A 141,223-nucleotide genomic window follows, 5' to 3' on the forward strand; every position below is an offset into this window, starting at 1 on the left:
AAAAAATAATATGCATTCCAAAGAGAAAGCAGTAGAAAATACAGGTCAATAAAGATAAAAAAGACTATTTTAATTTTAATTTTAATGTTAATATGAAAGGAGAAAAATAACATGGTATTTAACATAGGTATTATGATCACATACACTGTTCAGCCAGATCAGGAGTCCGTTTTACCAGGTACTGTGGAAACAAAGTAAATGAGTCTCCTGATTAAACAGAAAAATACCTCTACAAAACCCTAACAGCCTGAAGACAAATAATTTTGGCTACAAGACAAACAGGTGCGTATGGCAGAAATAGGCCAACATAAAAGGCACAGAGAGAATTCTATAGGATGCCTTGCTCAGTCCGTAGCCCAAGGGCTTTTTGGGGCCAACCAGAATATCCATGCTGAAGCCTGTTTTCTGAGAGGGACAGATGAATTGCTTTGACAGTGGGAAAAGTAATCTTTGTCTGTTTGTAGCAGAATGGACGGTTTCTAGATTCTGTTCACTAGAAGTTCTGGTATAGCAAAGCTAAATCTTCCTATTTTATGCAACATCAAGTTTATAGCAAAAGGAGGAATAAAGAATCTTATTTTAAGATATGGAAGAGAATCCATGCCTACAAGATGAAGCGATAGGGCTCAGTGACTTGGGAGATGCTTCCAGGTTTACATTCCAGGTTTATAATCCTAATAGGATTTAGTAAGGCTAACATTTGCAAATTATTGTTTTTTATTGTGACCTTAATTTGAAGGAATTTATTCTGTGCTAAATTTAATTTCGATATTTAAAATATATTTTTGATACCTACTCTGTTGTATCAAAAAGGCTTGCTTTTTTATCACTGTTTGCATGGAAATATGAGATGCCAGTTGTCTCTTGATTTTACTGTTTGGACTCTTAACGTGCTTGTGTGATCTTTGATTACAATTAAGCTTGCTGACTTGAACATTCCAACTCCAGACTACTGGTTAGTGTAGTTATAGAGGTATTTTATAAAACCCTAATGTCTCAATCCTTTAAACTGATTGAAAATCCTTTTTTTCCCAATCACTGAATTTCCATTTGGTGGTGTTATTAGCTCACTAGTCTCTATAGATATTCCATAAGAACCTAAGCAAAATGTGCAATTCTTCATGGCTCATAAAACGTACAAGTTCAAATGCTTTGTTAAATGTGCAACTATAGGCAGACTGTGGGCACGTATATTCCCTGAAGTATGCTTAGTCAGAGTAAAGCAACATGCAGCACAGCAAACAAAGCAACACTACTGTAGAATTTCACAGTTACCTGTAGAAGCAAAAAGCGAAATCTTCATTTTTAGCATATTCTAAACAATAAATATGTCTCTTTACAGTCAGAACTGGACAGTCAACTAATAAATTTTAGATCAAAAGGAGCCCTGGGGTTTCAACATCCAGTGAGGTGAGTTAAATCCTATCACTTGATACAGGAAAAGTGACACCTTCCAAGACAAGATACATTCCTTCTTGAGAGAAGTATTAGTTTGTCTCTGTAGTATCTCTTTTTAGTAATGCAGTTTAACTACTCACCAGACTCCATAGATTTTTATCCCTCCACAAGCAAAGATGCCCAGGTTGAACAGAACCTGAAACAATATGCTAATAACATAAGTAAGAAAAAAGTAATCTTAAAAGAAACAATGTTATTCTGCCTCATCTAATTTATATTTACATTTATTAATATGATAACAAGCCCACAAAGCCCAAATAATTAATGTGAACAGCTGCTAATGGAATGTGACTTCTTACTTATCTGTGTGGAGCTTGCTTAAATTTACTCTTGAATAAAAATTGAACCCCAGGTAAAGCTTTTCCTGTGCTTGGGGGATTTATAAGGGTTTTCACCAACATTTGGATTCTTTAAGTCTTAATCATGCAGAAACTCCTGATTTGCACTTGCGTTTAGAGAAGGAAAACTAATGGAATATCCCTCCTCTTTACAAGCACTTGTTTTTATCAAAGTTGTAGAAGCTTAAATTCTGTGTGACCTTTATCACTGTCAAATTTAATTGAAAACTGGCCAAAGTGGAACCAAGAAGAAATGTACATACCACACAAAACCACATACATTATGTATACAGACCACATAAGTTTTGCTTTAGTTGGAAAGCTGGTGAAAACCTGAAATATAAACTAAAACATTTATGATTTCAATACAAAACAATATTAATTTTGAAATAAATCTCCCTCAGTATATACCTCCACCTTGAGACACAAAACCCACTAAGATCAGGCAACCCCCTGTGCAACAGGCAACCCACCCCTATCTGAATTCCAGAATCCCAGAACATTCCTCAAACTTCCTCCAGTCACACAAGACACTTAATTCTGAACTGTGCTAAAATCCAAACCAAACCATCTCAAGTATGCATCATTGCCCTGGCAACGCTTTATCAGGGTGGGACCTTAGACAAATCCAATACACAATATGCCCAAAGCAACTGAGGTAACTTAAAATCAACAGTACCTTTTAGTTAGCATCTTTTATTTTAAAAGACAGGAATCCCTAGGACTTTTCTCTCTCCAAAGAAAGGTAAAAATAGATTTTAAGTGTCAAGCTAGCTTAGCTGGGGAAGTGTCACATAGTTTTACTTTTTCTCTTAAAATATGTTTTTTATTAGACTTTATTTGCCCAAGTCCAAATCCCAAAAGTTTCTTAGTAACATTGGAGAGAAGGTTCTGGCGAGTTTTCCAGTACAAGCTACAATTCACTTCTACAATGATGATGCCGACTCTGAAGAAGACGAAGAAGAAATCAGTTCAGCCTAATAATGAACAGTGGTCAGCCTTGACAAATGCAAAATGAAAATCAAAAAATCAAGAGATAAAAAAAGAACTGTCAGAAGTGTACGGACAAACATCTGACTGAACACAGAAATACATCAAAGCTCAAAAGAGAACTATTTATAACTATCTTACCAAGAAGAATGAGTCAATGCAACTGGAAACTAAGAGGAAATCCTTTTGTGTTTTGAGACACTTTTAAATAAAACCCTGAAGCTGAACAAAAGATTGTAAGGTTTAAATCAAGTTGGTTTAAGTAACATGGATTAAGAACATTAAGAGCACTGTACTTAGTTACTCACTTTTTTTACATTGCAGTCCTGATAAAATGAAAACAGGATTGATTATAAGGCAAAATAACAAAATGTACAGCCCCAGAATAACCCGAGGGCTTTGAAACACAATGTTTGGATTTAAGCAAGAAATTACTTAAAATGCAAAGACTATTGCTTATTAGCTCCCTGGGGCATGTTTATTCTGATATAAATGCTGTATGCCAAATTGACCTAATTCATTTCCAGTATAACCCCCTGTCAAGACAAGTTCTAGATGACAGTTGTGGTATTTTCTGGGGTCTTGTCATTCTGTTATTATCAGATTTCCCCCTCTGTAATCAGAAAAGTGCCTTTTTTCAGTCAGAAAAAAAGCCAGCCTTGATTAAAAACTATGATTTAATGACACATTAAAACATAGATTATGTGCTACCTTTTTGTCTTCACCACAATATTAAAATCTTATTTCTATAGCTTAGTGCACTTGAATCTATGATTTTAATATAACTGACCTACTGTTGATTCCCATGTAGTGGTGTTTGAATGTGTATCTTACTACCTTGCTACTTCTTTTAAATTGATGGTCAGGAAGACTTAAGTTGCTAATTTTCATAAGAATCTTTATATTATGTACAATGTAGACATATTTATTCCAACAGTTATTCCACCAGCAAAAACTGCTTTTTCAGTACAATTTATTTCGTTCAGAGAATTGGTATAATCTGTTCCCGTTAACCTTTTGTTTGCATAAATTGTGTATGGTCAGAGAGTTTGCCAGTACTTGTCTTGCTATGCCAGCATTTTTTAATTAGCTCAAAGATCAGCTATTTGGCCCCACTATGTTTCAGAATTATTATGCTTCGGGTATCTTATCTCTAACCAAAACTGCCATAGTTTCCCCAGAGACAAGGCAAAGGTATCTTATCTCTAACCAAAACTGCCATAGTTTCCCCAGAGACAAGGCAAAGGCAGAATCCCAGATTCTTGACCTTTTCTACACTACTGTTGGTGGTGTAGATAAGGTCAGACAGTTGTAAGAGCCACTTAAAGTGTGAGTCAGATCTTCCTCTTAGTACAATGTACTGTCAAACAAAGCGATAGTGTTACAGATTGTAAGTCTAGCAAATTAGGATTCCAAATGAATGAACGTATTAGAATGGAGGATTTTTTTAAAATCTCAATTTACAAACTAAAACATGGATATATTAATTAAATTTACACAAGGAGAAAGCATCCTATAATATACGGAATTACAAGAACTAGTTGAAATTGTAAACCCTGGTGTGACACATGAAATTCAGCTTTTACATTTCACTCATTCATCATTTCCACATCTTCACCTCCCAACATATGGAACTAAAATACAGACATTTTAAAGGTCTTTCACTTCTCTCACAAGACATCCTAAAATTATTTATGCTCCAGCTTCATTATTCAGTCTGTAGCACAAACAAACAGAAAAGCATCCAAGATCACTTAACAGGTCAGCAATGACATGCTCAAATTCTATACAATGGTCAAATTATTGTACATTAAGCCTCAACTTCTTCCTTGCAAGAAGCTCTAGTCTCCATCAATGCTCAGCTGAGTTCACTCACAACATTTGGAGTTCTGCCCTCACCTCGAGTCCTGAGTAGGACTTTTTCTCACCTTTTAAGACACTTCTGTGTGCATCTGTCTTGCCACTTTAATCTGTGCTATGACACAAACCAACCTGATTAGTGCTGAATTGCTCAGGCCTTCATTGAGGATGACTGGAATCTGGAGGGATGTGTTGAGGGAACCACCTCCATCCCCTGTGAAAATGGTGGTTACCACACAGCACAGTGCTCCCTAACACACACACTACACTGAAGAGCCATTTGCCTTACACAGATATTGTCACCATTTAAGGATCCATTATGTAAAAGGAACACTCTGCAGGTTCTTCCTTGATATTCCTTACCTTTCTACTGAGATCATGCTGCTTGTTGCTTCCTCCTTTACAGCTTTTCCACCCGCCCTGCCGGTGCCCTGCAGTGGGCTGTGGTTACTCTTCAGAAAAGCATCAGATGAGACCAGTACATGCTTGCAGACACAGATGCCCAGCAAGAGTTGGTGTTACTGTTCTTGCAGGATAGCAATGAGGAACTAATACCTGCAGGACCACATGACATAAATGAAGGCCAGCTTCAGTTGCAACTGAGACTGATCTTCCTGCATTAAAGAGAGGTTTTGAGCTGGAGGGATTGGCATCAACAAGCAAGACTATGTGTTGACGCTGAGGATTGGTTATTAACTCCAGACAGAAATCTTCAAAAGCTCTATCTGAAAACAAGCTAACTGCAGCTTGGATGGCCAGCAGAAGTTACCATGCTTTCAGAAAGACAGAGCTTTTGAAGACCTGTGTCTGGAGTTGATACCCAATCTTCAGCATCAACACATCATCTTCCAAGCACTCACTCCACTTGTGTGGAGCTTTGTTATTCTGTCCTGTACTCTCACCAGCTGGTAGTTAACCAGCCTGGAGTGGAAAGTGGCTCACTGAGATCTGCGAAAAAGCCTCCTGGACAAGTGCCAGCAGCATGCTGGAACACCACCAGGTTCTAAGTCAATTTTTGGTTGGTGAAGTCTACTGAATATTTTGAGAAATGGAAAGCATTGGTTTCAGTGTATTAACTATTTTTCAGAAGTGCTGGCGAAGAACCTCTGGTCAGTAGAAGCAGCTTCAGATGGGGTAACTAGTAAAACAACACGAGAACAGATACAGTGTAGACAGTGGCCATACATACTAACAGAACTACCACATCAATACTGGATGGGGGATCTTATTCCAAGTTTCCTGGTAACATGTCCAGCCGGAATCTGAACATTTTGAACTTGTCCAGAACTTCCAGACTTACAGTAAACCAAGTGGGACAGCAGCTGCATTAAAAATAATCCTAGGCAGAAAAGGGGAGTCGTTTTAGACAAATGCTGGAGGTTTGGAAATCCCAGACAAGTGGCCACTGAATAAATGCAGATCAACTACCCAGAATGCGAGCCATAGGTCTGCTGTATCCTAGAAAATTATATTCATAGTTGACATGAATGCAATAAAAAGGGGGGGGAAGGATGATCAAGTATATACATTACACAAACAACAAAATAGATCAGAACTTTTCAGCCTGAAAGACATGACTGAGTATATAAATGTAGACTTTTAACATGTTGACTGGCTTGGACACAGCAGATAATGATTTAACATCAAAAGAAAATAGTGAGCAGTGAGTTTAAAACAAAAGGAAGCACCTAACCCAACTTGTGATTATGTTGTGATGTTGTTAAAACTAAGAGTTTACCTACTTACAAAAAGTAAATTAAAGATTTTCATAAGAAAAATACAAAGACACAACATCTGGCTCAGAAGTTTCACATTGTTGCAGTCTGCGGAAGTATTCTGGGGAAACATTACTAGCTTCTTGCCCTAATTTTTGCTCTTACTATAATAGCAGGCACTATTAGCCAGTGTTGGAGGCAGGATATTAACTATATTTATCTTTGGTCTCCCATGAAACAGACATTTTAATGTTTGTCAATGGGCTACATCCTGCATGCATTAGATGTAGATTTAATGACATAAGCAAGTGTTGCTACAAATCCACACTCCTGAAACAGAAAAAATATCTTTAGAGAAGTGTGTTCTTTAAGACAGTACAACAGACACTGTTATTAGAAAAATACAACTGGATAATGGATGACAGTCTTACCAAAGTCTATTAGAAATATCAAAACAAATCATCTTGCACGCCTGCTGAGGTCTGATGACATGGTATCACCATGAACTGATTCAATCTCTCAGTCTCTGCTCCACATTCCATTTCATTTCCCCTGTATTGTCAAATTCCACTTTCAAATTAAGGTAATATTAATGTACTATTTACCTGATCAGTAATATTTAACCATGGTCATTAGAGGAAGCCACAACTGTATTACCCTTCTCCCATCAAGCCAGCTTTTTTTTTTTGATGAATAATTGACTGTCTTTTCATGTTACAATGTCAACACACCATTATTTGCACACTTCAATAAAATATGCATTGAGATCCCTTACCAGCTTGTTAATAATTAAGAGAAGACGAACAGTGAACTAATATAGCATCTCTGTCATTCAACTGCAGTTAGCTTTCAGTTTTAAGTTCTGGTTTGTTACTTCATCTGTGATTTGACCTTGCTAAGTTTTCAGTGACCTTAGAATCATCTATCATTTACAGGAAAAAGATAACAAAGCATCCCCAAACAATGAGTTTATCGTGAACTTACTACTTCAAGAGAAGACTAGAAACATAGCGTTTTACAGATTAAATTGTTGGCTCAGGATCTCTGTTCCACAGAACTTCCCTTAGTAGTTCAACAGCCATAACATTTCCAGCAAATGCTACCTTTCTATTTCCATTGTCTAAAATTATGATAGTAAAAGAAGTTAATGTTCCACCGGTACATGAATGCTGGAGAGGTATCTAGATGACGTCTACAATTTTATATTTCTACTGTATATACTCACGTGAAAAATGAAAATTAAAGTATGTTGATAAAACAGTCCTGAATTCTATTTCTAAGCTCTTTTAAGACAAGCTCCTGAAGGATGCATATATCCAAGGGAAGCATATACTCACACAGCATTAAATTGTGTTGAGCGTTCTTTCTAAATATGATGCAGTCATGATTTGGATTAAAAGAAAAAGAATTTACCATGGGAACTGTTTTTTTATCTAAGCTGCATTTATACTGAGAGAATAACAACAGTAGCAAGACTAAACTGCCACAACTGAGAAAAGGCAATCTTCACAACAGCGGTTTTATGAGCTCCCGAGACAAAATCCATCCAATTCACTGAAACATCTACCATTTAATTACACTCCATATAATCATGATTTCCAGACTGGGTTGATCTATCAGCTGCTTTTAGCAGAAGGCTGAGAATTAAGTTGATACGTGAACTGCACAGCATACCAACAAAATTTACTTTGGCAATCTCTCTGTAAGGAAACTGGCAGAACCAGACTAAATGCTTCCAAAACTTTCTCTTCAGAACACAGTTCAATTCATGAATAGAGGGAGAGAGACAAAAAACCCCATTCATCTCAGTTGTTTTAGAGCTGACTGGAAATCTAACAGTACAGCAACAGGCAGGACTTTGCATTAAACATTTTAGCCACTCAGATTCAAATGCTTGTGGAAAAGGTGCACTATGGAACAAAATATATTTACACAAAATCATTTATTAAGTGTTCTGTTTCTAAGTCGGAAATACTTTATCATTTACACCCACAAATGAAACTGAAGTCTACAGAAACTGCTTGCTAAAGAAATCAAGTATTCAAAAAGCCTTTTTCAAAAGAGCTTTAGAGGTGAGTTTCTCATTGTACGTGTAGGTGGGAGCTTCGGCATGAATGTGAACTAAGGATTAGAGAAACGCTATAGCAGGGGAAAGATCTCATAGCTTCTTATCACTCTTACAAAACTGAATTTCTAAAGATACAGTCAACACATTGATTTGTTACACCCTCCTGGGACAGAAAGCTGGAGCAGGGGAGAAGAGGAAGAAGACTCGAACACTGTTTAGACTATCTCACCATTACCTCCATTCTCATATTTACGTTTTTTCAGAGATGGAAAGTTCACTGTTTCTACAGTTATGATCTCTTCTCTTCATTAAGGTATCTTTTTGGTCTAACTTTGCCTGATTTAACTTACAGCCTCTTAAGGCCCACTAAAAAGAATGACAAAACCTACTAGTACCACTTTACCACCATCCTTCCTTGTATACACTTTACTTGCCCTCGGTAGCAGAGTTGCATTTTTAATGTTTATAGGCCACCTAGCAGAGAGGTGTACCAATGAACAACCGGAGCACCAGAAAGAGATCTACGCTATGGAACTAAAACATAAATACATTTTCCCTGCTCCTACTCTCAAAAGCTTCAGGCACACCACCTGCATTGTGGGCAGTATGAGCCCTCCCGATCCGGGCCAATTTTTAACTTCACAGAAATGCTGCCTGCAGCAACAGTATAAACATTTACTATCACAGCTTTCTGATTTATATGAGAGGGTCTTTGATTGTACTTACTGATATCTGAACTTCTGCCATAAAAAAATCTAGAGTAATATAATTTGTTACTCACCTTTCAGCCTATTCTCCCCCCCGCAATCCAAACAATGGTTATTTTAAAGAACATCAAATCAAGCTGACAGCATTCCATAGTGTGCTCAAAATATCTTTAAGATGGCGTGTACACTTCAGAATGCTTCAGATAACAGCAAAAGTATACCTGCACATCTCAAGGAGAAATAGAACTCCATTTCACTACTGCTGAAACAAGTTTTTTCACTCAGCATTCCTTCCTGCAAGGACATCACTTTCATGTCTACAAACCGAAATAAAATTTGAGTTGCTGTGTTTCTTTTTCTTTCTGTTTCTTATTCCAGTCATCCTATCTGTCGGAACAGTAAACAAAAACACACACAAAATTGTGCTTTTTACTCATATCTGCTTGCATATTTTACTCCATTTGCTTTATATCTTTGAAATTCACGACAGAGCATTTACCTCTTTTGCTACAGCTCCCTGTTTATCTCAATTAAAGTGGCAAAATACTTCTATTAATGCTTACAATAAAAATGGAATTATGTGGATACACAAAGAATTTAGCTCTTCTGCTACTTCATACGCATACACTTTGTATCTGCGCCGAAGCCTCCAAGCTTATGGCATTCAATACAGTGCAATGAAAAAGACAAACATCCAAGATAGCTTCCCTTTTTAAATTCTTTGCATAAGTCTATTCCCAAAGTTTCTCTTTCACTGCTTCTCAACTTCAACATCACAAATGCATCCTCTGTGTTGTTACTACCCTTCCCTTTACAGCTAAGACGGACAGAAGAGAGACATACTCTACCACCTTCACACAAATTGGGCAGCCACAGCTCTACTAATAATTTCCTCTGGCATACAACTTTTTCATTTGAAACAGTGCACCTTTGTTATTTTTTTGTAACGTTTACGCATGCTTTCATTCAAATACCATTTAGGGGGAACCTGTCTTAGGAGATTACATTTATAGCAAGAGGTGTAAAATACCACCAGTCTCCACTATGATAAAAACTCCAGAAGAATCCTAGAAGTTGCTTTACAAAGCACGGCTAAAGTTTCATCATTCGGTTTATTTCAGCAGGGACAATGCTGTTGGTCTAACTCTACTGGTTGCTACTGGTTGTGCTACAACAATACGCCATCAATAAGTCAGAAGGGTGAAAATGGGAGCAAATCTAGGTTTTTGCCTTTATTTATTTAGTTTTTCCTCAGTCTCTGAGAAGAATGGATACCCGATATCCAGTCTTTGAACAGGTATGTTTTGTAAAGAAAGGCACTACTAGCAACACAGTTCAATCATTTCATTTTTTTTTCTGATAACATCTAAAGCAAAACCTACATAAATCCCACTAAGTAACTATAGCTGTAACTGTGCTGTATATTCACAAAAGGCAGAATCTCTCTTCTCTTTGCTGACAGAGTTGCTGTCTTTTCCTTAATCACAGTCATTGGCAAGAGCCTGAAATGATGGATCCCAAACATCTGCAATTCCCTATGATACATTTATTAGCCCACATATGCTGTGTTACCTGGTTCTATTTTGATCACAGAGGCAATTTCTGAAGTGTCAAACATTACTCCTAAGTTGAAGAAAAGGTCACTACGGTGTTTTTGAAGCACTGCTACACAGTAGTGACAGAAAAGCAAAGACTGAGTTTCATGACTGCAAGTTTTACTTAAACAAATGGCCCCAGTTTGCCTACTCACTTAGGTGCCTCTGTTAGTTTTCCCATAATTGTGAGGTTTGCAGTTAAATGAAATGGCAGATTCATCACTGATACAATCTTAGTCCAAGGTTTACAGTCCTTTAATTTGTTTGCTTTCAGGGCTTGAGGGCATTTTCCAGTAGCTTTTCTTTATCCCGAAGGGATCTGGGTATCCTTAACAGGGGTCTAAATTAATCCTTACATCTAATGATACCACAAACGTGGCCTTCACTCATTGTCAATTTAGAATTAAAAACTAAATTACTTTCTCAGAAAGCAAAATGAATGTAGAACGCAGGCACAAATTACACAGAAAAAAAGATTATGGTCAATACTTCAGTGTCTACAATGTGATTAGAGAATTGACAAAAGAGTAAATAGATCTTCATGTCTGTTGATCATAAAATCTTGAATTCACCCTACATATGGGTGTTTGAACACATAAATTAAAATTAATAGAAGGGCAAAATCGTGGCGGGAGGGGGAAATAATAGCAACTGGAGCAAACTAAAAAACAAAACTTCACAAAGTCTAGAATTATCAAGCAAATAAACATTGTACTAATTTACAGTCATTAGGCTTAGGTACAAATACTCATTCTTATGAAATGCCCCCAAACAATATACCTGAAGTCTGTTTCAGAGTGAAATGTTGAAAAGCATTTTTTCCTTCATTAAGAAGGTATTTTTCTCCTACCCATAATACCTAGCACGTTTTTTTTCTTCAAATGCAGGTGGACAAAATACCAAACTACTAAAGTGTAGAGCACCAAGAAACCAGATATTCATACCAGATTGATTATTACCAGGTCTTAAGACTTCTAAGAGCACCTGATGGTTGTTTTGACCGATTTCTAAAGAACTGGCATAAGATTCTTCACATAAGTTTTCAAAAAAATTATTATCTTTTAATGACATAGTGATGTTTTTAAGTAAGTTCTCTGCTGGTCAGAAGTTGGCTTATAGACCTAACAAACAATAACGAGGTTCTATTCACTGGTCTTTATAACCAAATGAAGTAACTTGGACTACTGAAGATGACGGGGTTTGTGACTCTTGGAAGATAGGAAATAAAAAATGTGTCTCTGCTCAGTAATGCAGACATGAAAGAAAATTCACAGTTTAAAAAACATCTGAACCATTGCCATAACAAGGTACTGTGCTTTGTGCTATAACCTAAACTATAGTAAGATGGACCTGTGGGTTCCTGTATTTCCAGAAATTTCCTTGAACACGGTTTTCAGTATTCTTAAGAATGGTTAAAAAAATGTAATTTCAAGGCTTGTTTCAGAAAATCTTCACAACCCACCTTCCTTATTTCTAATAATCTTGGTATTTTAATAAGTCCACCAATTTGGAAAAAAAATTTAACATAGTTTGCCGAGTAAAGAATTGCATAAAGAAAAATGGACCACTAGACACCTTTACCCAGGACAAATATTATAGAACCACAGAAAGATTGCTAACTTTAAACAAGTAAAGATTAGCCACATTTTATTAATATTTACAAATTAAAACTGTGTATTTACAATGTAAAGAGTACAAATTAACTTAACTTGTAAAAAAAAAAAAAAGAGCTTCAAGCATTTGACTAGCAGAACACATTTTAGCTCCCCAAATTCAATGAGAAATAGAATTAAGCTACCTCCAAATGCTATTTCTTTCACTCTGAAATTACAAGCAGAAATTTACAAGCAATAGAATGCTATTTTAACCTCAGAAAAATGGTTACATAAATTAATGTGGCATAATTCTCATACCAATGCAGGTTGTTAAGGCACATGCATAATAATAAAATCAAGCCATCTCAATGAAATGTGTTAACATAAATTTAGTTAGAAATTCAGAAAAGAAAAAAAAAAAACTTTCATTCTACTAGCATCAAGAGTTTTCAAAAGCTTGGGGGTTTTGATTTTCCTTATGTAACACTTCTACTAATCCTTTATGCAAACAGATCTTAATAATGTCTATCTGCTATTGCAGATTCCTTTTTCAGGAAGGAAAAACATTCTGTTTACTTCACTGATGGGAATATCCCTCAATGCTGGAATTGCTTCTTCTTGAAATTTCTTCTGTTGCTGCTTTTTTGCATAGTTATCTACAGGAGACAATGAGAATATTCCATGTATTAACGATTTTTCTTTCAAAAAATGTTATATAGTGCAACACTGTATAAATTTAGCTACTGTAAGTGATGCTGAAAACCCCATCTTGCTGAGGTACAATGAGATGGTCACCAGAAATGCTTTACATCAACATATATTAGCAGAGCCCTTGAAGAAATCAACCCTACTCTCCTGCCAAAATCACTGTCTGGGACTTTGCTTGGTTTAAGATGCTGTATGACATTAAACCATAACTACCCAAAGACAAAAAGAACAAACAAACAAAAATGCCCACAGTGAAGAGCTCAGCCTGTAGTTTGAACACTTTGTACTAGAATTTCCACTGAGAGATGCTGTCTGCCCTCCCCTTTACCTTGGCTACTTGTTCCCATCACTACACAGAACCCATTCCTACAATAAACATTTTTACAGGTGCACTTTGAACACAATTATGGATCTGCTCCCTCTGAAAAACAAAATTTTCAAATACAGTTGTTTTTCAGATTAGGTTCCCCATCCCACCTGCCATACAGCCACACAAACTCTTGCGTTGACACCAAATGAGAGGGTGTCGTAAGAGTGTGAATGAGTAGCCAGGAACACAGGGATGACTACATGGCAGTTCTTGACAGAAGCGTTGCAGTAATGCATTTGAACTACAGCCTTGACTGATTTTTTTCCTTAGCAGTTCAGCGTAATATAATACTATGCAAGTAGTTTGTTAAAATGATGCACATTCAGCAGTCTTAGCAACAGGTAACTTCCTTGCCAAATTTCACAGTCTGCATTTTTTCTAACAAAAATGGCCACCTACAAATAATGGTGGAATTCCTCACGTGGAGGAAGATGCACCTGCCTGGAGAATATTGTGACTGCCCAGAACAGGACTCCTTGGCAGGAGTAAAGGCTATGCAAAAATTGAGAGAAAGACTGAATAACAGCTTTTTAGACAGGGAATCACTAACATATCTGATCAGGTCTCAATACTGCAGCATCCTCCTTTGCATCACCTTGACTCTGCATGCCTTCCCACTTCTGCCACTGCCAGGTAGATACTCACGCCCTTCCTCCCATGACACTCTTCACTAGTTTGTAATGGAAAGCACACGCCTGGGAGAGCTTTATATGCCTAACCCCTGTTCCTCTAATGTTGTCTGTTTTACTAAAAAGTACATTTTACTAGTTGGAAACCACTGCCATAAGACAGCAAAGAGGAAAAAGTCAGGCTTGTGGCTATCTTTTCACTCTAGTACTTCAGTACTTCCAAGAACTCCTTTTCTAGATCAAAATATTTAAATGCTTAAAATTTGATTTATATTATATATGGCTACATATATATGTATTTACAGAAATTACCAGTTAAGTATTAAAATCTTAAAAAAAACACCAATAAAATTACCTGTAATGGTATCTGTGGAGTTAAGTGGAGCTGTACTCATCATGTTAATACCAAAAAGTAATATATAACCAATTCCTATAGCAACTAGTAGGTATGCTGGCAAAGCAACTGCCCAGTACCTGAGGAAAAAGATTTTAGAATTTACATATCATAATAATAAACGCCTAATGATATAACAGTTTTAATTTAGTGGTTGTATCCAGCACAAACTTAGCCAGGAGGAAAAGAAACAGCACCTCTGAATATGGACCCTGATCCCTCACAAGAAAATTACTGACTGCAGAGTCACTGTAGCTAGTTTGGTATAAATCATCAGATTCCTTACAGAAGGCTTTAATTTTTTTAATTACAGTTTAAAGTTTACTGTATTTTCATTGACAAACTTCCTGGAAACAAAATGTCAAATTTATTGTAAAACATTCAAATACTATTTCTTTCATTACACAATAAAAAATTTTCATCATAGCTACTTCTCTACATAAAATAATGCTTCACAAAGATTGCAGTCCTTTATCATCAGGAAAAACTGGATTAAACACAAGACCACTATCTAAAAAAAAGTTTTGTGATTTGAAAATAATGGAGGGTGTCCTATACTCACATATATTCAGGCTAAAGAGTTTAACTTACTTTTGAGGCCAGTATGTTAGTCCCAATGCGAACAGCCAAGTCTCGGGAATGAATGCCCAGATAAGATACAATACTGCACAAAAGAATTAAAAAGTCATAATAGTACAACTGATACTGTTTTAGACTTACTTCCTAAGTTTTAGAGCAATACTTCCCTACTGATACATGCTGAGAAAATATTTTGCTTTCACACTATTTAAACCAAAACAGCTCTACCAAAACATGGTAGAAGACGCATCTCAGACACAAAACCTGCCCAATATAGAGGCAATGTTTTGTAGTTGGTTATATGATATCATTTTTATATTTAACACTGAGTTTCTGATTTCCTATGTAGACAAGCAAGAATTTCTTGCACATTGAACTGCAGAACAAAAAAACCCTCAGTAAAAGGATGCCAAATGACACTGAATGCAGAAAATATTAAAGCAGAACATGACCACACAATGGGTCATTTGATTGAAAGAAAAGTTGGTAGAATTGCAGTGCTTGAATGGAACTGTTCAGAAAAAGTTACCGGAAGTACTTTCTGATTCTTGGTAAGTTAATAATTTTCATGTCAACAAGACCAATACCGAGAAATTTTGCTCCCTAACAACAAATCCAGAGCAAAACTTGAGGGCAACAGGTTAGTAACCAGTGACACAAGTTGTAGAACTGCACTGGCTTCCTGTGAGGAACAGAACCCAACTTACTTCAATTTCTACTTACTTCCTAAGAGTGAGAAAAGACACAGTAAGATACTGGTTTATTATTTGACTACAGTGTATTTGCAGCATCTTTTCTTGTGTTGAAAAAGTGTTCTCACTCTCTCAAGCCTTGGTCCTGCGTGGGCATGCAAAATATCCCCAGTGAAATGCTAAAGCACCTGTCACACCAGCAAAGGAACGCTGGCATAACCCTAATCATTTTCATTGCTGTTGACCAGATTGACTTAATTTTTTTTTCAGTATTTAGGTGCAGAAGGTTGCACTATTACTATCTACAATGGTTACTGAATACTGACAACGTATAGAAGTCAAGTAAAAAAGTTACTAAAATGAGAATGCAAAGGATTTTTAAGTAATTTGACTTCGTAATACTATTAAAGACCCCATAAGGTTAAAGACAGACAAAACGTGAGGCAATCACAAAAGGCAATGACAGATCTTTGCAACATCTGACAGGCCTGGCAAGTGATGCTCACTTCATTCTTCAGCACGCGCCCTTACAACAGGTGGTGTAACACACTTTTGACCCTTTTCAGATGGTCTTATCGGAACCGCGTTTGTCTCGTAAGCAAAGCAACACTTTTGGGTGAAGTACTGAGTACCCAGTATACTTACTAAAGCCAAACCACGATCCTAAAAAAAGAGCAAATCCATATATTGCCCTTTCTGGCAATGGCGCTGGGGAGTTTTCAACCATACTGGCCTCTTCCCTTTAACTTCGGGGGGCGGGGCGGGCCCCCCCCCCTCCGCTCACCTCAGCCCCGAGCGGACGGCGGGTGCGCGGCGGCCGTTTCCCTCTCCCCTCTGCGGACTCGCAGGGCCCGCGGTGCTGCCGACCCCCTCCCTCCTCCACACGCACCGCCTGCCCGCAGCCCCCCCGGCCCGACCCGGCCCGGCAAAGTCGCTCTGCCGCCTTCCTTTCGAGGCCACGGCCTGGCTCGGGGAGGAAACCACACCCAGGGCACCACCGGCAGCTGGAGGAAGGCGGAGGCACCCAGCCGCGCTCCCTAGCCCCCACTACCGCGCGTCCGCCTGCCCACCAGGCCGCATCTCGCACATGCGCAACCGGAGATCCTCCGCCGCTCCGCCAGCCCAGTGCCCCCCCCACCTCGGCTGCGGGCGCATGCGCAGAGCCTGTGGTTCGCGGTAGGCGGGGACCGCCGGCTGCTTGCCGCGCGTTGGCTAGTTCGCTTGACGTCAGGCGGTAACTAGCCAGTAGCCAGAGCCCGGCTGGGCGGGGCTGCTGGCGCGCGCGGCGGGAGGGGCTCGCTGAGGGGGTGGGAACCCCGTCGGCCCTGCGGAGCCGGAGGGGAACGCGGCGCGTGGCTGAGGCGTGGGCCGGTGAGTGAGGGGGAGTGGCGGGCGCTCCCTCCCTCCCCGCCCTGTGCCTCCCCGGGCTCGTGATCCCCCCCTCCGTCAGTGAGGCTGGGTCCGGGAGAGGGACGCCGGTTTCTCTGGAGCCGCCGGCAGGGTGTCATCCGCACCGCCACGGCCCGGTCTGGTCCGCCTGGGTCGGGGAGCGGTGCTGTCGGCCACGGGAGCCGCAGCGGAGCCCCTCCGGGGTCGCTGGAGCTCCTTGCTGCGGGGAGGACCGGGCAGGGATGTCCCGGCGGGAATCGCCGGCCTGCGACACGTCAGTGGCGAGCCGCGGGGCTTCCGGGGTCTAGCGGCAACGGGGAGCCCGGCCGGCCGCCGCCTCGCTTCTGGCGGAGCTGCCGGGGCGGGACGGGTACTGCGGGGCGAGCCGGCGGGCAGGAGAGGGACGCGCGGCCTGTGCGGGGGCTGCGCCGCTGGTGCTGTCTGACGGGGCTGCCCGGCGGAGGAGGCGGGTGTTCGACTCCGCTCGCCCGGGATGTGGCAATAATTCCCGAGGTGCTGCCCCCTGACCCGGCTGGTAGAAACCGCCCTTCCCTCTCCTGCCTGTCAGGTGTGAGGTGGCGTGCGGGAGTGCTGTCAGGCGTCGGGGGCTGGGGAGACTGTTAGTCCATTTAACTAGCTTTTGGTTAAAGCTGATGCTTTAGGTTACTTTTTTCAGCATTAACCTGTGCTGTATAAAAATAAGAACATGTCTTCCATGAAACTCTTGCAAAGTGTAATTTAGCGTTGTGATCATGTTAAGTCTTGCAAAGCACATGTTATATGCCTCTTGCCTTCTCCTCATGTATTTCTCATAATCCTTTTCTTTCAGGATCATGTACCATGGGTGAACCTATATCTGAACCCGAGTTCGCAGCCTTGGCTTTTTATGCTGGTGATAAATCTTGCTGTGAATTGGTAAGTAGGTTTGAAACTAGAGGAAAAACTTGCAAGATGTTCCAGGGGGGTTTATAACACAGATCTGATCTACAGAGTAATTGCTAGTGTTGATTCAAAGTGATGCAGAGATATCTTACACCACTGTATGTTACTCACTTGCAAAAGTACTGAACTGGGGTAGAGCATAGAGACTGTATATCCTCTATCAGGCAAGTTTCACTGAATGCATGTACAGTATATTACATATACAACTGTATAAAACTAGACAGTGATGCATAGGTCCTGTTAACACAACTTGACCAACCTGTTGGCCGTGTATCCAGGCCATACTTGGGATGATATACCTTAGAGTGACAGATTCAGTTCCTGTAATTGCAAAGCAATTGCAATTTTGTTCATGGAAGTTCAAGTCTGCAAGTTAACTGCAGAGTGTTCACCCATTCTTTGTTCTTGTCATCTCTTACATGTTTTTCTAGTTCTTTGTGCCAAATAAGGCCTCTGCTTATTTAGTTGTTGCTTTTATTGAGTAAACTGTAGCACTGTTCTGTTTTAATACTTCCAGGAATGCTTTCCTTGACTCTTGTTTTCCCTTTCTTACTATGCTTAAGGAGTATTAGAAAACACTGTGGTAGTTAATCTTTGTGCTGCTTGGAGAGTTCAGTTATGAGTTATTTATCATAAGTGTTGCTGCTGCTGCTAAATACAAACTAGGTGGCCTACTGTTCTTCCTATGCAGAAATAAAAAGTACAGGTAAATCGAATTTCTTATTTGTAAAGCTGTATCTTTACAAGGGACCGTTACCAGTAGAGTGGTGAGTCTCACTGGAAATCGTTTATATCAATAAAGATTTTTTTGTGTGTGCCATGGACAAAATAAAGTACTTTAACAGTTGTGTTAGCATAAGATACTAGACGGTTTATTCCTTAAGGTGATGTGTGTGCTGTGCTATGGAAAGAAAGCCCTTGATTCTGTGCAAGTGCTAAACCTTGGTTTTCAGGTTTGCTTTGATGGTTATACCACCTTGGGCTTGATGTATAGAGGGTGTGTGTGATTTGTTTTTAAATATTGTAGCAAAATCCACGCTGTGGAGTGAAGGAGACGTTCCATCATCTTTCAAGATTAACTGATTTAGCAATAATAGTTAATTTTTTTTCGTCTTTGTTATTGAGTGTCCTGGTCTGTTAAATGTGTTGGTGTTGTAATAATTTATTTTTGAGAGTAAGCTTTGATTTACATGTCATGTAGTAATAGTTCAGAAATCCTACTTCAGGTGAAATCATGTGATTGCTTGTCATCGCCTTAAGGTCAAGCTAGTAAGTCGTCATTGCACAGCACGCTAGTATTTCCAGAAAGTCTGCCACTGAAAGAATAAAGGTCTGTTATGAAATTTTATGGAAGATGTGTTTGATAATTTGTTTGGTTTTATACTTTTCTCCAGTTATATTCAGGAATAGCTTTGCATTTCGGCCTCAAGTTGTGCCAGGGGAGGTTTAGATTGGATATCAGGAAAAACTTCTTCACCAAAAGGGTTATCAAGCATTGGAACAGGCTGCCCAGGGGAGTGGTGGAGTCACCATCCCTGGAGGGATTTGAAAGATGTGTAGATGTGGTGCTTAGGGACATGGTTTAGTGGTGGACTTGGTAGTGTTTGGTTAGTGGTAGGTTAATGGTTGGACTTGATGATCTTAAAGGTCTTTGAAATGAAATGTAATAGACACAGTAGTAGTAGTTATTAAATGACATATAATGTTTGTTAAAATAATAGACTTTGTAGGAATGTGTAAAACAGAACAAAATAATTTATTTTTCAGCTTAAGAGGCTCATATGGAGTACTAAGTTTGAAACCCATTTAAGTATTGATACTTCATGCTGCCATGAAGTAGTAGATCAACGACTCACTCTACTTACTTTGATAGATATGTATTTATTTAAATATACATGCACTAACTGTCGAAACTTAATTACTATTTTTTGAGAACCTGTGTTGTCTTCTTAAACATGTTTCCTTAGGTATTCTTGAGCATTATATTGCTGCCTAGGAACTGATTTTGAATTATTAATTTTTAGAATACTATTCTAGTGTGATTTAATTTATTGTTTAAACTATTAGAAGTTTTCCTATCCATTCATAACTATTAACCTATGGATATTTTTTCAAGGAATATGCAGGTAAACATTTTTTTTCATAAGATGGCAACTAAACCATTGTGTTCTATAATTCTAGTAAACATGCTTTTTTTCCCATTTGTTTTTGTTTGGTTTGTTTGCTTTTTGGCTGTGCTTAATGTGAATTATAAAGATTGGATCCAAAGGGGTTTGTTGTTTGGTAGTGCAAAATATTGCAGACTTCAAGTTTCCTTGTTTTCCTCAGAAGACTGTTGGCAGAACTGCAGAAACATGTGGGAGAATGGGGAATGCCAATAGTATTTTATTCTTGGGGAAATGGGATGGGGGGGAAAGAAAAAGCAGGGGGAATTCACCCACCTCAGATTGGTCTTAGAAGATGACAAGATGCTGTTGAGCATTGAATGAGCATTGTTGACATTTTGGTATTTTAGTTTGGATCAGGAGAACGCTTTTGAAGCAAATATCCCCATTGTCCCTGTCTTTCATGGTTTGGCTTATATTGTGAAGAGGTCTCGGAGTGTGCTAGTGGGATTCATTGGGGATGAAACTAACCTAGAATGTGCTTTTAAGAGTATAGGTGATGTGCATCAGCCACGAATGGGTGCTCTGTCTATGGGACTAGATTTGAACCAATGCAAACTAAAACCCCTTGAAGAGCATATAATGTGAAAGTAGACTGCTCAGTACCAAATACTTTGCCTTATAGATTTGTTTCCTGTTTGATCATGCTGCTTGCTTGTGAAGATATAACCATAGACCATTTTTATACTAGTCTACATATGTTCAATAATTACCTTTTCTTGAAAAAAGGAATTGGTGACAGAACGTAAAAATCACTTCTATTCCTCCCTTCCCCTGATGTAAACAGTTCATATTGGCTTAATATTTAGAAACAGTTAAACAATCATTGCTTATAGTTAGTGTAACACATTTGCAAGATGTGCAGTGTTAAAAAATATGTTTATCTTCAGGGTCATGGAGTGTTTGTACAGCGATCTCCGCATAAGCCTAAAACAGGTATGTAAACTAAACCGATCTTGCATAACTTTCTAATGCACTTTTTCTGCTGTGCTTGGATCTTTTGATTGCTATTTCAATTTTTTCCTTATTTTGTCTGAATAAGTAGAAAACTATTATTTCTGAGCAGAAGCACTGGTATGTTCTTTTGCACTGGAAGAATTCTCATTTTTTTGTCCTAATGTAATGTGCAGAAGACTGCATTACATTTATGAGAACAGTGTAAATAGTCAGTAATGTGTACATATATGCAGTCAATTAATGTTACGAGGATTGAGATTTAAGGCTTGTGTTCATTACCTGTGTTCATTAATTGTAGCTGTGTTTTAGCTGTATAGGTCTAAAGACACCTTCAAGTTGATATTTGTAGGTAAAGTTTTGCAGTTCTAAATATTTAAATTTTTTTTAATAGTTGCAGAAAAGCAGGTGGCTCAAGAGTATGTCAAGTTCTTCAGAACTGTTTTCACTATACAAATGGTAACCTGTAATATGTAGAAAACTCAGGTGAACACAGCCAGCTGTGTAAAATGATTTTTTTGCGTGTATTCAGCCTCTCAGATAATACTGCTTCTGCTTTGAGGGTACTTGATGCCACCTCAATAGTCTAAGTCTAGTAAGGATTTTACCTTTTAAAGACAGTCTCTGAGGGAAATGGATTATATTTTTGAAAGAGCCATGCAGCACACACATAATGGCCTCTGGAGAAAAGAAGAATATCGCTGATCTTTTTGCACCACGTTGCTATGTGCCACACTACTCTGGATTTATTGTAGAAAATAATTAAATGGGTACAGTTAGAAGAGGCTCGTGTTTCATCTGAAAATAGCGTTCCTGATAGCCATTAAACAGCTCACGGCCCTTGTTAAGCTCCTCATTTAGAACCAGGCTGCATTTATTCATTTATAATGTATTATATCAATAAAACTAAGAACAGGCAATTCCTTGACAAGGAAGTAAAGCCTGCCAGCAGGTCCCTATTCTTACCTCCATATAAATTCCCTCTCCTTCTTCAATTTATAAAAAAACCCTCAAACTGCCAGATGTATTTAGAGCCTTCAAGTTTTCTTGTTTTGGTTAGATAGTACTTAGGAATACAGTAGGGAAATAACTGATGTTTTTGAATGTTTATTTGGACTGATTACTTGTAATGCCTGAATTGTGTAGTCTAATTGCTAGCTGTTTTCTTAAAGATGTTGATCCTTGTGAAGTGTGGTGCAGTCAGCCAGTTGACATATTAATAGAATATTGCAACGTTATTAAAATCCGCATCTTTTGGCCTCTTCTCTTCAAAAGTGGAAGTAATTCTTTGGCAGTTGATTGGGGGTAAGTAATCATATTGTCAAAGTGATTTCATCAGCCTTTACATTTTTTTTTTTTTTGTTACCTGTAAAAGATCATTGTGTGCTTTCAGTAGTGGTTAAACTGTCTGCAGGAATGTTTTTGCCAGTGGGCTAAGTTAGTTAAGGTCAGAAGGCACAGTTCTTGAATATACAGAAAAAAATACTAAGAGTGGGTTTCTGAAGTTTGGAATCTAAGAGCAAATTTAAGTACTTAAATGGATGCCCTATATTTCAAAAATACTGAAAGCTTTGCAGCTTTTTTTTTCCCTTCATCTGAAGGGCTTGATTTGAGTTTGTAACCATGCTCTTGCTTAGATCTAATTACCGTAAATATTAGTAATTAAGACCATGTAACACTGTTATTTTTCTAAATGATAACTTGTTCTGTTTTTAAGCTGTTCACAGATTTTAGATCGGAATTGGAAGAGGCTCTGTGATTTAGAGGTTTTGGAAGACCTTGTTGATTTAATTAAAAAAGTTGTTGTAAGTACTGTATTTTAACTTTGTGTAGGTTTTCAGGTATAGTAGGTTAATTAATTTTGTACCTTATGCAGCTTGGGATTGTATCTTAAATTAGACATTTCCTTTTGCTGGAGTGAATAAATTATCTGATAGTTGCATTGGAGCTTTCTAGAAAGAAAGTGTGTCATAGGGTTTATTACAGTTGGGATAACTTACTAAATATTTGCAGAGTCAATAATAGAGTTGACTGGAGCCCTTGTAAATTGCTTATAAAGAGAGTCATATCAGTGAGAAAAACAGCACCGTTCCCTGATGAACTAGTTAAATACTTTTTTTTTCTCATTCAACAAACTATATTTAAAATTTGCTAATGTGGCTGTGTGGCTGACGTAGAACAGAAACGTAACAGTGCAGAGGAGAGAATGATGTAAGAAATGTTCTCAGCAGCTGAAGGGAAGAGGGGTAGGTTTTTTTTAAAAAAAAAGTTTAGGTATGACACGTTTTTTAAAAAAATTGCTGTGTTGAAATTCTGTGCTCAATCCTAAGCTACAGTTTTCCAGTCTGCCGTACTGTTATATGACTTTCTGTGATTAGGTATTCATGTACTATATTGATCTTGTGGATTCATAATTCCTTATGCTCTCTTTGCTGCTTCCTCCTTCAGGCTTTCCGAGTGCTCTATTTTCACCTCCTTGTACTTCAGGATGTCCCTGCAGTTTTTCCACTTTGTCTCATGTGATGGGTTCTTTGTGCTGTTTCCTCCTCTGATAGTCTCCCATTTGATCTTTATACGAGAGGGTCGGTGTATATTCCCATTCCCCTGTTTACTTCTGCTTTCCTCTTCTTACTTCCTCAGCCTGTATCTTCTTCTCCATGTAAAAGATTATATATCTAATAGTAAAATTTATTTGGAGGAGCAGAAGATCTCAGGAGAGGAAGTACTGTTGTTTTGGATGGTTTTCATTGGATGTATCAGCTGGTTCTTTGGTATGTAGATAACTGCAGAAGTGGTTAAGTGGCTGATTTTCCTAACCAGATGTCATAGCATCCATGCATTCTCTATTTCCACATCAACACTTATTTATTTTTCAACAAAAATGGTAGGGGATTTGTCACTGAATACAAGAATATTTCCTGAAACTTTGAAATAGACCAGAGCAACTGTCCAAACGATACTGCGTTCAAGCAGAACAGAAAATGTTATTGAGTTGAACCTGAGCAGATAGAAACTAAAGTTATCGGATCTTAATAACTTGGTGTTTATTTGTTTTCTGTCCCTCTTCCAGAATGTTCCGCCTTTTATCGGTGGCATACTGAGAATTGGCAGCAGAATAGAAAATGTAAGTGTCTCGAATTGTTTTTAATAGGAATGCTTCTTTATGTGTGAATACAAACAAAATATTGTACAAATATCCAAAATTTAAAAATGCTTGCATAAATAAACTGAGTCTGTAGGTTCTGGAATATGTAGTATGTAGGACTGGAGTTGCCAGTTGTTGCAGCTCTGAGCTGCAAAACAAAGTCTATATGTGACAGGAACTGTGAAATAAATATCATCTGTGTAAGAAGACCAAAATGAGTGAGAACTTTGGGGGTAGTTCACATGCTGAAAATAAATGGTTTCTCTTGGAGGTTGCTACTGCAGTGTGGTGAGTGGCTTTACGTTGTGCAGCTGGAGCCCAGGTCAGCCCTCCAGTATCAGCTTTGGTACCTGCTGGTGGCTTTCCTTGTTGCTTTGTCACAGATTTACCACTTCTTATTCCTTTGAGATGTCTTGGTGCTCTGTCTGCCTAGAGTCTTGAAGATGCCTAGATTCCTTCCCATAAGCACACAGTTCTGTCTCTGTGGTGTGTTTTGCTTTGTCCACTATTTCTGTGCTGGTGTTGGTGTGTTATGCTAAAAGTCTAGGTATGGGCAAAAGGCAAACACACTTTATATATAAAGACAAGACATTATTGTTAGTGTAATTGAAATCTTCCAGAATTGATTATTGCAGAGAGGACAGATAACAAAGAAACAGATACGACTGAACAGAAAAACTCTTTAATGATAATACAGTTAAAATTGTAATACACATTCTTCCTGGTATCTGACCCTTTTCCAGGTGTTGTGCTCACTCTTGTTCTGCTCCTTGGGATCCTAAAGTGAATGGCTTCTGTCTGGTGTTTGTGTGTGTGGGATGGGGGGTATAGTCATCACTATTTAGAGTTTTTTGATGCAAGGACTTCTATTGATGTTTTCTTCTTCCTCATTCTAGAATCTACTTAGGTTCTTTTTTTATGTTTGGTAATGCACTTTTATACCTTGCTGTTTATTTTCGTTGGTCTGCATGTTCAAGTTACGTACGATTTTACTATATATAGTATATTTTATGTTTTTTAACTTGGCCACTTGTTTATAGCCGTTGGTTCTTGAGTGTCAGCTTGTACCCCATCTTTTACTATACCGTGCCTGTACTCCTCTAAACTGCATTATGTGTCTCCAGTTTTCATGGCCTATGCTCTGTCATATTTGGCTTGAATTTCTCTATAGTGAATCATTGTGTTAGTTATAGCAGCATTAACTACTTGTTACTACTGTTTATATGAAAGCTGTTGTTGTACCATACAAAAGTAAATCAAATTAGTCATAGCCACCCGGTTAGAAGAAAAATTGCTGTTACAGTTGAAACCAAGTTAAAACAGAGCTCTAATCAGGTCAGGACAAGCTCAGAGTAAGCCAAACAATTCGCAGCCATGTGGCCTTGCAAACTCAATGCAAAGCCTGTGGCCTGTTACTAGCAATGGCAGTGCTGTATGGTGGAGCTACAGGGCTACAAGCAGGGCTAAGCTTGATCACTGAAACGATGCAAAAGTGCTCCTCTTTGGAGACGGGTTGGAAATCTTTTATGAGATTCTCAATCAGTGATACTGATCCAATCTGAAGGACTGTGAATGGCTGAGTAAGAGTATGGTTTGGAAACCTGCTGATCCATCTTCATTATTAAATTCAGTGTACAGTAGAACTATACTTGTTACATTTTTCAGCTTGTAAACTTTGGACTGTGAACATTCTTAGTTTCCCTGTGTTTGTCACTTTTTTCCCTACTTTCTAGTTTCTGCTGCCTGCTGTAGGTTAACTGTGAAAGCTAAAATAAAAACATTGAAGTTAAAAGACAATATCGTAGCTGATAGTAGCAATAGGAGAAGCAGAATAGGTACAAGTGTATGTTACTGCTGGGTAACTCGGTTCCTGTATTTTTAGTGATATTTGTCTTGGTCATGTGGGTTTTGAAATTGTATTTCAAAATCTGTAGGCCCAGATAATGTGGGAGTATCCCAGGCAATGGATGTTCTTCACGCAATCCCTCTTTTTCAAATTAAAGCTCTGTAGCTCAAACAATTAAATTTAGTTTGAATAGAAGGGAAGTCATGATTTACGGAACTAAGTCAGCCCTGGCTTGCATGTCTAACACCCTGGAGAATGTTGCTTTTTCTAATCAGGCTTGTCACTTCACACTGAAGCAATTTTGTGTGCGGTTGTCAAAAAAGAAGTTTCTAGATCAAATTCTATAGTTTGAATCGCTCCCCTGTCTCCTGTTGAAAGAATGACTGTTTTCATTTTGTGAATATACTGTATTATGCTGTGCTTGAATTATCTAAATATTTATATTTCTGAGATGTTGTCTAATCAGGAACATGTGCATAGTGTTAAGTGCTACAGTAGTATTGTTTGTTATATTCAGATGGAATGCTTCCACTATTTTGCCGGTGAGCTGTTGGTTTGTGTGGTGGTTGTTTTTGTTTTAAGACTTTGCTTTGTATAGAAGTAGTTACCAATTTTTTCTTTGTTTTCCTTTTATTCAATTGAAATAGGGTGTCTTTGATGTTGGGGATGCACTTGATTGGGTCAGATACACAGGTGATGTCAATATTCTGCAGAGGCTGGAGAAACTTGGTGATTTGGGTTGGATCTATCTTGAAATTTTCTTTACTGAATGTAAGTATGAACACTTCTGAAGAAACAATGGTGAGGAAAGTCACCTGTGTTGTAGTTATGACATAGTTAATGTTTGTATGTATTTCATTAGTCTGGAAGTGACTGGAAGAGTGACTGGAAAAACAGTGGTGGTGTGTTGTTTTTTTTTTTTCTTTTTTTTTGCTTATTTGAACCAGCCAATTCTTCCTTGAATCTCTGTATGTGGGTCATATTTACAGTGCACGTGCTCCTTCTGAACAGGGGTTCAGAACATTTTTTCACTTTGGTGTCCATTATGGGCTGTATGTGCGCCCTTTATTTCTTTAACTTAGAATTAAGTTGAAAGTTGCCTGAAATATTATTTGATCTTTTCTGTTAAACAATTGACAGAGGATTTTGTCAAAATATTGAGATGTTAGTCATATTTCAAAAATAAGCTTCTGTAGCTCATGGGAGTTACTGTAAGATATTAACACTAGCAGCAGAACTGCTGAAATGACAAAAAGCTCCCAGGCCTGCTGTTTTCGACTTGTATTAAATGGGTTGTATTCTGGTCTTTTTGCATATATGCATTCTAAGTCAGCTGTTGCAGTAAGTAACAGGGTGGTAGAAATTGAATTTCCATGTGAGGAGAAGAATCTTTTTATAGTTAAGTACCAAAGTACAAATTCTTTAAAATACAAGTCTTTACAAATCTTTAAAATGCAACTTTCTTTAAAATACAATTGAGTTTCACTGATTGCTTGAAATGAGGCAAGTGCTTAAATGTTTGACAATCTGCAGCCAGTTATTTTGGGCTTACCCAATAATAATTCCTTTTCTTTTGAACATTTCTGTTGCTTAATTTGTTTCTGTTATTTAGTTGGTATGCCAAATTTTGCTTCCAGTCAGAAAACAGAGCATGATTCTTAGCAGCAGAAGAATCATACAGCAGAAGAACCCTACTTCTTATCTTTGGTAACTTCTTCACTCACTGTATTTTTCTGACTTTTGTCTGCAGGCAAATGTTACATTACTAAAGTTGCTTTGGAAGATTGGAACTTAGTTGAAGAGTTTAAAGCTGTGACCTGTGAAAACTGTAGGAAGGTGAGAGAAGATATCAGAATGTGCTTGTGCTTTTCTTTTTTGTGTGATTTTCTTCTTTTGTGCTTTTTTTGTTGTTATTTTTTGGGGTTTTTTTTATGATCAAAGATTATAAAAATGGCCAAATGATCAAAGATAAAGGTTTCAAATCTTGAGTGAGCCATTGTCTTGACATAAATAGTTACCTTGAGAGATCCTGGCCTAATAAACAGAACATTAGTTGTTTATGTTGCCATTGCACATTGGAGAGTATTCCTCTCCTCATTCCCCCAAAAAACTTAAAGAAACGCAGTTAATATTGATAGAAGATTGTTGAACTTGATCCTTCTAACACAGAAATCAGATTCTTCGCCATGCGTTCCTTTAGTGTAGATGTTTGGGTTTTTTTTCTGCGGGAGTCTGGTTAATTCCTGTGTCTTCCTTGCTACAATTCTGCAGTTCAGGAGCTATGCTGAAAGGCACTGAGCAGGGAACTGATTGAGCTGTACTCAACCTACTTTGCTATTTGACACGTGCTCACTTTTGATGACAATGGTGTTATGGAGCCCAGGAGACTTTCTGAGTTAGTCCTGCTTTTTAGTTATTGTTCATGGTATTCTTGTCTGCATAACATTTTCATTTGTACACTTTTAAGCTTATTTATTGCAATGAATTAGAAGTATTAAATCACAACTAATAGTGCATATGTAACCTGTTTTTACAAGTGTTAAAACTTAGCTGCTTCTTGTCAAATGTTTTCTTTGCTTCTCATTGCAGCTGAGTGTAATTACAGTGGTTGCCTAATTGTTTTTTCTTGATTTCACAGAACAGTGAATCTATGAAACAGAAAGGAAATGAGGAATTTTCCCAAGGAAACTTTCATTATGCTATAATATCATATACTAAAGCCATAGAGTTTTGGTAAGAACTAAACTGGTTAACTAGATTGTGTTATGTCATATGTATTCAGCTTATTCAGATTTATGCTGATTTTGTATAGTTTTGCATGAGCCACTCTACTAGAGGCCAAATGATACCTAATTAAAAAAAAAGCTACATAACACATTTTTTGTTCTATTTTATTTCTTGTAACTAGTGGTTGTTTGCACTTTTACTGCCCCGAACGTCCTGTTAGGGTTTAAAGGCGATCTAAAATGACTACCAGTAAGTATAGTAAACCTGAAAAGAAATAAATTATTTGGTGTGAACAGCCACTTTTGGTATCATCCCTCCTAAATATTCTTCCAGCAGAACACTACGACCAACTGTTGCAAATATTTATCATCTTGGCTATGATGCAGAACTAGTGAACACGAGCAAATATTTATTTTTAAGTGTCTGCTCTTGGCAACTCTGTATGCAACAGGCTTAATTTCCTTTGGGAAGAAATGAAACAAGATTTACAAGAAGTAATTTGCTGAAAAGCTTTGGAGGCTTTTCTGGGCTCTCTAAAGGGGCAGGGAGACAGATTAAAGGAGAATTTGTATCCTGTGCATATAGAGCATTTGCCCCCTTCCTGTAGTCCGTATGTCATGTGAACTAGCTACAGAACACTGGTTTGGTGTAACTGCTGCTTGTGTGCAAATGCTGCTTTTACAAGTTCTGGTGTCTATGAAATACAGTGAAATTCATAAAGTCCTACCTTTCATAAACGATTGATTGTGCAAACTTTTATTTTTTCATTTTGAAGTCTGTAGCTTTATAATAGTGTTGTTGAAAGGATTAGCATTTTGATGATGTCTTTCTTCAGATTTTATGTCACATAGTAGGACACATTTCAATCCCAAATTCGAGCTGATTTTAGCCTCCTTGAAAAGTTGGGTAGGCTGACTTTGGTCAAGTGACTATATCTGAGATGATGGAGCAGGCTGAGAAGGCTTTGCTCAGGGTAGCTGATGAGGGGGAGGAAGGAGCAGAATTCAGTGAAAGAGCAAAGGAAATCCCATGGCTTGGAAAGAGCAAAGGAAGTCTTGTGGTTTCCAGGGGCTGTAGAGCTGACCTGTTGTTACAGCTATTCGTTAGAAATTGTTCTTTGCCCTTAAGACCCTGTTGGAAGGTGAAGAATAGTTCAGTGATGTCTAACAGCTAGGGAATCCCTCTTCGTCTGCTCTGTGCGCTGTCATCCCTTTCTCATTCTCCCAGTGTGAGCTGACTTTCATCTGCTCCATCATCACACTCCTTCCCTAACTAGCTGCATCCTCCCTTGGCTTCCTTTCAAATGGTTGCTGGATTACATATACTGGTTCCCCACTCTCATTCTCCATTAGATACACTGGGGGCAATGCTTTAGCTCTTTAGAGCTGCTGCTTAGTCTTCCCAGTGAGGCAAAGGGTTATGAAAAAGTTGTAGACCAAGTGATCCGGAAGTGTTCATGAGATGTTTGATTTAATTAGGTCTTCAAAATTAGGAATTCTAGAACAAAATAAAATGGGATGTATTGTGACAGTTGAACTACCTTTTCCATGCTTCTTGCCCTTTTTTGCCTTTTTTTTTTTTTGAAACAAAGCTGAGATTGTAGGGAACATACTAGCCACACCTTTGGAACATTTGAGGCATGCTTTGATATGTTTGTCAGAGCCTAGTGAGTTGGGGAAGGAGTTTAAATCTCCCTCTGCTTTTTTTTTTTTTTAAGTAGGCTGAGAGTGATTTGAATTGGTTGGAAGTTGCATTAGTGGGCCCAAATCTTACAAATTATTACATAATTAAAACTAATATTCGCAGTGACTTAACTTGTAAATCAATGGGACTGTTCAAGGAAGCTTGTATGTAATTTTTAGTGCTGGAGTGCTTGCAGACAATTATTGTGAAAAATGACTTTTTTTTTCTCCTTAAGATTTTCAAAAGTAATACACGTTACTAACTTTTCATAATTTCTTTTAAGTCCTGCAAACCATCTTCTGTATGGAAACCGAGCTCTTTGTTTAATTCTCACAAGGCAGTACAAGTAAGTACCCCCTTGTTTATCATCTGAAATGTGGTGATCTGCAGATAAAAATTGGCAATATACTTAGGGAAATAGTATTTTAAAAACTTAAGTATATAGTAATTGTGGTGTTACTACCTCAGAAAACTGGTATTAAGAAAAATGAATAATATTAGGTGTATCTGCTGGCAGTATTAATACCGTTTAAAATTTGTGCATGTGGGTTATACAACAGGAAAAAAAAATCTCAGTACCAGTGAGTATTGTGATTTTTATTAAACCTTTTGAAGAAGAGATCAGTGTGGGTATGGGGGTTATTTTCCTGAAGCCAGTTGTTAAGCTAAAAATCTTGTTTATGAGCAAGGTGGATGTATACCTTTTCCGTAAAGCCAGCCCAAGAATTTATTGTTAGTGTAATTGAAGTCTTAAGGGTCTAATTGTTATTAGTCCAGATCTAATTATTGAAATAAAAAGAAATAATAACAATGTAATTAAAATTAGTATCCACATGATTCTTAATTTCTGCCCATTTTCCTGGTGTTATGCTCACCCCTCCATCGCTCCTCTGGGGACTAAAGTTGGCAGTTCCATTGCTGTAGCGGTGGGGTTAGAGAGCTGTCAGCGTGCAGAGTCCTTCTATGGGAGGAAAGTGATGTTCATGGTGATGGTTTCTTCTTCCTCACTCTGTGATCTAGCTGGGGCCACTTTTGTGTTCGCTATCATGCTATTACACCTTTGCTCTTTGTTCGTCTGCAGCACCCTGTTACTTCTGAGTTTACTATATATGGTACTTTTTATGGATATAACTTTTTCTTTGTTACTCTTAAAGTCTATTTGTCCAGATTTGGCGTGTGTTTCACTGATTGTTGGTGAGTTGTTTACAGCCATGGCATCTCCAGTGCCAAGCCTGTGCTCCATCTCTTGTCATCTTGTACCTGTACTCTTTTATGTGTATCTACTTTTCAAGGCCTCTGCTGTCATATCAGGCTTGTATTTCTTTACAGGACATCATCATTTGGGAGTCATAAATACCTTGCTCTGTATAAATAGCAATAACAAGCAGATATTCCATATAACTCCTGTGGTTGTACTAAACAAAGATGAACAAATTAGCCATAGACACCTGGTCAATTAGAGAAATTGCTGTCGCAGTTAAACCGAGTAAAAGAAAACTGCAGGGAGGTCAAGCTGCAGTTCAGGCTGAGCAAGACTGAGAAAGCTCAGTCGGGAGGCTTTGCAGACTCGGTACAGAGCTTATGGCCTGCTGTTGGCTGTGGCAATACTGTATTACAGGACTATGCAGTTATATAGTGTTCTCCAGATCATCTGCTGTAGAGTCCGTGGCTTTACCCACGTGTATTCCTCCCATTTCCAGAGCCTCGTGAGAGGCAGTGGTCATGTTCCCACCCAGGCTTTGATACGACCTTTCAGGGGAGCTCAGCCTTGTGTCATGATGTTTTGACAGTGCTTGGGGGAAACTTTCCTAGCACTGCACCAAGCTGTCGAAAGGTGGCACTGGAGGAAGGACTGGGTGGGTGAAAACAAAGCATAACAGTACATACTAGAGAACAAGACAAGTGTTTCAGTTTTTTCTGATCTTTTCAACTGCTTTTATAATATCTTTGTATCTTGAGGTTCTGTACCACTATCTATCTCTCACTTAAGCATTTTTTCCTTGTGTTTGCTTCCTTTGTGATATGAATATGGTGCAATTTCTCCCATTCTAATCACTAGTTCTGTTGTTTTTCTTTTTAATTACTGATTTTTTAAAATGTATTGCCACATTTCTAAATTCTGCTACTACTACCTGGGGTTTCTCTAATTTCTGGGTTTTGGTTTGTTTTTTTTTTTTGTTCTGACGTGCTTTCATTTCACTGAATTAATTCTTCCTGAAATCTCTGAAGAATTTTGTTGTGTAAAACATGCTCTTTGTCTTGAAATTACTGTCTCTTTCAGGCTTTAGTATCCAGCTTTCGTTACCACAGAGCATCTCATTCTCCTCGTTCAGATCCCTCTGTACAAGCTTTCCTGCTATAATGGTTATAAAAAAAACAGTGGTAGTGACTAGGCAATTCATGAACACTTCAATGTGAAATGAGATTTTTTTTTTTTCCATATTCCTTCCGTTTGTGGAGGTAAAATTAAGACCTCATAGGCCTTTGCAGGCTTTTCAAGTTAGGTCTTGCTGCAGACATTTTCTAAAGACTTCACTGAGTCAGCATGACCCAGCTATTGAAGGAGTGAGTCATTTGTAAGCTTCCTCATCTGAAGTAATCCATAAGTGACCGCTCTTTGTTGTAATTTACTACATCCTGATTATCTGACCCCCAGCTGTAGTTCAGTGAAGAATGAGCGGTATATTGCAAAGGTATATAAACTCTGTAACTGCCTGCTTTTGGCAGTGTTGGTTTCAGCAGAGGCTGTCACTGCTGCTCTCTGTTCTCTCCTGTAACTGTAGGGATAGTCTGCTTCTCTTTTGACCTGACCAAAATTGTAATTCCGGTTATTCCATGACACCTTGTATATAAAAAGTCAGAGTTGGGCAGAGTCGGTGTGGAAACCAGTGACGAGTGCCAATCCTCAGGGACTGGTATTGGGACCGGTCCTGTTTAACATCTTTGTCGGCAACATGAACAGTGAGATTGAGTGCGCCAATGTTTGCCAACATGTGCCAGCAAGTTTGCCAACGACACCAAGCTGTGCAGTGTGGTCGACATGCTGGAGGGAAGGGATGCCCTCCAGAGGGACCTTGACAGGCTTGAGAGATGGGCCCATGTGAGCCTCGTGAAGTTCAACAAGGCCAAGTGCCAGGTCCTGCATGTGGGTCGGGGCAATCCTAAGCACAAATACAGGCTGGGCAGAGAATGGATTGAGAGCAGCCCTGAGGAGAAGGACTTGGGGGTGATGGTTGATGAGACGCTCAACAGGAGCCAGCAATGCGCGCTTGCAGCCCAGAAAGCCAACCGTATCCTGGGCTGCATCAAAAGCAGCATGGCCAGCAGGTTGAGGGAGGTGATTCTGCCCCTCTACTCCGCTCTTGTGAGACCCCACCTGGAGTACTGCATCCAGCTCTGGGACCCCCAACGTAAGAAGGACATGGAGATGTTGGAGCGAGTCCAGAGGAGGGCCACAAAGATGCTCAGAGGGCTGGAGCACCTCTCCTATGAAGACAGGCTGAGAGACTTGGGGCTGTTCAGCCCGGAGAAGAGAAGGCTCTGGGGAGACCTTATAGCAGCCTTCCAATACCTGAAGGGGGCCTACAGGAAAGCGGGAGAGGGGCTTTTTACAAGGGCATGTAGTGATAGGATGAGGGGGAGTGGTTTTAAACTCAAAAGAGGAGAGATTTAGATTAGATCTTAGGAAGAAATTGTTTCCTGTGAGGGTGGTGAGACACTGGAACAGGTTTCCTGGAGAAGTTGTGGATGCCTCCTCCCTGGCAGTGTTCAAAGCCAGGTTGGATCAGGCTTTGAGCAACCTGGTGTAGTAGAAAGGTGTCCCTGCCCATGGCAGAGGGATTGGAACTAGATGATCTTTAAGGTCCCTTCCAACCGAAACCATTCTATGATTCTATGTTAATGTTCTTCAGGCTTCAGTTGTTGGGAGTTTTGGAGGCTAGTGTCTTTCAGTGCTCAGCAGTGAATACTTGCACCCTCAAATCTCTAGCTATGTTTATGTAACTACTGTCTAATATGATTTCTGTCAAAATATTTAGGTTTGGTATTCAGGCTTTTTTATTAAGGCTTTGCTTTTTAAAGGGATATTTTGTTAGAACTCAGTTAAGGGGTAGGTACGTACGCAGAAATGCTGGAAAACCTAGTAGGTAGGCGGAGGGAATAAATATCTGATGGGTGAGATAGTTGAGACTATAACATTTTAACCCAGGTAAGTTTCAGCTAAGAAGTGTTATCTGACCATGCCTTTACACAGGTGAATGAACTGTTCTTTTATTCACTTTGTATTTTTGTAGTGTCTTGTACATCTGGTCTGTGGATTTTTCCGAAGTATAAATAATAAATACATGTTCTTTTTCCTTCCTTCTCTAAGGAGAGCCCTTGTTGATGGAAAAAGAGCCACTATTTTGAAGCCTAATTGGCCAAAGGTTAGTTTCATATACATTTCAAAATTGTCCTTTTTGGTACTGTAAACCAACATAAGAACCCAGAGTATTAATTGCGGGTAGATGTGACATGTTCTCATCTGCTTTTAGCACTAATGACAGTAGAATGAACACAGTACCTCGTGGACTAAGAATTCTGTTTCAGTCAGCCAAGTACATCGTTTGCTTGTATTTTTATATTAAAAATGTAATTTTTACATGCTTGTAAGTGTTGTTTCTTGGTGTTCTGCATGTGTAAAGACAGAAGAAAACATTTATGATGATGTTGTGTGTAGCTATGTTATCACAATGCTTTAAAAAGAATATATGTAGTCCTTACAATAAAAAAAAACTGATTAATGACCAACATGTATTTCCCAATATTCTTGACCTAAAGAAGAGTAAATAAGGGATAGTTACAAAATTGCAAAGTAGTAGTTGGGATTAGGGCAAAAAGCAAATTTGCTCTTTTCCAAAGATAGGGGCTAGATGCTACTCCCAGTGAATTATCTTTGTTTCAGTGTGCTGAGTAGTTGAAAACTTTAATTATTCATCATTTGACCTGAAATAGGTGGAGTAGATAACTTTTGAGTATGTAAAATTTTACTTTGTATTGTCTAGTATTGTTTTAGATATAAATTGTTTTCTTATTTGTGTGAATGAACTCTTGAAATTCAAACTTATGTCCATGTAGGGTCACTACCACTTCTGCAAGGCGCTGTCATTACTTGGGGAACACGAACTGGCTTTGGAAGCTAATGAGAGAGCTCAGGAACTATGCAAGAATATTCTTGATGGACTTAAGGATCTTATTCAACAAAATGAGAAGTTAAAGAAGACATTAGAAGAAATCAATGGTAGCCTTTTCTTATTTCAAGATCTGCCTTGAATATAGCAAAATTCCTTCATTGGTAACTTTCCTTTGGAAGTATCTAATTCCTTTCCCCCTCCCATATAATTTTCTATAGGTATTAAACAACATCAACAGAAACCAAAGAAGTCACTTCTTGAGAAAAAGTAAGCAACTGTCAACATTTTTTTTTTGATTAGCAATTCTCAGTATAAGATTTAAGTAATACATAGCATAGATATTGCTTAAATTGTAATCTATCAGTAGATAAAAATGGAAGGAATAAACTTACCAGAACAGCAACCTAGGATTAAAGAGGACTTTTAGGGACTAAATAAGCTATCTTGAGATGTGTTCTACTTCCAAGCAGCTTCCTTCAGCATTAAGTTTTACGTATGTTGGAAATACCAGGAAACAGTTACATTTTCATGTTTTTTGTCCTCCCAACTTGAAGTACTTTGCTGTTGAGAAAATTTGGTGCCCAAAAATGTCAGTGCAATCACACCCGCTTTTTTGTGTTAACTTTGCTGTATAAAGTTTGCTAGGAGATTAAGCTGATTTGAAGAACTGAATGCTAGCAAATGCATTTTGGCAACGGTAAAAATGAATGTGTATCCTAACTTGTAGGAACTTGATTTTGCCACATCTGTTCTGTGCTTTTGCCTTGCCAAGAGAGAGTAAGAGAGACTCCATATTCACAGATTCAGCTAGGTTACAATATATGCCATATCTTTTGTATTAAACATTTTTCTGTTTAATTTTTATTGGTCGATTTGTAGTGATGTGCTATCATCTCATTCAAAACCAATACAGTAAGTAAACTACTGAACAGCTTTTTGTAAATCTGAAAATTTTAGAGGAACTTAAATTTGTTTCCCTTCTGTATTGCACAGATAAAATGTGGCCTTGGGCAAGATTGACTTTTTTTAAAAAAAATTAATTACCATTATTATTATTATTTTTTTAAAAAAACAAACTGTGCAGTAATTCAGTTCCCGTCCCTTTTATAGATAACAGTGCTTTTTTTTGTTGTTATATTTTTGCATAGCCTTGGACTGTGCAGTTTGAAGGTATAAGAAGTGACTGGTCAAATCCTTTAAATATGTTTACGCCATTACACTTCTATGAGGCTAGACTTCTTGTATTCATCTTTATTTTTTCATGATACATGTATGGTGTGTGTCTTAAATATGGAGAAAAGACGTCAAAATTGGAAGAACTAGTGTTCTCTCTTTTTACATATCAGAGACTGCAGTTCGTCAGAATCTCATTTAATAATCTTTCAAGAACGAAAAGAAATAAAAAAAGACGGAAAGAGAATACAGTCTGATCCTAAAGATCATCATTGTTATCAAAAACACGATACCAGGGTAAGTTACGCTACAGCTGGAATTACAAGACTAACAGTGTGTTGATTTTCATCGTTCTGGAATGTGTTATTTAATGGTGCGGCTGAAATTTTGCAGCCACAGTGTTTTAATAATTGTGTACTTTCTCAGCCAATTGCACTTTTCCTGTAATATTTAACTACAAAATCTGTGTTCAGAACTTTGAATTTGAAAGGAGGTGAGAGGTGATTGCTTGAATGAGAAGGTGGAGGCTGTATGTTATGAGGAGGAGAGGAGCCTCTTCGGGGTTATTGAAAGTGAAACTGACGCCATGTCTGATTTAATTGACTGTCCAGTCCTGCCTGTCAGTGTGCGTTCAGATGTGGGCCTCCCTTTGGCTTTAGGAGGGGATTCAGTTAATGCATACTGGTGTAAGGGAGTTCAGTGGAAGATGCTTTAGCCAAAGGTAATTCGTATACAGGTCTTTTGCTACACTGGAGCATCGTTTTGCACTGATATTGTGACGTTACAGTATTTGCATGGTTATAGACCGTTATTTTCATGCTCTATAAACAGATTTCTTTTGTACAGGAAAAACGTTGGTTAAGTAGTATGCTTAACTGGATTGTGTTTAAAACGAGGGGTTTGTGGTTCTCAAATATCTGTTTGGCTTGCATGTTTAAAACAAGTGTAGTATAGTGCTAAAATGCAAGGTGGACTTGTGTTATTTTAGTAGCCCTTTGTAATTCTTCAGATTAATTCTTTCAATTTAAAAGAGTGTTTACAAGTGGAAACATTCTACTAGATTATTTTTATTGACTTTTTTGTTGAGGAAGGCATAAAAGAGAAAGTGAAGCTGTCGCGGGGCAGATTTAGACCGCTTAAAGAACCACTGCCAAAAGTAGCAGCAAAAGTGGTTTTATTGAAGTAAGATGTTGTGAAAGTGAGGCTTAACAAAGTCCAATGGCAAGGTTCAATCTGTTACTCTACTGCACGGAGGATATAATAATGATTCAAATTTACCAATACAAGATCCTGATGCCCTGTAATACAAGGTTAAGCGCAATATCGGTCGTTTACCAAAGATGTGCAGTAGTTAAGGGGTCTCTCAACCTTGAGGAGTAACCTTGAGAGGTGTCCCAACCCAAGCGGAGATACTGCCGTGCTGCCAGCTACTTAGGAAGGAGAGCTCAAAAAAAAGCTCACTTAGGCTGTCATATTTATGGAACAAAGTGGTTGGCTCATAGTCACATTATGTGCAATAGGAAAGGTAAGCACGAGACTCCTTGTACCCACAACTTCCTTTGTTCCTTGGCCAAATTAGTTTTGGAAGAACCATCTGCTATTTATGTGTTAATCGCATGATTGGTGTTCTGGTTTCCAAGCTCATATACATCAAAGCTCACCATGTCAGCCTGTCCCTGTGTGGGTTTTCAAAGAACAGGTTGGAACAAGGGAGGTTCATGGCCTGGTCACGGCCTAACCCTTTACTTCCTTGGTAGCCTGAACCAAACCACTAGTTTGGTCAAGGAATCGAGTGCATCCATCACAGAAGCTTAATAAACTTTGTTCCTTGTTCATGGTTGATTTTTTTGTTCCTGAAAAATAATTAAACTAAGGATATGTTAGTGAAGGATGACCAAAGAAATCCACCAACAAAAGCCTTTAATTCTGCCTTTTAGAAGATTGTGTTACTGTTGAAAGTGCAATGGTGTACTATGTTGTCGTGGTTTAACCCTGGTAGGTATCTTGGCCCCATGCAGCTGCTTGCGCACTCCCCTCAACAGGATGGAGGAGAAAATCCTAAGTGTAAAAGTGAGAAAACTTGTGAGTTGAGATAAAGACAGTTTAACAGGCAAAGCAAAAGCTGCACACACAAGCAAAGCAAAATAAGGAATTCATTCACCACTTCCAGGCAGATGTTTAGTCGTTTCCAGAAAAGCAGAGCTTCATCATGCATAACAGTTACTTGGGAAGACAGATGCCATAACTCAGAACTTCCCCCCTTTCTCCTTTTTCCCCCCAGCTTTTATTGCTACGCATGATGCCACATGGTGTGAGATACCCCTTTGGTCAGTTGGGGTCAGCTGTCCCAGCTGTGTCCCCTCCCAGCTTCTTGTGAACTCCCAGCCTGCTCGCTGGTACGGCAGCGTGTGAAACAGAAAAGGCCTTGATGCTGTGCAGGCGCTGCTCAGCAATAGCTAAAACATCCCTGTGTTATCAACACGGGTTTAATCACAAATCCAAAACACAGAACCATACGAGCTGCTATGAGGAAAACTAACTTTATCGCAGCCAAAACCAGTACGTGTGTTTTTGTTCCTTAAAAAACACATGCCCCCAAAAAAGTGGAAAGTTGGAGGATTTTGTGGGTGCTTACGTTTTTTTAGGTGGTTTTCGCTATTGGATGTCAGTGGAATTTCCCAGCTGTTGCAGTCTTAATGCCTGAGTGGTTTGCTTTGCTACATGCATGCAGACTGTGACAGTCCTGCTGTAACAGCATGGAATTAAAAATTTAATAATCAACCTCCAGTTTGCTTACAGACAGCTCTTCTCTTTCACTCTAATTATTAATTTAAAAGAAACATTTGTACTTCCTGATCATCTTTACCATCATTATTGTAAGCTAATTAATAAATTGTTTGTTATAATTTAGACTATAAAATGTGTTATAAATAAGCTATATAATATAGAAAACAAGATGATAAATAATGTGAATCTACTAGCAAGGTCAAAACAATTCAGCATGCACGTGAAAAACCTTTCTCGTTTCACAGGAGGGCGGGGCAGAAAAAAATGATGACTCGTTAGTGGGGAAAATGAAACCAATGTGCAAGGGCAAAGGGAAGGAAGTGAAAGTTAGAGCTTGTTGAAAAAGCAAGCGATCTATAGAACACACAAGAAGCGCTTAAGGATTTTTGGCTGTCTTACAAAAACTTTCATCTGCTTTTACGCTATGAAAATCTTCATAATGTAGGTCTGTGTAAATTCATCTTCCTTTAGGATGAATATTACTGCAAAAAAAGCTAGTAGTTGTCAGACTATTAGATAATATAAATTGATATGAATTTTGGGGAAAATGTATTAAGTGTACAAATACACTTTGATTAATGAAATGATTTTTCTTTACCTCTTGTTTGGGGACATAATATACTGTATTATCATTGTGATTTCTTTGTTTAAATTTTAGTGTTTTAGTTTTTTCCTTTGTTTAAATTTAGTGAGTAATATCTGTTTGTTTTTTGTTGTCTGTGTACAACCAAACTAACATATTTGTCATTAGGTGACTGACATCCAAAGAACAGAAAGCAAAGGCTGGTCTCTGGATTTTCCACCAAGTGAGTTTGTTTTTGCAATTTATCAAGTCCAAGTTGGTTCTTCCCTTGCTGTTGCTGTTATTAATAAGCAAAAGTGTATCTAGTGTTATTTTCACAACAGCAAGCTGTCATGTTTCATTTCTTTTTGTGTTAGCGTGCAGTTACTTTAGATACTTCTTCTCTTCTGTATTTTTGTCTTATTCCCTTCGTGCTTCTGTAGTTTGAATCTGCTTTACATGAATGAATTCAGAATTGAAACAAACTAAAAAGCAGAGTGCTGAGTCACAGGCGTGAGGCCCAGACCTTAAACCACAGTCTGTACTTATGCTAAAAGTCTGCTGAAGGTGGGGAACGTCATGATTGTGCAGGTAGAGAACGGGACCGGGTGTAGGCTAGGTAGCCTCTCTGCCTAGTGCAACCACCCCTGCTATGTACAACATAAGGATGCCTCCGCCACTCAGCCTGTCGCTTATGCGTAGCCAAAAGTCGCGGCCTAACTCATGTCAAGAGCCTGTGCTGTGCAAAATGAATACCAGGGAGGAGGTACTCCGACAAAATCGGAGCACTGTCACCTGCTCACAACTGATACTCCCTGGTATCCAAAGGTTTTCTACCCCTCTTCCCCAAATTTTATTATAAACATAGTGGTGAATGCATTTTGCTGAACCACAAGGACTTTTCCTTCCCATTTTCACTACCCATTTATCTGTAAAGACCAACCCTATTTACTACTGAGCTCTGGTGAGCATTCGAGGAGTTTAAGAGCTTATCTCCACGCTGCATGTGTAACTCGGGGGTATAAAAGTATGACTACGAGGGTCGCTCGGTGGAGCTCCCTCTCAGCTGGCCAGAGACCCCGTCACGCTTAAATGCTTAACCTCGCATTGGATCACTGGACAGGTCATATGGTCCCCTTCCATCCCTGTATTCTACTTCATTGATATTTTCTTTGCTGTGTGTTGAGCGCACAGTACTGATTAAAAATACCTGTTTAGAACATTGACAAGATTAATAAAATTGCTGTGTGAATTGACTGCCTGGCATTGAGTCAGTGAAGCATGTCGAATCTGTCACATTGCTATTAAGTGGGGGTTAGCATCTCGTGACAACAGGCTAGAAATGCTTTCCCTCCTTCTGAGACAGATACAGGATCTAAAAGGATCTAAATTTAAGAGAAGCGCGTGGATAGTTTCAATATTTCTAATTCATTTGTGATTACTAGAAGCTCTGTATAGATCCTTAAGAAAATAATCCTGCAGGTAGAGAAGGAAGGAGGACACAAAATATTTGTCAGAGTGGGTCTTTAGCTACAAACTTTTAGAGGTATAAGTTGGTGTGATTTATTGTTCATGTTTTTTTTTTAAAAAATTATTAATTATTGATTATTATAATTTAATTATCAATTATTATAATTTAATTAATTTACTATAAATTAACTATTAATTATTATAATTTGGTGAATTATTTTTGATGAATAGAGAGAACTCCCACCCCCCCAAAACTCCCACAGTGCCAGTTACTTTTCTGTGGTGAAAGTGAAGTGCAACCAGTTCTGATCTTCAAAGTGAAATCTTTTCCTGAATTTTGCTTGTTTTTTTTAATCACCTACTAAACCTGCTGAAACCAAGAAAGCATAAGATATTTCCCTGACATTCAGAAATTGGTTTTATTTATAATGTTTGTATGTAATACTGCTACTACTGAATGTGGACCAGCTACATACTTATCCTATATTCTAAAATTGTGACCTCCAAGGCAGTGGGTCATAGTCCTGATGGTGCAGCCGTCTGAAGTCCTTGATGCCCAGCCATACTGTTCTTTGGACATACTTAAGTACTTAGCTGAATAGGTGCCAAAGCACAGAGCACTTCAAAATTTGATTTTAGGAAGCCAGTGAAGATATATTACAAAATGTTATTTTAAAATGAGCAGTAGGAGAAGTTGTCTTGCTCTTGTGGACATTGGACATGTGTGAACATCTTGAAGAATTAAAGGTTGTATATTGGGAGATGAAAAATATGGGAAAGGTTGCAAAAGAAGAGTCAAGACAAATTTGTTGAAAGGATGTTATGTGGTAAGATACTAAAAAAAGAAAAGAAGAAACTATAAAGTGTTGAAGGAACTTATTGCAGAAAGCATAGATCAGGGAAAGGTTTTAGAATGGGGAATGTAGATTGTGTGAAGGAGCAAAATATGAGATGCATGGAGGCCATCGAGAATTTTGAATGAGTTTGAAGCAAGTGACAACTAAGTGAATCCAGACATTTTCCTGAGTGAGAAGTTGTAGTCCAAATAGTAATGGAGTCTGATGACATGTTATAAAACAAAGCTTTATTGAGTCAGTGGAAAAGATCAGCAACAACGCGCCCATACAGCAACCTGCCCAATCACCGACAGCAAACACAGGATTATAAGTGATGCCCTGGCTCCAGTGGACTGCCAGGGACATTTGGTGTCCAGGTCACCTGGCAGCAAGACCAAATTGTGCAAATGCCTTTTGAATGTGGGTAAGAGTTGCGCTGCCCCTTGGCTCCACCAGCGGTAGTGGGATTTGAGAGAATCGTACTTCACATGAATAACGTGGGCAGCGTCCTGCTGCCTGTGTTGGTCAGGGGACTGGGTGTCAACAGTCTGTGCTGCTGATACCGGTCAAGGGCAGTGTCTGCAGTCTGTCTACACTGCTGATATTGGTGAAGGGGCAGGGTGTCAGAAGGGTAGCTGATTTTTAGAGAGGTTGAGGAGGGAAGAGGGATAATGAAAGGCTGAACATTGGGAGAGAACTGAAAATTCTAGGCTAAAGAGATCATAGGACTATGAAATGTTGCGTTGAACATAGTAATTTCAGAAAAAACGTGCTGATTTAATGTTGGGTTTTTTTTTTCTGTTCTTCCTCCTCCTCTTCTCCCCCTCATACTTACTATGTCAGTACTGATGTAGAAGAAAGTATTTGATTTGGCTTTGATTTGAAAGGAGGAGTTACGCTCTGAGTGACTAGCTGAAACAAGTTTACTGTGGGTGGGGAAGAATAGCTTTCTGTTTCTTAGCCTTTGTTCACTTAAAGGCTTAAGAATTGCAGGAGATTTAATGTGAAGGAACTTTATGCCACTGTATCTTATCTTAAAGTTCCTGTCCTTTTTAATTTCAGTTTTTGTCTGCATGTACTATTTTTTGGAGCATGTGTACATTTCTGTTAAATATCTTTGTTTGCTCCTAATGGGAATGTCTGGCAAAAGCAATACTACTTCTACTAATATTTTAAAATGTTTGTGGGGTAAGTGAATCATGTTTGCTGTTGAACCAATATATCCTATTAAGTATTTTAATTATAATTCAGCAGGATTTGCTTGTTACTTTTATTTAAAAGTATTTTTTAAAAATCTGAAAGTAGTATCTTTTTAAGTTGGGTGGTATATGGGAGTAGTAGTTTCTGTAGGAAATTTTTCTGAAATAATTTTTGTTGAATGGCTTTTAAAATTAGATTCATTCAATGAAAAAATAGTGCTGATTAATTCTTTCTTTTGATGGTGAGAGGGAAAGCTTTTATTCCTTTATCTTTGTTAAGATTTTGTTTTGAATGATATATTGGTTCCTTAAGGGAAAGGAACCTATATAGTGAAGAAAAGGTAATATATCTCTGTCTCTAAATGGTTAAATGATGATATGCTTGAAGTGTTTTCTGGCTTTCAAAAGGATTATTGTTTTCCATCATTTAAGTGTCTCTATTATGAGGAATTTGTGATGATTATTAGTGTAGCTTGGGAGTTTTTAATGCATATGAATTGTTTCAGCAGACACCTATTCAGACTCCTGTATGACAATTTCAGGAAATCATTCATGAAATAATCCTGAACATGTTCAGTCTTCATGATGCTCGATTTTTATTCTGATTAATTTAAATTTTATGCCATTAAGTAGTTTTTAATGAAAAATTACTTGTGGTACAAGGCATGAAGTGTGTATGCATATGACTTAACTTGAGACATGAGCATGTGAGACATCCCACTCGCTTGAGTGAGGTTACTCAAATGGGTAGATTTGTATTTTTCCACAATCAGTGTCTTTCAGTATTTTGTATCTAATCATATAAAATATTTCTCTGAGTATCATGAAATAAACATTTTTAAGCATTAGACAGTTACCGAAGCTTTATATATAAAATTAATAGCTCCTTTTTTGAAATTTGATTTTATGGTAGTTCAGCATAAGCGTAATAATAAATAAAGCAATATTTAATGATTTAGGTAGTGGTACCTTATGTTTGGGTTCCAGTGCTCAAATAGCTTGAATGCAGGTGCTGAACTGTATGTTACCTGTGTGATTGTGTCCAATATTAGGAAGCCACAGTCGCCTCCTAAACTGCTTCTGAAAATTATAGCTGGAACTATCCCTTCTTGGAACAGGTAGCTGAGGCAGAAGGCGGCATTCCTGTACGCCTTGTAAAAACCATTAGGTTTAACTAGCAAAAAAATCTGCCGCTCTGCACCCCTTCAACTTTGACCATGTGTAATAAGGAACACCTGCAAGATGGGATGTCCAGCAGTTCTGCAACTGACTTCCTCAGCTGCTTGTTCATTCCTTACCAGTCCAGAAATACAGTTTTTTGCCTTGTTTGTCTAATTGTCCGGTTACTAGAAGGCAGCTCTCCCATAAGTGGGTTTTGTCACTCTTGCTATTGAGTCACTAACACCTTGTAGAGTTCTAACTTGAGCTCCCACGGAAGGAGGCGATGGTGCAGGTTGCCGGCTGCAGGGAATGCTACACCGTCTCTGTGGTGTCAGGGGGCTGTGTGCGCTGTGAGCAAGTAGATGATCTGCTCGACCGAGCGGCACAGCTGCAAAGCCAGGTTGAAAGGCTTCAAGCCGAAGTAGAAAGGCTTAGGAGCATTCGGGAGGCTGAAATGGAGATAGACTGGTGGAGCCAGGCTCTGCCCTCCCTGCAACAAAAATGGGAGCACCTGCCGGAGAGCTCCCAGGATCGAGGGACCACTGTACTCTGCCCCTCTCAGGTGGAAAACAGTAACCTAGAGGGGAGGAGTGAGTGGAGACAAGTCTATGGCCGTGGCAAAAGGCGAGTGCCCTCCTTGCCTACCTTGCCTCCACAGGTGCCTCTGAGCAATAGATATGAAGCCCTAGTGGAATACAGCCGGTCCAATGGGGATGTGGTGGAGAGGCAACCTATATCAGAGGTCCCACCACAGTCAGAAAAACCTGACGGGCGTTTAGCTACCTCCTCCACAAGGAAGAAGAGAAGAGTTTTAGTGGTTGGAGACTCCTTCCTAAAGGGATCTGAGGGCCCAATATGCAGAGCTGACCCCCATCACAGGGAGGTCTGCAGCCTGCCTGGAGCCCGAATCAGGGATATCACCAGGCAACTCCCCAACCTGGTGAGGGCCACAGACTGCTACCCCCTGCTGATCTTCCACACAGGTGGGGAAGAAGCTGCATCCCGTAGTCTGAGGGGGATGAAGAAAGACTACAAGGCCCTAGGACGGTTGGTGAAAGAGTCTGGGGCACAAGTTGTTTTCTCCTCCCTCCTTCCATTTTCAGGTGATGACGTGGGATGGAATAGTAGGATTCTCTCTATTAATGCCTGGCTACGAGACTGGTGCTACAGGCAGGGCTTTGGGTTCTTTGATAATGGCTGGTTTTATAAGACACCAGGTGTGACTGTAATACATGGGAAAGGTTTATGTCGTAGGGGCAAAAGGGTTCTGGGACAGGAATTAGCAGGGCTCATTCGGAGAGCTTTAAACTAGATTTGAAGGGGGATGGAGTGGTAGCTGGGCTTGCACCACTGGGGCAATGCTCTAGTGTTGAGGTAGACCAGGAGGCCCCCCATCCCCCTGGGGTGAAATCAGGGGGTGAATCTGGGATGAAATCGGTGTGCCCAGCTCGCTCCCTGAAATGCCTGTACACCAATGCACGCAGCATGGGGAATAAGCAGGAGGAGTTAGAAATCCGTGTTCGGTCAGGGGGCTATGATCTAGTGGCAATTACAGAGACTTGGTGGGACGCCTCGCATGACTGGAATGTGGTCATGGATGGCTATGTCCTGTTCAGGAAAGACAGGCCGCTAAGGAGAGGTGGTGGAGTTGCTCTTTATGTGAGTGAGCAGCTAGAATGTATTGAGTTCTGTCCAGGGGCGGATCAGGAGCGAGTTGAGAGTTTGTGGGTGCGAATTAAGGGGCAGGCTGGCAGGGGTGATACTGTTGTGGGTGTCTATTACAGGCCACCGGATCAGGATGAGGAGGGTGATGAGGCCTTCTACAGGCAGCTGAGAGCAGTCTCTCAATTACAGGGCCTGGTTGTTGTGGGGGATTTCAACTACCCTGATATTTGCTGGGAGGCCTACTCAGCCAGCCATCCCCAGTCCAGGAGGTTCCTCCAGTGCATTGATGATAACTTTCTGATGCAAATGGTGGATGAGCCAACTAGGAGAGGAGCGCTGCTGGATCTGATCCTCACTAACAAGGAGGGTCTGGTGGAAGAGGTGAAGGTTGAGGGCAGCCTTGGTTGTAGCGACCATGAGATGGTAGAGTTCAGGATCTCATGTGGCAGGAACAGAATAGCTAGCAGAATCGCAACCCTGAACTTCAGGAGGGCCAACTTTGGCCTTTTCAGGCAATTGCTAGGGGAAATCCCATGGGACAGGGTACTAGAAGGTAAGGGGGCCCAAGATAGTTGGTTAGCGTTCAAGTACTGCTTCTTCCGAGCTCAAGATCAGAGCATCCCAACAGGTAGGAAGTCAAGGAAGGGTACCAGGAGACCTGCATGGTTGAACAGGGAACTGCTGGGCAAACTCAAGTGGAAGAAGAAGGTGTACAGATCGTGGAAGGAGGGGCTGGCCACTTGGGAGGAATATAAGTCTGTTGTCAGAGGATGTAGGGAGGCAACTAGGAAAGCTAAGGCCTCCTTGGAATTAAACCTTGCAAGAGAGGTCAAGGACAACAGAAAGGGCTTCTTCAAATACATTGCAGGTAAAGCCAACACTAGAGGCAATGTAGGCCCACTGATGAATGAGGTGGGGGTCCTGGAGACAGAGGATAAAAAGAAGGTGGAGTTACTGAATGCCTTCTTTGCCTCTGTCTATACTGTTGGAAGCTGTCCTGAGGAGCCCTGGACCCCTGCGGCCTCAGAAGAAGTCAGGATAGAGGAGGAATCTGTCTTGGTTGATGAGGGCTGGGTCAGGGACCAATTAAGCAACCTGGATGTCCATAAATCCCTGGGCCCTGATGGGATGCATCCGCGGGTGCTGAGGGAGCTGGCGGAAGTCATTGCTAGGCCACTCTCCATCATCTTTGCTAAGTCATGGGCAACAGGAGAGGTGCCTGAGGACTGGAGGAAAGCGAATGTCACTCCAGTCTTCAAAAAGGGCAGGAAGGAGGACCCGGGTAACTATAGACCGGTCAGCCTCACCTCCATCCCCGGAAAGGTGATGGAGCAACTTGTTCTTGGTGCTGTCTCTAGGCACATCAAGGATAGGGGGATCATTAGGGGCAGTCAACATGGCTTCACCAACGGGAAGTCTTGCTCAACCAACTTGATAGCCTTTTATGAGGATGTTACCCGGTGGATAGATGATGGTAAAGCTGTGGATGTGGTCTATCTCGATTTCAGTAAAGCGTTTGACACGGTCTCCCACAGCATCCTCGCAGCTAAACTGAGGAAGTGTGGTCTGGATGATCGGGTAGTGAGGTGGATTGTGAACTGGCTGAAGGAAAGAAGCCAGAGAGTGGTGGTCAATGGGACAGAGTCCAGTTGGAGGTCTGTGTCTAGCGGAGTTCCGCAAGGGTCGGTTCTGGGACCAGTTCTATTCAATATATTCATTAATGACTTGGATGAGGGATTAGAGTGCGCTGTCAGCAGGTTCGCTGATGACACAAAACTGGGAGGAGTGGCTGAGATGCCGGAAGGCTGCGCAGCCATTCAGAGAGACCTGGACAGGCTGGAGAGTTGGGCGGGGAGAAATTTAATGAAATATAACAAGGGCAAGTGTAGAGTCCTGCATCTGGGCAAGAACAACCCCATGTACCAGTACAAGTTGGGGACAGAGCTGTTGGAGAGCAGCGTAGGGGAAAGGGACCTGGGGGTCCTAGTGGACAACAGGATGACCATGAGCCAGCAGTGTGCCCTTGTGGCCAAGAAGGCCAATGGCATCCTGGGGTGTATTAGAAGGGGTGTGGTCAGCAGGTCGAGAGAGGTTCTCCTCCCCCTCTACTCTGCCCTGGTGAGGCCGCATCTGGAATATTGTGTCCAGTTCTGGGCCCCTCAGTTCAAGAAGGACAGGGAACTGCTAGAGAGAGTCCAGCGCAGAGCCACGAAGATGATTAAGGGGGTGGAACATCTCCCTTATGAGGAGAGGCTGAGGGAGCTGGGTCTCTTTAGCTTGGAGAAGAGGAGACTGAGGGGTGACCTCATTAATGTTTATAAATATGTAAAGGGCAAGTGTCAAGAGGATGGAGCCAGGCTCTTCTCAGTGACATCCCTTGACAGGACAAGGGGCAATGGGTGCAAGCTGGAGCACAGGAGGTTCCACTTAAATTTGAGGAAAAACTTCTTTACTGTAAGGGTGACTGAACACTGGAACAGGCTGCCCAGAGAGGTTGTGGAGTCTCCTTCTCTGGAGACGTTCAAAACCCGCCTGGACGCGTTCCTGTGTGATATGGTCTAGGCAATCCTGCCCCGGCAGGGGGATTGGACTAGATGATCTTTCGAGGTCCCTTCCAATCCCTAACATTCTGTGATTCTGTGTGATTCTGTGAACTTAAAATTCTTGAAAATTAAAAACTTCATGACTTAATCATGAGTATACATGTGCACATTCAGATGCCTAATGTTATGTTTTAATTCCACAGAAAATGGTTGAGAGATTATTTTGCCATTAATGGCATGGCTTCCTGGATTTGACCAATTACAATAAAGCATTAAAACATGTTTTCTTCTTCCTTGTTACGAACGAATTGTTTACTCAGCTTGTAGAACCCTGTAACTAATCAATGACAGCATTAGATCTCTGAAGCTGTAAAGTGTATTAATAAAGTTTTGTGTTAAGTCTTTGACATTAAGTTTCAGAGTTAGAAATGAATCGGTATGACAGGACAGATTCCTTCTTGTCTTTGTGATCCAGTATTTCCACATTGTCAAACATTTTTATTTTGTAATCAGGGACATTCTTCTTGATCCGACTCATATGTTTACATTTTTAAGATTAACGTGGGTTGAACTTAACCCCTTAGCAATGTATTTTTGAAGTAGCAGGCTTTGTAAAATTTCGGTAGTCAATCTTGAACATCTGTAGTGATCTACTATTCCCTTTAAAAATTCTAGTTATCAACTAATAGTAAATAATATCAACTGTGGGTTTGTATAATGTACTGATTTCTTTAGCTTGGAGTCCACTTTAGTAGTTGTTACAGTATTGTAGAGTCAGATCATATCTTACAGAATTTTAAGATTCTTATGTTTTTTTGAAGTATCTTTTTCCCCTTCATAGGATTAATAAAATCCTGTACTATTTAATAAAAATAATATCAAATTCATACTGTAACACAAAAGGTGGCTTTTTGAAAAACTTCTTGGTTGTGTTAGTTTTCGATATTGTAAATGTTTAAGACCTATTATTTATAAAGCAAAATGTGAGTTCCGAGTGCGTTTTTTTCCTTTTGTTTGAAATACTTTTTCTCATTACAGGCCAAAGTCATCAAAACAAAGGAAGGCCAAAAACCAAATCTGGTGACTCTCAAAAGACGAGGTAAGAAATTTTATTTATTTTTAATTTATTATTATTTTGAGTTATTTTATGTAGCACTTAAAAAGGAGTTAATGCAACTTTGACTTGCTGCTTGCTCTTTGCTCATTACTTTGTTTACGTTGTTTACATACTCTTCAGGATATCGTTCATGTTGAGATAGCTGATTAAAGTTCACAAAATTCCAGTTTTCACAATGAGTCTGAGTTACTATTTGAAAACTAAATGTTTTCCAAAGCTCAGTTGAATTTTAGTAAATGAAGGCATAATTTTAATAACCGCTGTTTAAAAACTGTTGCCCAAAAGCATATCACACAGTATAGCGACAAAAAAAAAGTGCTGCCTTTACAGTAAAAGATAATAGGAATCTCGTTCCAGTTGTTACATTCAAACTTACACCACGACATAACTCAAGCTCTGTCTTATTTTCAAGACCTCTTTGTACTCGTTCTACTCTTTGTACCAAATAATTTTTATCACTTCTCTGACGTTTGTTATTCTTACTTAGAAGAGACTTGACTGCAAGGAAAGCATTGTAAGTCAGTCTCAGTTTTGAATACTAGAGAAGAACTTTTACTTGAAGAGTCCTTTAGTTGTTTGTAGACTTGAATTTTCACTTAAAGCATATTGATGTCTAATTTTAAGTACATGAATACTCCCTGTAGAACATGCTGAATGTAAATGAGTATGTTTGATGATTTGGGGCCAAAATTAAATTAGTTGAGATAAAAGCCACTAGATTTTTATGGATAAAATTTATGCTACCATTTGTTATAACATTTAAAACAAGTTTTAACAAAAGAAATAATTATTTCTAGTGATAACTGGGGTCAACATGCTTCAAACAGGTTTGGGGAAACCACTGCATTTATAGATGATTCCATATGCCAGCGTATTTCCTCATCTAATAGAGAGTTAAGGACTGAAGAACTGTTACTGCTGGTTTATTTGTAAGGTGACTGAGGCAAATGCTAACTTACTACTTAAGGCCACGCAGAGATGGAAGCTGTCAGTGTTTAAACCTGAGCTGTGAAATTAGACAAATTAAGCTCTGACTGTACTTTCTTGCTTGTATGCTTCTTCATCTAGTGTTTTTTAATTTTGTTTAAGATGATTAAGAACAGATGAGGGGTACAGCAAAATAAGCTGTTTACATTGAAATAGGAAAGTTTCCATTAAGTGGTAATTTTTAAAGGCAGATTTCTCATGTAGAAGAATCCAAGTCTTTAGGAAACCTGGGAACTGAACCTGATTATCCCCAGTCCTAATCTAAACGTGACCACAAAACCTACCATCTTTTAATCTATATGTATTACAGTACAATCCTTTTGTTTTTCCATAACTCTTTTTGAATACCCCTATAGCTAGGACAATTGAAACTTTGTGACAGGAGAGGTCATTTATGTTATTTAACTGAGTTGCCACTGACTTCTTTCTCCTTTCACTTTAGGGGGGAGAAGAACGTTAGAATTCACTATGGGAACAAATCCTCTTTAAAGTAACTGAACCATCTACACAATTGCTTTTCTCACAGGGAAGCTTATTAGACCTATAAAAACCACAGCATTTCTCAACAAGTGAGGTGCACAGTCAGTTACAATCGTATCTCCATTGCTGTAATTAGCAGGCTACTGAGCTTCCAAAAATCTAGGGAATCCTCTGACACTAAAGAATTTATCTCCGACAATAAGTGTTTGATGCCTTTGAATGTAGGACAGAACTGAATGTATATTAGCAAAAGGCAATATAGTGTCAGTAAGGATTGAGTGGCAATCTTAGCATTGAGGACTTAGTTTAGAGTATTAAGCAATACTTTGCCTCTTCATTATACTGTCTCCATTCTCTAGTTGTGCATGGCTTTTCTGCTGCAGGAGTGCAAAGGAAGAGCTGTGAAGAAAACTCTGTTCCTCGCTTCTCTGTTTTCCTTGCCCACACCATGCATAGCTGTTACGTGTATTTGATTTTAAGTGATGGTTGTGCTAGGATAAAGGATCTTGTACTTAGGAAGAGCAGAGAAGGGAAAAGAGGCTTAAGCACCTTCTTATACTGCTGCCTTTGGTGTAGGGAAGTTCTCTAGTCACCTATCCCACCCCTTCATAAAATCAATCAGCTGAGAATAAGGTGGAGAAGATAAAAGAAAGCAAATAAAATGGAGAAGACTGCTACTTCCCTGAAGCCCTGGTGATTCCTGAGCCAGAAGTATACGAACTATTGATAGCGTTACAGTACTTGTTATCATGATTGTGAAAGTGTGCCATAATAATCTCGGGCATGTAGGCAAATGTGATGTGGTTGATAAAAGCACAGGAGTTTCTGTTTCTTGAAAATATGATTACATATAAAGTACGTGTACAAACTCATGATGCCATTGTCCTGTTATTTGTAGAGATCATCTTGATTTGAAGATAGAGTCTAAAGCCATCCGAGATAAACTCTTCCGTACTGTGCAACCGGTAACTGGGAATTCATTAGCATATGACCTTAAGCATAAATGATTTGACACCTTTCAGTATCACTGTCCAAAATCTCGGTTCATTCAAAAATGTAACACTTCATGCTTAGCCTGACTTTTATCAGGAAACAAAGATTATGTGATTACACTGATTTATAGTGTCTTGTTGCTGATAGTCTTCTTTTTGCTTCTCCTCCTTCCCTTCCTGTAAGACTTCACACTGGAAATCAGTGTAACAAAACTCAGTGTAGTCATAGAATAACTTAGCTAAAACCATGAGTTAGTAATATAGCTCCCTTGTATCTTAATTGGTAAGAAAAACTACAAAAATCGCTGAGAATCATTCAGGGATTCATAATAACCTCCCAAAGTTCTGACTAAATATGTTTTACTGTGTTTGATACATACATTTGGAAATAATCATAGAACATTTTGTTGAACAGCTGTTTAAAATGCTATAAAATTCATAAATTGAGAATTCTCCTTCTCAGGTCTTACAAGCAATGAACAATGAGTATCCCAGAGTTCTTGAATGAAATCATGGGGATGTACATACTTAATCATTTCCTCTCTGTTAATTTGGGGACATAGATACCAGAAATCTCTATTCTGATTAATTACCTCATAAGACAAAACTGGATTCAGGAGAAGGTGCAGGTTCTCACTGCACTAAGACGCTTTATTACCTATTTTTGTAAGGCTAATGCATTACTAGTATCAAAAGTAACGTTTTTTAGTGGGCTTAATCAGCTTCATATGTCATGTAGTTTAACATTATTAGCTTAACATTAAATTAATATAATTTGTTCTGTTCTATAACTATATGCTCTGATAGCATTACCTTGTATCAGTAGTTCTAGGAAATTAAAATAAGTCTTAATCATTTTTTCATTTACTCATTTCTGCCTTTTGGTCTTTTCTGTATCTATTTGTAGTTTCCACTGTCCCGGCCACTTTTGTTTATAACTGTCATTAGATCATGAGTATTTTCTTAGGTTTGTACTTTTTGGTCAGTTGACAGGATGAAGACAAAATAAGATCAAAATTCATAGATGCTTAGGAAAATACGTTCTGGACATGCATTAAATTTAATATGTCAAAAGCCTGATTCAGTTCACAGGAATACAATTCAGTACACCATTAGAATAATGTTAAAAAAAATCAGGCAACTCAAAAGTTATGTTCTATTCTCCCCAAACCTTCCCATTCTTTCTGTTGTTTCCCTGCCCATGACCCTGTCTTCAGAATCCCAGGCTCAAATGTTAACACATGGGGGGGAGGCGGGTGGGAAGGGGCAGTTAACAAAAAGCTTGTAAAGTAGGATTACTTCATACTGAAGATTAATTCATACTGAAATGAGGTAGTGGCCTAAAATACACAGGTGGGCCTCCTTGTTACTCTTTGTTTTTTGCTTATGATTGCAGGAGTAGGTGTTGGGGGAGCTTCTTAAATAGCCAAATTACTTCTGCCCTGGCACAATGATCTGCTTCCCAAAGCTAATTTTATTTTAGTGTTTCAACAGATCAAGGGAATAGAAGTTCCTAATTCTGCAACTGCTTGCCTTGATTTACAGTGTCACTGCTGGGAATTGCTGCAGACTTCTGGAAGTATCTGTAGAGAAAGGCTAATAACGTAATGCATTCTGAAACTTTCTAGCCTTAGCTATTAACCTAGATGAAGAGAAAGTGTAGGCAGAAGGAAATAGTTTGCAGGTTTTTCGAAAATGTTTGTACACAAAATGGAGTGTACAAGTGAGCAAAAGCGTAAGTGGTGGGTTTTTTTTTTTTAATGTGTAAGAGGGATTAAAAAGATGCTTGAACTAAACTGGAAACTTTCTGGAGAGAAAAGAGTCTAAATTTAAAACAAAACCTAGATTTTTAAGAGATTTGCAGCATTAGGTCCATGAAAATCTTAAGTTTTTAGAAGCTGAATTTAAAACAGTTATAAAACTGTACCTGATTTGCTGCTTTAAAAGTGAAATTGTGATAAAACTGTAGGAAGTACAGAATTGTAACATTTGTCTGTTGGATAAGTATTTTAGCAAATAGCTTGCTTGTTTTAAAAAAGAAAAAAGGAAAATATTTTCTTTTGGACTTACTGTTTTCTCAAATATTTTAGGTGGATTTCACTATGTTGCCAGAAGAGGTTAAATCCCTTGTTCATGAAGGTTATACAGCCTTGATGGACCAGCGGTGTCACAGTGCTGAACAAGCCTTTTCACAATTGTTGAGCATTCTAAATCCTTCAGAATTAAAGGTAAACTGAGAGGAATAACTTAAGTTATTAGAGTAACTGAAGTTTAATGCTTTCCATACGGTGTTTCATTCTTTCCTTCCACCAAAATAATCATTATTATTGAATTGTTGCCTGTGATGTTGACTACAATGCCAAGTGTTTCACTGATAAGTATGCCAAGGAGCTTACAAATAAGAACAGGATAAAAAGACAGATAGTAGCATAGGATGTATTTTTGTAATGTTCAGCATACATGTCCATTTCTAGATGCAATCTAAAAAATATTTGCCAAAATAATATTCTTATAAGAATAATATAAGATGCTCTTATCAAATATCTTATTTGATAAGAGACTACTGTCCATTGTCAGCTTAACCTTTATTCATAATAATGTAAGGTAAAAAGAATTTATATTCTTCAGGTCAGATAACTCTTTGATGGCAAATACTGTGAAATTTTGTGTATATGTATCTAGCCAATCAGCCACTGACCCATTTGTCATACCAGATTTCTTTAAATTATTGTACTGTAGTATTAAGTTTTGTGTGACAATGTGTGTGCACATGCATTGCTGTGTTTCAAGCTCATACTTTAGTAAGCACTGATGCAGTGCCAACAAGTCTGTCCAAGCAGGTAATGCGCCAATCCATCTGGAATTGTGACCTAGTTTATTAGTAAGAACAAGGTGAGAAAAAGGTTTTTTTATTTAAAAGAAAAAAAAAAAAGAAAAAAAATTGCTCAATTCTGGACGTGAAATATAGCAAAGACACACTGCACTGCCTGAAGTGAACATAGTAAAGCCTGTAGTTATGCCATTTCTAAAAGCAGACGTTTCAGGATATATCACACTGAAATATATAGGGGTGCTAAATGACCAGTAGTAACGGTGTAGTTAACCTTCACTTTTATGCTAATTGTAACATAAATCTGGGCAGAGGCTGTGATAAGAAGGATGAGAAAAGAGTTTCCTAGCTCAGTTGTAGTGAAGATCTTCAGTTCACCGTAGACTGTAAAGTTCTAGTTACCAGCAAAGTGTTTTTGTGTGTGCTACTGTTGCAAATACTCTGATAAAATAATCATGATTTGATAATATAGAAGAGTCAGGTTTGATTAAGAAGCAGAATAATTGCATTGTTAGGTTTGAGATAGGAAACCATAGAAACCTCACCAGGAAGTTACTGGAGATTTCTATGTTTTGTCTAAGAAACTAAGGAGACCGTTACGGACACCACTTATGCTGCTTGGAAACCCCCTTACCTATCCCATCCTGATTTGAATATCAGGGATAGTTTCTAACTAGTAGAGTAGAACTAACCAATGACTGTTTTAGGGTAAGAATATTGATAAGGTTATATAGTTAACGAAACCAATCGTTGTAAAGATTAAATTTAAGAGCGAGCATACTACGCATTTTTATGTAAAAGAACTTATGTAACAATGACTCGACAGAGAAAGTGTATACAAACTGATGGATTTGATGTTTGGGTGGACACGTATGGTGGAGCTATCCCCTGTGTCCCCAGCGCTGAAATAAAGAAGTCCCTGCTTATCTGCTTCATGTGGATGAGTTTTCTTCTCGATTGCTAACACTGCTACTATAATTTGACTCTATTTGCAGCAACTGGATATTATTAATTATGTTGTAATCATCTATGGACATGCCACTGCTCTTCTTGGAATAGGACAACCTGAGGTATGACATTAAGCCACTGTATTGCTTTTATTCATAATTCTAGTTCAGGTAGTTGGCCATCCATTTTTGTGTCTTCTTAACAGACATAAAGTGAGTGGGGAAGGAAAGTTTTTGTCACATTTTAGAATCATACGGTTTAATATCTGGTACTAGATCTTTAATGGTTTTGGATAAATTAAGCTACCAAATAAAATTTCTTTTTAAGCTTTCAGATGAGATTCTTAAGTATTAATGAATATAGTCAATCATCTTTCTTCTACTTTGTTGTAATGTAGTTATGCACTAGTCTTTCTAACACAAACTTCTGAAACAAGAGAGAGAGAATGCTTTTGGTTCCGGATAACACCAAAACAGAAGTGTGGGTTGTTTGTTTTTTTCCCTGCTGTGTTCAAAAATATTCAGTATCTTACAATGAATTTTAAAATGTCTGAGTGTTTGTAGCTCAGTGAGCTGAATCATTTAATTTCACTGTTTCAGAGGGAGTCCATATTTACAGAATAAGTTTCTTTTTTTAAATACGGGAAGCCTTTGTGTGTGATCATAAGGATTCTTAATTCCCTTTACTGTATATAAGACTGATCAAAGAATAGGGTGTACTGACCCGCTCTACTGGAGCAAAAAAAAGGAGAGGAAAAGGGAAAAGCTTCTGGCAAAGTGTCACATATTTTTGTCTTAAATTTATTTTCAAGGCATTGACAAAGGCAGAAGACCAGTTTAAGAAAACAGTTGAACAGTACCAGGAAGAAAGATTTGCTTGTTTGGCATACTACGGAATTGGAAAAGTATACCTCAGACAAAACAGGTTGGTATAATACAAAGCTTCAATATTTGATACAAAAAATATGTTCATTTGAGAAACCCCATGTGTGGGGTTTTTTTTTATTATTATTCTTTGTTAATCACTAAATTCATACATCAGACCGATATATTAGAACATTAAGTTTGTTACTGCTAAGGATGTAATGGAAGCTGCTGAATTGAGTGGACTCCAGGGCACAGCGGTATGACCGACCAGCACACTCCTGCAGTGGAGGAGACCTCATAGGAGAAGGGCAAAAACCAATGATCTCAAGGAAGAATGTATCATAAAGAAAGCTTAACTTATCTCAATGCCAGGGAGACTGGAGGGTAACCTTGGTTTTAGATAAGGCAGCTGCGCCAGTGAGTCATCAGGTTCCCTGAGACAGATAAAGAGTAATGTCTTCCTGAGCTACCCAGACCAGCACGGGGGAGAGAAGGGGAGTGTATATGTGGCTCAGCCAAACAGAAAGTGCAGAAACTGGACAACTAATAAACTTGAGAGCAAAGGGCTTGAGATGGCTTCAACCCGTATATTCCTGGCGGTATTTCTTCCCAGCGTCCTGACGGTAAGCATATAGAGACCTGTAATGAGAATCAGATTTGTGTTGATTCAACTGTGTATTGCAATTGCTATGTTAAGCTTGTGTTGTGATTTCACTATATCACTGTATTGCTTTACTTAATCAAAATCCCCTGTAACGCCTGTGATGGGTTGACCTTGGCTGGCTGCCAGACCCTAACCCAGCTGAGCTCCTGCTCCCCCTCTTCCATGGGAGAGGGAGAGAAAATAAGGTGAAAAAGCCCAGGGGTTGAGATAAAGACAGGGAGATCACTTGCTAATTACATTCACAGGCAAAACAGACTCAACTTGAGGAAAAATAATTTAATTTATTGTCTGTTAAAATAGAGTTGGATGGTGGGAAACAAAGTAAAAACCTAAAATCACCTTCTCCCCACCCCCACCCTTTATCCCAGACTGGACTTCACTCCCTCATTCCTAACTCCTCTACCTCCTCCTCCCCCAAGCAGTGCAGGGGGATGGTGAGTGGGGGCTGTGGTCAGTCTGTAACAGCTCCTCTCTGCCGCTCCTTCCTCCACACTCCCCTCCTCTGCTGCAGCCTGGGGCCTCTCCATGGGCTGCAGTTCATTCCAGGCACATCCACCTGCTCCAGTGTGTTCCTCTCCAGGGGCTGCAGGGGATTCTCTGCTCTGTGCCCCTGAAGCACCTCTTCCCTTCCTCCTCCCTACCTTGGTACTCAAAGGGCTGTTTCTCACACTTGTTTTCCTTACTCCTCATAGCCATGAAGTATGTTTTATCCTTTCTTACCCGTGCTTTCCTTGAGGTGCCACTGTCTTGCATGAGGGGCTGAGCTGTGCCCTGTGGTGGGTTCGTTGCAGCCAACTGGGACTGGGGCAGCCCCAGCCTCTCCTCACAGAGGCTGTCCCTGCAGCACTGGTCCCGTCTTCCCCCCTCCCCCCCGCCCAATCTTGCCACGTAAACCCAATACAATGCCAAATAAATAAGTTTGATATTAAACATTAAGCCCTTCTCATGTGGAATATCTAAAAGCACCTGGTCAGAAAGTGTTGGATGCTGAGAGGGGATTCCTCCTTCCTACTGCTGCAGTGTAGCCAGGTGCAGTCTGAGACCCAGGGGTGTGTGCGACCCAGTCCCACAGATGTGGCTGTTGTTTCCCTTGGCACTTTTGACCCGTAGTGAGGTTGCATGTGTGTCCCAAAGAGGTGCGTACACACACATGTGCGCGTGCACACACACACACACACATATGACAACACAGCTGGCCACCCACACTACCCCAGGCAGAGCAGCTCCCATGTATAGCACTACATGCACTCATGTAAAACATAAGTACAGGTAGCAAAGTCCTGTACCCTCCTCCCTGGCTGATCGGGGTTGAAGGTCACTTGTGAACGTACGCATGCCCTCACTCTCTGTATTGACAAGCACACCCACTTTCATGGGTCCCTTGAATATCAGCGCAGGCTCTCACTCTGCCTTATATCCGTGCCTGTGCCCTTACCCAGGCTGTCTTACTGGATCACACCTTGAGTCTTTCATACTGAAGAGTCCTTAAACAGATAACTTAATGAATCAGGTGCTTTTTTTCTTTTCACATACTGTTACCATTCCCTTTTTTGTTCTTTGGATCATAAAATGAATTGCGAAAGTATTGCAGGCCACGTATAAGTTATTTATATATGATCTGAACGTGTTGTACCTGTTTCAAACTTCAGATTTTCAGATGCGCTTGATCAGTTCATGAAATCACAAACACTGGTTAATCACAAGATTGTACCTGGAGTATTAACTTGGCCCACAACATCTTGGGTCATTGAAGAGACACGAACAGAGAATTTACAGGTATGTTTAAAAAAAAAAAAAAAAGGCATAAAAACCTGTTCTGTCAAGCCAGTGCAAGCGCTGCTGCTCATTGTCTACAGCGCTGTCAGCTGCAAGGCCTGGTGTTTGTAGAGCAGAACTCTTCTTGTGACAACACATTTGAACACCTGGGAAGCATCCCATTTACAGCACAAGGGCAGGGGCTCTGTGTCAGGCTCTATGCTTGGATATTTCTATGTAATAATATGGTTCTAATCTGCTCCAAGTGTTTCATAATATGTTAACTTCTTAGTCGCATGTTACCAAACTTTAATTAGATGTGAATACTATACACAACGTAATGCTAGAGAGAACAGGTTAAAAATTTGAATTAGCAAAAATGTGAAGTTGAAAATTGCAGCAGTGGTGCTATATTTCATAGAATCATAGGATCATGGAATTTTTTTGGTTGGAAAAGACCTTTAAGATCACCAAGTCCAACCGTTAACACTACCAAGCCCACCACTAAACCATATCCCTAAGCACCACGTCTACCCATCTTTTAAACACCTCCAGGGGTGGTGACTCAACCACTTCCATGGGCAGCCTGTTCCAATGCTTGACAACCCTCTGGTGAAGAAGTTTTTCCTAATATCCAACCTAAACCTGCCCTGGTGCAACTTGAGGCCTTTTTCTCCTGTCCTATCACTTGTTACTTGGGAGAAGAGGCCAACACCCACCTCGCTACAACCTCCTTTCAGGTAGTTGTAGAGTGTGATAGGGTCTCCCCCGAGCCTCCTTTTCTCCAGACTAATCAACCCCAGTTCCTTCAGTTGCTCCTCATAAGACTTGTGTTCTAGACCCTTCACCAGCTTCGTTGCCCTCCTTTGGACTCGCTCCAGCACCTCAATGTCTTTCTTGTAGTGAGAGGCCTAAAACCGAACACAGTATTTGAGGTGCGGCCTCACCAGTGCTGAGTACAGAGGGACAATCACTTCCCTAATCCTGCTCGCCATGCTATTCCTGATACAAGCCAGGATGCTGGTGGCCTTCTTGGCCACCTGGGCGTGCTGCTGGCTCCTATTCAGCCAGCTGTCAACCAACACCCCCAGGTCATTTTCTGCCAGGCAGCTTTCCAGCCACTCTTCCCCAAGCCTGTAGCGGTGCATGGGGTTGTTGTGACCCAAGTGCAGGACCTGACACTTGGCCTTGTTGAACCTCATACAGTTGGCCTTGGCCCATCAATCCAGCCTGTCGAGATCCCTCTGCAGAGCCTTCCTTCCCTCAAGGAGACCAACACTCCCGCCCAACTTGGTGTCATCTACAAACTTACTGAGGGTGCACTTGATCCCTTTGTACAGATCACTGATTAACATACTAAAGAGAACTGGCCCCAATACTGAGCCCTGGGGAACACCACTTGTGATCGGCTGCCAACTGGATTTAACTCCATTCACCGCCACTCTTCGGACCCAGGCATCCAGCCAGTTTTTTACTCAGCGAAGCGTACGCCCGTCCAAGCCATGAGCAGCAAATTTCTCCAGGAGAATGCTGTGGGAAATGGTGTCAAAGGCTTTACTAAAGTCTAGGTAGACAACATCCACAGCCTTTCCCTCATCCACTAAGCGAGATGAGGGAAATAAACCAAATAGGAGAGTTTTAGGAGAGTTTTAAGACCAAATAGGAGAGTTTGATTGTATAGTTCTTGGTCAATGCAGTGGGAGTTGTATGGTAAAATTATGTTGGACTTGAAAAATTTAACTTGTGGTTCTGACACTACAAATTGCTTTCTCACACTAAACAGATTTTAAAATATTATTATTACTGTTGTTATTGGTTTTAAGCTATAATTGAGTCACTGCTATTTGTGAAGGGTTTCTGGATAAACCATGCCATGAGAGGCAAGACACGAGCTCCTCTGCACGGAGGCAGTTTGACACAGTAGGACATGCTAGGTTATTCCGTGTATGATCTTTGCTATACTTTACTGACCTGCTTCATTTCTGGTAGGCGCAGCAGTACTGTTGTTTCCTAAACAAAAACTGAGCTAAAGATTTCTCATAGACCGCCAGCTGACACCACGGTAGTCTGGCCACAGTAATACATCAGTAGTCTGGGACTTCTGGAGAGCGTAATGCAAATATCTGAAAGGCTGTTACTGGTCAACTGTTTGTTTCTGTTAATGTTTTATTAATCTGGGCTCAGTGCCAACCCTGTGGGACTTGAACTGACTTACATAAAGCCACTGTAATGTGTTTAACTCAGATGCCATTCTGTGATATCACCCTAGCTCCAGTGCAGGGCCAGGTCCGAGTTGTCCCTCGGAATGTACTTGATTGTGTAACCCAGGTCCCAGGTGAGGCACTCCTGAAATGCTGCAAAATGGCAGAAATGAGCAGACACTCCATTTTTGTCACATTATTTGAGTAATCTGACTCATTTTAGCAATGGAAAACTTAATAAATTCTCATGTGTTTGGAATTGGTCAGTGTGTAAAACATTGGTCCAAGATAAACCTGCATGCAGCGAAACTATGAGTACTTAGCTGATAGCAGTTCAAACAAGCTTTTGAATATTTTGCCATAAAAGGACAATCTTCTGTAGCTTTCACTAGAAAAGAATTGTTCTTTTGGTATTAGTCGCCTGCTGTTCAAAAAGAGATGTGTGTTTCACTGCAGAGTTCCCTAGAAGTTTGTAAGTAGATATTGAATCTTTTCCTGGTTTCTGTGCAATTTTTCTTGCATCGTTTTGTGTTTCTCAGTTGATTTTGAAGAATTGTATTGAGCAATGCAAGTTCCCTCCAGAACCAGACGCAGTTTGTCGATATCAGCAATGCCATGGTCACTCCAAAATCCAAATATTTTTTACGGACCCAGACTTTAAGGTAAATTTTTAGTTTAAAAGGGTTTGGGAAGTAAAACTTAATGTTTACATGTTTTCTGCCCCCTTTCATATTAAAGAGCTATCTGGAACACACCATCTTATCCTATCTACTGTTAAGTTGTACACTGTTTTCTGTTTGTTTGTTTGGTTTTTTTTTTTTAAGATGTTAAATGCATACTTTTTCTCAATATTAGGGTTTTATACGTATTACTTGCTGTCAGCAATGTAGAGTGGAGTTTCATATCAGCTGTTGGAAAAAGTTGAAAACAACTAACTACAGTGATAAAAATGATAAGGTAAGAGCTGAGTCAGACTGCAAGCATTTTATTATTTCTTTTTTCAGTCAAGATTATAGCATTCCTTTGGTTCGTGATAAGTGCAGTATTACAGCCTGATGTCCCACCCCTGTGACAAAGGCAGGAGGAGAGACAGGAAAGAGGAGTCTCTTGCTAAATTGTCTGACGTGCAAGTGTGGGTAAAGCTTGCTGTTGTTTACAGAAGAAAGTCCTGTCTGTGTGAAGGCTTAGTATGCTTAGCCTGTTTATCTTGCATCATTTATGTCCTTCCATATGGGAGTTTTATTCCTTCTACAGTCTTACTGTTGAAGCAAGAGTTTGACATTGAGTATGTCTAACGGAATTCTACAAAATGCAATATCAGCAGTGAGTATAAAATGAAGGGAAATCCAGGCAAAGTATGAACTTGTAAAAGAATATTCGTAAAGTTGACTCTTGAACATGAAGTTGGAGGAAGACGGGCTGTGCTGTAGCTTTGGGAATAACAGGTCTGTGCCACAGATCTGGGATCCTTTTGATTTGCAGTCCTTGCCAAGTCAGCTGTCACTTGCTTTCCTCATCCAGCAATTTAGGACTATGCTAGCTTTAATGACCTTGGTCACCTCAAATTAAGAAACTGTAATCTGTATAAGAACAGAGATTTTGTATGAATTTAAATGTCTTTGTTGTATGTATCATTTTCTCCTACAGGATTTTCTTCAAGAATTGTGTTTTACTCCTGATTGTACAGGCCTTATTTCAAAAATAGTTATTTTCAGTTCTTCTGGTCTGGTAAAATGTGAAGTAAGTAAATGTTCATATAAAATATGAAAATAATCTTTAAAATATTTACTCTGGTAAAGGAGATAAAGTAAAGATGAGAATGTAACTGCAAACTCATAAGGAATATGCTATCTTAACTTCAGAATCTGAGCATTATTTAGGAATATTAATTACCTGTTCTCTTCTCACCTGTTCTTCTGGTGGAGCAGGTGTTACTTTAAGGTATTGATTAGAATTGTCATGGATGGGAGCTGGAGCTTCGTTTTCTGTGTAGCTTGTGCAACATGAAAGGAACTGTTAGTTTAACTCAGAGCTAATCTTGCTAAATGAAATAATTGTATTAGAAGAGTGCTCTTACCCTCCGCAGAGTCACAGGAAGATGGGTACTTCTTCCCAGAGTGGTATTGGTCTGTGAGAAACAACAAAAACAAAAGATTGTAAAGTTTGATTCCTGCCCACTGGTAAAGCAGAACAGTCTCCAGTTCTTCCTGCCTTTGTGTTATCTTTCAACCTGTCCTTTCTGTGGATAAAGATGTATTGCTATATACCAAGTTGTAGCAGTAAAAGATAATTGTAGGTAGACCTTCATGAGGCTTGTGTAGGCTGCAGTATCTCTTTTGTAGTACTACTTTTACTGCTTTCCAAAGCATCAAATGGCCCTGAGTTTTGAGTACAGCAGTGTTGCATTGTAACCCAAATTTAATTAATATGATGTCACTTATTTTGGTAGTTTGAACAAAAAATCACAAAAACCAAGGAACCACCAAGAGCCAGTATTAAACAGAAATGTTCAAGGTAAGCTCTCTACTGTTTAAAACTAAGTTGAATCAATTTGAGAACAAAACAGATGTCTCTAGGATTGGTTTTCATGCCTTTTTAAGAATTACTAAAATACCACAAATACTTTGGAAAGCTCTTCTTGTCCTTTGCCTCTGATAAACTAAAAAGTCTGGTAAAATATGTTATGATCCAATTATAAAAGCTTTTAAATTAATTTATAAAAGAAGATACAGAGCTACAGGTTTCTAACATGAGCACAGGAGGGCATTAACTGGTATTGCTGAACAAAATATTAGTAGCTCTCTAGCGGTCATACAGTACTTTGACCAAACTGAAAATGTTTTTTACAGGAAACTGTTTTCAAATGTACACCATATGAGTTGATGCAAATTTGATTTTCCACATCTCTGTATTGAGGCATAAATTGTCCATTGCACCATTGAATTCCCGGCAATTTGAACCAATAGTTTTTGAATATAAATTGCTGCAGTCGTCTTTAAGTCTTTATACCTGAAACCTAATTTCATTGTGAAATCTGTGGGCAGGGAAGTAACATGTTGTTTGAGGAAAGTGTGATCTGGAGGCTGTGTGCAGAAGTTGAGGACTGTTCCGTTACTTTTGCTCTCCATACATGTCGTTCATTTGTGCGAAGAGACTTAAAAATTGGAATACTAAAAGAATGGGTGTCTGATAACGCTTCTTAATGGATTGAATGTCTTAATTATACATGCAGTGAAAGACGGGTGTGTCTAGATTAAAATACCACTCTATTTTCAGTCTGAGATTGCAAGCGTTGTTCTATTCCTTCCCCTTGCTAGAGGGAAGAAACTCAGCAAGATTTTTAGCTGGATGGGAGAGGTGTCACTGTGTGGCATAAGTTCAGCACCACCGTTCCACAGCATTTACTATCTAACCAACTTTGCCTGAATGTTTAAAGTGTAAATAAAAACTGCATATAATGATGCTGTTTCAGTTGTTGATGCATGTACCTTTGTCATAACTGAGTTTACACTTTTTGGTCAAGTAAGGTTATAAATAACGAGGAATCATGCTGAGAGTGTTGTCCGAAAAGCGGATTTGTGCCTGGCATGCAGTAAACTGATCTCACAGGCTCAGGAGAGATATTGTATTCATTCTGTGCATGGTGCTCAATGGAATCATCAAGTCAAGCACGCCTACTGCAAATCGCAGTAGCTTTTTTATACACGAAGAATTACATGAAATCATCCCTCTATTTGCATAATATATTTTTAATTGGTTAATATATCTGATTACAGTTAACATAAATGCTTAAGTCATTGTTATACAATCTACGCATGCTTAGGGGAAGGTTCTTCACCTGGGCAAGGGTCTTTTTGACCTGTTGGTGTGGTTTTTAGTATTATAATATATTATAATGAGCATAGCTTACTTCAGGACATCCTAAAACTAATACTTCTGCCACGGTTGATTTACATTAAACAGTAGTTATTAGTTTGCTTTAAACAGACCACAGATTAAAGTCCTTGTGTTCCGGGATACTCCTTTGTTCTTCTTCTGGCTAGCCTCCCCAGATGTAGATAAGGACAATATTTTCTTTCCCTCCAGATGGACCAAAATGTGTCCTACATGCATCTTTAAGCAATTAGCGAGTACACTAAGTAAATGTTCAAACATGAATATAAATCTCACTATATCAATTCCCTCCTTTGAGGCTTATGATGTCCAGCATTGTAAGCCTCATGTCATTCACTTGTAATTACCAGGTCTATGTAAAGGCATGTACTGGATTAAACAGCAAATAACAATAATCAAAAAGACAATCATCAATATTAGGAGGAATAATTGTCATAGCTAGTTCAAATTTGGGAACCATGAGAGTAACCAGGAAAAATCCAATCCTTCTTTCTTTAAATTCAGATGCCAAGTCTTTGGGCTGTTGAATTTTCTTTTCCACTAATTGTGAGTTGTCGCTTAAATTAAAGCAACACATTCCTTTGAACTCTTCGCATCCGTGATTATGTCTTAGTAGTAAATAATCAATGGCCGCCCTATTTTCAAGGGTAGCTTCTCTTATTTGGGTTCACATTTTGAAGAACAGCCAGTAAATTTTATATAGTTTTTTGCAGCGAGAGTGCCCCTAACCTTTACCTTCAGCATTCCCCATTTCTTAACTTTTGTTATTTTTCCAAAACTATATAAACTCTTGTAAGCTAGGTCAAAACCAAAGGACTGGAGCATTTCCGAATCAGTTCTAAAGGGGTGGGAAGCCCTACTAAACATGAAGTATACATTCCCCCTACTGAATTTTCTGCTGCTGTGCAGAAAGAGGAGGTGTTTGTCACCTCTTGGGCTAATAGTTCCCAAATATTTTGATTCCTATCCCATTTTGGTAGCACATCTTGAAATTTAGTCTTGTTCACCAGAAGTATTAACAAACATAACAGTACCTTCAGCTCCATGGTGCTTACTTTGGCCAATTTTGAAAATTTTATGTATCTTGATTATTGTAATTCATGTAATCCAAATGTTAATATGTTGTTCAAAATGCTGAGTTATAAAGTAAGAAAAAAACCTGATAGTATTTCAGTTAATCCTAATTCAGATATCATTAATGGGAGTAAAAATTATTGCATCTTGAGGATATTCTTACACTTACATACTTGATTTTATGAAACATGAATTTTGTGGTTTTCTTCTAAATGAAAACTAGCTTTATTGTATTTGTACTTTTCAGCGTAATATTTTATAGTAGAATGGAGCTCATAGCTATTGTAAGACATGGAGAATAACTGAGATGTGCTGAACTCCTTTGGCAACTTATCTCCACTAATGTTAGGCTCACCACTTAATTGCTTTTTACAGTCTTAGGAAGTTAAAAATGAAACAAGAAAAAAAACTACGAAGAAAGCGTGCACGAGAAGAGGCACAGACTTCTGCTAAAAAAAAAACAGAAGAAAACCAGATGGGAAACGAACCAGCTCAATCCAGTGATCACAGTGGTATGTGGGAAGTATAGGTTATTGCTCTAAGTTATCATGAGGTAGCATAAATAGCATTCCAAATGTTCTACGTGAAATTATAGCAGAATACTAAAAATGAACATACTCCCCTGCCCCTTAAGCACTTGCAGTTTTACTTAAGATTACTTTTATTTCAGTTCTGCTTTAAATTTCTAAATAACTGTAAGATGTTAGTGTATGGTTGAGTTCCTTGTAGAAGACACTTATTCTTGCTTCATTGCTTCATGAAGAAGCAGCCTGAAGAGGGCAAAGGCTCACATTCCAAGTTAATCTATTTAAATGTGGTTTCAGAAAAAGGTTTATGCCGAACAAGTTAGGACACTGCTACAGAAAAAAAATAACTACACCTCAGATGAAGAAAGAACAATATCCTAACTGCAGAAACTGCAGTGACTTGAAATGTATACTTCAGAGGATCAGGGAAAATGAAATACTTCAATTTATAAGTATGTAGTCGGCTAATGCTTCAGCCTTTGTGTTCCAGTTATGTTGATCTGCAGTGTTCTGTATTTCAGAGGTGTGAACTTCCATTGCATTTTGTATTAGGGCAAGCTACAGTGCAAACAAAAGTGGGTGATTTTTTTTTTTAAGGTTTTTGTCTGTATTATTAACTTTAAAATAGTGCTCATGTTAATTTCCTTGTAGAATTCCATATTAAGTACTTCATGGGCACTTTTCCATCCCATACATGCCATACTCGGAGCTCTCTAGAACGCTGTTGCCTGCTAAATGGCATATCCAGGCGCTTTCTCTATAAAACAGTCTCAGGTGCTAATCTTTTCAGGGTTTTTTTTTCTTCTTAACCATTTTATTTGAGAGCGGTCCCTTCCATTAGCACCATAGATTACTATTTTTGCTTCCATGTGGTTTTCTAAAGTCACGGTCAGTTGGCTTTTTGTTGGTTTTTTTAAGTCTAGGCTATCTCCTTTCCTATGGCTTTATCTTCAGTTCTGGTCTTTGGATCCACTGCAGGTCACTCATTTACATGTATGTGACTTGGCTGTCCCAAATGCCCTTAAAACCTCTTAAGAAATAAAAATGCCTTTGGGGTGACAAAAACACTCACCCTGCAGTACTGTGGGTAAAAGTTGGGACACTGATGCACGAATATGTCAACTGGAAGCAGCTTTACAGTTCTGCAAAAATCCGTGCGTTGGTGTTGGCCAGCCTTTTTAATTTGTCCTGAGTTAACTCCGTAACAAAATCGAAGCCTTGCATGTCTTTGGAGTCAAGCTATCTATTACCCTGTTTTTTCGCTTGGGGAATTTTCATGAGGAAATCTTTCAAAAGAACATCTGATTTAATCTCCCAAGCTGTCTGAGAGGTTGAGAGGCCAATTTCGGGGAGAAGAACTAGATCACAAAGGCATTTTTTATTTTGTTTATTAGCAGCCATAGTTACCTTTAAATAAGAACAAATCTGCTTATAAATTGGAGAGGGGTGCAAGTGAGAGGAGCGCTTGTTTGTATGCACATTTGTAAGATACTGAGGTTTTTAATGCAGACTCCTGCAGGATGAACTCAGGCATGGCTTATACCTTTAGAGTTCATGGAATCTGTTAGTATGCTTGGAACTGTTTGTGTTACAATGCTTAATTATTCTAGGTGTAATATGTAGTGCTTTGTATTTAAAAAATTCTTTTCCGAACTACATCTTTTGACTATGGTTGCTGTCAGTTAAGCTCCAAAACTGGTGTTCTATAAATGTATGGTCTTGAAAAATAATGAAAGGTGAAGGCTGGTATGAGCCAGTAATCTTTTTCACTCTTGTTCTGCAAAGAACCAGTGGCAGGGTCAGGGCAAAGGTTTGCTACTAGGTGTATGCTTGGGCATTCAAAAGTGTGTGTTTGCTCTGAGAATTGATGCTTGGGAGAATTCTGTCTCTGCATCAGGGCTGGCATGCAGCCCACGCAGATAAATCTGTATAGACAATTGCTTGAAGCTGCGGTTACTGGCAGGTAACTTTTTTTCTCTTTCTGAAATCTAGTTAAGATGCTAAGGATTGTTTCGTTGTGTAAACCAAATTTAAAACAATGTTGTGTCAAATTCATAATGCTAAGGCTAGTTTATATGGAAAGTTATATATTCTGTAATTTTCGGTGTTGTGATAAAGCAAATAATTAAAAACGCCACTTAGTCCAAATTATCTGTACTTTAGTGTTTTTAATTGTGGTAAACAGACATGAAATCTTGTTTTGTTTTGTTTTGTTTTTAAATCCCATTATAGGTTATGTTCAGGATTTATATGCTGGTGATCGAGTCCTGCAGCATATCAGTCGAAATACTGAGCAAATAAAAACAGCTGTTCGCGATGCTTCCAAACTATTAAAGGAATTACTTTCATGGTTCGTAATCAGTGAGGAGAATTACACGTCATATTCCAAAACTAGTAGCATGTCACATGAAGTGATGGAGCAGCTCGTCAGTTACTTAATTCAGGAAAAAAACAGAGTAAAAACAAGGAGTTTTATCCATGTGCTGAGTGAAATGGAAGAAGTGGATCCCAAATTACACAAATGGCTGAAACATCTTAACCACTTGGGTAGGCTATATGTTTATGTAATAGCAGAAGACCTTACCCTGTCATAATTGTTCAGTTTACAGATTAAAAGATAACATCCTTATTTTCCAGTCTTGCTTTCTTAACTTTAAATGGTAAAGTAAAGCTTTCCTCTTTTTCATTTACTTGATTCTTAGCCAGGATTTCTAGAGAAGAAAGGATGACTATTGGTAACACAGGAACAACCTCTCTTGTCTCTGCAAGTAAAGCATTCTAATATGGGCAGGGCTTTGTCCACATAGGAAAGATAAAATTGAATAGATTTATTTTTTTAATGTCTTTAAATTCCAGAATAGGCTTAAATGATAATATTTGTATAAGTAATTAATTTGTTTCAGGAAAAGTTTTGTCATAGAAGTTTAGCTGACTGTGTAACTTGGAAGTAACTTGACTTGGTGCTCTTTGGTAGTGTTGCCTTGCTGTGTAGTTTCCTATTGAATTTATAATTGGATGAAGATAGAAGTCTGCTTTTGTGGGCAAAAGGACATAAGACGCCAAAACCTTGGACAAGATTTCGGTTCTTAATTCTGTTCTGTTGTGTCCATGTCCTTTAAGGAATTTATATACTTTTATTATACAGCTAATAATTTGGTGTTGACTAAGAGTAAAATTTATATAAACTCCATTTATAATTTTTCTTTGCATTTTCAAGATACAAAAGGTTATAGATAATCTATTTCAGCTACTGTATATTTAATTTGTAGAACAAACCATTCCTCTTTGAAGAGGAATGTCACAGTGTAAGCACTAAAACTCTGAAGCTGGAATGAAATGTTGGGTTTTTTTCATCTCTTTTAGGTCTAACAGCTACAAAGAACTTTCTCCTTCAATATGGACAATTTTTAAAAGAGCTTGACCTTTCTATTTTAACCACACTCTGGAATGAGAAGTATGGTAGTAAATTTGACTATGTGACAACTAGTTCTGAAGACAAAGAAATTCGTGATTATTTCTTAAAACCACCCATAGAGAAAACCCGTTGTTTTATATGGCTGTTAGAAGACAACAGAGAAAATTTTCCATTTCTTCATCAAGCTTTAGATGAATTCTTTGATAAAATGGGTAAGTATGCAAAGGTCATCATTCTTACAAGCATTGTATTTTATCTGGTTTTACACCACATTTGATGGGCTCTGTAAAAGGGCGAAACCTCAGCAAACTACTAACTTCCCCATTCTATGGGATCTTCTGTGTTCAGTGCTTAAAAGGCAACATGGCCCCAAAAGGCCCGCCACCCTTCTTTAGGTTACATTCTGCTGTTTTGTTTCATGTGCTACAACCAGCATGGGAGTTTACCTTTATGCATAGATGATGTCCAACCAAAATAAGTATTTATCTTTCAGTTTAAGCATAAAGATTCTGCAATTGCAGTCTTTGAGATGTTTTGGTGGTATTTGATAAAGGATTATAATAATTATTACTGTAATTTCATAGCTCACAATTGTAAGTTACATAAAATATTACTATTTCCATTTATGAATGTGACTTTGTTATCCTTGCAATAGATGACCCTACCATTATATTAAAGAAGCAGGGAAATGAAAATATATCGGTAAGTGAACTTCATGCCTATTGGTATAAGCTCAGAAACAAGTATGAGTGTGGTGTTTTAAAAATGTGCAAAAGTGAATAGACACATGCATTTCTTGGTTTGTTTTACATCACCATCCTTCAGACCTGATTAGAGATTTACTCTTTTATCTTCTCCCTGTACCCCTGCCTTTTCTTAAAGCATTTGAAGACTGCATACCATTTTTCCTAAACTTCTGTCAGTAAAATACTTGCTGAGGGTTTTCGCTTTACTTAAAACACAAACCAACAAGATTATGAGCATTTCAAAGATGCAGGTGAGGAAGTTGTAGTGAAAGCAGGTGAGGGTACCCTGGTGTGCCGTATCACCTCCTTTGGATAGGGAAAATAAAAGGCAAATGAGGTGCATGGGAACAGCATTTACATATTACTTGATAGCAGCAGTTTGGTGTTAACTTTAAAAAAAAGTCTTTTTAAAAGTATCATTGGGGAATTTTAAACAAAAAAGTGCATGATTTACAAACAGACTCTTACTGTACCTGCATATTTACCATGACAACTGGACTTGAAGCGTGATTCTTCCCTGAGTGTGCTTAACTTGAATCTGCATAATTTTGAACACTACCTGTACTGTACATTTTACAGTCCAAAGCAACAAATGGGAAGATAGTGTAACCCAGCTTTACCTTTAGATGTCATTAAATTGTAAGGCTAGGAACTGGACGTTTGTTCTGCTAATAAGCAAAGTAAATTTGAAGTGAGTTGGACACATTTTTGCATTTTTTCATTACAATTTATAGATGCTTTTCAGATTCAACCCGTAAGTCTTAAACTGTACATCATTCTGAATCACTTTTTGGTTAGTATCTTAATTAAAATCCACTCTAATCAGCAGATGTATATTATGTATTTTGGTTAATTATGTGTTTGAGGCACTCTCATTCAAAATTATTTTAGCCTGCAGATAGATTTATCTGTACAAAACCAAGATTTACTTATGATACAGAATAAATATTTAGTTAGTTAATTAATATACATCTTAATAAGATGTGAAATCCTTTGCTTTTTCATTCCATGAACTGGAGATCCAAGAATGAAATGAAAGCCTTTACAATAAGACTGCTTCTATTTCAGTGTTACTTATATTCTAAAATAAACTGTTAGTAAGTTACTGTTAGTAGAGTTATGCTAATCTATAATCACAGTACTATTAAAAAGTGAAGATGCATTTTTGTTCCTTCATCATTGCAGATCTTAGAAAATTGAAGTGACCAGAACATTTGACAGTTCTGTTTGCTTCTTGTTCCCCAAATGAAACTGCGTTGTGTGGGATGTCACAGCTCCTTAAATATGCAATTTCAGATATAAGTAATGAGTAAGCATCTGAAATACTAAAATGATAGAATATTCTGTTTTTAAAAATCAATGCTCTATGTGTTTAAAGGGGAAAATTATGAAAAGGAACAAAATGTATAAAGTTTTGCAAAGCCCTGTTTCTTTTTGTGTTTTCCAGCTGGGGATGTTTTCCTGTAGAGAGGGGGAATATTGCGTGCTTAACCTTGTAAATCTTGCTGGTCAAACTTGAATGAGAATTTTAATGTGAAACTTCTTAAAATTTACATACTGGTTTTGGAAATGCATCATAATTTTATCCTAATGAAGAAAACAGTGACTTTATTTTTTTTCTGTTTCAGACTAATGGTATCAAAGTTAAAAACAAAAACAGGAAGAAGAACTCAAAAGAATCAAGGGTCAGTAACTTTTTAGCTGCTTACTACAAATAGGTTTTTCAGAACTGCTGGCATTCAGAGGTTATTCTCCTAAATACCTTGTGGAGACTCATTCTTTAAGTAGTTTTTCTGAAGTAAAATAATGCTGTTAAGACTCAGTTAATACAGATTTGTTTTGTTAAAATATGAATTTGTCAATATAAAAGGTATTTCTAAACTTGAAAAAAAAGTTATTTATGAATAACTTTGGCTCTGACTGGACACCAATACATTCAGTCTGTCCACTGTCTTCATTCTGAATGACTGTTTTGATCTTAATTTCCCATATGGGAAATGAAAACAACACCTGTGAGTACAGTACACTGACTGCACTATGTAATTAATAATTTATGCTACATTTTGTTTTGCACTGACAAATAGCAGATTTGGAGAAGGACACTTTACCAGTCACTTTGAGAAAGAAAAATGTGTCCTTACACCTCATGAAATAGGTCTGAAATTATCTCTTTAACTGTATTTTCTGATAATTTTTATGGGCATATCAGTGACTGAAGATGCAAGTGTTCCATTTATTGCTCTGAAAAATGTTATTACTTGCTCAGTATTTTATAGATTTTGCTAGGAATAATATCCTGTCTGAAACTTATACTGTCTTTTGTCCTGCTCTTCTAGGATTTTGCTTTGTTGAAAGCTTCAGATACAATCATCTTCTTTGTTTCCTACATGCCCCCCAACTTTTTATAATTTTAGTAGAATTTCGAGAGTAAACTTAAGATTTTTCCTATTCTCATCAGTCAGGTTTTTCTTTTTCTGACTTGGGTGCATTTATACAAGTCTGTGTATTTCTAAAGTTATTAGATAATAAAAATTAAAAGACAACTGAAACAGTTGTAATGGTGAACATAAGAATAATAGGTGTCATATTGAACCCATGTGGAACTAGGGATAACTCAGACTTACTTTGTAGTAAAATTATTAAAGTTTGAAGGCTCTTAAATGTAAAGGAAGAGATTCCTAGACAGTCAGCTGATGTGCAGCCCAGTGGAAAGAAGTTATACAAAAGTTTTAACAAAGTGAAGCTATAGTGTTGGTGGTTTTTTTCATCCAAACTCAGTGAAAAATCAGGCATATCTAGAATTTTCATGAAATTGGTAAAAAAAGAGAGAAGTTGGGCTGAATATCCCATTTCTTTTTCCAGAATAAGTTCTAAAGAAGAAATTAATAATTTTAAATTAAGAACTTTTTCAATATGGCTTAGTACTGATAATTGTACTTAAAAGTTTTGGAGTTCTGCACATGGCATCTGAGCATGATAAAGTTACAGAACAACGTTAAGTGTATACAAGTTACTTATAATCTTTACAGTGGATCAATTTGCATATAATTTGCGAGATAAAAAAATAATGATGTTTTTAATTAGTCTATTTTAGTATTATCCAGTGGAGTTAGTACAGCACCACGAGAAGAAGATAAGATATTTATAGAAGAAAATACCTTGTAAGTACCGTCACGGATCTTTGCTTATATTGCCCAAACTCGGAAGTGTTTTGCAGGTACCAGAGAAGACAGTCTTAGAAACACCAAGTCTGGGTTAAGTATTTTTTATATGAGCTTGTATAGAGTCATTACTTCTCCGCTGTCAGGACAGGTGTATGAGGTATTAAAATTTTGAAGATCTTAACAATGTAGAAAGTAACTAAATGGTTGCCAGGCTGCAGCCCATACATCTTCTAAGCCAAAAGCTATTCTTCCAAGTAAGATCTTAACTTGCTTCCTGTTCCATTTTAATGTAGAAGTTAGTTGATCAATTTGTACATACTCCATCGGTCACAACTGAACTTTGCCATCCATGCCATATCAAGCAGGTTGTGATGTTGAATTGAGACAAACTGTGGTGCATTGCTCCGAATTTGTTAATCAGGAGTCAAACTTGTATTCGGAGCCCGGTTTTGCTTTTGCTTATAGATGTGAAAGCTGCTAGGCAAGAGCTAGGCCTTATTATTATTAGCTAGTGGCAGGTGAGTTAATGAGTTTAGCAGTTAAGTATTTTGGGGAGAGTGTTTATTCTGCTTGTTAGAAAAAAGTTTGCTATTGGGGTATATTTTTAGCACTATGTAGTTACCATACAGTGTACTGTTTTCAGTATATGTGAAAAATACAATTATTTTCAGAGACAAGAATTATTGTTCATACGCACTATTTATGTCTGTCTTCTCTCTCTTTTTTTTTTTTTTTTTTGGAATGCAACAGAGATTTCACAAATTCTAATGAACCATTTGGAATCCCAGAATATCTTCGGGAGCAACTAGACGAATTTGAAGCTCTCTGTGACGTTTCAAATAGTAACAGTTATCAAACCTGTGAGAGCTTATATGAGTACGTATACATTTCTGTGCTTAGCAGTTTAAAGGGTTTAATATTACTTCATAGTGTTTATAACATATTGTATTAAGTCCAGAATTTGTGTCCTGGTGGTCTGGTATATGTAGGTGTGTACATAAAAGTATGTTCTAATGCTTTGAAATAGTTGCATGTTTTTAGTAAGAAAGATGTGGACAAGCAACAGTATTACAGAAAATTTTTATTCTTGGCTAGAACACCACCTTCCAAATGATTGTTCTTCAGTAGTTCTAGAGATTCTTTGCTTTTAAGTATTATTGTGAAAATATAACATGAAATACGATTTTAGAATTACATGAAAAAACTTTGATTAATAATGACAACTCGAATTTTTTTTTAAAGATATTTCTCTCAAATCTTGGAAGAACATGGCCCTATGGAAATTAATAATAAATTACTAGTTGGGGAATATGAACATTTCCCTGAAGAAGCTCGAAAGATTGTGGAAGATGAAGGTGGTCTGAAATCTTTTCTTCTGAAATCCCTTCGTTTCATTATGGTGGATAATCTTATTGGCTTAAGAAAGCATGCAGTTTTTATGAAAGAAAATACAAAAAGAAATGAGACTGGAAATAATGAAGAAGAAAATGATATAGTCTGTGATGTGCAAGAAAATTCTTCCGAGAACAAGCTACAGTTAAATCCAGCTGCTAAGGAATTCAAACCACTGTCTTATCCTAATCAACCCCATATATCAACATCTACTAACTTAACAGTAGCAAGTTATGAGACTTCACGATATTTGCCATGGTCTTTTCCTTCTTCATGTAAATCGGTGCATTCTTTGCATAGTCAGAATATTGGTACCATAGAAAATGAGTCATTTTCAGACCTTTTACTAAAGTGCTTTGATTCTAAAGATCCTAGTATATTTTTGCCTCAGACTTCCTGGGGTTATCAATATGAAAGAATATTGCCAGTGCCTTCTCAAATGCCTCTCATGTCAAATGTTGCCAAGCAACCTCGTTATATTTATGCTGGTCACGTAGCTCATCAGGATAATGACGAATCAGCAATTTCAGACAGAAAATACGTCTTCAACAGTTTTGTACCAACTGAAATACAAACGTATGAAGGCCCTCTGGAGAACCCGGATAACACATTTTATGAAGACAACTTTGCTGTTGCAAATAGTACGAGTGAAGCTGACTGTGGTATACAGGTTATTAAGATGGAAAAAGAAAGCTCTAGTGAAAGCTCTAGTATACCTCTAGTGAAAAACAATCCTCATACAAGGATGATAGCTGTTCAGGTAAGAAATTAAAATGGGACACTTACTTGAGAGCTTTTAAGTGATAGATGACAGTGTTGAGCACTGGAAAGTGCAGCTCCTTTTTTAATGATTTCTTTATGACTTCCTAAAGGGTCAAATGTTGTATAGTTTCAAGAGCAAATATTCACGTAATACTTCCAGCCAACCAAATGTAAGGGATCGTAAAAGCAGTATATGGCATTCTCTACTACTTATCTCCCAAAAAAAGGCCACGAGTTGGAAGATACTGAGGTGTTTATCAGACTGGGAGCTTTCTTAGAACTTGCAGTTTAAGTTGCTGATGCTTTCTACAACTACTCTTGTTTTTCATTTGTAATTCTTTAAAGAGATGGCCACTGAATTTTGTTCTGCCTGAAACTTTTGCAGATCTTTTGACCCAGGATCAAAGGAGGGAACTGGTGCACATCAGTTTAAAGTTTGCTTTAGAGGTTAAGGAAGGTCCTTCTGTGTCATCATTTTTCTTGTTGTAATTAGTTCAGTGATTTGTTTTAACTTTCCCAGTATTTGAGGATTTAGATACTTTGTACATTCTAACAATTGTTGGCTGATGCTTCCCTCGTGGTCTTAGAGTGGCAGCCCAGCTGTAGAGTGAGTTCAGCAGCAAACTCCCTCACATTCTCCTTTTCCCTCCTGAAGTAAAAAAACCTGAAAGGTTTGTCCTACAAGCAGAGAAATCATTGCTGAACACCCAGAAATGGGCAGGTCATGCAGCTGAAGAGAGGAGGGGCTGGAGCATTCAATTTATCATTTAATTCATTCATCATTTTTCATTCGTCATTATCATTTTATTCAATTCATCATTTAATGGTATTGCAGAGCTAGCATGCAGCACTCATGAAACCACACTTTAAGTAACATAGGGAGACAATGGTCACATCCACGTTTTTTACAGAAAGCATTTTGGATTAAGATGCCAGGTTTTCAGAGTTATGGATATGGCAGTTTCACACATCCGTTTATGAGAGATGATCTGACATGCTAGAGGGACTGCTGGGGAGGAGTTCCTCATCTTCATTTGTTTCTTGTCATTAAGTGAGGAATAGCTGTTTATAGCTGTAAGATAAATAGTCATCTTTTTTATTACTGCTTTCTAAATTAGGAAAATGTTGTCATACTTTTTTTAAACTTGTTTTGTGTACAAAACTTTTCGCTTTAAAACTTTCCTGAGCAGTTGCTGAGAGTTTCCCATCAGACTTGGCAGATGAATTTCGTCACTTGGCTGACTGGGCTTTTAAAATGGGTTTCTGTTTGGTTCTTGAACACATGCAACAAAGAGCTAAGAGAAGAGGCAACAGTTTTCAATTTAGTGATTCTGGTTACAGAGATAAAAATAGCGGTAGGCAACAGATATGCTTCTGTTTGCAAAAGTGTGGTAGAGCAAGGCATTTAACATTATCTGACTATGATTTTTAATGCCTATTAGAACGGCAGCATCATAAACTGGATCTTTATGTTGCATGATTAGATTTTAAACCTCAGTTCTTTCAGTAAGTCCTTGATGAGTGGTATTAGAGGAAAACAAGCAGGGACTCTGAAGGTCCTTGAGTCTAGTCCCTTCTAAGTAGAGGCACTTACGCAGTAGATCTGGAGTTTAGGAGGAGCCACAAAACACAGCTCCTCAGTGAGCTGTCAGACACTGTTTTTGCAAGTCTGAAGTTTTCAGACATTTAGAGCACAGCTGTGTTTAGAGACTCTGAGAACTGTTCTCAACATGATGCTTCATGGTCAATGAAGCTAGGGAAAGATCACAACAAAAAAAGTGCTTTCATTATAGATTGAAGTCCATTTCAGAAACCCTTGCATAATTTCTTTTGACATTGTAGATAGACCTACTTCATAATGTAGTTGGATTCATAAAATTATAGGTTAGGGACAAAAGCTCCAAAACAGAGCTGACCTACTAGTTGCATGTATAAACTGGAAAGCTTTTTAATCAACTAATGATTCTTTATATTCTAGGTAAATCGTGAAGTAGCTGATAGGGAAACTAATACCTTGCCTTTTCATCCATTTGAAATGCAACAAGTAAGTTACTTACATATTTTTTTATATTTCTCATGAAGAAGGTTAAGGGAATGCCCAAAAATTTAATAGTGAAAAGATAAACAGTCTCTGAAAATGACATGTTTTAACAGGTATTTTTTATTTTGGTTTGTTTGGTGGGGTGTGTGTGGCTTGTGGTTTGTTTTTTTTTTTTAGTTTGGTGTTTTTTCGGGGTTCTCCCCCAGCTTCGTACTGGGCTGTATTCTGTGATGTTCTTGGAAACTTCACATAGGCCCACAACAAGGAGGTTTTGGAGCTTTGTTCTGTAGCTATTCAGATGTTGGAATATGTTTTAGGGAAATTTAGTATTTCCTATCCAAAAATCTTGAGGTTTGATTTAAATAATTCATTTGGGCATATAGACAGCTCAAACTGATGTTAATGGTAGCCTTATGTCCGTACAAGGAGATAAAAGTGAGAAAATGTGGCCTTTGAACTCTCCATATTCCATTCATGGTCAGACATGAATGTTGATTTCCTGAATTAGACTGAAACTGTTACACAGGTTTCTCTTAAACACCCCCCCTAACCCCACAAATGAAAAAAAACCCCACCCTGACCACAGTCAAGATTTTGAATCTCAACTGCCAGCAGACTGTTCCTTTTAGATGTCATGAATGTTTGCTGCCCTGTGGTAACAGATAATAGATTGGTCATAACATTTATTTTCAGGGAGATATTCTACGTATGGAAAAAGAGCATCAGGTGTTAAAAGAACAACTTAAAGAAGCACAGGAAAAATATGAACAGTTACAAAGCCGAAGCTCGGAGGAAATCAGTGCTTTAAAAGAGCTCCTAAAAAAAAGTGTTGCAGAAACTCAGGTAATGTTTTTATCCATGCAACAGTGGGACAAACTGCAGTTGCTCACAAGACTGGTTGTAACTGATCAACAGTATGTTTGAAACTTGACTGGTAGTCCTCATTGCTGTGAAGTCTAACTTGGCAAACCTCACCATCTTTGTGTGTCATCTACTTTCAAGCATACTTAAACACATAGGATATTGGTTGCCTCCATCTAGTGGACAGGTACTGGTTTTGGTTCAACCCAAGAACAAAAAAGCACTACACTGCTGACTCTCCTTTCTTGATTTATTGGGTTTGCTAACAGGCTCTATTTCCTTGAAAATGTCTGGGAACAAGAGGAGCAGTCCCCAGACAACACTATCAGCCAATTATCACTTTGACTGGATTAATTTTATAGTTAAAGCTGTAGATGCAATGGACTGCCTATTTGTCTACATGAAAAGGAATTTTTCTATTTAAAAAAAAAATAATTCAGGTGAGACCAGAGCCATCTCTCTCCATGTCCTCTCTTTAATCTTCAGTATGGGGACTGTCATTCAATTTCAGTTTAATATATTTTTTTTCCTTTCAATGGTGTGTTGGAGTAAACTCATATACTGCAGCCTGGGAGCTCCTGAGTTCTAGCTTTACCATCGCCTGCGAGTAGCCTGGCAAACTTTCATACAAGGGATGATGGAGTCTCACATCTGGTTTTCTGTATGAATATTTGGTAAAAATGTGAGCTCAAAAAGATTTGAGCTGAAAGCACGGCTGTATGCAAGGTGGATGAACTTGTCTACGGGCATTGTAGGCACTGTTTTAAAAATATTTTTTTATATTCCACAATGATGCATTGATTCTGCTTTGTTTTTTTTAAGCAGTTATGGCAGCCATAAGATTTACTGCTGTCTTGCTCTGTTATGAATTGTTAACTTCCCAGTTGTTAGTTCCCAGTTGTTAGTTATTTTGAGCTGGATTTTTAGTTGGATTTCGGTATGTGTTTGTATGTGACGCTGTGGAATTGGGTTTCTTCTTTCAGCTGACTGCAAAACGGAGTTGCATGTATTCTGAAGCCAACCATGTAAATGAGGTGTGCAGATCATTGCAGGAAAGCATTTATGAGTATGTTGCCCATGCTGAACGCCTGAACTAACAGTAAATTAAGCACTAGTAAAACTGTTACTGTAATTTTCACTGGATTAGCTTTTAATCATAAGTGTCAGCAATTTGCTTTAACTTGCATTTGAATAAAATAGTATTTTCAGAAATAATGTTTTCTTATTTTCTGCTTTTAGGTAGCAAAGAATGAACTGGATTGGTTTCATCAAGACTTAGAAATACAAGTGAAAAAATGGCAACAGGAGAAAAAAGAAAATCAAGAGAACTTAAAAGCATTAAGGAGCACAGCTAAAAAGCATAGAGATATCAATGATAGGTACTAATTTTAAATACAGATTTACATTACTTTCCCTTTGCTTGATTTATTTTTTTAAAGTAGTAAGTACAGTTATTTCTGATAGACTATGATAAGTTTCAGTATCTATTGATTCCATGATGTATGCAGAGCGAAAACTCAAACTTGTTGCCCTGATTATGTCAATCTGGAATGAGGTAAATGCAGTTCTTGGATTAGAGCTGCTGTTAATAGGATCTACATAAGACGTTATTTAACCTCATTAACAAATGCTACTCCTTCACTATTTAAGGTCTTCCCACATTTTCCAGAATCCTTTAGATCTGTGCTGCTTTTTCACTGTTCTCCTTCATGACTTACCATTGCTTCCTCAGCGTTATGCTTAGCTTTAAATTTTCATTTCCATTTTCATTCTTCCTTTTTCTATTGTACAATCAACCCCACCGAACTCCGGTCTGCAGCTATTTTTCTTACATGCTTTTTGTCTGTCCTGCCACGTAGCCTATCTGAGCGTCATCCGAGGATGCGTGTTTCCTTCTAGTCCTGTCCCTCATTTCTCAGATTCAAGTAAAACTACAAGAAACACATAACTGCATGTATCTCTTGTGGGTTTGTTTTTTTTTTTACCCATCATAAAACACCCTAAGCGAAATCTGCAGAGCATTCCATGGAACTTAATAATATCAATGTATGAATCCCATCATGATCCTGTGTGCAGCAAACCCAGCTGTTCCTCTGGCAATGAGCTCTCCTGGCTATGGAGGAGCAAGGACCAACTTCAGTCAACTTCTACCACAGTCAACAAGTATCCATGAGATCATGTCACTGATTGATGTACTGAAAAATAAACCATGTGTCATTTGATGAAGTATTAGCAGTAGCTTTTCCCAAAACACTCTAAAGACTTCAGAAATCTTTAACCACCTAATCACTGGCTGTGTAACCAGCTAGATGTTTTATCACAGTAACGGCTGAAATATGTACATGTCTGCTTTCGTATTTTGATTTTTTTGCGAGTTAGAGATAAACATTTAAAATAGCTTCTAGATAACTGATGAAAGTGACTTACTTAGCAATAATTTTTGTAATGAGATTTGACAATTCCTCTTGTATTTTTAATATTCTCTCTCAGTTTACAGACCTGAGAAGACTTCTGCCCCTGAATGCTGTTGTATTATCTTTAGTCTGAGTAGTTTGGGCCAAATTTCTCTTGAAAAATCATCAGCCTGCTTTTACATTAGTTACTTAATTAGGAATACATTTAAATGCACTTTTAGTATTAAACAGCATATAAAACATACAGATTGTCACTGCTGCATAGTTGTCACTATGGTTATAGAGGAACATGTCATGTATTTGCTAATGAAAATTTTTCAGAACAAGCTTAATAAATGTTTAATTACTCTAGGTATTCCAAGACCATTGATGAGAAGGAAAAGCAGTATACCGTACATTTAAATACATATCTCGAGACCAGGTAAAACTCTTGTACCTTTCAGCAGTATTTACATTTTTCTACTGACTTGTCATTATTGGAGTTGTCTGCTTCACTCTGGGAGAAGGCATAGAAAAAACAAGCACTTTAACTCTTATTCTCAGTTAGTTTGCTTTTACCTATCATAAATAAATGTTATTTTCTTTCAGATATTTAGAGTAATAAAAGTTTGGCTTTTCAAAAGCTCTCATACATTTCCCTTGGTTATATGATACTGTGTTTTAGAACACATGTTAGAAGTTGGGTGTGGTACAGACATACTGAAATGTTGATGTGGCTTCGGATCTTCACACACTTATAGTTCTAAATGTACATAAGGCTATCTAAATGTTTTCTAAAAATTACTCATAAAGTCAAGGTTTCATTTATAGATGATACATTCTTTATATGCGATCAGGCTCAGAACAATAATACTTGCATGACTGCAGTAGTCAAACTCCCATAAGCTTTTTAGGTTGCACAGCGAAATGTAGCTAAGAAATCCCCAGGTCGTGTCTGTGGAGCCAGCAGTACGGCTACACGAGCATGATACTACACCTGAAGGCACAAGCTGTACAATGTAAATGGAGATGCGTGGTTCTGGAGAGAAGTAATAGCTGTAGAAAACCTGGAAAATGCCATACATTTTAAATACTGCTCTGTTGTAAATGTTACTCAAATATTTAACTTCTTTTTATTTCACAGTAATAAACTTGCTAATGAGAAAGGAAAATTGGAAGAGCTTATAAAAAAGAGTCAAGATGACTGCCAGGAGTGTGTGAAAAGAGCTGTTAAAGCAGAGGTACAAACAAAAAAAATCTTAAAACGCTTTTGGTAGAGCTTGGATCATTTGTGCTGATAGTAGGTGGGGAAAATAACTGGTGCAGTCTTATCTAACAATTTACTTTTTAAATAGCATCTAAAACTTTTCATAAGCGTATATCAAAAGTCTTAATCAAATATTGGTAAGTGCTGTTCATGATGTTATCCTACAGAACTTTGCAGATCATCAAGGTGCATTATTATTGACCAGTATTAAAAGTACACAGAATTGGGGGCATATAGTATTGCCCCAAACAAAATTCAACTGGTAGTTCAGTTTCGTACTTATCCTCGTTATGAGTAGATTCCATTAGTAAGAATTAACCATAGGAACATAAAAAAATTCCTTGTTACAAGGAAGTCATGGTTAATGAATATATAGCTACTTCTTTATCAGCTAGAATCAGAATGCAACAACTGACTTGCATGTTTCACTGAAAGGAGGAGAGTACTGATGAATATAAAGACTTCTCTAAAACAGTATGTTTTATACTGAAAATGCTTTGAATATCATGAACAATTCTCCCTTCTTAGGAAGGGCTTGAAGGCTGTCTTATCTGCAGCTATAGGATTTTATAAAAAGTTTCGATTGTTGCTCCTCATTAGTCTTCAACCATGCAGTATTTAAATGGCTGCTTTACTCACTTAAAGTAAGTGTGTGTGTGTATATATATTTTTTTATATATATATATATATATGCTAAGTTGTAAATGGAACATTTGAGGAAGCTTTCTACTATCAGTTGAAGTGAATGTAGCCTTTTTGTCTTCCCGAAGGCCTGCCAGGGCTGTTAATTCCACTTGAAATTCCTCACCTTAGGAACTGTGTGTGTTGTACCAGATCTGTACCGTCAAACTATTGTTTCAGATGCTTATCAAAATCTATTTTTAGGTTTTATTCCCTGTGCTACAGCAGTGCTTTTACTGCACTTTGTTTTTTACACAGTTGTGTTTTATTACAGATATCAGTACTCAAAAACTGGAAGGAAACTGAAGTATGCAAGCTAAATGGCATAGCTGCCAATGCAGAAGCAAATCTCAAGATGTTGAAGTCATTGAGCAGGTAAAGAGAGTTTACACCAGAAACTTCAGTACTATTGGTTGCTAAATACAAGTAACTACTGGATGTTTAATCATGGTCACTTAACTACACAAGTCAGTCTTGCTCACAAAGGGGTGCTAGCCCAAAAGGTGTGTAGAAACATAGTAGTTAAATGCAGCTTTCCTGAAGCTGAATTTCTTCGTAGTCTTAAAATACCAAGACGTGTGATACTTAAGCAGGAGCAAGCTTCTTGTCTTACTCTTTCTTAGCTGGGGAAGATCAGGCTACTGGGAACGTTCCAGTTATCCCTGCACAGTATCACTGGGAAAGGGCTGCAATGTAAACAGAAAAGAGTGCAAACAAAACTGTTGGGCATGCAGCAACATCGTTTTCTTCCTTACAAGGAACTAATTTAGCCCTTGGTGTTACCTGTTTTATAACTTAGGCCATGTTTCCTTTCCCTGTCTTTATGTTGCTGCAAAATACTGATTTACATTTGAGGAGTCCGCTTCTAAGATTGGATGGGATCTAAGTACCAGTAATTTAACTGATTTTAACTTAAAATTGCTTGAAGTCTTTAACTGTGATTTAGTTGGTAGGGGAAGGAACTGTTGTACTAAACCCATCGTTCTTAAACAAAAATAACGGTAATGTTGGAGTTTAACTGAAAATCTCGAATACTTCAGCAGCTCAGCTTCAGCAGCACCTAAGTTGAAGCCACAGATTGATTCTTGGGAAATATTTATTTCAAATGTAAAGAAACAACAGGAAAAAGTAGAGGTAAGCCTTAATTTCTCTCAACAAGGTTTAAGTTGAACTTTGGAAATGAAAAAAGAATAAATATCTTAAATAATTTTGCATTCCTTTTAAAAAAAAAACAGTAGCTTGTCCTCCAAATACTGAACTGCATTTTTTTAATTACAAAAGAAAGATCCAGTTTTAAGTCCAGATTATTTTAGTTAAGTTACAGTGACTATCTTCAATTTTATAAAGGCAAAAATCCGTCCTTTATACACTTGCTCCAAAATTGGATCCCACATTAACAAGTCTAGTCTCTTGGTTCTTTTGTACTTTTTGAACTTTAGAAATCCATGCAACTTCTTTAAAACCAGCAGAAAACTCTCTATGAAAAGTTAAGATGTAAAATGTTTAGGCTGAGTTTTAAGAACTAGAAAGGGTTTCCCAAACCCTTTCAAGCATCAATGAAAGGACTTAAATACAGATTTATGTTACTGCAGTAAATGGTAGCCTTACGTCTCCATTTGAAAGGCCTTGTATCTTTGGTGTTTTGCAAAAAAGTAGTTGTGTTAATGCCATTTTAAATAAAGAGCGAGCTTTAGTTAATGCTAATGTGGAGGATCATTTGTTTTCCTTCTGCAGGCTGAGTATGAAGAAAAAATTCAGATGGTGAAAAAAGGTGTACGGAACTACCTCACTAAAATGGAAACTGTGGAGCTTTCTTCTCCTCCCAGCATCTTAGTATGTATCTTACATTTGATAGCAGTTTGTTAAGTTCTTTAAGTTTGCATCGGCATGGCTGTCCATTGCAGGACAGGTACATAAAGAACTTGAATATATAGCCTTGAATACAAAGTAATCTGGCTTGAATACATCCAGGTAATGTTGAAAAGGAAAAGGTGACTGCAGGTTAGCACGATGAAGTCCAGTGAGAAGCACATTCTAAAGTCCTTTGAGAGGCTTAAGCTGTTTAAAGTTAACTGTAAAATGCTTCATGTTCTGTCTGAATTAGGACTAATGTTTTCATCTATCGTGACTTTCCTGTAGCACCAAAATCCATAGGGACGAGGCCCCAATACACCAACATATGTGACTGATTACGAATACCAAAATCAACTTACAGTTGTATCTGTTATGAACAAGATGGAGTATAGCCATTTATGGAAATGCATCTGTAATGACTACATCCCAGATAAATATGACTTAAAAACATTTTCTCGTGGGCCAACAGTTCCACAAATGATCTGCTCAAATCACGCCAGTTACTTTCGAGCCCTGTGACTGTTCCTGGTGCAAGGATGAAGTCAGTATAAGTCAGTGCTCCTTGAACTGTTCATCAGCACAGCGGTGGGGAGACACGTGACTGATAAAATACTTACAGCCAAGCTAGCTGCAGCAGCGGTGCAACCAACCTACGTGCTGCCATTCACTGATGGTAAAATTTAAACCAGGGCACAGAGCTGATGCCTAGCCCTGAAGACAAATAGCATTCAAAAACCCCTGGACCTGGGACAGTTTGGAGTAAGGAAAAAAGGGTTCAGTCATCTCTCAAAATAGGGGAGATAATTGACTGAATAAGTAAAATGCATTCATAGTGCACACACCTATGAAATCCCTGAATTCATCGAAGATGCCACACAACTGTTTTGTACATATTCTCTGCAGAAAGTAATTTTTTAGTTTGTTTTTTGTATAACTTAGGTTCAAGTCTCTGTTCCAATACTGTATATTTATGATTGTTACTACAGTTTTTCTGGACAAGCAATAGTTACAGTTACGCTCTCCTGCATACCTTTTCTTCCCCGCTTATTTCTAGGTATCTCATTTCTACTTATTGGCACAGAGCTCTTAAGAATATGTAGCTAACTTAGTTACCGTTCTTAAGTTACCATCAGTTTATAGGTTGGGAAAGAGCGACTTCTGAGCCTCTTGTTCTGCATTTGGTATCTATTTTTACTGCAGTAACACAGGAGTAACCTTTTAGAAGAGAGATCTGTAATTCTTTCAGCTTTGAGAAGACCTTAATAGGCAAATACTGAGTCCACATGAAAAAGACGATGAAAACCCTTTTTCTCCCTGTTTAATAAATTCTGTTAATTAATTAATTGCACAGGTCAAGGGCACTCATCCTTCCTGACCTGCAAGGCAGAATGGTGGGCACTCGCCTGAGAGCAAAGGCTGCAGCTCTGGCTAGGGGGTCTGTACCATTTACCCCAGCGGTGGCCGATGCCTCCACCCAGACAGAGCTGCTGAAGGGAGAGGCTGCAGTGCAGACCTCAGGCTGCAGGAAGTGCCTAGACCTTTCTCCTGGGGCAGGGAGGGGAGGCAGACCTGCCTGCAAAAGGTGTGCCCAGGTGGAGGACCTCCTGCAGCAGGTGGCTGAGCTGTAGGAGGTGGTGAGGAGGCTGCATGACATCAGGGAGGCTGAGAAGGAGTTCTATGATTAAACACCTTTACAGAGATGGTAAAATATCGCTTCAAAAAGGCATTAAACTAAAGGACACAGGACACAAACCAGCACGTTTGACTACGAAGAAGTGTAGATTCTTCGTTCTGTGTGTTAGAAAGCAACCTTCCTAGAGCAGTCAAGTTCTGAAACAAATAGCAGTCATGGGGTCAAGCAACTAAACTTATTTTAAGGAGTTCTTTCCATTTATGGAAGAATTGTTAGTGCAAAAAGAGGTCTTCCTGGATCATGTCAGCTCCAAGTTTTTCAAGATGATGACTATAGCTGACATGTGTTTCTGTTTAAAAAAAATTACGCTGCATTATATGTAGATTATATAATCAGTTAAAAGCAGTGAAGTTTGTATTTCCAAATTGATGGCAGTCCTGTTTCTACCACCAACTTCAAGCTATACTTGTTTACAACTTGCAGCTGTCCAACAGCCATGCATTCTTCAGCAAAGCAAGAATAAGTTAAAGGAACAGTTTGTGTATATGTGCTGTCCTGTTTAATCCTGTTTCAAACAGGTTGTGTCTATCTGTAATAACATATTAAAGAGCACCTTTGTGCAATATATTTTACTTAGGTAAAGCAAATTAAGATAAATTGGTAAGACCTTCCAGTTCCTTAGCATGACCAAATGTGTCATAGTTCATGCTGCAAATGCTTCAGAGTTCTGCTCAATTTACTTTAATCATGGTTTTCCTGTGAAATCTGTTTATTTCCTAGGCAAAACAAGGCAGACCTCCAGTCACCGATCCAGCCATTGCCATGTATTCCTCTGCATCTGCACATCCTAATTTACGTCCTGCATTTTCAAGTTCTGAACATCAAGGTCCAATACACACTTCATTGAATACACAGGCTGGAGTTACGCCAGTATATGCAAATTTTAAGTCTCGTTCTGTCAGTGGTGGGTCAGTGAAAACACACTCCAAACCTCTGGAAGGATCATATTCTGATAAAGTTTCGGCAAGTTGCCCGTCAGGGATTTCTGGAAATAATACTCCAAACGCCCAGCCAAACCCAACCCACCAAGCTGACTCAGCTATACAACTGAGGCCTTCTGGACTTCCAAACAACAAAATGCTTCCAAAAGCATTTGAAAATATCATTGTGCATCTACAGGCTATATTCCCAAACTATAGCAGGTACGTTTTTTAGTGTGTGTGATGTTACGTTGGATAACAGAAGTTCTGAGCATCCAATGATAAAGTACAAGAACTGATTTCTTAGTAAGTGGCTTTTGTTTCACAAGAAGAGTAGTATTAGTTGTCCCCCTCCCTTCCCGTTCAGCGAGACATTCCTTAAGGGAATAGATCTATGGTGTTGACTTAGGTGTTGTGATGGTTCTTCCAGTTAGAACCACCAGCAAATAGAAGTATTATTTTTTTATTTGGGGTTTTTTTTACAATTAAAGTAGCTAGATCCTAGTTTATTCAAAGGTATTGGAAGCAGGTACTACAGTTCATTTGAGAAGTTAGTATCTTTTACAGGCTCTACTGCTGTGAATCAAACATGGAAGCTGCAGTGTTCTCTAATGCCAATAACAGCCATAGCATTGCCAGTCAGTAATTGTCTTTTTTGTCCCTTCAGCTCAGACTTTACGAGCTTCATAAGAGACGTACAAAGAAGAAACAGGAATACACTGTCAGGTTTGAGCTTAGATGAAATTCTAAGCAGAGTGACAGAACTCATTCTGGACCAGCAAAGTAAGGTACTGTGGTGTATGTACTTGCTGCCTTTTCTACTGTGCATCTCGGACAGAGGAAACAGTGCAGCACAGTCCAGAAAGGAATGTAAACTTTCCTTTACTGTCAACCTCTGAAATACAAACTCAGTCAAAATTCTCTTCCAATACCTGTCTAGGCACCAACTTCAACAGGGAGACCTGTGCAGTCAGTATCCTCTGCCTCACCAGTGCAGACTGGAACTCGGCATCGGGAAGTGTCTGCTGAAGAAAACGTGCTCAGCCCACCCAAGGCAAGACCTGTGCATAAAAACGTCTCAAGTAGAAATCCATCTCAACCAAATCTCCAGCCATGGGGAAATGTTGGAGCAACACCTAAATCTAAATGGAAAAAGCTGGACTATACAGTAAGTTCTCCACTGTTCCAATGAATGTGAAGTGAGTACCATGTACTTCTAAGAAGACATGAAATAATAGCAGTATTGCTGGAAAAATAGTTGTTCATTTTGTGTACAAAAGCTTAAATATACTCAGTTAAAATCAGTAACATCATTAACTCATTAGAATTTGCTGATTAATTGTTGCTAGCTTTCAAATAACTTCACATTTTATATAGGCTTCCACTGATGATCCTTGCATAATATGTCACGATGAGCTCAGCAGAGACTCGTGTGAATTAGAATGTGGGCATCGTTTTCACAGAGAAGTAAGGATTTTTGTTCTTTGTTTATGAACTCTGTTCACTTATGCCATTGTTCCACTTTCTAAAAGTACCCTTTCTCCCATCTTACCCTTCAGTGCTTAAAGAACTGTGCACAATCTTCATTCACAGACTTTGTACACCGAGACTTGCTATATATATGGTCTTACTGTGTCAGAAAGTTTCTAGTGTTCAATTTTTTTAACTAAAATAGTGATTCACGATAAACCCTGCATTTGCCACCTGACAGCAGTTGCTTGTATAACTTCATGTAGCAAGAAGGTCAAAATTATGTTATAATTTGATACTTCTGCCCGTGACCTTTTCCAATTACCTTACTTGTTTACTGCTGATTTGTTACTGCAGAATAGATGCAAATGTAAACTGATGAGCAGCACCAGAATTGGTGAACAGGTTTCTAACTGCAAATGTTAAGTAACGTAGAACACGTTGGAAAAGTGCTTACATACTAGTGGCAAGTATTAACGTACTTAAGCGGAACTCTTTGTACCAGACTTTGTTTCCTCAACATCATCTTCCTATTCTTGCAGTGCATTAGAACATGGCTTAAGCAACATTCAAGTACCTGCCCAATCTGCCGCGTTCACGCTCTGTTACCTGAAGACTTCCCTGAGCTTCCTGCACGGAACAAATATGCCTAAACCTTGTTTTGTTTTAACACATTATAAGAAGATGCAAAGTGGCTGCAGAATAACCACCATGATAACGAACAGAAACATGATTCCTAGAAAGAGACAGAACCCTGGTTTTATTGAAAATGGTAGTAGAACTGAGACTGATTCGGTATTTAACACTCAGCATTAAGCCATAAGATGCTGGTACTGCCACGGCACCTGCAGAATCAGCTTAGCATACTCCAAGACCCAGCACTTTTCCTGGTTGCTGCCTAAATGTGTGAAGCCGATGCAGTTCAGAGGCCAGCAGCACACAAAACTGGTAGGGTTTTTTGGCTAAGGCATATTGAAACTACTGTATCTGCTTTTCTCAAAGGATGGTGCATAATTGCTGTAAAGCAGGGGTTTTCCTTCAGAACTTACACCACACTGAAAATAAATTCTAATATCAAACAAGAAGGTGGTCCGAATGACAGACTAGCAGAATTTGGAACAGCCAAGACATTGCCTTCCTCTAGCATAAACAATTACAATTTAACTTCAGGATTCAAATCAGGCTTGTTGCGATTATCATGAATGCAGTTCATATAATTGCAGCTCCTTTTTCTGCATAAATCCATAGCTAATAATTCAAATTGGTTAAATAATGACTTCTAGTAATATTTTGAGGCAAGAATTTTTAAGTATTCATGTAATTCTTTCTGTTTGCATATCGAGTTGGAATACTAGGACTCAATTCTTTAAGCTTGAAATGTGGTTTGAATTTCCCTCATCGTTGAAGAGGTGATTTGTTTAAATCAGAACTACAGGATTTTTGATGAAGCAATACACTGCATCTGTATTCTGTGCATGAATATTAATCAATCAACAGCGTGAGGTACAGAATCCAAAAAGCTGAAGGAATGGTTATCCTACTGCTTGGGAAGTCTGAGCTTGCCAGAGTACCTTCATCACTGTAAAACTAGTCTCCAATAGCCAAAAGGCCAGGACTAGAGCGTGTACAGCTTAACCACTCTGAAAATAGAGTGTGACTGTTGTTTGGATACAAGCAGTATTAAATTGATTACATGAGATTAAGCTAGCTCATTCTAGGAATCATTTGTTTCCCCAAGTGACTGTGTATCCTCCAGATGAAGTTTTAAACTATTCTGTGATTAATCAGTATATTAATTGGCACTTGGATCAGAAATAAAATTACTACTGCAGCTGACATGGTTTTTTGTGTAATATTTTTGCTGAGTGTGAGTTATTGGTAAGTAATCTACTACGTGCTAGCGCGCTAAGGCACCTTGCTGCCTGAAGAACTAGGTACTGTGCTGCTCAGCATTACAGCACTTGCATCCTTTTCAGCTTCCATTGTTTTCTTGGGGTGTGGGGGCTATGTATATATAATCTTCGGTTTTCACAAAAGCAGCCTCTGTCCTTGGCAGTTAGGACACTTTTCCAGAGCAGAGGTATCCCTGCCCTGCTAAGCAGGGGCAAAGCAGTTCCATACGTGCCACACTGGACAGTGTTCGACAAACAGAGTGTGGTGTGCCTTGAGGTAATAAGGGCGAGCTGGCTGTGGAACCAGGTAAGACAGCACGTACTGTTAGTGCATAGAACTGATACGTACACTTGCTTGTTACCAGCCAGTCTTATTTTTCCTGTACCCACAGCACAGACAGGCCCCCATGTTCCTAAATAAGGAGGATGGTTTTTGATCTATGTTCCTTTTCTTTTCCCTGATTCCCATAAGCTGGAAGGATTTTAGTGATTTCCAGAGAGAATTCCTTCACACCTTTAAAAAGGCACCCTCAGAGCAGACACCCTGCCCCGACTGTTACTGTACAGGCAGAGGGGCAGTTCAGCCGGCTGTAGCTGATCTGCCCTGCCTGCCGGGGCCCAAGGCAGGATGAACACCGGTCCATCTTCCCAAGTAACTTTTGGCGGTGGGAGGTGACAGGGCGACTTTGAGCAGCAGGTGGCACTCTTGTAACATCATATAAACCAGAAAGAGTGGCTTTTGTTTTCCAAAAATCAGCCTGTATGATTTCCTGATCTTAGACAAGTGGGAAGTTCTAGTAAATAGCTTTTCTTTTTCCCCACAAGACTGTTGTAAGACATTGAAATAAGAATTTCAGATGTTTAATTCCTAAAATACAGATGATGGAGAACCAGAGCCAAACCTAGAATCACCTGTTCCTGCTTGGCAATGCTGCTGGATAAAGCTGAAGGAAATTATTTTTTTTTTGCAGTTTTCTTAATTCTGTCTTCACACTTATACAACACTCTGTATACTCAGCCTGCCTCCAATCCACATAATATTGTATGGAAAAATTCACAATTAAATTGTGTTAACTTGAAACACCATCAAAATCTAGAACCTGTTTTGTGTTGCGAAGGTTATTTCTTGCTGAAATAGTTTTCTTATATAGTTCCTTTAAGACGTATAGTTACAAACACGTCAATGTATTTACCTTAACTTATTCCTTTCCTGGTATTTACATTTATACTTTAAGTTGAACAAGGGCAGTATGAACCCACCTAATTAAAAAGAGTGACTGGTCCATCTCCCTGGGAATGGTTATTCATATAACAAGTCACAGCCTGAAGGCACAAGGTGCCACAGCACACAAGTTTTTTAATGCAGTTTTTCTGCCCCGTGGTAGAGCCTGCCTGTGGCACAGGCTGGGCTGCCACAATGCCATGGGGCTGTTTGTCACATGACAGGCATTTCTTTGTCACATCAAAACTGAGCTGTAGTAGTCTTATAAAAGGGGAGATGGCATAACACAAAGAGTAAGTATATTCTCAAGCTAAAAACTGGTCATCTTTTTCAGTGCTGTTTTACACAAACTGCAAAGATAAAGGGCATTGTTCTTCCACTCCAGGGAAAAGCCCATGCAATGGAGTGGAAAACCACACACACCCCAACAACTTCAGTTCTAAGCCTTCCTCTAATACAGACTCAGATTCCCAATTTGTTATTTCACATCATTATTCATTTCACATCACTTCACATTCGTCTTGCAATATTCATCCCACACCACCACTTTGCATTGTTGTAGCACCATTTATTACACCTTCAAAGACACTATTCAGTGTTACAAGTCCCATACCCTTCCCCCAGTATATATACACCACCTACAATAGGACTTACGAGGTTTAAGAGGTCTTTAAAGGACTTTGGAATAAGTATTACAAAATGAAATAAGGAGAGAATCTTACTACATATTTCTACAAGTTGTACAAATACACAGAATCATTCCTTCAGGATTTGTCTGAGAAAAACTGGGGAAAACATGGTTGCTGAAGTCAGAAAGATACCTGACAAGGCCGTCTGGATAGATACATCCACATAGGCTGTCGGAAAGCAGGCAAAGTCTTAGCAAGACTTACAGAGAACTGAAAGCACAACTACCAGCAGGGAAAAGGAAGTGATGTGTTTTCAGTTAAAATAAGACATGGATAAAGTTTCACTTTGCCTCTGAAGAATTTTGTCCTTTTTCAGTAAATCCTTACGTGATTCTCCTCTGGCTATTCACATCCTGCAGAGCTTCAGCGGGAAGTTCTCTGTGATGAGATGATCATCATGCAGAAGGACAACAATGTTAACTTCAAACTCTGGAAGAAGGGGAAAAAAAAAAATGAAATAAGGAGTCCCATATGAATCAGAATTGTAGCAGGAGGATGAGCGAGAGGCAGGCACCTTCTGCGCTCAGACACAGCGTTTCACAGGGCTCTTCCAAGCCCTTTCACTACTCTGGATTTTCCTGTGGCAGGGATGACCACGGTACTCCAGGCAGCACCTTACCACAGGCATCCCAGACCTTGGACATTCCTAAAGAACCTTGGCTCATTCTAACCTTTGGGATTCCTCTGGATTCATTTCCATATCACTGAAAAATTACGACATACAGTCTTCTGGACAACAGGCAGCGTTCAGACACATACGGTTAAAATGTTTTGGGAAAGACGCCTCACAGCAATACGCACTGTTTAGAAGTATGTAAGTGGAAGAGTTAAGGAACAGACTCCTCCCCTGCTGTCTGCATATAACATGGCCTTAGAATCCTGCATTATGTATGGCCTTATGAAATTAAACACCAAAATACAACATACCTGAAAGCTATGAAAAACATTTTTCAAAAGAAAATCTACTCTTTAGATATTATATTGTGTTGTTCAAAATCAAAATCAGATCTATAATTAATCCTAAATGGAGACAGAATACAAAGTCAGGTAGAGTTATTAAATGAAAGGAACCAGAGATCAAAATAAACTGAAAATAATTGTCCTTTTTTACAATCTTAACTACATTAAGACTGTTCTTATAAATAAAAGTGGATACTACACGAACAGTAGCCATTTGTCACTGTAGATAACTATTTAATAGCTAGAAATGGCAAAAAGTAGAGAAGAATATTATTTTGGGGAAAATCACTGTACCTATCAGGTGCAAAAATGCTCTTGGGGAAACAGTTAAACAGGTAGGCAAAGCTAAAAAACTAGTTGTGCACATCAGTTGTGCACATCACAAAAACAGTTGTGCACATCTATCCAAGCAGAAAAGTAGGAGGGGCTTCAGCTGGGAAGGATCCTAAAGACAGGGGCTTGTACCTTCAATCTGATACAATAAAATATAATAATAAAAAAACCCCACCAAGATTCTAGCAGGATGAAGGGAAAAAAACAGGCTAACAAAGAGAATTTTTGCAGTAGTTGTTTAAACAAGTGAGGAAAATCCTAAATTTCAGGTGTTTGTTTGTTATTGAAAATGTTGGATTTTGGCAACAATAAGCAGGAAGAAGCAGCTGGTATAGATCAAGAAAAGCAAAGTCACATACAGCCCAATCTTACTTTTTCTACCTCTGAGTCACTGCAGCAGGAGAATGGGAAACAAAAAGGAGAGGAAATGGAAAGAGTGGTTCTTGCTGGTGATGAAATGAAACAAGGGGTCATCTTGGCATTTTATTCTTGGGCTATTGCTCAAGTGTTTAATCACATGTAATTTTTTGGCAGACAAAAAATTACCTGCCATTATGGTGCTTCTCCTGTCCCTTTACCATATAATTCTATTAGTCAGAAATAGCTTAATAGTTGCACAACTGGTTTTAGTTAGAGGTATTTAGACTGTATTTTCTCAATCTATATGAAATACAGCAGACTACAAAAACCTGTTCAAGAAACCTCTACAGGGAAACAGATGGATGTCCTTGGTTGTTCTTGCAGCGCCGTCAGTGATTTATCCTGTTACCTGCCAGAAGCTAAAGTGAAACTAGAAACATATCTCAGGTGAAAGACACCAATACAGCATGAAGTCCTATGCACTCACCAACTTTGAAGTTTGTTGTTTCCAGGGTAGGGCAGGTGAACAACCTGGGAAACACCATATATATGGGAATTGGCAGGCCCCTGCAGACATCCCCATCTGCAATCTGAATATTCTGTATCTCTGTGGCATCTCTGGCGTAACCTTCCGCGCACCCTGGTGAAAGTGGGAAATTCAGAGGGAGAGGATGGGGAGGGAAAGAGAGAAGAGAAAGCAATGGCCAATATTAAAATACAGTTACGGCAGGGTTGGGGGGCAGGTATGTGTGGGCACAATGTTTTGCCCTTTGACCTGCAAGTTTTCACATTAGCACTCTGAGTTAAGGATCATGGAGATTATTTAAATTAATGTTTGGACTGTTCCACCTAAAGTGCAAAACAATTTTTTGCAAGTCTTTTTTAATTATATGGCTTTTGACAATCCTTCGTATTTAAGCTGAAAGAGTGCAAGTGGTAATTATAGCAGTCTATTCTATACACATTCCATTCATAGAGAAACTTACCACAGGTTTCCACACGTACTAACTGCAGCTCAATACTTTTGACTGCAGCCTCTGCATTCTCCACTACCAGCTCCCCTGTCAGTGGCTGCGTAATGACACAGTTTGTAGAACTGAGATGACCTCTGATGAGAAATTTTGGAAGTGAGGCTCTCTGAAAAGATGGGGTGGGGTAGAAAAAGACACAACTGTAAGAGCAGACTAAGAAAAAAAAATACCTTACAAAAAGACAGTTACCAAAATATGTAGGAAATATCAAGCAGTTGCAGTTAAGAACTCAAAAGTTCAGAAATGCCTCATGTAACTTAAATAATATAACTCTTTAAATATGCATCCTTATGCAGATGCATTAAGGTATCTCTGACTACCCTCCCTGCTGCCATGCATCCCCCCTACTTGTTCCATCCACAGGAGCGTTTTTCCTGGGATGAACTGACAAAACTTGGCCATTACAATTAATCCCAAAGTCGGGAACCGTATGGTGAAGGAGGCAGGCTGGCAGGAACTAACAGGATGGTCAAGTTAAGTCATCTGGAAGTGCTCTAGGGAACTGCATTCTGGTCCCATTTTGTCAGGGATTACAACACAGGCTATCTTTTCAGTGATTTTCCCACCTTTTTAAATTTCTCTGTTATGGCCACTACTATTGGGAGGGAAGACAGGCATTTAAAAATCTTCGTTTAATGCAAGATATAGCATACTCCTTATGTACCAAGACGCCAATTAAGGACAATTAATAAAGAGCTTAATTTGAATACAGGATCACACTTAAAATTTTATTAACAGCAAGTATGTTTCCTACTTTTCACAGAAGGAGCAGTAAGAATAGCTGTTTGAGGATGATGGTCTATAAGTCAGTTTCTGTAAAAGACCAAAGTCAGGGGTTTGCTCTCCCTGCCCTCCCCTCTTTTAGGCCAGCAGGCATCACAGATATTCTCTGCCAGCAGAGAAACTCATATGCCAGAAGCTCCAGTTACATGTCAAGTTCTGGCAGGAGGCATACTGAAACAGTCAGGTCTTCTACCCACATCTTCAGCTTGTATCTTCACCATCCAACTTGCTTCAAACTCTGAGCATCCTGCTCTAACCTTCCCCTTCTTTTGCAAGCCTTATTCTTCTCTCCCTCCTTAATTTGTTGTTACTGATATCTTTGATGGTAGCCCCTACCTTCCAACCATCTGTTCACACTTGCTTGTGGCGTCAGATTTCCTTGCTCATGTAACTGATTTTCCCTTCTTCCAAACCAACTCTCTTGTCGCAAACTTTTTTCCTCCCAATCTGTTTGTTTTGCTGCTTAGTCCTGGCTGCCAGTGGCAATGGCAGAAAAGTTCTCCTCAGCTATTGTTTAGACTGTTTCACTCAGATACCCAACACCTCTGCAGAATTTAGCTGTTCCACTCAAAACAAATCTTTGGGGGTAATAAAGAGAGAGGAATTTTCATGTGTTTAGTAAACGTGACCTCACTTGGGTGTTTTCTCCTAACTTAAATAACAGAAATTACATCCCTGACAAAACCATCCTATAATATTGAGTCCTAATAATGTGTTAGTAAAATGCTTTTTTGTTGTATGATCCCTGGCAGGTTCTTCTCATCACTGCTATTAGTAAACACAGAGTTGCTTCCCTGTTTCACAGGGACATCATACAGCTATCCCCCAAGTACAGTGGTCAGAAACCTAAGAGACAGAGATAAAAGGAACTTGTGGAACAAGAACTCGAGGCCATATTCCTTAATCCTAGTTTACAAGACTTGTTTTTTTAAAGCTATATTGCCCCTAGAGCCTTGCTACTCTTGTCAGTACTCTTCGTATTTTAATCCTAGCTAGGTTCTCTCTCATAGGACCTATCATTTACGCTATTTCATAATCCCCCAAAAATTAGAATCAAGAAAATAAAAGCAAATCTATCCTGGTTTTTCATCTAACCTCTCTGTGCTTTGCTTGGCTACTGCAAACCTCCTAATCGGTTTTCTAGTAGTCTACCAGAAATTATAGCTCAGTCACAATCTCCAGACAAAGAAAGAATTGAAATTTTAATATTTTAAATATACCAAAACAGTGACTTTTTCTACCAGGTAGTCCACCAGGTAGTCACTTCAGACCCATACAATTTTCTGAGACAGGGAGAGGAATTAAAAACAAAACCAAAAAAAAACCACAACAAAAAACCCCCCCAACAAAACCCAAGGCCACTGCTTGTGCTACCATACACATTCAATAACATCCTTTAGACAGCTCCACAATTAAATACCAAGATCTGCTGGATCAGAGATGTCAGAAGTTTTAGAACCTACTTTTGTGGTTATGTACTTGAAACAGAAAAAGGCACAGGGTCTGCTATTAAACTTAAGAAAGAGCTTTTAATGGACAGGACTTTCACAATGTACACCACTGAGTGTTTGCTAAGCCAATAAGTAGAGTATCAAGATATAGAAAATAAAGATGAAACAGAAAATAATCTATATGGAAACATGGTTCATAGGAAGAGCAGACTGCTGAGAGCTTAGTATTTAGCAGTAGTCTCAAAAGTAATTTTACCACCATGAACAGTTATTATATCCTTATATGCTTTCAGTGTGCAGCAGTCTCCAGAGACATGAGAGGCTGCTGGACACAACCTGCTCATCCTCTAACTCAGCTGCATTTAGAGTTCATCCACAACAGCTGGCTGGTGTTCTAGAATCACCTCCTCCACACTCAAGAATGGTCTATTCCAACACGCAGCAAGTCAAGCAAAGGTAGGAAGAGACCTGCGTGGATGGACAAGATGCTACTGATAAAATCATAAAAAGGAAGTATACAAAAGATGGAAGTAGGGCCAAGTGACCCAGGAGGAACATAAAAACACCATCTGAGTGTGCAGGGATGGTTTGGGGAAAGCCAAAGCCCACCTGGAGTTAAATCAAGAGACCTGAAGGGCAACAAAAAGGGGTATCTACAAGTATACCAGCTGCAAAATGAAGATGAGGGTAAATGTCACCCTGCTACTGAATATGGCAGGGGACCTAGTGACAAAAGCCATGAAAAAGACAGAGGTACTTAATGTCTTCTCTGATAAGATTTGCTTTCAGAAATTCCAGGCCCATGCAGGGGGAAAGTCCAGGGAAAGTCTGGAGCAAGAAAGAGTTATCCTTGGTAGAGGAGGAGCAGGTTAGAGAACATTTAAACAGACTGGATGTACACAAGTCCATGGGGCCTGATGGGATGCACCCACAACTGCTGAGGAAGCTGACCCATGTCACCGTGAGGCCAACCTTCATTATCTTTGAAAGGCTGTCATGAACAAAAGAAGGTTCCTGAGGAATGGAAGATAGTAAATCTCACTCTTTTCTTCAGCTAGGAAGATCTGAGGAACTATAGGCTCGTCAGCCTTCCCTCCACCCCTGGGAAAGCGATGGAGCAAATAACCCTGGAAGCCATTTCCAAACATATAAAGGACAAGAAAGTGACTGGAAGCAGTTGGCATGGATTTACAAAAACAAAATCATGCTTAACCAACCTGATAGCCTTCTATGATGAAATGACTAGCTTGGTGGACAGCCGGAGAGCAGTGGATACTGTTTACCTTGGCTTCAGCACTGTTTTTGATACTGTTTCTCCTAACAACCTCACTGACAAATTGATGGAGTACAGACTAGATATACAGATTAGACACTGATGCGGACTGATAACAGCCTGAACTAGATGAGGGCAGGGCTGTGGATGTAGTCTGTCTAGACTTCAGTAAGGCATTCGACACTGTCTCCCACAGCATCCTCCTACACAAACTGGCTGCCCGGGGCTTGGATGGGTGGACTCTTCAATGGGTTAAAAACTGGCTGGATGGCCGAGCCCAGAGAGTGGTGGTGAATGGGGCAAAGTCCAACTGGCGGCCGGTCACTAGCGGTGTTCCCCAGGGCTCAGTTCTGGGGCCGGTGCTGTTCAATACCTTTATAGATGATCTAGACGTAGGGATTGAGTGCACCCTCAGCAAATTTGCAGATTACACCAAGCTGGGTGGGAGTGTCGATCTGCTGGAGGGTAGAAAGGCCCTACAGAGGGATGTGGACAGGTTAGATAGATGGGCCAAGACCAACGGCATGAGGTTCAACAAGAACACGTGACGGGTCTTACACTTCGGCCACAACACCACCATGCAGTGCTACAGGCTGGGGGAAGAGTGGTTAGAAAGCGGCCCGGCGGAAAGAGACCTGGGGGTGCTGATCGACAGCTGTCTAAACATGAGCCAGCAGTGTGCCCAGGTGGCCAAGAAGGCCAATGGCCTCCTGGCCTCTATTAGGAATAGTGTAGCCAGCCGGTCTAGGGAAGTGATCGTCCCTCTCTACTCGGCACTGGTGAGGCCGCACCTTGAATACTGTGTCCAGTTCTGGGCCCCGCACTTCAAGAAAGATGTTGAGGTGTTGGAGCGAGTCCAGAGGAGGGCGACCAAGCTGGTGAAGGGTCTGGAGGGTCTGACCTATGAGGAACGGCTGAGGGAGCTGGGGTTGTTTAGCCTGGAGAAGAGGAGGCTCAGAGGTGACCTTATCACAGTCTACAACTACCTGAAGGGAGGTTGTAGTGGAGTGGGAGTTGGCCTCTTCTCCCGAGCAACTAGCAATAGGACAAGAGGACATAGCCTCAAGCTTCGCCAGGGGAGGTTCAGGTTGGACATTAGGAAGAATTTCTTCTCAGAAAGGGTTATTAGACATTGAAACGGGCTGCCCAGGGAGGTGGTGGAGTCACCATCTCTGGATGTGTTTAAGAAAAGACTGGAAATGGCACTTAGTGCCATGGTCTAGTTGACATGGTGGTGTCAGGGCAATGGTTGGACTCGATGATCCCAGAGGTCTCTTCCGACCTGATTGATTCTGTGATTCTGTGAACTGTTGGACTCCAAGGTTTGTGACCAGTAGCACAAAGTCCAGCTGAAGGCCAGTCACTAGTGGTATACACCAGTGACCGGGGTCAATACTGAAGCCAATACTACTTCACATCTTCAATGATGGCTTGGATGATGTGACACAGTGCATCCTTAGCAAGTCTGCAGATAATACAAAATTGAAAGGAGTGGCTGGTGAACCAGATAGTTGCACTGCCCTTCCACAGGGACCTCAACAGGCTGGACAAATGGGCCTAGAGCATCCTGAGCTGCTTTAGAAAGTGCTGCCAACAGGTTGAGGGAGGTGATTCTCCCCATCTCTTCAGCACTGGTGAGAGAAAACTGGGGATAGTGTGCCCAACTCAGGACTTCCCAGTACAAGAAACACAGACTTACTGGAGCAAGTCCAGCCTTTGCTGGATTTGGCCATGAAGATGGTTACGAGCATGTGACATACAAGAAGCTGAGGGCTGGGATTGTTCACCCTACAGAACAGAAGGCTCAGGGGGATCTTATCAATATGTATAAATACCTGATGGGAAGGAGTAAAGAAGATGAAGTCAGACTCCTCTCAGTGGTATCTAGTGAAAGGACAAGAGGCTATGGGAACAAAACTAAATAAAGGAAATTACTTTTAAATTATTTAATTTTTTTAATCCTATGAAGATGGTCAAACACTGTAACACTGCTGAGTGGTTGCAAGTCTCCATCCTTTGAGATACTGAAAACTCGACTACACATGGCCCTGAGTAACCTGCTCTAGACGACTCTGCTCTGAGCACAGGGGCTGGACTAACCAGTCCCCAGAGGTCCCTTCCAACCACAATGATTCTGTGAATATGTAGCATAAGGTCAAAAATAGCATGCAACAAACAAACAGCTGATTATGAGGTCTGTTTTGAGAAACAAGTGGAAGAGTAGGTCTAAATTCAGAAGTCTGGGACTAAGAGCAATGGAAGACAAATTGGGGATGCAGAAGGGAGATCTAAAGCAGGAAAGCATTCTTATTAACAAGAGCACAACAGGAAAATCTGGAAAAATAGAACACAGGTTTTGGTGGACAAACAGAAACCAGTGTTCAGAAAGCTAAATGACTAAGACAGCTACTACTGTTCATAGAGGCTTCCCAAAGCCACATGGGGATTCAAAAAAAGGCATAACCAAGTATCAAAATATACATTTTTAAAGGATCTTGGCTACACGTGGTATAGGATGTTTTTCCTTGCTTCATTGCCATCTTCCACTCAGAAAAATGATAAAAATGTGTAACCATTACTGAGCAAAGTTCCACCTTACATTAGGCACCACTATCACAACAGATCAGGCAGAATCTTTGCTTACAAAAGTAAAAAAGGAGAAAAGGAAAAAAAAAAAATTTATTATCTGCAGGGCAGCATTTAATCATTCCTCTCTTGTTCTCACTCAATCACACAAGCATTACATTTAAAATAAAATAATAAGAAAACCCTTACCTCTTTAACATTTTGCAAAGTTTCAGGAGTAATTGTGAAGTCTACTGGGCTTGGCATCAGTTTCCCTTTCTGTGACTAAAAGTAATGAAAGAGTTAAACTGTAAACTATGATTTACAAAACACACACAGAAAATTAAAAAAAGACAATAAAGTCAAGCAACTGTTGGATGTGTTAGTTTTCAGGATTGTCTTCATACTGAAAGTATGCATCTATGTAATAAAAACACTGAGATTTCCTGCCTTTGTTATTAAATAACATTATGATATTGTCTAAATACAAGTCACAATGCATGACAGATCTGAAGTGTAGAAACAGAACTGTGGCAGTTTTTGGTTACTTTGTGTTTGCCATTGCAATAAACCACAACAAGCTCTCCATTTGTAAGTTCTTGGCATAAGCTCTACCTATGCTGAAAAAAAAGGAAAACAAAACCAAAACATGTGGTTGACCACTCTAAACCACCTGGAAAAGAAGAAATACTCTACCTATCTGAAGCATATGGTATGCTATAGAAAAAAGTTAAATTTCACATTCCTGTATTTACAAATAATTACATTTTATATGTCACTTGCAATGTTTCCTTTCATTATTAATACTTACAAATTCGGGAGAGGGGGGGATCAGAAACGAACTTGCTCCATTGCTTCAAATATGTTTTATAAACTCTCCCTGCCTCTTGTTATCTGTGAGCACTTTGAACTCTTTCTGCTGCCCTTTCAATAACAGCTCAGGTCTCCTAAGCCATCCCCATATTACTAGAAGATCCTCAGTTGATGGAATCTAGTGTAGCATTGATGTAATGGGCTTAGCATTCCAGCTTCTTTAACTGTAAAATTAACAAAACTTGGTCTACATTATCTTTCCACACTGGAGAAGCAATTTTGTGGGCACATTATTACAGTTGTTCAGTATCTATTTACACCATTTATCACAACACCAAGAAGTTAAGTCTTTCCGTAAGTGGCTGAATGGGCCCTGAGCTCTGCTGAGACGGCAGCCTGTTCTCTTCATCAGGAAGGCAAGCTTCGCTTACCATTTACCGACCTCCCTCTCCATCCTTATCTCAGTGAGGTGCACTGTCTTTTCCCTGCATATTTACAGTAAGTGGCCAGCGCAGCATCAATTATGAGTGACCCAACTGTATGTAACTGGGAGTTGGCAGAGCACATCACCACCAATGGGCTTAACTTGAACTCTTTGTTACTATCTACCCTCACTACTTAAGAATTCAAAATAGCTTCTGCTGCCCAGCTGCAAGATGGAAGATATTAGCAAAGACTGACTGTATTTTCCCATAAATGACAAATTCTGGCAAAGAATAAGGTTAAGGGAAACGGTACATTGAGCACTGACAGTGAGAATTATATGTTCAGTAAAACCTCATTAATTCACCCTGACTGGGAGACTCATGATTTAGTGACTTGTGATCTAAGAAGTGCTATAGTGGGAACAAGAAATAAAACCAGGAAACTGCATAATATGTAATTTGTTCACTATTTTGACAAGTGTGGCTTACTTGTAATGTAATAATGGACCAATAAAATGTAGCATAATATATTTTAGAAAATAATGAAATCTTACTAACAAGAAACTTCTTTACAGCACCTAGCTAAATCTTTAAAAAAGGTACTAAAACTTTAGAAAGGTACTATAGAACTAAAATAACATATTTCCACCATTATTCTTAAGTAAGACAAGAGAGTCTAATACTTTACTGTCCTGTTAAGAGTTCAAAGGAATGATACAAACAGTATGTTCTAGCAAGTTGCGGGTCGAAAAAGCAGTACTTAATTAGGCCAGCACAGTCTGTACCGACATCAGATGCTCTGGACACAAGTACAAGTCAATATAAACTAAAACCCAATCTAATATAGGAACTTCAAATAACAAGCAGCAAAGCATTTCTTGTGAGACAGTCAAATCTCATCCCACAACGGTATCTCCACAGGAGGAAGGCTGTCTCCATGTTGCTAATGGTAGAATGTGGATATTTGTTAACCTAGTTATCTTAGCATATTGCCAACCATGGGCTTACTTAATAGCAAAGGTGCTTAAGCTGACAAGCTTCTTATTTCCAACTTGATGCAGTCCCAGCTTTGATACTTTGAGTCAGGGCTCTAAATCATAATTAGTCATCTGAAGAACAGAAATCAGATATTTTCCCTTCACCAACGAACTTCCATTTCTAGGACAGGCATTGTGGGTGCCTGGAACCTTTGGCTAAGAAATGCTCAGATAATCTGAAACAGTGCGTAGAAGAACACCATAGTATTTATCCAACCACACCATTGTTTCAGAACTGAAAGGATGAATAAGAGAATAAACTCAGTGGAGTATAAAAACATCTTATAATCCAAATCCTCTTTGTACCATTTTCTTTAAATGGAGAGACATGTTATTCTAATCAGAAGCAACTGACACCCTAGTTCTTCTGGATTTTTTTTTTTTGAGGCTACCTTCCTTTTACTCATACGTATCCTGTGTTTTACTTGGTTTTCTAACCTTACTGCCAGACTTCACTGAAAGTGGAAAAAAAATAAATATCTCACTTTGTGTAGTTAATACAAACCACACTTACCAGCGAGTGGACAATGAATTCACAAGTCTTAGTTAAGTCTTTTGCCAGCAGAGAACGTCGCATATCACACCGTAGGGTATACTGGCAAGAATATGATGGCAGAGAAAAAGAAAAGAGCCTTAGTTAAGATTTTCTCTCTCTAACTTTTCATCTTTTTACTGTGTATGTGCAGAATGTTACTGTTATTAATATTTAAGGCATCATTTACAACAGATTAGTAGGCAATGTATATACCAGTGATGGGGAGAGGGGAAGTAGATAAGAGGTATACAATGATTTTAGATGCTCCTAAATGAAAGCTAATTTTTCTTTGTGTTTAGAGTCCCACAGTAATTGCAAATGCTTTCCATATCTTCTGTGTTATGTAACAACCTATGAGATTGAGGGACAGACAGTAGCATTGTACGGCTTCAGCACCCAAATTACATTCAGTTAAGAGTGATTACAGTATTGCTTTTCACCATACTTTGGATAAGTGATTATCAATAAGATATATTCACAGCCCCTCTAATTTTAAATTCAATCTTACCATCAATTTAGCAGTGGTAAGAGTTATAAGCATATTTAATAGGGAACTGTCTATAACCATGTAGCTGAAATTAAAAGCAGCAGCTTGCAGTGGTGTCAGGCAGCAGGCAACAAGGTTAATTTTGCTGTTCACTGTTCAAAAACTTGCTGCCTCTCTCCTCTCCTTTCTTCCCTACAAAAGGAGCCATAAACCAGTGACTGAAAAATAGTATGACCTTGGTTATCATAGTAATCATACACTTCAGCATCTGTAACATAGCCTTTCAATGTCCCTACAAGATAGGTAATTTGTTGGGGTGGGGTTTTTTGTTGTTTTGTTTTTAATTCCTTCTTTACAGATGAGGAATTGGCAAAAACAGGTAGACTCAGACTAAGGGACTTAGCTTCATAACTTCTAGTTCATGGTGTCTCTGCACATAACCTGAATATGCGTGCAAGAACAAGACTGGGGAGCATATCTCTTTCCCCATCACACACTATGGCTTCCACTGAAGTTGATGACTGCTGAGCAAACCTATTACTGCACTACATTTCACTCAGAGCAGGGAACACAGTGCAATGAGGTTGAAGGACCACACATGCCTTGCAGTTTGGCCCACAGCCTCCTCATCAGTGTCTAATTAGAAGGTCTCTGCATGAGAATAGAGACTTGAATCTTGATACTGAACCCTCAGCTAACATACTGATACCTAGATCAAGAAATAGAGGCTTGCTTTTAAACTGCACAGAAGTTGGACAGACATCTAGGAAGTCTTTCTTAAACAGCACCTTTAGTTACTCAAATGAAAAAATAAATAGGTGGTATACTGTTTGTAGTCTATTTTTCCATTTCTTGACTTGGACAGAGAACAAATATAAACATGTTAGAAGCAAATGAACTCTTTCCTTTAATTTCTTTAAAACTAGCAAAGTATTTTTAAGCAGTTCAAGCCTGATGTTCTAGAAAACATGCTTAATGTTCCCCAATTTATATTTATGTATCTGTTTTATGAGGTATCAGTAAGCCTTAAATAACATTTTCCTCTTCAGGAGAGCAGAACTCTCAAACATTGGCTGAAATCTAATGATTAACCTTTTAATTACATTTATCCCCAGCTTGTAAAGAGAAGCTACGTAGATGAGAGAGGGAATGACAAAACAAAACAAATATTCACCATTAAAGTATACCTTAAAACAACTGATATTGATCATAGGCAAGTTATCTGGATTATGGAAAGCAACTCAACCAGTTCTGCACCATTTTTGACATACCTACCACAAACAGCAGATGTTACATTAGGAATAAAGCCAAGACTGAAAAAAGATATGGGAAGTACTTAAAAAAACATCTGAATGTAGACAAAAAACAAGGGAATTTTTCGTTTAGTTACTTCTGATAGGCTAGTAGGTGGGGGTTTTTTTGTGGGTTTTTGGTTTGTTTGTTAGGGTATTTTTAAATCCCAGACTGTAATAGAAGACTTCCAGTTCAGCTAAATAGCTAACAGTTTTATACTTTGTCATCAAATCCAATACTCTCATCAGCAACCTACAAGGTGGGGGAAGGGAGGTTTTACAACCCAGTGATTCTTCATCAGCACTGGTCTGAACATTTTTGCATTTAGTGGCTCCTTCAACTTTTTCCTTGAAGGGAAAAAAAAAAACAAACAACCAAAAAACACTCCTCAGTAAGAAAAAGCATTGTCTAACACAATATTTACATTCAAGAGATGGCTGAAGAAAGACTTTCTCTCAAAAAAAAAAAAAAACAAACAACCCCACACCACACCCAAACGAATTCACCCATGGTAAAACAATTTTAACCAAAAACGGTCAAATTTCAAAAGTGTGTTCCCACAAGATTCTGTTACAAGCATGTAGTACATACAGATTTGGGCAGGAAATGTTACTACTCATCTCCACAGGAAAGCAAACAATTCATGTTTTTGAAGATGCTACCAGCTCTCAACACTTTGGTTTGAGTCTTCATTATGAAATTATACAGCCACATTTGTTTTGAACAAAAGGACACCGTGGTGCAGCCTTTTTTTCATGAAGCGAATGGATGTAGTTGTCTACAACATAAGGAGTGATCAGATATATGTTACAGTAGTTCTAACACTATTTAAGGCAAGACATCTTGTTACTGTTCTGTTTATGCCATCATTCTTCAAAGATTTACTCCCTATGGAAGGACTGAAACAATAAGTGATGGAAAGATTTCCTCTAGTTAGAGGACACTTCTCACAAATGAATGCAGGAAAACAAAGTCTGAACACTAGGTAGCTTTGTTCCTGTAGAATTTATCCCCGTGACTTAAAATGGATCTGGTAAGTCAGTACACTTCATTTTTAATATTCAAGTATTATAAGCAGTAATTGGTTGTCTACTATGCTAACAGTCTCACTGGTATTAGGTTAACAGTGCACACACTTGTATCTGGGTGTGTACTATTATACAGATTATCTACAAAATGGTAAATGCAACTTCTCTCACAATAAAATCAGATTAGATGAAAACATCACCGTGTAAGAGAACTGTACAAGATTTAACAAGCGTGGCAAATACATTTTGTCCTTTCTCAACACAAAGCCCCTCTTTCCAGTATGGTTTTACTTCTCTCTTGTACATCCCATGTTATATCTGATCAGTTTCATTACCATCAACTATTTCCAATGAAAAGCTTAAACTTGCTGGAAAACAAAAAGGGAAAAGACAGCAGAACAGTTTTTCAAAAGCAACATTATATTGATGGGATTCCAAGATCTCAGGATGGTTCCTTTGCCACGTTTAAGAAGCGTTATCACCTGTGGAAAGCGTTGACTCCTAGAAACTGGAACTGAAAAAGGCAACTAGAAACTACCTACAAACTAGTACTTTAAAGGTTAACATGTATAATGATTTTTAATCTTAAGTTATATCTAGAAAATACAGTACACACTAGAAGAATGCTATATTAATAAAGGGAAGCTTAAAAGCTACTTACTTCAAAGGATCTCTAACTTTCTGCTCATTCTTCAAATTGAGAAAAGAAAATTTGCACTATGAAAAGAAAACCCAATCACAAAGCTTTATCCTCAGCCTCCATGAAATAAGAGATGTTTTAGAATACATTCTGCAGATAACAAAAGTTCAGACTTTCTTTACATATATGACTGCCTTACCTGAATATTAACAAAGACACCATGATACGTCTCATACAGAACTTTGTTCCCCTTCGTATGCAATGGAAATTCAAACGGAATTTCTGTCTTGCCGCTGGGAAGTTTCCCTGGTTTCACCATGTCAATAGTGCTGTTCATAATTTGAATCGGCTGCAAAGATAAATATTAAGAGGTTTAGGTTGAAGCAGAGTGACAGCCCCATCATTTCAAGAACCAACAACATCCACTGAATTCTAACAGACTTCCTGAATTTCCAGAAACGCAGCTATTTCTTCACGACACACAGCTCTCCAGTCTTATAATGAAAATATATATTAAGGATGCTTTCCTCAAGAAAACAATCTGTGATCTGTCTTATGGTTGTATCATACGAACGACCAAGCATATTTCGAGCGCTAAACAGCAGAGTCTCAAGCGCTTTGGAAAGTGGAGTTCCATTTTCTACATTATGACCCTTAAGAGTAGCAGCAGGAATCAGCAAGTATGTGTGACAACTGAGCAGTTAGCCATTCCCTCCTACCTCTCCCTGGCCCTTTCCCACCCTAAAGATCCATATTTAGGGCTAAACCATCGTTCCAGTGAGAGACAACTATGATTCAACTGAGGAAGCCTACCTGAAGATTATACTTCTTTTCTCTTTGGAGTTTTACTATTATTTTCCCTCTACTAGACAGCAATAAGAAAATCTATTGCTTCTACTGTTTTTTTTTTTTTTTTTTTTTCTTCTGTTTTTTAATCATTCCTGGGCAGATTATTCATACTGTAAACAAATTAACTATGATACACATGAAGACCTTAAAAGGCCCTGTACCGAGGCTATTTTATGAAGACCTTAAAAGGCCCAGTACTCAAGCAAACTGTTTTGCAAATGTCGCCATACTGCCTCTAGAAAGAGCCAGCCTTGCTTCAATCACTACAGCCGCCTTCGTGTGGAGCCTGAGATAACTTGCCCTGCAAGACTCCAAACCCCACACTTCCAAACCTGGAGAGCAGTACAGAGGTCTTTCAGGAGCTCCACAGTCACACAGTGTGCACAGCCTTACACTCAACAGAAGAATCTGTGCAGGTCCTGTATCATGTCTAGTAACACACAACCTCAATGGCCTCTGCAGAAACTACTGTCATAGTGACTGATCTGGCAAAAAAAATCCAATTAAACCCAGCCACTTTAAAAAAAAAAAAAAAGTCACACAATTATTATTTTTCTTTAAATCATGGTCCTTCAATGCATCATCCAGTAACCACACTATTTATGTTACTGTATTTCAGCCCTAAAGAAAACTCTCCAATAAGTGCAAGTTCCTCCCCCAAAAGGTCATCTACATCACTAGGTAATGCTGAGCATTTCTCTGCTTTCTATCATTTACATACCATGAAGTGCTATAAATACCTGAGCGCTATTAAGGAAAGATTTAATTTGGGAAAACGAGACAAAAGTTTTGTGCTAAAAATATTAACCTGCACAGGTCTTACCTTGACAGAGTTATAGAAAGCTTCGAACACGCCCACACTTTTGGCACTAAGCTGCAGATTTACTGAACCTTCCATTGTTAACGAGATACCTTGGTGCTGGACTGTGTCCTTACTTGTTATGACCACGACTCCAGAAAGAACTTCCTAATAGGAGAAAAGACAACATGAAAACATTTGTTTAAATAAATTTCTTCTATAGCTGTTACTCAGACAGTGTGCTAACTGATTTTCAAACTCAACAAAACTGTTCCCAGAGAACAGTCTAACTTTGTCAGAAAAGACAAATACTGACAATGAAGCAATGGGAGGAAGAGACCTCTGTGCTTGTTTTCTTTAAAAATATTCTCCTCCTCCTTGCAGAAGTACTAATCTGAGCTTCAACTTCTTTTCCAAAGTTTCAAGATCTTCCTCTCCAGGAAGATGAAAAATATCCTCATAAACAACTATCAGGCCAGCTGATAATAGACAAGTTCCATTTCACATGTTAGAATGAAATCCCAGAAGGAATTTTTATATGAAGAGTAGGGCAGGCAGCCATAGGAGATGGAAGACAAGGCATAACTGTAAAGGCAATGGCTAAGCTGAGCATAAGACTCACCTCAAGAGTGGAGCAGAATAGATTTAAAATAAATAAAAAGTTGTTCTGCTACACAAGCAAACTCCGTGCTGCACGGAAAATAGTTTAAAAGTGTATCCGAATCGAAGGCACAAGTTCTATGACTCAACAGATGCGTCACTTATCCCGTTAAGAATGTTTTGTCTAAAAAAATTGTATTGGCACAAGAACACTGCATCTTGGAAGTATCAACTTAGAAGTTCTAACACTGAAAAAAAAGATGAACTGCAGGAGAGCACACAGTTCATTTTACATACCCCATAGTTTATCCTTCCCCTCTCCTACAACAGAGAATCCACTCCAATCCACAGTTCCATGTCAAACATTCATACACATCTGGAAATAGCAGCAAGTGATTTGAGAACCTGAAGAAAGTTTCTTAGGGCTAACCTTCTCTTCTGCATGGCAGTAATGCTCTCTGCACCTTCACCAGGCTTGCAAACTAGACACCAAACTACAGATCACTCCAATCAAAGGATAATTCAGACTGCCCACTCGACACTCGACCAGTTAAAACCAGTCTAGTTATGTACATCTCTGACAGACGCTATTTGAATTTTGCCAGCCTTTTGTCTTTACTAGTGGTACAGGATGACAATATAGAAAATGGGTCAGGCAGTTCAAAGCAGAACAGGACAGCAGTGGGACATCAAGCATCACAACAAAGGCTGACACGCTGCAAGTCTGAAAAGAGGACCTGCAGCAATTGGGAAATGCCAGGAACAGGAGGCACAAGCACAAAAGGACAGTGAAGAAAAGCTGACCTAAATACTGTACTGCTTTGCTAACAGGCTTTAATTAGTACAAGCAATTAGGTTATTGCTTTGAAAAATGAGTACGGCTGAACTATAAGAAGCAAGGACAATCCTGAACATATGAACTGCTTTAATAAATGAGAACAGTCTCCCACCACACAGCAACAACCTATTCTAGAGCTATTGCCTACACACTTTCACGAGATAAGGGTGTATGTATTTGGGGCAGAAAGAAGAACGACTTGAAGTTAAATATGAATCTTTCTTGTAACATTCAATGTCTCTTAAGAAATGAAAAACCACCTCAAAACCGCTTTCTAACAAAAACTTTTAAAGGTCACTGCTGCAGGGGAGAGGGAAGTATAATGAAAAAGATGCTGTAATATTTACTGTAACTGTTTATATGCAATCATTATATTTCTGTTTGATGTGTGGGGGGAAGTCAGCTTTTCTGAATAAGAGCTACTTTGTCCTGTTTTGTGTAAAACCATGGTCCCCTCTAAATACAAAGCTGTCAGTATACTTGTCCTCCTAAAAAGTACAAATCAAAGAACATAAGCTTACCAAGATGTTTAAATACTTAGTTAGCACACAACTTATGAGAAAAATTTATTTTTGCAAAACATTTGCAAACATGTACTATTTGTAAAATTATGTCGCATCACTTAATACTAAACTACTACTGGTTTTAGTCCATATCAAAAGGGGTTCATTTACCTTTAAAACCACAAAACTAAGGGTGTAGATAAAGTCACCACTGGAATTAATCCCGACTTACTACAATGTAGTAACTTACAATCAGTTGCTCTCACTCACTTTTACCTTCTCCTTTACTAGGGACTCATCATGGCTTCACCATGCAATGACAAAACTTTGCAAGATGGAACTAAGCTAATAGAGTTCTACACAGAATTATTCATCTAAACAGAGTATTCATCCACAGGAAGGCCAGTGTATTATGTGAAGCAGACAGAGAAGTGAGCTGAACTGCAAACAAACCATTCTTGTGAGAGGACCATCCCAGGTTAATGATCCCAAACAAGCTTTTTAGCTTTCTGTTGTCAGTGCCTTACCATTCAGATATGCACATGAAACTGCCAGGAAGACTGACACCTTCAAAGTTTCAATCACTGTCAAAGTCACAACGAAGATGAACATCTGCTTCATCTGATCCGGCAGCACAATCCCTCGTTTCTCTAGTTGTGGAGCAGAGTTACCCAAGTCTCGCTGAGGACAATTTGGAACGATTTTCAATCAATAACGTGAAATGGTGCATAACACGGATCACAGAATCGCATCTCAAGAGGCCTAAGTCACATCTAGACTTCTGACTGAACTAGACAGCTATTCAGTATCTATAAACTTCAGTAAAGACTGGAAGGATCAAAGTGCACATTATACTGTCCTATAAATTGTTGCAAAAATTACTTTTAGTGTTAAAATATATACTAATTCCAGCCTGACTGTTTACAATGTCAGGTCTGTTTGCCACCTTAAAAAGCTAGAAAAATAACTTTAGCTAGATATCACATATTTTCAGATTGTATCTAATCACTTGACAGGATCCCTCATAAGAAAAATCAGCCTAATTTTTTTTTTTTCAAATGCAAGGTAGTTTTGAAAAAATAACAAACAAATCACAAGGCAGGTTTTCAAGACCACTTGAAATCTGTCATCACACTGTCTGAGGTGTTGACAACAGCAGAGGACATCATAAGCTAATGCCATACAGAAATGCCTAACATTTCTCTAGGTCCATTTGATATCCACTGTACATCTATGAATTAAGGTTTTCATTATTTTGGTAGAATGGAAGTCCATGGTCAGTTGGTTACCAACACAATGCCTCAGGTTCCTTTTAAGATTCTACTTTCCACACCACAGGCATTCACTTTTAGGACAAAGGGTAAACATTTGGCAATTTAAAAATTCACATTAAGTTCACGTAAGTCACATTTACTAAATATTCCAAATAATTTTCTTTCACATCTATTCCTCTACGCAAGTCACCTGCAAATCTTAACCACGTATTCTAATTATTTAGAAAGAAACTGCCTACATTCAACAGAAAGAGTCTGCCAGATCACACTAACTAGTCATTAGTTGCTTTAAAACCTCAGATTTACTAATTAATTTGCTTTTTTAGAAAAAGTAAAAGGCTTCCTTATAGGCAAATTCTGACTTAAGTATATTTTGGACTCATTTATTAATAAGTCTTGGCTGACGTTAACTATGGCACCTTTCTTTTGTACAATGCATTTTTCAGGCCTTTCAGCCTAGAATCATTTTAATTATCAGTCTCAGTCTACCTGCCACAGTTACTCCAGTCATCCTGTTCAGGTTTTCTAAATAAAACACATCATTAGTTGTGCCTGTCCCTTCATTCTTCTAGCATTCCAGAATTTATTAAATGAGCTTCAATGGCTCAAGAATTCTCCATCCAATTATAAATGTCTCCTGAACACAGATCTTCTGTTCCTAGGAACTTAAACAGAGTTTTGCTGCAATAAGCCTTATTTTGCTATTAGAGGACTGTGCTATTAGGATCCATTTTATTGTCCTTTTGTTCTTAAATCCCCTACCATTTTTTTTTTTTTTGAAGTAATGCTATTATCTTTTGGTCCGAGAAGTGGCAAACTTGATTTTTTACTCACAATTTAAAGTTATTTGTTTAAGCTAGCTTTTCTCAAATTAAAGTCTGGACAAAATAAAGGTCTTTTTTTTTTGCTTAGTTCCTCCAGTTTCTGATGATTATAATTAACGAATACAGAAATTGCTTACTGTTTATCACATGAAGTTATTTTAAGCAACTTCCTTTTTAAAAGCAGGAGCACAAGCTCAGGCTTGTATGACACATGACTATTTTACAAATTCTGTGCCTAATTTCTCCCAATTAAAAAAGAACTGTCAATGCAGGAGCAAAGAACAACTAAGAAGAACAAAATTGTCACCTACTCAACTACCTAGAATTAAAGAAAGTTTTAAGAAGTGAAGAGACTTCCACTTGGTGTAGGACAGTGCTTTGGAACAATGAAAAATGCCTGAATTCAGCTGGATTTAGTATAACCAAGGTCATCATACCATGATGAGAAGTAGTGTGACCCAACCCAAGACAACAGGGAACAGTATTTGAAGGTTCTGTTATATGCTATTTCAGCACCAAAGAGAAATTTTAAAGATCTCAGCATGATAGTGAAAGCCTCTAATGAAACATATGCATCACTCTGACCTTACAAAAACCAAAAAAGTTGTTATTCAGCCTTAATTTCCTGGTCAGCTATTTGCTTTAGACACATCCGTATCTTCTCCACTCACCAGCCTTCTCCTATGTACGTTCAACAATGTTTTCCCCTAACAAGACTCAAATTCAGCTCTACAATAAAAGTAAAGATAAGTTTGTTAACTTTCAGAGTTCTTCCCTAGTTTATATTAAAAACTCCCACACTTTCAGGGTCTTATTCAGTATCGAATTTACCATTAAGACATCCTCAGAAGAGTTACTTGTTAAATATGGGTCCCTCCTATATCTGTCTCCCTTCACTCCTTCTCTCTTGGAGGGAATAAAGATGTATAGCAAATACACTCAACAGTTGTAAAGATGCTGGTTGATGCACATACAACAGATCAAGAGATGCTGATTGCTAAAAATCCCTGAATATTTCAAGTGGACTATGCACTCTCAAGAGGTGGAAAACCAGAGCTTGAATGGAAGAATCAGCAGCCATTGCCATTACCAGTTCTTTGATCTATTATTACCTAAAATCACAGGCTGAGATCCTTTAAACCGTTCTTCATCCATTCCACTTTGTTTTGTTCATCCATTTTCCTGCTCTTGGAGCTGCTCCACTACGTCTAATCTCTCTTCTGTAGGCCACCCAGCACGAGACCATTCTGATGCTGATTGTTAAATATTCTCTGTTCTGTTCTACTTGAGAAGACATTTGTGAGAAAAATAGAAGAGGATGTCCATGATTCAACAGATTGATTTTTTAATTATTATTATTTACTTTTTTTTGCCACGCCATCCAAACACTGTCCATTTCCCTGATCTGGTTCCTTGCATAGCCAATACTGTCAGCACAAGAAAGGCAGCAGAAATTGAATAGCTAGGGAGGCGAGTGATATTGTGGAGTTATGCTGGATTAATCATGGTCTCAGGCTAATTACGACTTAGAAAGCTCACTAATGTTTTAGTAATTTTTGTGCTATTATAATGTAATAGGCATAACAAAGAGATTATTACACCAGTGCATAATTTAGACATCACCTTCTTCCATATCCAAATTCAGCTTTAAGTAAGTTCAGAAAACAAAAGATCAAGTCTAGCCACAGTATCCCTATTGCCTTCAAATGAATAGCTAGACATATACCTTGGGATGAACTATTGTCTCTACGAAAGGAATCCCTTAATTTTCAAGCAGCATTGATGCAAGCCTATTTTGGGATGAAAGTTGCAGTAGACTGAAGTTATTATTAGCATCACTACTGTCACTGAAATATACATCAGTAAATTTCTAAAAAAAAAAAACCCAAACTTGCACACATTCCATAATTAAAGAGAGATTTGTAACTCCTTTCTGTGCCTAGGAAACTTCTATTAAAAAAATCATGTTGTACTTCTAGTGTACAGCTCTTTCATCGTTGTGTTTTCACAATACTCAGACCTCTAGATTTCAGGCCTAGTTAATGAACTAAAATCATAAACCTTTTCACATGGAGTTGAAGTGAAAGCAAACAAACAATACTGACAGATTTACTAACTACAAATATCTTATTTAATTTCAGCTTAAAGACAGAATAAAAATCCTTTTCCTATATTAAAAAAAAAAATCCAGTTTAGAGTGATATAAAGCAAGCCAAGTGAGGAAACTGAAAATGTGCACAGCATTAGGATACTGAAATAACTAAGATCCTTCTAATAACGTGCATTAGCAAAACAACGTGAAAGTGAGATACAGAAAGTAGTCTTTACCACTATGACACCACACCTGAAGGGATGTGTTGTTCACAAAATTATATTTTAGCTTTACAAAAGTCATTCTCTAGATTATTTGACAATTGTAGAACAGATGCTGCATACCCTTCCATTTAAATGAGTTTAAAGCAGCACTAAAAACATTCAATAAATTGAAACATGCTTTATACACTTCTAACAGCCAAACTACTAATGTATGGGAAAGCTGTGTGTGAAAAGGATTTTTATACTACAAGAGTGTGGCTGGATAGCAAAAAAAAAAAAAAGAAAAACAAAGGACCTGACAACTGCTGCTTAAACAATACAATATTTCTAGAAAAAGTGATAAAAATAAATCTCAAAAGCATGTGTCAGGTGATTTTTTTTTCTAACTGCTTGAAGTCTTCAACAATGAAAAAAGGCACAGCATTTTTCCAAGTAGCTGCAGAAGTTGAAGTATGCACAATCATTTTATCACTATTAACAACTACACCAGTGAAAAAAGTTAAGAAATCAGACTCGTGCCCAGTGGAAAAAAAAAATTAGATCTGCTCTCACGTAAGTACTTTAGCCAATAGGAGATCTCCTATCAGATTTCCTATCAGGTACAAACAACAGCTTAAGACACCTTCAGGTTTCTTGCAGAGCACAGAAACGGAGCAAGCCTCCGTAACAGCAGCTGGGCGCACCTGCGTGCTGTATCAGCGCACCAGTCCTTCTGTAACACACAAGTACAAACAACTGAAGCGACGCTACCCCACAGCTGAGCTCCGGCTGCCACGTCTCGGGGGGCCTCGCTCCTTCCCGCCCTGCTGAGGCCCTGCCGCCCTCGCCAGGGACAGGTCAGCGCCGCCCGCACGGTACCGCCACGCTAGCGAGGGGAAAAGGAAGGACCAAAGGCAGGCCTTGATCCCAAAGACGCGCCGGAGCTCAGCACCGCTGTGCTACAGGAGGCCAGCGGCGCCCTCGGTAGGGACCTCAGGGTGAGCCGCGGGGAGGGGAGAGGTGGTGGAGAGCGACAGCGCTGAGCAGGGGCAAAGATACACCTGCCCCCAGCACGACGGCAGTAGCAGCCCGCAAGCCCTGCCGCAGCCCCCTCACAACGGCGAAGAACGGCGCGAAGCAGAGAGCCGCCACGACAAAGGGAGGCACGGAAGAGGGCGAATTATCCCGCCTCCCAAGGAAGCGCCCCTCCGCCCCAGAGCCGCCGGGACGTTCCCAGGCTGCCGGCAAGTCCCAGCGGAAAGCCAGGAGCCAAGACACGGCAGCATGCGGGCAGACCAAGGGGAGCGGGTGGGGCGGTGGGGGCCGCGGGCGCACTCACCCCGCAGCGGTACACCTTGTTGGCCCGCTTGATCTTGATGTCCAGCGCGGTGCCCATCGCGGCCGCCGCGCGCTGTCACGTGGCGGAGCGTGATCACGTGACCCGGCCCGCAGGGAGGGGCGTGTCCTTCCCCCGCCACCCGCTTCCGCCGGCGGGGGGGTGGGGTGGGGCTGCGGCCCACGAACATCCGGGTTTCCAGTGGCGTCATTTCTCAACCGGTGACTCCGCTTCCCGGTCGGCTCCGCCCACTTCCTGGTAGTCATGACAACGGGAGGGGGGAGGGGGAGCTGGGCTTCCCGCCGGGCATGTCAGCGCCTTTCCGCCGCCGCGGGGGCGGAGGGGATGGAGCGGTGAAGCTGGTGACGGGACTGCAGCTCCCGGCACGTTTGGAGGGCCGGCAGGGCCTGCTGTGGGCCAGTGAGCGCCGCCCGACCTGACGGGACGTGTAGGCGGTGGCCTGAAGGTGGAGCATGCGCAAAGCCGCTCCGCCGTTAACGGTCGAGCTCGGGGGAAGGGGTGTCGCGCGTGCGCAGCCGTTGCCTCAGAGCGGAGCGCGCGCGCTGTCCGTTGGCGGGGCGGGGCAGCCCGGCGGAGGGCGGCCGTCCCCTTCTCCGGGCCGTGCGGGGGGCCTGTAGCCTCTCGCTGCGGGGGGCGGGCAGTCGCCTGTGGCTAGTGTGGGGGAGACTGCCGAGTCGGGCGCGCCTGTAGCAGTGGCGGTGTGCGGGTCGGACTGCGGGCCGCCCCGCCTCGCCTGACCGGGGCCCGCTGCAAGCGGCGGTGCGGGCTGGCGCCTCTCCCTCCGCCCCTGCGGCGCGGCCTCTTCGCGCCTGTGCTGTGGTAGCGCCTGGGGGCCGCATTCCAGCGGGTGCAGTAGCAATGGGAGATAAGGAAAGGCTCCGCGGCCTTTAAGTTTATAGTTGTGACTAAGACTGAAGGGGGTTAGTCTTAGGTACGCCTTACAGTCATAAGAACCTACAGATACAAGGACTGAATTTGTCTCTTGTTATAATTACATGTATGATTCAGCATATTGAATTTCAAAACACATTCTAGCCTCTGTTCTCAAAAGTGGTCTGCAGCTTGTTTGATAAATTTAAGAAGGCAATGCCATGTGAAATACACAGTGAGAAAATCTGTGAAATACACAGTGAGAAAACCCGAAGCAAAGAAATACCTGGTCTGGAAAACGTTGCAGGTGAACAACTAATGTGTGTGGTCCACTGAGTACTGAGAGAAATGCTTCAGTCTCTTACAGATGTGGACCACAGGTACGTAATTCCTGTGATTTCAGTGTGACCAGAAATTGTCCGTCAGCGGTATCTCAAGTCTCAAAGGAAATCTATAAAGCATGAATCTAGTCATGAATTTTAATGCTTTTCTAAAGTCATTATTCTTACTGTGTTAAAAAGTGAGGGCAGCCGTTTCATGGAGGTGTTTCAAGCACAAGCCAGCTTCAGAGTTTAGCAAGACCGTTCTTACCTCATTTTAAAAGGCAGGAGTTCTTTAATTTAGTCTTAAACTATAGTTTTGTGGGGGAGCAGTGAATTGTGATAAACTTCTGGGTTTTGAGTACTAACAATCAAAATAACAGAACCGCTGAAAGCCTGAACAAAAAAATCTGGAAGTGGACTGTGCAGCTACTGTAAGCTGTCTCTGCTGTAAGAAATGTGCATAAAGTGCACAGCTGAAAGGTCAAGACAAATTTGTCTGTGGAATGCTGTCTTCCAAGAAGTCTTTAGATGGCCCAAGATAGACACTTGGGGAACTGTTCATTGGTGTCATTATGGATCTTTGAAGTCTGATTGCTAGAGCTGGTTCTCTTGACCGGAGCTTGAAGACCAGTCTCCTAGCATTTTTATTACCGTTCTCCATGAAGACAGGTAATGTAAATGCATCTAGAAGAAATTAGAGAACAAATAAGTCTTTCAAGGACTCTGTAAAGTTCTCTTTATTTTAATTGTATTGCCTAGTATAAATAACTGTGTTTTTTAAAGATTGGTATTTAGAAGTAGCAATCTAAAGATATATTTTCTTAAGCTTCACATAATTAAAAAAAAATAAATACAGCCCCTATCAGTACCATGCCCATGCAGAGAGACCATTCCTGAGCATGAAGGGGCTCTAGAAGTGACAGGAGGAAAGCGCTCACAGCTTACATGAAGCTGTCTGCAGCGCTCCAAGTCCGCATTCGGTCCTCTTGACTGTGTGAAGCTGAGAAGATGGTTCTGCCCTATTCCTCCTCACCCCTACACACGCTTCAGTACTGAAGGCCACCTCGTCACTGTGCCCCCTTCCGGCTTGAATGCTTATGGAAAGCTTGGCAAGAAACAGTGCATGCTCTTGTAATGAGGAAAAGAAGTGAGATATCTAAGTCATTCCACATTCTGCATTGTTTGTTTCAGAGAAGACAGAATGAAAGTGGTCAGTGTAAAGAGAAAGGAGCATTTAACTTTGATTAATGAATATTAGTACCATGCCTTATATAGCTAATTACTGTTACTAGTTACTCTGAGGCAGGTAAAGAGGGAAATTTTTCATTTTTATTTTTTACCCCAACAGAGGCAAACTCGAAAGAAAAAAATATTAGCCTAGACAGTATAGTTGCCTTCTGAGTATGTAGATTTTTCCACCATCACTTTCACAATCAAGTGTTTGTCACTCTTAGGAAACTTTTCTAAAGGTACTTCAGTTACTCATTTCTAGGAACTGAAGTCTCACGTCCAGAAAAAGCTCCCGTTGGTACAAGCTGTAGCTGCCCATCTGCCTAGCAACACAGATCATCACAAACAAACTGCTTGGGAGCACCCTGGCTCCCAATGTGTGTGGTGTCCAAATACGGTCCCTGTATTGACAGTTCAATGCTCTTAGTGCAGTTCCTTTTGCCAGCATTGGATGTCTCCTTCACAACCAGGACCTCTGATGCAAGGTATGTTCTGGTGGACTAGTGAGGCCGTTGGCTAAAATAAAGAGATTTGCAGATGCGGCCATCAGTGTTTCTAAACGTCTGGATGGAGCTGATAGTAGTTACAACGATTAGAGATGCCCTAGCCAAATACCAGCCTCATCAATTCAGCTTGCCAAAATCTGACACTGATTTTTACTGTTGTTTGTGATCATCCCTTCCCCTTTTAACTACTTTTATCCCAAGATATTAAAAAAAAAAAGGTTTGTTACAGTCAAATCCAACTCTTTGAGGGGAAGATCATGAGTCACCAAGTGATCATCTCTTGTATTATTTGGTTTTGTCACGTTAATAGTTACAGGCCTAACTAGAACCATTCATAGGAACTGATTTCTTTTGATTGATCCAAGTTACAAATTTTCTTTACCGAGTATCTACCTCAGACTGAATTATTTTGGAACATTTCAGCAAAATCGGTTAAACAGTTCAAGTTTGAGAGCAAAGGCTTGAAATTTGTCAGTGAGTCCTCTCATTGTCAGGAGAGTGCTGCTTCTGTCCACTTGAAAAATCCACTCCAAATTTGGACAATTGGTGAGACTGAAAATGTTAGGCTTCGTTTGGCCAACGGGAGGTCCTTCAGAAAGTCACAACTGTGTTTTGTTTGCACCAGCTACACTCCAGGGTGAAGGTGCAGAAGCAATGAAAAGGGAAAAGGGGGTAAGGGGCTTCTCAGGAGAATATGGGTGCTCCCAGACTGGAGGTGGGAAAGCAGCTCTCCTGTCTCCACGCCTGGGCTGACAGTCACTACCTGTGGTGCTTGGGGCAAGCGTGGCTTGCTCCCTTTGAGGGCAGGCCCAGGCATGTGGCCACAGCTTGTATCGCTCTGAGGCAATTTAAGTAGCAGTGGTCTGTGATGCAGGTTAAGGTTTTCCCAACAGATGATGTGTGTGTGGATCACTACTGTGCCATAATAGCGGAATTTGGGAAGTATTTTTGTTGCTTTTTTCAGCTTTTAGGAATTTGTAGGTGCTAGTTAGATCCCAGACTTAAAGAATCACAGGTTAGGTAATTACAATGTTAAGGTCACTCTGCAATCTTCAGGTGCTCTCTCTGTATATGCATTTTAATGACAAAATCATATGGAATACTTCTCTCCCTTAAAGTAGTTTTTTTATTCCCCCCCTTTTTTCCTTTCTTTTTTGTTTTTGTTTTAACATAGTTTTATTTAGTAGATCAAAGTTCACTTAGAAACATAGTAGCTACTTTGATATGACAGCTCTTTATTACTTAATTTATGTAATAGTTACTGTTGTTGGTTCATGCAGTGCTTCATTCAGCTGCAAGAAGAAGATTAAATAAAAATATTCTGTTTATTCCTGAATTTATCACAAAGAACTAGACTAAAAGGGTATGCTTTTGTTTCAATTAATCTTGGATGGAATTCTACTTGTGGAGTTAACCAAACCCAAACTTGACTTTGGACTTCAATCATTTTTCTTCAAGTTTTGCTGAGCCTGAACCAGAACTGAACTAGAACAACTCTGGTAACAGATGAACCTAAACTGAAAGTAAATGGAAAAATTGTATTAACTTCAGCAGAATGATACATACATTTGTTTTCAGGGTGTAACTGATTCCTTTGGGACATTATTTTAACAAATATGTTTAAATGGTTTAGAATAATCAGACTTCTGTTTGCCTCAACCCAGAGCTGAAATTTATGCATGAATTGGTATAGAATGATAGCATTCATAACTTGGAAAAAGCAAAATCTAGTCTGTGCAAATTGGGTAAATGTCCATGGGGAAGCTGAAACACTTTTTTTTCTCCTGCTTTTTTAATAGTTTTGAAATCTTTGCTTAGAGGACAGTGGTATACTTAAGGAATTCAATGGGAGAAGTTGTACAGGTAATACAAAGTTACGACAATAGAAATGTACTTGAAAGTTCACTACTTGCCAAGAGGACAATATGGAGTACATACCACTGAAAGAGATCAGAGATGATTAAGTCTAATAAAACAGTAATTTCAAATATTGTTCATATATTGGACAATTTTTAGAGCACTACATGGTTTATATAAGCATATATTTGATAAACTGAAAATTACTTTTTAAAGCACCCGAGTGGAAGGGCTATTCTTTACTCCTAAGTAAAGGAGTTAGCTGAAGAAATAACTGTACCTGATACACTAAACAACAGGAAGCATATTGAAATTCATTATCTTTGTTGGAGAAATCACACCAAATCCCAGCACTGTGACATGTAAGTGGTGGTGTTTCTGAGTGCCACAGAAATGAGGAAGATAGATAATAAAAATTAAATTAAAATCTCTGTACCACATATAGGGGCTACATACACATTAAATCTTATCCATGTTTTCTAAAACATTTCCCATTGCACAGAAGTTTCTTTTTCATTAAAACGTATCCTTTAAATATATCAGACTTAAAAGAACTATGCATGTATATAAACAAGAAAAGGCTACAGAAGACAACAAAATACACCTATTTGTTCAAATGTCAGGGAGGGGAAAGCTAGACAAGATGAAACTGAGCTGAGGAAAAAACCATACAGAAGGTCTAAAGAAAGCCAGATAGTATGTCATGTTAAAATTGAGAGAGGTACAGTAAAAGTAAATGCTCAAAGACTTGGGAACAAGAGACATAAATAGAGTAGAAGAATGCAGATGTAGATTCTTTGTCCATGTTAATTGGAGGACCATATTCAGCCACTAGGAAGTAAAAACAACAAGGTTTTTTTCTGCGCTATTGAAACCTATAGAGCTTTTAGTGTTAACTACAGCGACAGCATGATGAGGACTCCTCTAAAGAGGGTAAAAACACTGCAAACTGATGCGTCACAGGAAGTGTAGAGATACCTAATTTTATTTGTGCCGGGTGACAAAGCAGTGCTGGATTCTGAGATGTTGAAAAAGCAGGAAACGGTGACAGGAAGGCAAGAAACGAAATGCAGATGTAGATAATATCAGTCAAGGAATTTCAAAGCTATTTAAAAATGAACTAACTCATTTTCCAGCAAAAATGCACAATTTTTAAAGGAATTACCTCAGAGTAAATGTCATTAGATAGTTTAAAAAGGGCTTGAGCTGTCTGAAAATTGCACTGAGCTTTACTTCCCCCTCAAAAGAATTAGCAAATATGGAAAATAATGTTGTGAAACATGTAAGGGGTAACAACCAACAGTGGATAAAACAAAACAAATGATTTAGACATTCAACAAAGTTATTGAAAGAGTCTGGCAGGAAAAGAAGACGGTGACAGGCAAGGCCTTATCCTGAATAAAAGATACTTTAGAATCAGAGAGACACCTATAGAAATAAACGGTAATTTTTCCTAGTGCAAAAGGTTGATACTGGGTGTTGTGAGATTCTGTATGATGACGTGCAAGTTGGTATCTTTAAAAATGTTGTGGAAAAAGAAATTCTTAATGAAATGGTAAAATTTGCAGACTTCTGTGTGAGAAATGATTGATATAAAGGAACTGTTTGGTAAATTGCTAGGTAGCATACGGCATGATACTAGTATGTAGAATAAAACCAGTAGAAAGTAAGTTGCGTGCTCCTACTGAAACTTGCATATTCTGCCAGCAGCAATACATTGAAGTAGGCAGTGTTAAAAAAAAAAAGGTTTTGTTTAAAAGACTGTTAAAATAATATTAAAATAATCACACATAATTAATATGTAAAATTGACTAACTCTTTTAGTGCTGACAGCACTTGAAAAATAATTTGATATTTATATAGATATTGAACACATCCACAGTCATATTAAACAAAAAAAGTGTTGCCCAAAAGTTGTCTGGGAGATGGATATTCTGTAACTCTCCATGATGTTTTTTATGACATGTCTTATGTAGGTAGCAAAATCTTGCATCAATCAACTCACTAATTTGATCTAACTTGACAATTTTTTATTCCTTTGGTCATTAAGCCCAGTACTTAGGTCAGAGCAGCCACTTAAAGGAGCAGAAATTGCCATGTTTTCCTAGGAAACAAGCATAGGGACTTGCTAATAATGCAATATAAACCTCACATTTTACATCAGCTTTTATAATCAACAAGCTTTGCATATCTAAGATTTGTAGTGGCCTCAAAGGAGACTTGAATGTAACAGAACTTTTTAAATTTAATTTTTTTTAATACTGATTTGGGACTGGAAAAAAATCATATCAGTAACTGATATCAATACCTTCAGCTGTTTACATTTTAATGTGATATAAATAGCTTTTAAAACTCCAAGTCTAAAATTACAATTTATGGATTAGTTTTTAGCCCTGATGTTTCTTTCTGCTAGTTTTAAGGAGTATGTAAATGGGCATGCAATGTAAGGTATGGTAATGACTGGATCTTTACAACCGTACTATTCTGATTGTTGGACTGTGGAGCTAGCTGAGATAGTATACAGATCTTTTTTAGTTTTCTTGTCACATAAAAATAAAATTATGTAACTTGGTCCCTAAAATAGCTTTTTCCTTTAGCATATTATAGATATGGTGGCAATGAGATAGATACCATCACAAAACGTTGAGTGGCACTACGCATTTTTAATGACACACTTTTCTATATGTTTGGATGGCAGTATTTTAAAATGGGGTAAGGGACAGTATGGAAATTATTTTTAAGTTCATATAGACAGACACATGTACACAGTAAACTTATCTAATAATTTTCAAAGGCAATAAAGCACATATATGTATAAGATTCTTCTTAAAAACCATGCTAGTGTTCCGTTTTAGATCTCTTTCAACATTGTACAGACAGATTCTCAGCCGCTGCTTGAGCAGGACTTGGCATTGACTAAGAACTTCAGGGGAAAAGAATCCTTTAATTGTGGAGCAGAAAATTTCTGTTGACAGGAAGATGCAAAATAACTCTTCTGCAAGGTAAATTCTGGCCTTTAGATCTATTCTCTAGTATTCAAGAGAAACCTAGTTTTCATCCTCTTGCTAATAATGGGCTGCTCCAGCTTCTAAGAACATTATAAAGAAGGACCCAAAAGAAGAGGAAGCCAGCATGACTACAAGGTAAAGGAGGTTATTAGAAGCAACAAGATATCCTTTGGAAACTGTTTTGAAAATGCAGAAAGCAGATGGGTTCATAAATTTTGTTACATTAATACAAGGCAGATCACAACTGAGCTTGAGGAATGACTTGCAAGGGCATGGGGAAAAAAACCCAACAAAACCTAACTCCTTTTCCTTAAGTATCAGGAACAGGAGGCTTGCCACAGAGTGAGTAGGGCCTGTAGACCATCAGGATGTAAAAGGAACAGTCAGAGCAAGACCATAGGAGGAAAGACCACATTCACCTTCTTGCTTCTGTGTTCACAGTGCAACTGCTTAGAGAAATCCATGCCAGAACTTTGCATTATGGGGAATTTAGGAGATCTATCTCAAATGTAAGTGCAGGGCAGAAAAGGTTAGAGAACAAACAAAACAAGCAAGACATCATGGGGACCAGGTGGCCTCCATCCAGGAGTTCTAAGAGAACTCAGGTGTCAAAAAGCTGAAGTACTAACTGCAGCGTGTAACCCTTGTTTTAAAGCCCCTTCCCCTGCTAACTAGGTGGGGAAGGCAAATGTGAAGACCCAGGCAACTACATGAGTGAGCCTCTTGTGTTGTCTATACTGGGCAAATAAGTAATATCTGACCTACAGAGCAGAATCACTGGACACATATATAAATATGACATTTCGAGGAAGACAGCACAGCTTTTGTTGCATTATATCGAGTATTGCAGATCTATAATTCTTTGGTGATGTTAACACATATGGGGACAAGGGAGATCTCATGTTTAAGGGTTACTGGGATTTCCAGGGGCAATGAGGTTCCTAGACAAAGCTTCATTTAAAAAAAAAAAAAAGCAAGATGAATGAATAAAAAAATGGCTAAATGACAGGAAACAGAAGTGAAACAGAAGTAAAACAGAAATAAAAGGTCGGTTTTCATTGAAGAGGGAGATCAAAAGTGGAGTCTGCAGGGACCTGTGCTGTGACTTGTGCTGCTTAATGTATTCATAAATGATCTGGAAAGAGAGGGTGAGCAGTGAGATATCACAGATTGCTAATGATATTAAGCTATTCAGGTAAAGGAAAGTTAGAGGACAAATTGTGATGCAGTTAAAGGGCTGACTGTGAAGAAATGAAGAAAGACCTTACAAGACTGAGTGACTGGATAATAAAACGGCAGATAAAAATTGATGTAGTTGTGTAAAGTAGTGCACATGGGAAAAAAATATATATACAGTGATGGGCTGTAAGCTGGTTTTCCGCTCACAAATGAGATCTTTGGGTTCTGATGAATATTTCTATGAAAATATCAGCACAATGTTCCCTTTTATTCAGGAAAACAAATCAAATATTCGGAATTATTAAGAGTGGAACCAGAGAACATTGTAACACACCCGCGCTGGTATCAATCCACGGTTCTCTGTATATTGAGTAGTATGTACAGTTCTTTTCTTCACATCTCAAAAAGGGCATAATAGGACTGGAAATTAATCAGAAAAGGTTTGACAAGGACAACCAAAGAAACAGAATGGTTCTGCATGAGGTACACCTATGGGCTCTTAACTCTGAAAAACAGATGACTAAGGGGAGATACGACAGAGGTCTACAAAATCAGCAGTGTCAGAGAAAAGAAAGGTTGAGACTCTGTTACTGTTTTTTTCCAATACGAGTACTGAGAATATTAATTAAGCTGGTAGGAAGCATGTTCAAAAAAAAAATGGGTTCTCTACATGATTTTAAGCTGTGGAAATCTTTGCTGCAAGATGCTAAAGATCTGGGAGATAAACCCAACCAAACAAATTAACAGAACAAAAGTCCATTAAATATAAGTGCTGTTAAATAAGAAAACATCACCCACTGTCCACACTGCAGAAGCCTCCAAACCACAGATTACTGGACACTGGGAGTGCTTGGGGACTACACGCTTACCTTGTTCCTAAGCTCTTCCTTGGGCATCCTCTATTGGCTGCTGCTGGAAACCAGATAGCAAACTAGATGAGTTTTAAGTCCCCAATATAGCAGTTCTTCATGCAAATACTATAGAAAAGAGAAGATTAAGAGGCCATGAGGTTTACTATTATGACATGATTCAGAGTCACGAAAGGTTAGGAGAAAGACCAATGACTTCAGGAAGAAAAAATCTTAATCCATATAGCTGGAAAATAGTGTCAAAACTAGTTAGGCAGTGAAGTAGGTCACCCGTGTGTAAATACCTAACACCAGCCCTCTGCAGGGAAGGCATGCTGGTGTCTGAGGGTTCTGCTGGTGATCACTGGGACAGCTGCTAGCTACAAAGGCAGAGGGAGAGAATTAACTTAGAAAGCAAGAAAAAAAAAAAAGAGTACATGGTGGAAGAAAGGCTACCTCCTCCTTGTAGGAGAAGAGGCCACCTCAAAATCCTTCTCCAAAAAGAAAAGGAAAATCTCCATGAATTGTCCAAAATATTTTGTTGTTTTTTTTCAGGTGGCCACTGTCATTGTGAGAAAAGAGAAGACAAGAGCGGAAATGTGGGAGGTAGTAATGCAAGAGGGAGCATGACCTTCACATGAGAAGAAGAAAATGTAATTTCCTCCCTTTGTATACTCAGAACTTCTCTCCTTTTAGATGTATGGTAGAACGTGGCATAATACTACAATGCAGCCTAAATTAAAACTTTTTTTATTCAGTTGCATAAAGGTAACCTGAAAACAGACCATACAGAAGATGCTCATCTTAGCTGTTTGCACGTTCACCAGATTATAATGCTTGCTGCACTGAGCTGTATTAGCTAAGGCTGTAGTTGAGTATCCTTTTTAATCTCCCTTTTTCATAACTAAAAAAAATCCTTTTGCACTGGAGCTTTGTGTGCTTTGTTTCAACTCAAGATTTATTGGGAAACTTTAGCAAAATCAGTTATTTTTTACTTATATAGCATGAAGGAAAATACATTTTCTTTTAGTCTCCAGTTGAAATGTCACACAGTCATAATGCAAAAGATGAAATTTGTCTTGTGGGGCCATTAAGGAAAGGAAAACAATCTAAGTCTCAAGAAAATCAAATCACTATTTTGATGCTGCAGTTATTTAAAACTGAAATATCTGTATTGATGACAGAAACCCCACTATTCATTCTAAGTGATATATAGCTAAAATTGTTTATAGTGCTATATGAATATCAAACTGCTGTAGTTCTGATTAGTCTCATCACAAACTTAGCTTACACCCTTAGTAATTGCCTTAAAGGATTATTTGGTTCTAACTATCCAGAAACTAGTCTCCTGCCATTGACGTTCCTGCTGCAAGTGCTGTGCCATTTTGGAGGTGGTAAGTCCAGGCCCCCATATCTCTTCTGTCCAAGAAGGGGACTGGAAATGTGACAGTATTTAGAAGATTAGGCAGCTGGAAGGGCTGATGGCTCCTTCAGTAGTACGTGAGCTCTAGAACTTAAGTGTGATCTGTGTACCACAGGTATGTAAAACCTGTGTCAAACAACAAACCTTGACACTTGACTAGGAATGTGATTAATTTATGAATAGTTTTATTTTATTTAAAGTAATATGCTTATTCTTCCTATTAAACATAAAATGAAACATGTAAAAGAAGATGTACTTTGGGAGTCATATCAAAACTATAAGGTGCTTCTGTCAGCTCTGAAGTAGCAGTGACTTAACACCTTTTCTCTCAGAACTAACTGTGGCTAAGTGACAGAACTTCGCGATACAACTGGAAGCTGTTGCAGAAAGCCCTGTTTTCATAGTTTATGGTACTCTGTTGGAAAAAAGAACAACAAATGCTTGGAAAACTGCCCTAATTCTGAAGTAACTTTTAAGCCTTTTTTTTTTCTTCTGTGGAACACATACAGTGACACTTGTCTGTTGCCTGTAAAAAATTGTATATTGTTGTCTCTTTGCCTAAAAGAAGGAGATGATGCTTCAGGCCATCTGAGGTTTGGGTAAAAATTAATGACACAGAGTTGGGATATTGACTATAATTTATTATACACTGATTTCACTGCCCTGAAAAGCAACATGAAAAAGATAACAAAAAGTTCTTTCTTGTGAAAATGTAAGCTAGAAATATTTTTCTGCTGTTTTCAGCCTTTTAAACTTGCATTTGGTTTGCAGTTGCTGTAAATTTCCCAAACTGAAATATTACCCTTTCCAAAATAACCCCAACTTCTCCCTATTCCTTCCCTTTTTAAAAAAAAAAAGTTAAAAAAAACAGCCTGAAGCGACACCCAGGACAGAAAACTTCTTCCAAGTACTTAAAGCTTGGCAAACCTATAAGCAATGGAAAACAAACAAACAAAGAAGGATTAGTTGGATGCTTGCCTCAGCCTGAGTGTTCTGGACACACACACAACAGAAAACCCAAATTGTCCCGAAACCCAAAAAAACAAGGCCAGAAATATTTCAGCTGTTTCTCAGAATGAAGTTAGGAGGAAATACGTTATTTTAAATTTCTGTAAAACCCTTACACTTTTAACTGAAAAATCAGTCCTCTAGAATCAGGTTTTAATAGTCAACATAAGTGCTGCCCTAGTGTCAGAGAGTTTTTCTGTTCCTTTCAGATTTACCCCAAATCTCATGTTATGAGTGCTCAAGGCTCTGACCACCATGCATGCAAGTACAGCATGTCCAAGGCACCCGATGTATTCCACATGTGTAGAATATGGCTCTGCATCACACAGACAAGAGAGCCTGGTCTCAATGACTACCTACCATGAACATAAATTGATTCTCTGCAGTGTCATGCTTATTGAACACTGGCTTTGGGACCTATTTGAAACTGGGACTTGGTTCTTGCCCCAGGGCTCAAGAAGACTCAACTCTTCTTACTATCCTACCCAAGCAAAATTAGGAATGTCTAAAGAATCACAGTTGCCCATGCACAGTAGAAAATGCTAAATTCCCCAAAGTTCCTGCTTCTCCAATTAATACAGCAGTGGGCTAACTGAAGTTGCTTGCTGCGGCATGTGGTGGCATCTGAATTCTGGCACCCACAATTCCAGTGAGGAGAATGTCTCTTCTGTCTCTTCAGCGTTGCTGCTGCTGAGGTCCAGAGGAACCAAACATCTCACCAAATGTGAGAGGACATGGAGCAAGGTTACTGTGGGCAAGGGGATAGGTACAAATGGGGGGAAAAAAGATCTCTAAGGTGTAAGATGTGATAGAGGCAGATGGTACAGACAGGAGTTTCAGCCTCAGGAAAAGAAGTGTCAGTAAGACAAGCATTGGACCTCAGGCTTCTTTCGATAAATACTGCTCTTGCTGTGCTTTCTTGGGTTAGTACTATGAGCCCTTGCTTTACATCTTAGATAAGTCCTATGATGTTTTGTAGTGTTAGGACTCTGCCTAATTTACTAAAACGTGAATAACTTCCCATAGCACAACTCAAACACGACATCTTATTTCATCTAGTTGAGCGTTTGATCAGGGTAACAGGCTTTTCAATGTATTGGGGAGGTACGTGCTCTGCTCAGTGGCCACTGGCATTAACCTAGCAATTAAGAGTGGTATTTAGAGTAGTTAAGTACCAGGAAGGGAGAGTTAGTAATTATAAAACAGAAGAGCTAAGTAACACACTGTTCTGTACTCTGTTTCACATAGGAAAGAAAACTGTACACTCTGTCCATTCCAGATAGAAAGTACCTGTGTAAATTTGAGCACTGTTCTATTAGTCTCCCATGTATATAATTGGCACTGTGTAATTAGTATCTTATTAAATGAATATAGTCTAGTTCTTCAGAAAATGTAATAATTCAGACTTCTAGGTGTCAAATATGGGATTTACATTCGATACCGATACACCTAGAATAAACTTAAAAAGTCAGAGTAGGTGTGTTACATATTAATTTTTTTATATACTTACACTACTACAGACGCATCTTGGCTACAGCAAAGACAGGGTTGTGTTTAAAAAAAACAGCTTAAAAATTAACATGTTTGGGATTTTCTGTGAAGTTAATGGGATTTTGATATGAGCATTCACAATTTAGTTTTTAGGTACTTTGAATTTTCTATATGCTTTTCATTTAGCTTTGTTATAATTTTTAATTTGAAGTCTTTGAAATTATGTTCTGCCTGAAATTTGGCTACAGAAGTCCAATTTCACATACCTGAGGTAATATCTTTAAGAAACTTCTCTGTCAATACATACAAAATTCAGTTGAGGCTGATTGTGAAAAGACCTGCTATGACATATAGGTTAGAAGGGTGACAAAAATGGGTTTGAAGTAATTTTTCAGCTTTTGTTTTTCATAACTGAGTTTTATATACCAAGAGATAAACTTTATGTGCTGTTAGCATAACTCTTATGTGCTCTGCTTATAAACTCGATGATGTGTGCACTCATAAGCATGATCGTCTGTGCATTCATAAACTTGATGGGCCCTACACATAAAAATATTAGCTATCTGGAGTTATGTTAATTTTATTCTCCAGAAGGGAAAGAATTTATGGGCAATGCCCTTAACAGAAACCAGAGAAGTGGTTTTGTGCAACCACTGGCATAGTGAGTTTCATGCACAGCTGCTGCTGAATGAAATCTTTCACATCTCTACAGACTTGCCACCTTTACCGAGTCCATTCTACAATTTAAAAAATGAGAGATTTCTTGTGAAACAGTTCAAAATACTATTTATGAAATACCGCCAATGCAAATGCACAAAACCTAGCAACAAATGAAACAGCAGTAGAAGTCCTTTTTCTCCTCCACTCACAATCAGGTTTCACAGCACTTGCACAAACACCACACCTCATCTTCAATGCTTGCCAGTATTCCATCATCCCCAATATAAACCACTTTTTTCTATAGAAGTGTATCCACCTTCCACAATTAGTACTGGTGCAGATAAAGGTGAGCTGAAGGAGGTCTGTACTGTTCACGTATACGTAGCAGAAGTAATGTGATTGCCAGTAGTGGTGGGTAAAAGTCAAATGTAGTTCAATGTGCTTAGCATCTTGAAAGCCAAATCAGCACCGTTTAAGAGACAAAATGCAGATTTAGACATTTATATTTAAAGTAGATCTAAGACTTTATTCTGAAATGCACTCCAAACAAATTGACACTGATAACATTTGACTACAAGTTTAGGCAATCTGTAGTTACGACTTTGTCACGTAAACATAGCCTAAACAAATCAGTGTGACTGCAGGAGTTTCAGACAGCTGTAGCATACTAGTGTACCTGCTGTGCGTCTTGTGTTGCCATAGATTTACTCAATGTACAAAGCCTGGAACTGACCTTAGTAGAACAACACGTGACAATACACACTCCTGCGGAGGGAAAACCACTAGTAAAGAACAACTATCCAACTATCTATTCTGTAATGCTTATAGCCACTATTGCCCAGCAGCTGTTGCCAAAATGCAAGCATCTGGCCCAGCTCAGGATTTCCTGAACTGATTTGGAGATAGTTCAAGCTGGTTTTGCTAAAGTCTTTTCACAAACGTATCTGTGCTGAATAAATGAATAATCAGACCTCCTGACTGCAGCTGAGGAAGAAAAAGGATGCATTACCCCAGATTCTTCTTTTGTGAGGCTGGACCCCTTGCAAGGTTTTCTGATTTCCTGAGACCTGAGAGCCATTACTTCTCCAACTTTTTTTTTTTTTTTAACTCATCCTGGCAGTTTAGCAGGGAGGTAGTTATTAGAGTCCCAGCCCAGGGGACTTTGGGGTGGAAGTCACTAACACTGACACCAGGAGATGGATAGCCCTGTAGCCTCTTTAAAAAGAATGAGCATGGAGAACTGCAAGGTCCAACAGAGTCAAGCCGGCCTAACTCATTGCAAACCATCTAGTGACCTTCTGGACTCATCCCCCCTATTACACCTCTAAAGGGAACTGGGACCTGGCTTAACCATAGGAAGAGCGGGCTGGCGGACACGCTAGCACCAAATTGTTTGTATGACATTATTCTTCCCATGCGGGTTTCAGATTTGTGTCCACACATGTGCCTCCACCACAGGTCCTTGTGGCGTTCTGCCCTCCCCAGAGTGTTACAGACAGCCTGGGGAACCTACAGCGGGAATACTTAAGGGATATCCTCGCACTAGCAGAAAAACCCTGCCTGGCAGCCGACGCGCTATTTTAGTAGCTCTGTTCTGGCAGCACTACCCCTGTGGGACTTGACACCGCAGGCCTGGTTGGCCGTACTGCTGGCATGCAATAGCGATGATGATGAGGTGGGCAGGGGCACTCTCAGCATAAGGTCAGCACCAACCTTGCCTGCCTTGCCAGCTCCCTGGAATAGCTCATGGAGGTGAAACTGCAGGCCCCTAAAAAGCGTGCCCTACAAAAAAGTAGTGCTGGCCCATATAGCAATTAGCCTACATTAGTGATCCCACAGAATATGCTTGAGGGCCACAACAGTGTGGATAGCCAGGGAACTGAGTCTGAAATATACATTATAGGAAGGTAATGTACACACAGCTGATTTGTTTTACATGCATATTGGAAAGAAACAAACTCTTTTTATTCTGGTTTCATAAGGCTGAGTGGAATACCTCTTGATTAGACCCTCAGTCCATCTCTCATAATACTTTTTTAACTCCTACTAATGATCAGCCACCTCACGACTTGACAGACCGGTCTTGGGCAGAGATCTTGAATAAAAGAGGTTCAAAGAAGTTCTGTGAAAATTGGTGGCTGGGTCGAGGATTGATCCTGGTTAATTAGTTAACTGTTTCTCACTTCAGGAAAAGCTGCACTGTAAGCTGAACTGTTAATGCTTCTGTTTGGTCGGCTAACTGGCCAAGCTGCACACGTGTAACCCCAAATAAGTCACAGTTCACAGTCCCCTTTGCTCAACAGATAGTGCATGTGGGAGCTTTGGGGTAGTTCAGTGTCTGAGGCATAAAGGGAATCTGAAAACCTGAAATAATATATTGGACTGGGATGAGACAGAGGATCTGGGAGGAAAAAAGGGGTAGGCAGCCAAGCATTACAAGTTGCCCAGAGAAGTTGTGGATGCCCCCTCCCTGGAAGCATTCAAGGCTAGGCTGGATGGGGCTTTGAGCAACCTGGTCTAGTAGTAGGTGTCCCTGCCTGTGGCAGGGGAGTTGGAACTGGATGATCTTTAAGGTCCCTTCCAACCCAAACCATTCTATGATTCTATGATTCTTGCTTCTACTGCTCAAAAAATGATTTCGTAGTATGGTGGAATACTATAAGTGGCAAGTTCAGGGAACTGTAATTTAAAATTCATCACAATTTCTTTTTCTTAGCTAGCAGGAGGTTTTATGGTCCTGTAGGCACCTAGCAGAACATACTTCTAAGAACTTTCTTGAATAGGTTTGTGAAGTCAAGATACTGCAAATATCATGCGTTGAAACTTCATGGACAATATCCCTCCAGAGGGAGCACAAGAAGCTTTATCCTGACATCAAGAACAAAGTTTTCATTTTAGCCAGCAAAGACATATGTTCTGCTACACAACTATGGAGTAAGGAAATTGTATTTTGTATCACTGGATAAGCTTCAAAAGAAGCTGCCAATGAACGACCCAGTTTTAGCAGGATTGAGGACAGTTTTTGACTCTTCCAGGAATTCCTACAGAGAACCAAAGCTTTACATTGAACAGGTGTAGGTAGATTCAACTTAGCTATGTTACAATCAGCAGAACCAAATACAAATTTTTAGAGATGTGAATTGTGTTGTACTAGTCCTTTTGCATGTGAGTGAAACTTTATTATTAAATTAACATAATTTCTTTTTCATCTTTTCAAATACAGGGAAACCAGATCCCTCTAGAAGTTGGAAAATGAGGATGTAGAGAAGTTCTCAGATGGGAAATACTTGACATTGTAGCACTTAATTTGCAATAGTTTTAAAGAATCACAATTCTTCAGGATGCCTGATTTTAACAGAAAACTGTTCTGCACTCCTACAGGTGTATTTATCATGGAAAGTGGTTTCAGTTGGACTTCTGTGATACGACTTTCAAGTATACATTTCCCCTAAAATATATAATACAGCCTCTTTCCCAGAGGCTTCTTCCCCAAAAAACTCCATTGTTTTGGGGAACGACTTTTGAAGTGAAGTGAGGAGCTTGTCATACTTAGGAGTGTGATCTTCAACCTGCCTCTTTATAGAGTGAGAACACCAAGCAATTCATGACTGCCATTCAAGAGAATCTCAGAGAAAACTCAGGGAGCCGCACAGTTTTTTTTGTCGTAGCAAGCCTCATCCGGCAGCAACAGCAGCAATTCCAGGACCTTCTGGTCCAGAGGCGTGCCAACCTACACAATACGCAGTACTGGCTGTCAATCCAAACCTTGTACTATCAAAGCCAGGCTCTGATGATGACTCAAAAGCGTATCTATCTACATTCGAATAGGTTACCATGGCAACCGTTCTGGCCTAAAAAGAGATGGACCACATTAGTTACTTAGCAGCACCTTTTTGACAGGCGAAACACAAGCTGCTCGCTCCAGATGATGGTTTGATTTAGATTTAAGTCTGTCTGAGAGCTGCCATGGTGTTCTCTGAAGTGTTAATGATGTAACCCAGAGAGAGAACTTCTTTTGGGACTTAACTTCAGATTGTGGCCTAGTACTAAAGGGACTGAGCTGTATAGTGGCTTTGCCTGAGAAACACAAGTTAACAGAACAGTTGACATCATAATATTTTTTGTATATTATGAAGAAATCCTTTCTGAAGATCTTGGTCTGCTCGCGTAAGAAGGCCACTCTTGCAGAGGACATGCAGGATGCCAAGGATTATTTGAATTGCTTCTGGCACAACACATCATGTAGATTGAAACATCTATTCAAAGTACAAATATCAAGCCCTGGAAAGGTCGGAGTGCCCATGACTGGTATGAAGGAAGCATGCAGTTCAGACCGAAATGTACATGCTCCAAAAGAAAAACTGCATGGCTACAAGGGCTTTTTAGGGTTTGGATCACAGAACGAAGACTTCCAGAACATATGGTGAAGAGGCAAATGGACCCCTCTACTCAATGTAGGAAGGCTGAAAAGGGAAAAACTGCAACATCTTACCCATAATCACACTCCACTATCAGGCAACTGTGTTGCTGACACAATGAAATGAGTATCTATAGTTTGAAGCTGGAAGAGATGGATCCAAGCTGATAAGATACTGAGCAGCTTCCATAGACTTGGGAAGTCCTTAGCCCTTTAATTAGGAAAACATCTTCATCCCTAAAATGGTAGAGATAGTCTTATTGATATGATGTATACTCAGAAGGCCACAAAAATTACTACTGACATAACTATACTGCTTTAATTCTATGACTGGCAGAACACTGGGTTGAATAACTAAAAAGCTATTTTAAAAGTTATGTGAGCAGACACTCCTAACTCAGGAGTTATGAAGTCCTGGTAATCTTCCCCAGGAAGTGAGGAAGGTTCTGAAATTACCTATTGCTTCCAACATCTGGAAATCCAGGTAAGTAAACCTGGCATCATATGCAGACTTATAGACTATGCCCATAATCAGAGGCAAACAAATAAACCAACAACTAAATGAGCAAAACTGGCCACTGTGGATGTAAGAAGTGCCATGTTGAGCACGCCAGGAGTTTTGTATCAGAATTTTTAAAAACAATTATAAACCAAGCAGACCGAACAAGTAATTCCTGTCTAATCTTTACTGGGTAGAAGCCTCAAAGGATGAAAGTAATGTTATGTGATTTTCAGCTTTCCTCTCTGATTGATTGATCTCCTTAATCTATTTCTTTGATAAAAGAGAAAGTAAATAGGAACACACAAATATTTATTTCTGACTTTATATTCATCTGCCATGCTGTATCCTATTGTTCTTCATTTAGATGACAAAGCATGTGGTTTTTCCCCCCTCATACCAATAATAATAATAGCCGTCAGTCTGGGAAACCCGTTGTTTCTACAGCATACTTTGTGTGGTGGTCCTGCACCTTCAGGAACTCTTGAATTATTTACGTTTCAATTACAACCATTTCTGCACTGGTCCTAAGTCTACTTTGTTAACAGCATAGATGTAAATGCTCACTAAAAAAAAAATAGAGGAAAACAGGAAGGATTATATTTCTCAGTATAATCATACTGGAAGACAGGAGAGGCAGAATAGTCAACCAAGGCTGACTGTAAGGTAAATTTTTGTCCCATTAAGATACTGTAATTTAATGTTTTGAATGTTGTGTATCACGTCACCTTGCATCTACTGAACTAAGAAAACTTTTATAGTTTTGTTGTTTCTTTTACATCTGTTCTATTTTTCTAGACTGTTGTATATTATTTTCTCTCTTAGATCTTATTTCTCCACACTGTATTCTTTCCTCCTCATTTTTTATGTACTTTTTTTCTTATTTTTTCTCAAGTTTTCTGCTTATTATTGTTCTTTTGGCCCAAAAAATTCAGCTTTCTGAGGGGTTAGTCTCTTAGGAAGAGAAACCCAAGTATTCCTTAGGAGCCTGTCTACTAATTCATAAAGAATGTATGCAAACTCCTATTTTCATGTGTGATGATACTGAAACACTGTCAAACTACTCTAGGTAGTTTTTGATGAAGAGTTAAAAAAAAAGGACTCTCAGTCTTTGCTGTCTTGGCAGTCCCTTCCTTCCTAAAGAAAAAACAATGTAAGATATGATAACTCATTATTATGTTGAACAAAGCAGAAGAAATTAGCAAGTATTTGGATCCCCTTCTTCCAGATCACAAACTATTTCTCATTGCTCCATCTTCAATCTCTATTATCTCAGCTACTTCTCTCCAAAGCTGATCTCTTAGAAGGCAATGTCTCTTGCTGTCATATTTATTTTTGGCCTGTTGTATGGAGTTTACTAGCAAACCCAGTTAAAGTGTACCTTTATCTTCTACCCCTTACTCCCACCTCACATCTATGCAATACCGACTTCTTCATTACTCGAGTACAACCATTCATGGGATGTGTTACACAACAGATCAGGAAGCTGACCTGGTTTTAAAATCAAAACAAAACTTCTCTGGATGGAGCAAGATTCTGGCTGCGTCCCAGCTTGGAAGACCCTCAGTTCCCGAACACTAGACCCAACCTTTACCCTAGCCATACCTGCAGCACAGAAGAGGACTCCTATCTCACAGTGCTAAGATAAAGCTCTGTCCGGTTCCCACACTGTGCACTAGGTTTCCAGGTGAGGCAGGATTCTGGTAGAGTCCCAGCCGGGATGACGCTCAGATCCCTAACCCTAGCCCTAAAGCTACAGGGAGCAGAGGACACAAGTTCTCCTCCCAACACATACAAACAAGCAAGTCTATCCTGACACCAGCTCTAATCCCAGATTCTGTGGCTGGAGCAGGATTCTGGTAGAACTGCAGTTTGCAATGGCCTTGTTCCTTAATTTTAATAACTACCAGCTTCAACACTTTAGCTGTTGAGGACCTAAACCGAAAATGTTGTAGACCATCTCTAGTGTGTATACATGCTTTTAATGAAATGGACATTTAAGAGAACACTGTTGTAGAAGAGAAGAACTATATAGGTTATTCATTATCAGGATAATATTAACAAGACAAAAGTATTTAGTTGTTTGTGCTGAAAATAAAATTTTAAAAAAAGGCCATCACCTTTTCAAGGACATTTTATCTCAGCCCAGGTTGCCACATACCATAACCTTGGGTATAGCCAGCAAAATAAAAGCAGAGGACTAATGAGCAACTGCACAAACTCATGAAAACTCTGTAACATTTTTAAATTAGCAAAAAAAAAGCCCTCAGAAAAACCCCAACCCCAAACAAGTTACATGCTGAAACATACACTAATACAGTAAATGGTGGGACAACTTTCTATGAGCTTTTTAAGTTACCTACATTGAACAACAGAGCAATTATTCTGCCACTACATGTCACCATTCACGCAGAATGGCAGAGATTTTAGCAAGGTTTACAAAATCCTCATGGGGATGGACCCCACCGTCCCCAAGAGAAGAGCTGCCCTTCCTTACTGATGAATTGGGCAGAGCATATGCAAGACAGGCAATGCTTTTCTGTATGTTCTGGATTTCCTGTACAACACACTGTGCACGCAGGTACCCTAGGCCAAAATACGATGATGCTAACGTGGGAGTCCCTGGGTAGAAGCAGGCGATCCTGCGGGCCTTTGTTACGCTGGACGCGTGTTGGCTTTCCTCATCCCAGGGTAAGAACTGCATTCTGGTCATACTCAAAGGCAAAGAGAGAGGTGTCAAAAGCAGCTCAAAGTGACCTCTCCATCTTTCTGGGGCTCAGAGGAGTGAGAAATGACCGCTTAAATCATGGTGCTCCCAGACACCTACCACGGCTTTAAGGTGCAATTTCATGGATGATTTAATCTAACCTAACACTGTGCTGTTACTCAGTGGGGTGGTCCCACAATTCCCCCGCCACATGTTCCTGCTGTCTCTGGTGCATCAGTATTTCTCCTAGCCATACAGACAACTTTTTATTTTGGAGGGGTGTTTTGGTTCGTTTAATCGTGCTAGCATTCCTGCTGATGTAGAAAAAAAGAGGTCGAGGGACTGCATGGCTGAAGGTGGAGAGCCTCCGGACTGCTATTTTCAGCTGCAACAAAATTTTAGCTTGGTTGAACTGCGTGTGATGCTGCATTTGTAAAGCAATGCTTAGATCATTTGGGAGAACCTATGGCTTTGGCTGTTGCTGCACCTGTCTCCCTCTCCTTGGCTGCTTATTTCCCCCTTTTAAGCTGAGATAAAAAGTATTAAAATAGGAAGAAAAGCAAATGGAACAAGTGTTAGTAAATGTCCTAATTTCTTCAGGGAGGCTGGCTGTGAAATAAAATGACTAGATTAAAGTACCACATGTTAGAATTAAAGTATTAGATAAAGGCCATACTCTACTTTTGGATCTTTGTGGGCATTCCAGAAAAAAAAAATATTAAAAAATCCCTGTCACAGATTCAGTCTAGCTGCACCGACGCCGCAACTCCGCTCCGCAGCTACGGCTGGAAAGGGGCCTTTCCTCAGCAGCCCGAGGCTCCCCTCACACAGCACACCCGCGCCGTGCCTGCCCGGCGAGGCAACACCTTAGTGCGTTTTCTTATCTTTTTTTGGGGGAATACATTTATTTTTTAAGGGGGGAAGGATGAGG

At 39.1% G+C, this 141,223-nt stretch overlaps 3 protein-coding genes across 9 annotated transcripts; 1 reads left to right on the forward strand and 2 right to left on the reverse strand.

Moving 5' to 3' along the window:
* Positions 1-12,361: 12,361 nt before the first annotated feature.
* PIGP (phosphatidylinositol glycan anchor biosynthesis class P) lies at positions 12,362-16,826 on the reverse strand. The gene is made up of 4 exons (XM_068425339.1): positions 16,344-16,826; positions 15,019-15,091; positions 14,389-14,507; positions 12,362-12,982 (listed from the first exon to the last, which is right to left on the reverse strand). Exons 1-4 carry the CDS (start codon positions 16,423-16,425, stop codon positions 12,852-12,854), a joined length of 405 nt encoding a protein of 134 aa, XP_068281440.1. The 5' UTR covers positions 16,426-16,826; the 3' UTR covers positions 12,362-12,851.
* A 201-nt stretch (positions 16,827-17,027) lies between these two features.
* Positions 17,028-91,937, forward strand: TTC3 (tetratricopeptide repeat domain 3). Of its 3 annotated transcripts, none has more exons than XM_068417427.1 (46): positions 17,028-17,069; positions 17,917-18,002; positions 21,085-21,130; positions 22,321-22,453; positions 22,866-22,953; positions 24,219-24,272; positions 26,787-26,910; positions 27,890-27,975; positions 28,778-28,872; positions 30,833-30,895; positions 34,919-34,973; positions 35,665-35,827; positions 35,939-35,987; positions 37,067-37,190; positions 40,432-40,486; positions 50,155-50,215; positions 52,599-52,665; positions 54,783-54,920; positions 56,518-56,592; positions 57,282-57,394; positions 59,650-59,776; positions 62,496-62,618; positions 62,812-62,913; positions 63,604-63,696; positions 64,406-64,470; positions 67,300-67,436; positions 69,684-69,998; positions 70,815-71,078; positions 71,522-71,568; positions 73,241-73,297; positions 74,697-74,773; positions 75,527-75,652; positions 76,019-76,928; positions 78,909-78,974; positions 79,665-79,814; positions 81,072-81,211; positions 82,599-82,667; positions 83,370-83,466; positions 84,448-84,548; positions 85,214-85,307; positions 85,908-86,006; positions 88,441-88,862; positions 89,308-89,428; positions 89,581-89,808; positions 90,018-90,107; positions 90,653-91,937. In XM_068417427.1, the coding sequence occupies exons 2-46, from the start codon at positions 17,928-17,930 to the stop codon at positions 90,761-90,763; spliced, it is 5,895 nt and encodes a 1,964-aa protein (XP_068273528.1). In that variant the 5' UTR covers positions 17,028-17,069; positions 17,917-17,927; the 3' UTR covers positions 90,764-91,937. The 3 variants fall into 3 exon arrangements, with proteins under 3 accessions (XP_068273528.1, XP_068273537.1, XP_068273543.1); XM_068417436.1 differs by having other exon boundaries at positions 85,217-85,307; XM_068417442.1 differs by lacking the exons at positions 21,085-21,130; positions 22,321-22,453; positions 22,866-22,953; positions 24,219-24,272.
* On the reverse strand, positions 57,754-118,331 carry VPS26C (VPS26 endosomal protein sorting factor C). Of its 5 annotated transcripts, none has more exons than XR_011049679.1 (10): positions 118,249-118,331; positions 110,600-110,743; positions 109,127-109,276; positions 105,459-105,539; positions 102,880-102,954; positions 96,553-96,703; positions 96,054-96,206; positions 94,241-94,342; positions 64,034-64,084; positions 57,754-57,975 (listed from the first exon to the last, which is right to left on the reverse strand). XR_011049679.1 is itself a non-coding variant. In XM_068417466.1 (9 exons), exons 1-8 carry the CDS (start codon positions 118,303-118,305, stop codon positions 94,260-94,262), a joined length of 894 nt encoding a protein of 297 aa, XP_068273567.1. In that variant the 5' UTR covers positions 118,306-118,331; the 3' UTR covers positions 82,648-82,742; positions 94,241-94,259. The 5 variants fall into 5 exon arrangements, 3 of the variants coding, with proteins under 3 accessions (XP_068273567.1, XP_068273553.1, XP_068273575.1); XR_011049678.1 differs by lacking the exon at positions 57,754-57,975 and adding an exon at positions 63,919-63,949; XM_068417466.1 differs by lacking the exons at positions 57,754-57,975; positions 64,034-64,084 and adding an exon at positions 82,648-82,742.
* Positions 118,332-141,223: the final 22,892 nt, after the last annotated feature.

The sequence above is a fragment of the Nyctibius grandis genome, chromosome 2, assembly GCF_013368605.1.
Source record: "Nyctibius grandis isolate bNycGra1 chromosome 2, bNycGra1.pri, whole genome shotgun sequence".
NCBI lineage: Eukaryota > Metazoa > Chordata > Aves > Nyctibiiformes > Nyctibiidae > Nyctibius > Nyctibius grandis.

Bases quoted from the DNA above. Each gene is read 5' to 3' on its own strand.
- PIGP (XM_068425339.1), bottom strand. From the start codon at position 16,425: ATGGTTGAAAACTCCCCAGCGCCATTGCCAGAAAGGGCAATATATGGA. The intron at 14,508-15,018 runs GTAAGTTAAACT...CTTTTTCCTCAG, and splicing joins CTAACATACTGGCCTCAAAA to GTACTGGGCAGTTGCTTTGC. The intron at 12,983-14,388 runs GTAATTTTATTG...TGTCTCCTGTAG, and splicing joins CTCCACAGATACCATTACAG to ATAACTATGCAAAAAAGCAG.
- TTC3 (XM_068417427.1), top strand. From the start codon at position 17,928: ATGGGTGAACCTATATCTGAACCCGAGTTCGCAGCCTTGGCTTTTTAT. The intron at 18,003-21,084 runs GTAAGTAGGTTT...GTTTATCTTCAG, and splicing joins ATAAATCTTGCTGTGAATTG to GGTCATGGAGTGTTTGTACA. The intron at 67,437-69,683 runs GTATGTGGGAAG...ATCCCATTATAG, and splicing joins TCAATCCAGTGATCACAGTG to GTTATGTTCAGGATTTATAT.
- VPS26C (XM_068417466.1), bottom strand. From the start codon at position 118,305: ATGGGCACCGCGCTGGACATCAAGATCAAGCGGGCCAACAAGGTGTAC. The intron at 96,704-102,879 runs GTAAGGGTTTTC...CCATCTTTTCAG, and splicing joins CTTTGCAAAATGTTAAAGAG to AGAGCCTCACTTCCAAAATT. The intron at 94,343-96,053 runs GTGAGTGCATAG...CCCTTCTTCCAG, and splicing joins AACAACAAACTTCAAAGTTG to AGTTTGAAGTTAACATTGTT.